The 144,179-nt window shown below is 40.8% G+C and overlaps 3 protein-coding genes and 1 long non-coding RNA gene across 4 annotated transcripts in view; 1 reads left to right on the top strand and 3 right to left on the bottom strand.

The window, feature by feature from the left end:
• Positions 1–3,953, bottom strand: part of NEUROD4 (neuronal differentiation 4) — a 10,517-nt gene extending 6,564 nt beyond the window's left edge. The window contains exon 1 of the mRNA XM_013997595.2: positions 3,541–3,953. The gene's annotated coding sequence lies outside the window, so the exon portion shown is untranslated. The remainder of the gene's footprint in view (positions 1–3,540) is intronic.
• Positions 33,341–84,194, top strand: TESPA1 (thymocyte expressed, positive selection associated 1). Its single transcript, XM_013997591.2, is given in 12 exon segments — positions 33,341–33,526; positions 43,713–43,920; positions 44,675–44,717; positions 51,194–51,243; positions 51,866–51,919; positions 52,663–52,699; positions 53,246–53,344; positions 57,938–58,146; positions 59,838–60,332; positions 60,335–60,645; positions 61,960–62,053; positions 75,513–84,194. Coding segments are annotated over 11 exon segments (1,764 nt in total). The 5' UTR covers positions 33,341–33,526; positions 43,713–43,757; the 3' UTR covers positions 75,722–84,194.
• On the bottom strand, positions 98,362–104,699 carry LOC110260671 (temperature shock-inducible protein 1-like). The gene is made up of 4 exons (XM_021091753.1): positions 103,379–104,699; positions 102,860–102,895; positions 99,646–99,813; positions 98,362–98,566 (listed from the first exon to the last, which is right to left on the bottom strand). Exons 1-4 carry the CDS (start codon positions 103,527–103,529, stop codon positions 98,532–98,534), a joined length of 390 nt encoding a protein of 129 aa, XP_020947412.1. The 5' UTR covers positions 103,530–104,699; the 3' UTR covers positions 98,362–98,531.
• Positions 119,069–128,987, bottom strand: LOC100523787. Its single transcript, XR_002343972.1, has 4 exons — positions 128,838–128,987; positions 122,076–122,111; positions 120,367–120,459; positions 119,069–119,278 (listed from the first exon to the last, which is right to left on the bottom strand). It is a non-coding gene; the product is annotated as an uncharacterized LOC100523787 (long non-coding RNA).

Here is a 144,179-nt window from a genome sequence, read left to right as displayed (position 1 = left end):
TTTTAGAAACTTTAAATGCTATAAAACATCATCCATATATTTATTTGTCTTGTGTTTATTCTTGGGTTCTTATCAATCCATTCACACATTTCCTTATTCAAAAATAAAAATTATTCCTCATGGGTGAATAATAAAAGGATGCTATATTCATTACCATGCCTCTTAGTATCTGGATGGAACCTCCTCTGATTGGCTAAGAAGCTCAGCTGACAATTGCCTAATAACCTTCCCTTTTCCCCAGTGTGGCTACATAGCACCTACCCTGGAGTCAGATTACCCAAATTCAAGTTTCAGCTCAGTTACTTACTAGATTTGTGACTTTAGGCAACTTTCATAATCTTTCTGTGCCTCAGTCTCCTCTTCTTTAAAATGGGAGTAATAATAGCCCTACCTCCTTGGATTACATATGTTTAAAGATTTTCAATAGTGCCAGACTTCCTAAATGCCATGTAAGTGTTAGGTATTTTGTTCCTAAAGTTCACCCTGGGTTTTTCTGGTCAAGTGGACAAAAATAGGTGTAATCGTAATCTATGCTTAGTGTTGACTTTATGCCAGCAAAAGCCAATGGCTCCATTTCAACACCTATTTCAAAAAATCCCCTGATAAACCCAACCCCAAACTTCATAGTGAAATTAAATATCAAAGCTCCTATTCTTTTACAAAAGGGTGAAGAAACAGAGCTCTGTCAGCTGTTTCTACTGGATTGACTAAAGTTCTTCCATCATATTCCATTAGTCTTTTTCACCCTGTTTTATAATTGTGAGAAAGTAGTTGGCTGGACCCTCTCACCAAATCATGAATTTTCAAGTTCATAAAGTTTCTGGTGGAATACAGACAGCTGTTGACACTGAACATTTTTCCCTTTTTTTTCTGATTAAACAATATTTGGGATAAAATTTTCCTATAGAATCAAGTGCCGGAGCTCTGAGGAAAAAAATGAAGTGTCTCTCGAATAGAAGTAACAGCCAGGGCTCCTCAAAGATAAAGAAAAAAATAAATAAATAAACAATCCTTTGACTTTTTCCACCTAAATATCTTCAATGTGTCAAAAGGTTAGCAGGAAAAAAATCCAACTTTCGATTTGAGAGTTGAAAATTTGTGTGGTGCACTTCTGAGTTTTGATCAAGGAACCAACTCTGTTCTCTCCAGAAGAAGTACCTAATTCTACTGTCGCTTTTAGCCTGTTAATGAACCAGCTCAGAGATGCATGTTGGAACTGAAACCCTGTTCCCTCACTCGCTACTTGTATTAGCACAGAAAATTTTTAATTCTTTCACTCTTGAGGCAAAATGGAAATAATATTTTTGTCTTTCACTTCATCTATAGAAGCTTTTATGAAAATCAAAGGGACAATGCCACACAAGTACATAATAATGTTATTATGCAAATGTAAGGGCACTTATTTAATAGAAGCTGTATGAGAAAGTCTGTAGCACTATTTCACAAAAGATTGTGATACACTATTTTTAGATTTCCCCAATTCCTAGAAAAGTAATTAGCTCTCAAAATATACATGAAACAGACTCCAGTATGACAAAAATCAATGAATACTGGCTCTGGAGGCACAATGCAGATACCCCTGCCCTCTCCCCAACACATTCTGATCCTATAAAGCTCATTTTATTCTTTGATCTTGAAATCTGTATTTCCTTATGCATCTACACAGTATAACAGAATTGCCCTCCCCTTTTTGAGATCCTTCTGTGAAATTTCAAGTTTAGCCAATTCCCTTGATTCAAAATTTTCTTCCACTTTGTTTTTTTTTTTTTCTGTTTTTTTTAAGGCTGAATCTGCATCATATGAAAGTTCCCAGACTTGGGGTCAAATCAGAGCTGTAGCTGCTGGCCTACACCACAGCCACAGCAATGCAGAATCTGAGCCATGTCTGCAACCTACACCAATGTTTATGGCAATATCAGATCCTTAACCCACTGAGCAAGGCCAGGGATTGAACTCCTGTCCTCATGGGTACTAGTCAGGCTCCTTACCGCTGAGCCACAGTGGATGCTCCGTGGTTTCATTTCTTAATCTGCTCTAGAAAAATGTTTGCTTAGGCAAATATTATGACTCCCCAATACTTTCATCAGTGGGCTGAGGTCACTGGGAGTTACTGTCATGTGGAGCTGTTCTGAAATTCATCCTACTCCTTTACTAATTTTTGAGTTGCTGTGGAGACATTTCAGTTGACAAATAAGTGACTAAAGAGCACGTGCATGTGTGTTTGTGGTGATTAGTGTCTTTCCTCTGGAAAGCTGATTGTACTAGCTTCCGCACCTGATCTTATGACTAAATCCTCGATACAGTAGGAAGGAGAGTGTTTGACTCAGTTTCTAAGGAATCTAAGGACCAGACAGACCAAACATTTTGCCCAGAGTTGCAGTCTTTACACTAAAGACAGATCAGTGTGTTGAAAAGTTGCACTGCCTGGAAATAGCCAGTAAGCTGTTCTGTGCCCTTCCTGGTCAGCCTTTTACACTCTACTACTTTCCCTCTTAATTAATACCTGTATACACACACACACACACACACCCTTATCCAGCATAGCCATGTCATACTTTAGTTTTCATAGCCTCAGATCCTAATGGTGAACTTTGCAAACAGAAGTTACTCAATCCTTCAGTTTTCCCTCCTTGTTCTTCAACATTTCATCTCTGGTCCCTCTGTCAAAAAATGAGGGAGGCATTCTAAATTTATTAGTACTTTTCTGAATATGTTTTGGGGGGTGGGCAAAAGACGCCAGGTGGAGGAGGCAAAAATATTCACGGACAGTCTCGCTGTTCTTATTTCCCATCTGAAGAAGCTGAGGAAAAGTAAATGCCCCTCCCCCACTCTGTGCCAGCCAACTATCCAAGGATTTTTAGCAGAACAAATGGGGTCAATGGTGAGAATATACCCCATGGCTTTCAAACATCTTCCCTCATTCCCAAGTCTATTTTCATTTCCTTCATCCCCCTCTACCTTGGCTTCATTCCTTGCATAGCTTAAAATACTGTGAGCAAAGTGGTGGATTGGGTCAACTCCTCCAAAGTACTTGCTGAGCCACCTCAGGAAAGCAATTAAACTGATCAGCCTTTTTCTTCTGCATTAATAAAATGGAAAAATGGGTTTGACACAATTGGGGGATAATATGTAATCTCTTTGTTTTTCATTTGGCTGCACCCAGGGCATGTGAAAATTCGCAGGTCAGGAATTGAACCCACAAGGTTGCTGAGACCTGCACCTGCACCACAGCTGTGGCAACACCTGATCCTTGAGCCCCTGTGCCACAAGGGAACCTCCTGTAATCTCTTTTTTATAAAAATCATTGAGAGTATCTATATCACATTGAGTGAGAGGTGTTATGGAATTAGTGAAATTATTAAGACTTTATTATCTGTCCCTAAGTGTTCTGACTCTGTTCTCTGTTCAAGATTCCTAAATCCTACTCCCTCCTCACTTAGCCCGGAAGAAACTTAACCTTGCCCCAACTGCTCCTCTAGGACTGCAGGAAACACCCACAGAAACTTTATAGTCCCCGTACCACCCCATCCGCTGGCTCACCTCTGTCAGTGGCAGTCCCTGGCGTGAAACTCTGTGAATCTGTGTCCTGGAGGAGACTCAGAGAAGCCAAGTCTCCCTGACCATCCAGATCATAGGAGGAGGTGCTTTTAGTGATCCATGTTAAACCCGGCCACTGCCTCTTAGCAATGCCCCTGGGTCTGGTTTCTCTGACTGCTATTTATTCTACTCCTTCCTTGGCGTTCCGTACACTCCTCCAGGACGCCTATGGGCTGATGGCCCGTTGCAGCTGGTTTAGTCGATCTTCAGTACCTCCTCTCCCTGGTTAGTTCCCTGGAGTGGAGTTTTCAGGACCACAGCCTCTGGGCAGCTCCTGCGCTCTGGCCGGAGCCACTGAGTGGCAGCCGTTTTGATTGCTTTCCCAGCTGTCCAGGGAGGGGTGATGCTGCCCGCAGTCTAACTCCTCCCTTTCCCCAGCTGAAGGACACGCCTTTTTCAAAGGGCTCCTCTGGCCAGGTCCAGCTGAGCCAATGGTTGGTTTGTTTGTCTGTTTAAATGGGGATAGAGGTTGGTAGAAGGGGAATATGGGAGGAGAGTTGCTGAAGTTGAGAGGTAAAGAAAAAGAGGACTGGAAATCTTTGTACTTAAAAAGATAAGAAATGGGAGTGGTCCAGTTTAGGCAGTAAGGGGAAAGAGAATTGGATGTATACTTGGAGAAAGAGCTAATAAGGGCAAATGAAATTGTTTCCCATGTCTGAAGAGTCAAAAAATGGGAAAGATACATGCTTAGGACACAGCATCACTGACTGTTATCTCACATATATGAATTTGGCTTTAAAACTTCCAAACTCTAGGGAGTCCCTTTGATGGCGCAGCAGGTTAAGGATCAGGCATTGTCACTGCTGTGGCTCAGGTTGCAGCTGTGGCATGGGTTCAGTCCCTGGCCCTGGAACTTCCACATGGCACCGGTGCAGCAAAAAAGAGAATAAAACAAAACTTCCAAACTCTAAAATAGAAGGAAGAAGAATCTTCCTCTCCCTTCTTTCCAACCTGTCAAACATATTCCCGTATTCCCTTTATTTTAATTAGTGAATGTAGACAAACCTGTATATATATAACTATAGTATAATATATATGTGTATATATATATATATATATATATATAGTACTGTTCTTTCAACTTTTATGTATCTTTAAAATTTAAAAACCAAAAAGCAAATGAATGAAATCTTTCATTTTGTGGACCCTTAATTCCTCAAATTACAAAGTGGGATCTGCTATTATTTTTCAAAATATCATATTAAGCCTTCAGCAGTAATGATCACTTGGAAGTAAAGAAGGGTCAAATAATTCCTAAAACTCCTGTGGCATCTGAAGTAAGATGAAATTGCTAAAAGAGAAAAAGAAAACTATACCCAAAAAGATTTAAAGGAAATATATGTGTATGCTTAATGACAGAGAGCTGTGGGCCAAGCTACCAAGTCAAAGTGTGGAATCTTCATTGCAGAGGTTGTCAGATTTGTAATACTACCTTGTGTAAAACTTGACCAATGTTAATTAAATAATTATGAGCCCATCTCAAGGAGTAAAGGATTTTGTGAACTTCCAGTGATTCTGAGGAGGAAAGGGAAGGGTGCTTGGATTAAGCAACCAGCTATATGATCTTTAATGGTCCAGCTCCACTTGCAGCATCAATTTTCACAAGTGTAAAATGACCTGATCACTTAGGTCTTTTCCATCAGTAGCAAGATAGAATTCCAAGTCCAAGCTCAACCGCTTTTTGAAATTGACTCAAAGGCAATTCTCCAGGCCTTTTGGAAATCACTTGCTCTACCAATATAATTAGCACATGTGTCTAATAGAGATAGAGAGGTATAAATATGCCTTGTTATAAGGAAAGGTGCCAAAGTTAAAACGAAAGATAGTTTTACTGCCAATAAAGTTGAAAAGAATGCCTTAGGTTGGAAACAGTTAATTTTTTTTTTTTTTTTTTTTTGGGAATTCTGATCTGGGTATCATGTGACTCTTTCTCCTTCACAGAAAACCAGAAAAGAGAAATTCACGCTTTTTCCCCACTTTCATAGGAAGTTGTCCATAGGAAAATCTCTAAACTCTTAACTAATCTTTGTTGCATCCTTATCCAGGAAATACTGACTCACCAAAATAAACTTCATTTTCAGAGTCATTAAATACCACATGCCAGCCGATGGTGGATTTCCAAAATCCAAACAAGAATCCACTCCTCAGCCAGAGAAGTTTATCTCCTGAGTAATTTGTGTTTATGGTAGAGCTGAAGTGAGCACGTATAGAATAGATTGATCCCCTGTTTGTGTCCTAGAAGCCATATCCAGGGACATTTGAGAGCTGAGGATACTGGTGGTGTTAGGATCCTGCCTGCCAAATGTTTAGCAGCCCCGGGAGGAGAAGTGGATTAGCAGAAAGGTGAACATATTGAGACAAAGATGAGGGTGGGGACAGAACATTCTGTGGGGCTCCTGGCTTTCTCTGACAGATGTAAGGGACTGGACACAATAGGATTAGCTCTCAGAACACGTTCAATTGTATGTACGGGTGTGGGCCTGCGCGTGCAGCCTTGGTAGGGAGTCGAGGAGGGCACTGAATTTTTCTTTAAGAACTGCCTTTTTCAGAGGGAGGGATGGAGTCTATATCATCAGGGTCACCCTCAGCACCCCTCCTGCATGGTTATACAGTTGGCTATTCAACTCAGAGAGAGCAGGGAGGGGAGGAGTGGGGGGGGGGGCAGGCAGAGGCAAGGGGGTGGTGACTGAATGCCGGACAGTTGTTCTCTTTCTCTCCCCCACCCCACACAGTTCCTGGGCTCGAGGGCCCATCCCCAGCCCTTCCTTCTTTCTCAGCCGCTTTTTGTCAAGCTCTGAGCTAACCTGTTAGAACCATCTGCTGGGCGGGGAAAATGCAACCAGCGCTCAGTGCTCAGTTGCCGGCCCACAGGCCTGACGCTGCCGGGAGCCATTGAAGCAGAGAGAAGGGAGGCAACAGGCAGATTTATGGGCAGCAATCTGTTACCCTGCCCCCCCAAGGCTCCTCTGCCAGGAGACAGCTTGATAATCCATCAACCTCACTAATGAATTAATTAGTATTCCCAGTAATCCCGACCCCCAAAGGAGACCGGCCTGCGGGCCCCTAAGGGGGCTGGAAACTGCCTTCTTCAACCAGACACTGAAGACTAGGGACCAATGCCTGACATTAGGCCCCAGGGTGCTGAGCTGCAAGGCACAGATCCTGTTGTTAACGATCCCCAGATGTCCCTCCTTCTCACCTTCCCTCGGGAGATGGCTAGCTTTTGCTGAATTAAAACCAATACCACCAACAAATGGAGTCTGGAGCCATAAATTAGGGACTGTGGAGAGTAGGACAGTGAACTTCCAGCAAGTGAGTATTCTGGCTGCCTATATTCAGGCTAAAACTTAAGCAGAGCTCAAAGCTCTTCTCCAGAGATGAGTACAGGGTTAGGGATGGGAGGCAGAAGGCCAAGCAAGCACAGTCCCTGAAGGCAAGAAGCTCAGTGCTCTGGCAGGGAAATAGCACAGTATCAAAAATCATTATGAAACAGATTGGAGCACAGTGATTTGTGACATGAATCTGTACTGAATAGAGACTGGAGTAAAACAGTTGTCAGCTGAGTTTCTGAACAGTCTGGAAAGTGGAAGATTCAATAACCCTCCCTTACAAACAGCAAAGTCCTTCATTCTTTCACTCCATGATGCTGTGGGGTGAAAAATGCTTAGAGCAAGGAAACCTGTGTTCTTACGCTTTGGTCTTCCTCTACCTGTGTGACCATGATGAGTGATCTAAGCTCTCTGGGCCTCACTTCGCCCGTCAGTAATCACATTGGATTATGATCTCTTGAGTTCCTTTGGCTCTGCCATTCATTGATGATGCCATGGTTAAATGCTATAATTCCCCTCGAGGGTGAATAACACTAGCCCATTCAAAAGTGCGCAGTCTGAGTCCTCAAGTTTGAATGGAGTAACCAATGAGGTGTGTGACGAAAGTGTGTCTGGAAACCAGGTAATAGTCTTAAGCATCCCCTCTTCTTTGGGAATCCCCAGATTCCTTGTCTCTTTGGGGAAGGACATGTGACTCATCCTTCTCCCACCTGTACATTTGGGCACTCGCAGGGCCTAGAGAGTGGCGCATTCCAGCTCTAAAAATACCTCCACTTGTTGAAATCTGTTGGGAAACCGCTGCACCTTTGAAAGCTCTGTACCATCTGCCTCTAGCATCCTTTTTTCCACATCCTCACCAATATTTGTAATTTTTAGACTTTGTGGTAATATCTTATTGTGGTTTTGATTTCCATTTCCCTAATAGTGATACTGAACTTCTTTTCATGTACCTGTTGGCCATCTGTATGTCTTCTTCAGAAAAATGTCTATTCAACTCTTCTGCCCCTTTTTTTAACTGGGTTTTTTATGTTGTTGAGCTGTATAAGTTCTTTATGTATTTTGGATATTAAACCTTTATCAGATATATCATTTGCAAGGTCTTCTCCCATTTGGTAGGTTGTCTTTTCTTTTTGTTGATGGTTTCCTTTGCTGTGCAGAAGAGCGTTTTTTGTTTGTTTGTTTGACGTAGTCCCATTTGTTTCTTTTTTGTTTTGTTTCCCTTTACTGAGGAAACATAAGGAGTAAGATATTGTTAAGACTGATGTCAAAGAGCAGACTGCCTATGTTTCTTTCTAGGAGTTTTATGGTGTCAGGTCTTACATTCAAGTCTTCAACCTATTTTGAGTTAATTTTTTGTGTATGTATGAGATAATGTTTTACTTTATTATTTTTTTTATGTGTCTGGCTAACCATTTTCCCCAACACCATTTATTGAAGAGACTGTTCTTTCTCCATTGTATGTTGGTTATATAATTATATAATACATATTTCAAAAACTCCACTTCTCTCTGTCTTTCTAACATAATTACTTATGTGCCCAAGGAACCATGTATGGACTAGAGATGTTCATTGCAGTACTGCCTTTAATATGTACTCTAGGAATACATTGACTAACCAATGGTTTAGCCAAATAATGGAATACTATTTAATTTGTATGAGTTGGTATTAAAAAATGTACTTTATGTATTAACATGCTGTGAAGGAATTAAAATGATTTTTAGAAGTATAAGTTCCATGTGATATGCTTAACTTATAAAATGTACACACATACATTAAATAATATATGTATTATACATACACACACAAACTGATTGACAGAGAGTCTTTATTTCATAATATCTCAGGACTAAGATAAAATAGATTGAGATTAGGTAGTTATCAAAAAATATTGATTTCTTTTTACATAAGTATAATGTATTCATATATAACTTGTGAAAGTAAGATTGATATTAAATATGCTATCTTGTGGCTCAGCGGGTTATGAACCCAACTTGTATCCATGGGGATGCAGGTTTGATCCCTGGCCTCACTTAGGGATCCAGCATTGCCATAAATTGTGGTGTAGGTTGCAAACACGTCTCGGATCGCAGGTTGCTATGGCTGTGGCATAGGCCGGCAACTACAGCTCTGATTCAGCCCCTAGCCTGGGAACTTCTATATGCCACAGATGCTGCACTAAAAAGCAAAAAATAAAAAATAAGTAAAATATGCTGTCTTTAGAAGCCTATTCCCCACTAATAGCCAAACCTGTTTTTTAGAAGAACCTGATAGCCCCCAACCCTAAACTCTGGAGGGTTTAAACGTGGTTGTATGACTCTACCAAGAAAAGATTGCTTTACCATCTCCCACCAACTCTGCTCTTATACTCTCATCCCCAGAAGCATTTGCCTGGTCTTAGTAGCAAACTTTAGGTTGAATTTAAGAGGGTTCAGTCAAGCCCTGAGAAATATCTGATGGGGGCAGTGGAGGTTTCCTAAGAATCCAGCCTTAATTTATACTACTGGAAGAAAATTAGGATAATGAGTGGAATAATACTAAGTCTTCTGAGAGGGCCAAGCACTGGCCTTGGCCTCTCAGATCACAACCAGAGCTCAGTGACTCTAAGTGGACACTGCACCGTTACAGACACAGTCCCCTTGCATCCACAGAAGTTTTCAGTGGCCTGTTCCTGTAGGTCAGTGCTTCAGTCATGTCACCTCTCCTAAGTATTCATCAATTAAGTGAGGTAGAAGTCACTGAGAGGAAACTATTTACTTACTAACTGTAATAGTTATATAGCTACTCCTACAGGACATTGAGTGTATGTGAGAGGATGTTTTAAGTGCTTTGCCTGTATTCATTTATTTTTATCATCACAACAGCCTTATGAGGTATTATTATTATCATCATCTCTGTTTTACACATTAAAAGATCAAATACGGAAAGGTTAAATCACTTGCCCAAGGTCACATAGTGAGTGAGGGTATACTAAATGATGGTGCTGGAGTTTGGATACAAATGTCTACCTCCACTCTTCGATATTGCCTTCCTATAGCAGATAACTATACATCCAGAGCCTATTCCCTGGATGCTCCAGGAGGCACACAAAGTAAAATGATTAACAGTGGCCTCTCTGGAGCACCTGGCAGGATGGCATTCTTATCTGCTTCCCCGTTGTCCAGGATATGTTCAGAAGAGTCATGTTTTGCCCGCAAGACACTTGCCTGAGACTTTTTACCACTACAGCTGCCAATGCAATTTGAGGAGATGGTCACATCTTGGTCCCTAGAAACTCCTGCAATAGAAGAGATACTCCCCACTCATCCGGCCCTCCCTGAGCCCCACTCTGTCCCAGATCTCCTGCTCTGAAACAGTAGTTTATGAATCCAGAGCAGAAAGGATAACCTCTCTTATGAAACTAAAACATAAAATACCTTTGAGCCAAGCAGAGTGTTGAAAGAAGACCACTGTGGAAGCTAACTGTGGGAGCAGGCTGTATACTCACCTGCCTGGAACTCATCTTCCAGATGGGGTTTTCTCTTTCTCCCATTCATTTTAAGGGAAAATACCAAAAGGATACAAGAAACCCATCCACAGAGCCCAGTTCCCAAACTCTTGCATTCTGCTTCTATAAGAAATGAAATTCAACCACAAAGGTCTGGTTGAACTTCTCAGACATTTCCCCCTTCTTCCTATTCTCCTATTCTCCCACCTAGAATGACCTTTATTTCTTGACCCTTCAATTCCTGGTATGAGCTAGGAAGGCAGGGAATTAGGCAATCCAGAGAATACAAAACTACACTGGCCGATGGGGTTCAAAGGTGAGTATTTTAAGACACTAACACTGCAGTGTAGGGAAAGGATAGGGATAAAGGAGGAAGTGGACATTTGCAAAGGGTCTGTACCATGCAGTTGTTGGATCAGTAGTCTGCATATATTGTTTCCTTTAGAAATACTTAACATCCGACATTTTCTGAATGTTTACACTGAATTGAGGGTTTTATCTCCATTACTTCATTTAATTGCCATAACTCTTTGGGATGAGAGCTCTTGTTATCACTTTTTTTAACAGATGAGGAAAATGAGGTCCCTTAATTCACTCATTCTATACATATTTAACTGCTTCTTACATGCTGTAGGTCCTGGGATGTATTAGCAAGCAAGCAAATCAGAAAGAACAAGTACTTGCCCAAGATCACACAGCCAGGAAACGAACACTGTACTTGGAAAACCTCCTTATTGTTATATCCCTTTTACTTATTTTTATTGTTATTTTATCCTTTTAATCCTTAAACACTAGGAGGATAGATTTAAAGGAAAATGGAGTAAGTTAATACTGCATCTCCAAGTCACATGGGTTAGGTAAAGGAAAGGGATAGTCCTAGATAGTTACCATAAAGAGGGATTCTCTGTGGAGCTAAAGTTTCTACATCCCCCCTTTCCCTCCCCGCAAATACACACATGCACGCGCGCACACACACACACACACTCACACACACTTACATAAAGGTAATACACAACTGTAGGTTACATGCCAATTTATTGATCTCCAGGATGACCATAAGTTCTAGTTTGCTTAGTACAGTCACATTTTGTACCTGATGGAGAACAATTAGTCTGTTATTTTTAAAGCCCTTTCTCCTTTTAAAACTGTCCCGGCTTTAATGTACCCTGATCATCCTACTTGCACTCTGCACCTCGCGAGGTTCTGAACGTGCTCATTCCTGGGCTTTAGGAGCTTAGTGCTCCCTGTTCATTTTAGTTGACTGCACCATTGAAGGGGTCAAGCCTCTCACACCTTCCCCAGACTCAAAAGGATCATGATGCCGGGAGGTGGAGGGGGGTGGAGATAGTGTGTGGGGGGGCACTTTATAAATAGGAGATTTGAGGGAAGCGAGAATTGGGAAAGGTAAGGTGAGAGAGGAGAGGTTAAAAAGCAAAGACAAAGACAAAGTCCCTCTCTTCCCCATCCAGTGACCCCGTGACAAAATATCCCCAGGCTCAGCCTCTTGATATCCAGCCCCCACTCCTCCCAGCTTCCCCCAACTGAATCCAGGAGTTAGAAACCCAAATCCAGCTTTAAGGGTGGGAGCAGTTTATTCCCTGAGGCTAGAAGGGATTTAACGTCTTTAAAGGCTAAATTAAGGCTCTGAATATTTTCTGTGGTTACCAGCTGAGGCCAGGCTAAAACCACTGTGCTCTCCTCTAGAAACCTCCCACAGTAATTGGTGGGGAGAGTGCCACCTATTTATTATTAAAGATAGTGGTGAAGTCTTGCTCTAGATATTGCTTCCCCTTCCCAGACAGTTATCTATTGGTGGAATTGAAATTTTAGTCTTACCTAGACATGAGAATTGAAATGCCCATCCAAGTTCCCTGCAGTCTTAGGGCTATTGTGACTCTCTGACCCTCCCTGTCCATTTCTCCTTACTTCCCAGCTGGTCCAGAAAAACAGTAGCCTCCCAAGACGGGACTTTCTTCTCCTTTTTCTCTCCCTAACTAATGCTGCCCTCTCTTCTTCAGGCTCTGAGGGGGTCTCCATCTCATTCTCTCAGCCCCTCCCTACTGTGTGCCTTCCCCCCCCCATCTTTCCCCTTCTTTAGTGCACATGTTCCTCAATTTGATTTACTTCTGTACATTGTGTAGCTTTGCAACGGTTGGTCCTTAGAGAGCCCTCAAAGGGAGCACTCCATCTGTCACCCTTTCAGCATCCCCTCCCTGGCCTCCAGCCATCGCCCCCTCCCTCCCCCTTTCCCTTCCCAGGGGCAGTTTCAAAGGGAGCTGTGGAAGATTTAAGCACACTTCCCTTACCCCACTTCTTCCCACCTCAGCCCTCACTCAAGGCTTTTCCTTCTTTGCTTTACCCCACCCTCACTCAACGTGATTCCTGCCATCCCCTCAAGGAAAGCCTTTGAAGTCACAGAAATTGGTTGAAAAAGTAGGATCCAAGGAAGTCACTTTGCACCCTCTCTCCTACGGGGATGCCTGATGCTATATAATTAAGACTTGCTGATCTAACAGTATATTGGGTTATCGGTAAATTCAGGATTAGGCACACCGACAGTAGGGAGCAATGGTGCAGAAAATCCCAAACTGCAGATAATCCAAAATTATATCTCATGCCACAAATATCTATTTGTTCAAATCTTGTAAGGTGCCAGAGACACAAATGTGACCAAAATCGGCACACTCCAGGGATTCCAGGGATTGACAATCTAAAGGAGGCTATTTACACATGTGAATAACTTTAATCAAGGAAAAGGATGATGAGCGCAAGATGTGCTCTCAGACTCTAGGAGACGGTGTCTTGTGGCACAGGGAATGGTTCTAGAAGGAGGTGGAATCTGAGCTGTCCCTTGGGACAGAGAGACAGACCGACATAGCTTTTGCATGTATCCCCATCAACTCAGCACCAAATGAGAACTGGGAATTTAGGTGCATTTGCTCTAAAATGCCACATCATCTATTTTATATACTGTATATAGATAAACTCATAGGACTTTATTTGCTTAAGGTAAAACCCTAAGATGTTTTGTTTTGCTTGTGATTGCTGAGGAAAATCAGCAGATTTACTCATTTTATCATTTTTTGACTGGGGTTGTTTCTGGGAGATGTGTTGCGTGATTGTAAGATTCTGACAGTTTGGAACCAGGGAGATAAATAGCAAACTCATATTTACAGAGAGCTCTAAATATCTGCCTTATTTTTTTCCTCCCTTGGGCAGAAAGTCTGAATTATTTTGTGCATGGGGGAAAAAAAAGAAAAGATAAAATACCCATAGGGAGAGTGAACTTGAGTGAGGTTATCCACTGAGAGGGCTTGACTCACGTGGCTGGAGCTTATCTGGCTGGAAACAACCACAACAAAACCAAAAACTGCTAATAGCCATGTTAGTGTTAAGATGTGACTGCAATTCTTTGATCCCATAATTTCACTTCAGATAACCTATCTAAAGGAAATAATCTCAAATTGAAACTATCCTTGTGTATAAGTAAATTCATTCCTGTGTTATTTTTATAAATTAATATAGGAAAGAATTCCGTTGGGCTCAGCAGAATAACACAGTTTAGGTTAAGTTTGTGAGATAAAGCTTTACAGCTTTTATCTGGTGCTTACAGCAGATTTTGAAGACATAGAAAAAAGGGAAAAAGTAAATAAAAAGAATGTAATATTCAAAATTTTGTACATAATGTGATCTCAATTATTTGCAACATATACTAAGAAACGAAGCCTTTCTACACCCCTACAGCTTACTGTATGCAGTAACCTGATTTCCCTATTCAGGAAGCTCTTGGCCAAAAGGAAAATTCTTTCAAATAACTGCACTGTTTATCTCAGGAATTTTGCTCAAAAAAAATTTTAAGGTAATTCCCAGTGTGGTAATTAAGAATCCAATTACAGCAGCTTGGGCTGCTGCAGAGGTGCAGGTTCAATCCCTGGCCTGGCGCAGTGGGTTAAAGAATCCAGCATTGCCACAACTGTGGCATAGGTCACAGCTGCAGCTCAGATTCAGTCCCTGCCCTGGGAACTGCCATATGCTATGAGTGCAGCCATTAAGAAAAAAAAAAAATAAGTTTAAATAAACATTGAGTGGTAGTATCCAATGGTACATCCAACACTCCTCAAAATCCTCACCTCATAATCCTTGCTTTGCTTTCTTTCTCAATCCTAAATTATTATATCATTATCTTCATCCAGTCACCTTCTCACCTCACAATGAAGCTACACATTCTTCTTAAACTACACCTCCACTTTATAACTATTCTGACCCCTTACCCCTCTAAAAACAAACAAAAAGAACACTCTTAAGTCTCTGACAAGATAGCTATCCCCCTTGCCATGGAGAGCAAAAAATTAAGCTTTGCCTTGTAAACAGGGTATTTTGATAGAATTGTGGAAGAATCCAGTACTTTCAAATATTCAAAGAAAAAAGTCAGGAAAGAAATATGACAGACTTTGGTTATCCCTTAGGCAATAAGCTATGTTTGAAAATTTCTTTTTTTTTCTTTTTAGGGCTGCATCCCCAGCATGTGGAGGTTCCCAGGCTAAGGGTAGAAACAGAGCTACAGCTGCTGGCCTCTTCCACAGCCACAGCAACGCAGGATCCAAGCTGCATCTGCGACCTACACCACAGCTCACAGCAACACTAGATCCTTAATCCACTGAGCAAGGCCAGGGATCAAATCCGCAACCTCATGGTTCCTAGTCTTATTTGTTTCCACTGCGCCATGGCAGGAACTCCAAAAATTCTTTACTTAAAACAAATATCTTTGTTCTAGGCTTCGAGGAGCTTACGCCTTTAAAATGCTTAAAACACTGCATAAGCAACTTCATGAAATGTGTTATAAAGTGTTTATGTGCATGGCAAGAGGAAAGAGTGGAGTGAGATGCTAAAGAATCCAGGGAGTTCATTTAGACTGAGCAAAAAGGAGAAAGAAGAATAGTTCAGAATAGGGACAGAGAGGAAGCAAAGTTGGTCCTTCTCTCTCTGCCTTTAACCAGAGCTACTCCATCTGGTCCCCCACTGCTTTTCCTCTCCTCCAAACCAAATGGGGCCAAGACCTAGGTATCACTCCGGTGTCTAAGGTGTGCTCCGTAACAGCCGTGTGTGTGTGTGTGTGTGTGTGTGTGTGTGTGTGAGAGAGAGAGAGAGAGAGAGAGACAGAGACACCAAGAACCAGGATCAGAGACCGAGACAGAGAGAAAGAGAAGGAGAGAATTGTGTGAGAAACAGAGAAGGACTTTGGCCTAAATGAGCTCCTATTCCTGTTCCCTGGGATTATGGTGACAGATCCATACCATGGTGAATAGAAGCTCCTCGAAGGGCAGGAACACCCTAGATAAATTTATAAAAGAAAAACAGAACTTCAATAAAATAGATTCATTCAATATGTATCATGCTTAATTATGAGCAATACGTCCTTCTCATTCTCAAAAATGTTTCAGTTTGGACAATACACAAAAGATTATTTTACTTTCGTGGAACATTAGAGAAATAATATATCTATATATCTGATATATATGTGTGTATGAGCTTATGAAACCAGGCTTCCTGGAAGAGGTGATGTGGCAGGTCTGATGGCCAGGATCAAGATTAACCTCCTTCTAGACCCTATAATCCTCTGCACATCTTGCTCTTGGATAATTCACCCTCTGGCCGGGGCAGGGTCAGAGGGGATAGTGGGGGGATGAAGCAGAAGAGAAGAACAGTGGAGGGATAAAAATGGCCCTGATAAAGCAGCAGGTCGAGTAAACTGCAGAGACCTGCACAGCATTTTATTTATTTATTTATTTCAGAGTTAGAAAGAAACAAACTACGTGTTCCTCTCCCATGTTCTGAAGGCAGTGCCAGTTAACCGAGCTTAATAATTCCTATTGTTCTGCAGTTGTTTCTCAGCGTTGTTGTAGGTGGCTACCATATTCACTAGCACTTTGTAAAATACTTTCTTGTGGACATGTATTTGAACCGCTTTTAGTCCATTTATAAGCAAATTGTTGGGTGTCTGCTCTGACCCAGGTCCTGGGAAAATGAATACCAATAACTCTTGTGAATCATCTGGGCTCTTAAGGACATGAGAAAGAAAAGGAGCCTGTCCCTAGCCAATTTCACACCATTTTCTAATTTAATATTTGTGATGGTTAATTTTATGAGACAGCTTGACTGGGCTGAGGGATGCCCAGATAACCTATAAAGCACTTCTAAGGGTGTCTGTGAGCGTGTTTCTGGAAGAGACTAGCGTTTGCATCAGTAGACTGAGTGAAACTCATCCTCACCCATGCAGGTGAGCATCACCCAGTGTGCTGAGGCCTGAACAGAATGAGAAGGTGGAGGAAGAGCCAGTTTGCTCTCTGGGCCTGAGCTGGGACATCCATCTTCTCCTGCCCTCAGATAGCAGCACTCCTGCTTCTTGGGCCTTTGGACAGGACTCAGACTTATCCCATCAGCTCCCCTGATCCTCAGGCCCTCAGACCTGGACCGAATTACACTACCTGCCTTTCTGGGTCTCCAGCTTGCACTCAGCAGGTGGTGGGACTTCTTGGCCTCCATAATCAAGTGAGCTAATTCCCATAATACATAACTAGATATCATTGGCTTTGTTTCTCTGGAGAACCTTGAATGGTGCAACACCCGCCCCCCCCAAAGCTGGGAAGAAACATGGTTTCTTCTGCAGATAGAGACTGGACTGTTCCGAAGAAAGTAAATCACCAAACGGTTAGGTGCCGCGGCAGGGCTGTCACCCACCCTGACCTGACCACAAAGTTCATGATCTTTTGATCACCTGGTGTGGTTGGGGGGATAAATATGGTCCAGGTGTGAGGAAAAATATGAAAGGCAGCCTATAAGATATGAATAAGCCCATACAAGGCACACGCTGAGGAAGTGGCAAGAATCCTCTAGGGCTATGGAATTTCAGACCCAGCTTAGCTCGTTCTGATACACTCAATTGCTTCTTCGAAGAAGGGTCTTAAAAACAAGTGTCTGGCAGTCTAGTCATCGCCTTAGCCCCACAAGGACTGAGAGGTGCAATTGGCTCCCGCTGGGATGAGTCCTTGGACCAGCACTAGGAGTACTGGCATATCATGTTACTCAGAGAACTTTCTAAACAAGTCCCCAAACCCATCGGATTTCTGGAGAAGGGCCTGGGAGACTCAGTATCCAAGAGTCCAGGCTGGGGTCATTACATGATTCATGAGCCAGAATCTCTTAGACCACCCGTTTCGAAAAGATCAACAGAAAGTGTATCTGGGGATCGGCAGTTAAATAGTTTTCAAATTTAATGAAACTGCATATATAAGGTAGTATTCAGTGAATACTTGCAAAATGTACAAATTATTCATCCATACCTATGCATGAGCTGTATTCTTCACAGCAGCAAAACTTAGTTAAGTGCAAGTGGGTTGCTGTAAGGTGTTATAGATAAATTTTCTTCTGGTCAATTTTTCTCTTAATGTAAGTTTGGCTTAATATAAAGCCTGTTTGGCTTTACCCGTTTACTTTTGTTATGTAAAGTTTGTACATTGCATTTATTCAATAATCAGAGCCTTTCCTGGGAAATGCAAACCTAGGTACACACGATGGTGGGTTAAGAGAGCTCAACTTGTTTCCTTCATTTTGTCTTTCTCCCTCTCTGGGCATCACTTTCCTGACATTTCTGGATGCAGAATAATTGAGTTGTTGCTTCCATGTGCTCTCCAGGTACTTTACTTCCCCACATAGCTTTATAGTAAACCTGGACACTAAAAGAGATCCTGGGGAGTGCAGCAGGTTAAGGATCCAGTGTGGTCACTGCTGTGGCTCTGGTTACTGCTGTGGCGCAGGTTCAATCCCTGGCGCAGGAACTTCTGTATGCTGCAGGCACAGCAAAAAGAAGAAAGAAAGAGAAAGAGAGAAAGAGAAAAAAAGAAAAAAGAAAGAAAGGAAGAAAGAGAAAGAAAAAGAAAGAGAGAGAAAGAAAAAGAAAGAAAGGGAGAAGGAAGGAAGAGAGAAAGAGAAGGTGGGGAAGGGAGGGAGGAGATTTCTGTGTGTCTTCCCTTACAACCTGCAACTTTAAAGACAGTTAAGTCAAGGGCAGTGGAGAGACATAGGGACAGTAAATGGCATGAGTCTAGATACCCTACTTGACCAACGGGACCTGCTGAAAGTCTTCATGCCCTAAACATCCTTTCTATCTACCCATTTATTCAACCCATGAACATGTGCTGCACCGGATGTTGTGCAAAAAGCTGGAAATATGGAGGCGGGTAAGAAGGAGTCTATTTCCTTTGGGATTTTTATCTTATTGGGAAGTCAGAGATGATGCCCATGCCAGCTCTCCTGCAAGAGGGCTGCAGGAGGCCATTGCAGCCATAGAGAAAGAGCCACCTACCACTTTCCTTTTCCCCGTCACACGTACTAACACCTCAGGCTCCCATTGGTCGGCGCTCAGAGCAGTAGGTCACAAGTCTGTAAGTAAGACACGGTGTCTTGCTGACACCAAGTCTACACATCTTAGTACCTGTCACTATCTGATCCAAAACTTCTCAGGCCTGTAATTCACTGCTGTATTTCTCAATATTCAATTCTTTAGCAACAAGAAACTCTTCACACTTCTCTGGTCTAGTCACACCTTTTCTATGCCTTTATGCCACTTCTGATGTTCTTTCCTCCACAAGAACATCTTTTCCCAAATCACCCTTTTGGTTAATTCTTACTCAGTTTAGTTTGGAGTTCCTGTTTTGGTGCAGCAGAAACGAATCCAATAGTATCCATCCAGTTGTGTGTCTGATCCCTGGCCTCAGTCAGTGGGTTAAGGATCCATCATTGCTGTGAGCTGTGGTGTAGGTCACAGACATGGCTCAGATCCCGAGTTGCTGTGGCTGTGGTGTAGGCCGTCAACTGTTGCTCTGATTCGACCCCTAGCCTAGGAACTTCCGTATGTCAAGGGTGCAGCCCTAAAAAGCAAAAAACAAACAAACAAAAAACTAGTTTAATCACACCTCCAGGAAAGTTCTTGACACACCTAGGTTAGGTACCTGAGGCAAGTGAATTGTGTTCCCTCCAAAAAAGATGTGTTGACATCTCAAATCCAGATGCCTTAGAAGGTGATTTTTTATTGGGCATTAAGGTCACTGAAGATGTAATTAGTTAAGTTAAAATGAGGTCATACTGGAGGAGGGGTGGGATACTATCCAATTTGACTGGTTCCCTAATAAGAAGACAAGACTGCCATGTGCAGACAGAGATGCTCAGGGAGACTCCATGTGAACAGAGAGGATTGGAGTGATGCATATCCAGGCCAAGGATGCCAAAGATTGCTGGCAAACCACCAGAAAGTAGGAAGAGAAAAAGAAGGATTCCCTACTGGCTTCAAAGGAGCATGGCTTGGCTGACACCTTGATTCTCAACTTCTAGCCTCCAGAACCGTGAGACAGTACATTCCTGCTATGTTGAAACTATAGCAAGTCTGCAGTGCTTGGTTACAGCTGCCCTAGGAAACTAATACAGGGTGCTTCCCCCATGAGCTCACCACACTCTGCTTTTAATTATCTATGGATTCACTCACCTTCTTCTAGATTAAATCCCTCAGGAAAAGGACTGTCTTATTCCCCAGTGCTGGAGCATTTCTAGAATAGTGGATGACACACAAAAGGGCCTGGAAAAGTATGTGCTAAATGAACAAATGAATGGATAAGAGGTTGAGGAGATTGGTGACTATGTGAGATGACATCTGTGATCCAGTGGAAGGTTTTTGTTTTGTTTTGTTCTTGTTTTATTTTATTTTTGGCAGTTCTACTGCCGGAATTTTTGCCTTCAGTTCTTTGGAAATCTTACCTTCTTCCTTAAACGTGCCTTCCAAGGAAATAATCATGCAAGAATAGAACATTTTTTTTTTGAGGGAGGGATATTGCAGGCAAACTTGAGAAGGAAAATAGATAGCAAAGGAAAGGGCCCTAACTGGGGGAGTTCAGGTCTTTGAGAGGCAGAGTTGTCCTCCTTAAGCTAAGAAGACATAATTCTGGGCCCCTAAAGATCCAGAAATAAAACATTCTTCTACTTCTCAAAACTCACCCTTCTGGCTAGTTTTCTTATCTTATTCCTTGTGCCTCATATACAGATCATGAATGTCTATACCTTTCTTGCCTCTATATTTCTGATTGCTCTTCCCATAATCTTGTCCTAATTTTAATGGTTTTCTGAACAATTTTGCAGAACTTCACTCAAGGGTCGCCACTTAAATAAGGCCTTTGCTCATTTCTACCCCAAGCCTCTGTGCCAACACTGCATCACACAAAGATTTCTTGAAGGACCTACTTGCACATCTGAACATATTTAGACCCATCACGAAGACTTGCTCTTCTTCAAAGGAGGAATTACACCTTTACTTGCTTTAATATCCACCTCACTATGGGGCGTATGGTACATCCACAGCAAATGTTGATGGAATGAAGAAATGAAGGACTGGCAGACTTTGTCTCTAGGCAATTTGAAATCTTTATCATGTTCCAGCCACGAAGAAGTGAAGACAAAAGTTGGCAGGGTGGGCGTGTAAACTGTGAAACAGTATTTGGTAAGGAAAGTAGCCTTCTTTTCCACTTGAGACAGACGTAAAAGAATTCAGCAACAACTAGACAAGTGGCCATGAGTATGTAGAGAAAGGACCTTGGAGTTGGGAGGAGGGGAACGACTCAGAAAGGTAGTAATAGAATCTCATTCTTTTTTGGCCGTGCCCACTGCATGCGAAAGTTCCCAGGCCAGGGATGGAACCTGCACCATAGCCGTGACAACACCAAGTCCTTCACTGTGAGGCCACCAGGGAGCTCCCTAGAATCTCATTCTTGAGACGGAGTTCCAGGCCATGCTCTTTCCCTGGCCTGATGATGGTGGCCAAGCACAGCCAAGCTAGCCAGCAGGAGGATGGATGGGATTTCGGAAGGACCTTTGAGTAAACCGCTCTTCTTTTCTTCCTGATCTAATCTAATTCCAGGGGCCCAGATTGGTTGGGAAGACAAAACCACCCAGGCAAGAGGAGTCAAATATCCTCAGCAAATATTGACAGTGCTCATTTACTCCTCATTGGGCGGGTACCCCAAAGGTGGGGAAGAGAATTCCAGGCTGAAAATATAATTAGTCAGCCTGCTGGTTGGGGCTCTAATTTAATCTGGGCAGCTGTGCCAGGAGCCCGTATTAGCATGACACTGGAGGCGGAGAATATAATTACTGAGCAATAGAGTAGGAGAGAAGTGAGATGGTGACCGGTTTGTGTCTGTGTTAGAGGGTGGGGGTGGGGGGCGATGTCAGTGGAAAGGGAGGATCCCCCTGGGAGGAGGGCATAGGAAAGAGGCTTCTGTCTGTGGATGGACGGGCGACTTTAATTTGGCTTTTGAGAAATTATGTATGTGGTGCACAGGATGTGGTGTTGGTGTGTTGGTGGGGGTGGGGGCCGGGTAGCTAGGGGCCAGTCCACTCTGCATGACAAAGGTGAGCTTGAGAGTTGATGGATGGGCCTTGTTGGCTGGAGTGGAGGGGAAGGGGCTGGGAGCTCTGAAGCAGATTATGGTTGAATTCTGGACAAATATTCTCAGCTACTTTCTCAGTGGGTCTGTCTACATGGGGAAAGAAGAAGACAGATTTTAAATCTGCACACTCATTATCTCCTTTTTGTCTTAGCAATAGAAATGTGATTGAAAAAAATACTTTGTAGGCAATTTCATCTAGACTGAAAAGCTACCAGCTACTATTTTTACTTTTTTTTTTTTTCTTTGAATTTTACTTTTTGGATGCCTACTTTGTGCAGAGCTCTGGTTAAGCAGCTTATCCTCTAGTGTCTGAAATTGTCTTTAGAAAGCTCGACCAGGCATTTGCTATTATAATCCCCACTTACCAATGGAAGAAACTGAGGCTCAGAGATGTTAATTACAATACCCACAGTCCTACAGCTAGTAAGTGTTGAAAGTACAATTTAAATCCAGGCCTATGTGACTCAACGCACGATGCTATTACCCAGCAACCCAAAATAGGTGTTATCCTCTCTGTATATCTTTGGGGAAATGGAGGCTCAGAGCAGTGACATAATTTGCCTTCGCTCAAAACATGAGTTAACATCACAACTGGCAATAGAACTTGGACCTCACATAATGCTGCCTTTTTGCAGCGAGGACACATAGGGGAAAGAAGAAGATATTACTTACCAGGGAAAGAACCAGGTATCTTAAAATACATAGAAATAAAAGGACAGTTTTCCTCATCTCAACCCACGCTCTTTTCACGATAAGTAAAAAGTGGTATTCAAACAGTGATTCTTTGCTCACTTACTGTGCACTAGCTGATTCACTAAACTTTATATACGGATTGCACTCTCACAGCACTAGAGATGAGCACTATCATTGCCCTGGGTTCCATAAGAAGACCAGGGCTTCCAGGCCGTGCATCTCGGCCCAAGCTCACAGAGCTGGTCAATGACAGAGCACCAGGGATTACATCCCGACAGCCCACCGCGTTCATCACCGTCTCCCTGTGAGACACACTGTTCCTTCAAGTATCACCCTTGAATCCACCCCCGCAGAGTGACATAAAACTTCAGAGAACCACAGAAACCTTCCTTTATTTCAATCCTAAGCCCACTCCACTCATATCTCAGCCTGTTATTTGGGGAGTGGGGAGACAGACAGATATTTATTGGGGATCTTTTCTCTACTCTCAGAGTTAACTTGCCCTGTGGCTTTTAACCTTTCCCCACACCTGGGAGGTCCTGCAGATTTGTCCTCTGGCCCATAGCCTAAGGGCCTCTTGTCTTTTAAGCAAATAGCAGAGGTGAAGCTTGCCTCCACCTTTGCTTTTGTATTTTGAGGTTCCATTACTCCTTCATCTCTCTTTTCCCCAGGCTTCCCCTGGGGGCTGTGAGAGCCACTGGGCGCAGGAAGGGAGAGAAGCCAGCTCTTGCCTCCAGAGGGAGAGAGGGAGGGAGGGAGGCTAAGCTCTAGGGCCTTTGACAACCACAGCTTAGCTGGAGGAGATGGCCCTGCCTGCCTGCCTAGTCCTGCTTGCTCAGCTGCTCAGCATCTGCCCTGCACCCGGGAGTGGGTCTTCTCCAGGGTCCCTGCCAATCTCCTGGGCTCTGGCAAAAGGAGTCAAGAAGGGCGCAGATGCGTCCTGCATGCCAAGCCCGCGGGCACCAGTGGGGGGTTCCACAGCCCACATCCAGGAAGCCAGAGAGGCATCTTGCTTTCACAGGTCTTCCTTCCCCTGATGTCCCCACGCCACCCACCCCCACAACATCTTCTGCTCCCCGCGTTTTCTCCCTCAGCGCCTCAAATCCTCTCCTCCCTCCTCAGGCAAAGGCACATACTATAAGTAGAAAAAGGTTTTGACTGAAAGCTAAAAAGGTTAGTTTTGTCACTAGCCATGCGGGCAATATCTTCATCCATAAAATGAAACCGTTGGCATCTGCTCTTAATTTCAGTCACCAATTGGGAAGAAAATGGATGAAGGATGCCCTCTTTGTATGGGCATCACAATGAGTGGAGTTATAAGCCAATGACACAGGTTTGAGAGTCAGACAGACCAGCCACGAAATCCTGGTCTCCTGCTGAGACTGCTGGACTTCGTTTTCTTCGTCTGTACATTGGGAAGAGTACCACCTGCCTTGAAGGGTTGCTGTGAGATTTAAGCAAGGGGATGTATAAAGAAACGTCTAGAAGATAGGTGGATCGTGAGCGCTTAGTACATGTTTGTCCCCTCTCAGATCCTAATGGTCCCTGAGTCCAGTCCAGAGTGCAGGCTCTGGTGCTCATTGTTGGGCTAGTTGTACCTTGTGCAGGGGCATCCACCCAAGGGAGAAAGTTCCAGCACTGGTCTGGAAGACGGGTACCCTTTTCCCCTCTGATCTACAAAGACTGTCAACTGCTAGACTCAAGGTTAAAAGATTTCCTGAGGCAGGTTAAGACTCCAGTATCAGAGTTCTGGATAGGAAGACAAGGTTAGGAGTTAGAGATTGTAATATCTCTCTCTCTCACATACACGCACGCACGCACATACACGCGCGTGCGCACATGCACACACACCACACACACACACACACACACACACGAAGACACAGCTTCCAAAATGACATTTCTAAACATGGTTCTGATTATATCCTGCCCTATTCTTACAGCCTTGTTATATTTTTGACTCTCTACCATTAAGAAAATATAATACTGAAACTGGTAGGTAAAAGTTGAAAGTGTGAAAAAGAATAGGATATTTAGAGTTTCAGAATATTTAAAAGTGCTCGTTAATTCAGTAGGAGAATTAGGACTTCACAATGGAAGACAAAACAAAAGGAAACTACCACCTGATGTTACCAGTAATGGTGAAACTGATACCATGCACTTCCCGACGTGACGCACTGAGAGGGATGCTCATCACACCCAGCAACCTGACCTGTACTAGTCGTCTGACCCACAGCTGATCACAAACACACCCACTTGAGGGACACTCTGCAGAAATGTCAAGGTCATAAAAGAGAAAGGGAAGCTGGGGAGCAGTTCCAGATGAAAGGAGTCGAAAGAGACATAAAATCTATGTGTCATGTATGACTCTGCCCATTATGGGGAAAATAACACAATTTGAATAAGCTCTAGATGAGATAATCATGGTGTATCCATGTCAAATTTCCTGATTTTGATCATTGTACTAGATTTGTGAAAATCATTATCTTTGATTTTAGGTGAAGGGTAAAAGGGCCTAATATCTGCGAATTATTCTCAAAAGGCTCAGAAAAAAAAAGTGACTGTGTGATAAAGCAAAATATGAATATTTGACAAAATATGTCAGTCAGAGTGACAGGCATCATGGAGTTCTCCTTACTCTTCTTACAATTCTTCCAGAAGTTTGAAATTTTTTCAAAAGAAACATTTACAAAATAAAGCAAAGCTCAAATGCTGAACCATGGCATCCAAGGATGTCTTAGATCTAGCCCAAACTATCCTAACAGTCTTATGTTCCTTCATTATTTATCATACAATTCACCTTGTGTACTTGAATCTTCCCCAAGATGCCCTGTATTTTCCGCCTTGGTACTTATGTCACTCAGATCTGCCAGCACAGCCTTTATTTTATTCCTTAACCTTTTGAAATTCTATTCAGCTTTGACCCAAATTAAAATTTACACAATCTGAGAAAGAACCTTTATTTACCCACCTAGCCCCCAAGTCCATCCAATTTCCTGGGTGAATTCATCAGTTTGAGTTAGGCCAACCTTCTGAGCTGTGGGCTATTTTCAGATTCCACCTAGATAAAGAACCACAAGCAGAACTCAGCGAATGGGTGTAGGCTGCCACCTAGTGGTCTTTAGGGGAAAATCATCTGAAGAATTCATCTGTGCACAGAGGTTTGCAGGATGGGAAGCATCAGAACACAAAGATTCTGGAGTTCCCATTCTGGCACAGCAGAAATGAATCTGACTAAGAATGATGAGGTTGTGAGTCCGATCCCTTGCCTTGCTCAGTGGGTTAAGGATCTGGTGTTGCCATGAGTTACAGTGTAGATTGCAGACACGGCTCGGATCCTGCGTTGCTGTGGCTGTGGTAGGCCCGCAGCTGTAGCTCCGATTCGACCCCTAGCCTGGGAACCTCCATATGCCGCACAGATTCTGCTTAGTCTCATTTATCTCAACTGTGAGTCATAAAATCCATTCTATAGAAGGAGACTTTGAAGACTAGAGTTAAGATACATTCATTGTTTTCCCCACAGTATTCATTCAATAAATGGTAGTGAATATTATTAGAAACATAAAATATTATACTCGAAAGAACTTTAAAGATCATTTATTTTCATCTAATTATTTCATACTTAAGAAACCTGGAATCCAGGAGAGATGCAGAGCAAAGCCTAAACGACAGGCTTTTTGACTCCTCACTCCTTCGCCAAACGTAGGTCAGGAGAAAAAAGTTCATCCTGAGTGTAGCAAAAATTATGGTATGTAATTGTAGAAGGCTTTGGTTTAAATCTCATTCATACCCACTCTCTCATTTCCTCCTTCTAAGGTAGGCCTGGTCAGCTGCTAGCTCTGAGTAGGTGAGCGCAGGAGAGGCTCCAGAAGAAGGAACTGTCCCCTTGGTGCAGGAGGAGGTTGGTTGTGGCAGGAGCAGGTGCCCGCGAAACATGAGGTGTTTCCTCCATGAGGTCGACCAGAGCAACTTGCCTTTCAAAGTCAGGGTGGTTACGCTCCAGTTTTACTTTCTCTTGTGTGTGAATCACTTCCTTTCAGATTCTCTCTCTGGGCTTCTCTCTGGTTTGGTTTCTCTTCTTTCTTCTCCTCCACTTGTTCCTCTTTCTTTTTCTCTCACCCTCACAAAGAGAACTCCCCCCTCCCCCGCCCCATTGGAGCTGAGAGTCCTGCCCAGACCGAGAGAGCTGGGGTTGACACCGCACCGTCTCCCCTCTGCGCTCTACCTCTGATGAGAAGCTGACAGTTATCCCACTTCCTCTGATTAACCGCCACCACACTGGTGCAGCATTGTAACATTTTAGCATTTTTCCAGAAATCCTGGTTCATTGTTCTCCAGTCCATCACTGGGCTCTGCCCCACACTCTCACCAGCCCCATGTCCACTCTGCCCACCAGGGTCTCTGGTCCACTCTGGGCAGGGAGAACAGTCTAACTTTGGTGAAGGCTTCCCTCTGTAGTGATGAGAGGAGGATGAAGACTTAGAAAAGAGCCCCCTCTCTTGCTCCAATCCGCTACCACCTGCCTTTCCTCATAGGAACCCAAGTTTTTGTGTACAGCCTCTAAGCCCTAACCCCACACTCAAACCCTACATTCCCCTCTTACACCAAACCTACAGCAGCCTCCAAATTCTATCAGCTGTTGTGGCTTTTAATGCCTATCCTATTTAAGATTTTAGAGTGCTGGACCTAAAGATCCCAGCTTTAAATGTTCCCCAAATCCATGAGGTCCCTAACCTGCTGGCACGTGCTCCATAGTTTCTCAAAGGTTCAACCTTAAATGCTTTCTCCCAAACCCTCTGATGGCTCTTCAGTCATTCCCCTCCTTCTTTTCCTACCACCAGTTATGGCATTGCTATGAGTGTTGATGTTACACCAGGTACCGGATAGAGAGGAGAACCCTAACAGAAAATAAATGATCTTTAAGGTTTTTTCCAGTATAATATTTTGTGTTTCTAATAATATTCGCTACCATTTATTGAATGAATACTGTGGGGAAAACAATGGATGTATCTTAACTCTAGTCTTCTTTTCTTCTGGATGGGGAGACCAAGCAGAAAATTATTCTACATTTCTTTTCCCTCAAGTCCTTGGGGTTGTCCCAGTCCCCAGAGTCCCATGACTCCCATCCTGTGAAGTCCCCAGATGCCTTCTCCCCTTCTGCCTTTACCCTCACATTCTACGGACACCAAGCTCTGTCCTGCTCAGAGTGCTTATAAAACACTGAGCTCTTGTAGTTTTCAGAGTATAGGGTCTTTTGTCTCCTTAGGTAGGTTCATTCCTAGGTGTTTTATTCTTTTTGATGTGATGGTAAATAGGATGATTTCCCTAATTTCTCTTTCTGATCTTTCATTGTTAGTATATAGAAATGCAATGTATACTCATTTTGTATTCTGCAACTTCACCGAATTCATTGATGAGCTCTAACAGTTTATAGCCAAGACATGGAAACAACCTAAGATTAAGAAGATGTGGTACATATGTACAATGGAATACTACTCGGCCATAAAAAAGAACAAAATAATGCCATTTGCAGCAACATGGATGCAACTAGAGAGTCTCATACTAAGTGAAGTAAGCCAGAAAGATAAATACCATATGATATCATTTATATATGCAATCTAAAATATGGCACAGGTGAACCTATCTACAAAACAGAAACAGACCCATGGACATAGAGAACAGGCTTGTGGTTGCCAAGGGGGAGGGGGGAGGAAGTGGGATGGACTGAGAGTTTGGCGGTAGATGCAAACCATTACATTTAGAATGGATAAGCAATGAGGTCCTAGTGTATAGCATAGAGAACTATATCCAATCTCTTGGGATGGAACATGATGGAAGATAATATGAGAAAAGGAATGTATATGTGTATGACTGGGTCACTATGCTATACAGCAGAAATTGGCACAACACTGTAAATCAACTATACTCTAATAAAAATAAAATTTAAAAACAAAACAAACAAAAAAACCCCACTGAGCTCACTACATGAATCACACATGAGACCCCAATGAGGACTCTAAGTTAAACAATGTGCTTCTAAATTAAACAGGCTTGATCAGAAAAAAGAACTTAGGTGAGTTCCTATTGTAGCTCAGCGGTAATGAACCTGACTAGTATCCATGAGGATGTGGGTACAATCTGAGGCCTCACTCAGTGGGTTAGACATTGGGCCTCGCCATGAGCTGTGGTGTAGGCCAGCAGCTGCAGCTTAGTTTCAACCCCTAGCCTGGGAACTTTCATATGCTGCACCTGTGGCCCTAAAAATCAAAGCAGAGGGAGGGGGAGGAGGAGTGGGAGGAGAAGAAGAGGAGGAGGAAGAAGAAGGAGAAGGAAAAAAGCATAGTTCACCAGACACTCAAACAATCTGTGTTTAAACCATCTGAGTATGATGAAAAATACAAACATCATTATTTAATCTAGAGAAAGCAGAATTGAAGTGGCTGTAGTGGAGACCAGCTTTCCCACAGGTAATTTCTTTGGGATGCTCCTCCAAAAATAACAAACCAAAAGAGAGTAAGACCTTTGGGAAATAGAAACTCCAAGAGAGTCACAACATATCAGCTTATTAAAAGCATCAAGAAGTTGTGCCTTAAAGAATCAGGTTTTTCTTCTGTTAACCATGTATTTCCCCAAATTATATGATCACACAAGAGAGTAAGCCCTCCGAGGGATTGCATTTTATATTGTCTCTTCTTATATCCCCTTGGATCTATCTTATCTCAGGAACCTAGAAGATCCCAAATTAAACACATTATTTTTTTCTTTTGTTGTCCACACCTGTGGCATATGTGAGTTCCCGGACTAGGGGTTGAATCAGAGCTGCAGCTGCCAGCCTACACCACAGCTTGCAGCAGCACCAGATCCTTAACCCACTGAGCAAGGCCAGGGATCGAACCTGCGTCCTCACAGAGAATATGTTGGGTTCTTAACCTACTGAGCCATAACAGAAACTCCTAAGTACAATCTAAATAGAAGTATAATTCCAGATCTCTAAAGGAATACCCTCTGCAGAGGCCTGTGGACATACAGCTCTTTAGTTCTGCTCAACTTACAAACAAGGAAGATACAGCAAAACAAAACAAAGAACTTTCCTGCTATTAAGTTGAGTGATTCAGGGGAACAGGTGTCATTTTTACAAAGTTAGCAAAGCCTATTTCTTGGAATCCTGTACACATAGTACACAGAAGCAGAGAAAAGGACGAGATGACCTTGGAGGACCCTTTTTCATGTGGGGAAAGTTCAGAAAACCCTCAATGAGTTGAACCCCTACCTCTTCCTTTAGGGCTCTACCCCGAGCTCTCTCCCCACTGTTGAGCGTTTGGTACAGGAAGAAGACAAACTCACTCAAACTCCCACATCAGTCATTTGAAGAAACAGACTCTGTGGAAAACGGCGGTCTGTAAACCCCAGGATCTGAACAAGGAGAAAGCTGAGAACTGAAATGGCAGCAGATCACTCGCATCTGGGCCTGGGCGGAGGGGCCCAGCTGCTCGGCCCAGAGCAGAGGCTGCCAGCAGCAGCTTCTCCATCATGGGACAGCCTCAGTGGGCAGCTGTGCTGGCTCGGCCCCAGGTCTGGCTGGGCAGCCTGCCAACTAGTGCTCACTTCTGTAGCTTCAGAACTCGGCCCAACCCCAGCTCATCTGTTTGATGGACACCTCGGTGCTCAGAAATTGTTCTTACTCATCAGTGTTATCAGGTTACATGTCTGGACGATAGTATCATTCAAAAGCAATTCTTACTTGGCTATGCAGCCGACAACAGTTCCCCCCAGCCCAACAAATTCTCTTACCTTTCTAATGACTTCTTACCAAAGATCTGTCACTTAATATTTTCATTTTCCATAAGAAACCACACAGTTACATGAGAGAAGAGAAAACAATGTGTGTACGTATTATAGATTTCTAGAATCAAGAGAGGCTTGGAAAATATTTCTCTAGTTGTCAGAAGAGGAACCTGATATCCAAGGAAATTAAATAACTGTTCTGTAGCTAGTATTAAAGTCCGATGGCTTTTTTACTCACTGTTTAGTGCTTTTACTAAAATTCAAAAAGCATAAGGGAGGGCCCCCTAGAATAACCAGCTGGCCATGTGATAAGGCGTTGAACTGCTGAATCGCATGGGCAGTAGAGAGCTAACTCAACATCTCGGTTAGTTTAAGGGCTTTTATTTTTAACCAGGAAAAAAAAAAAAACATCAAAATCTCATAAAAATCTTCTGGAATTCTGAACTGCATCTAAAAGTAAAAAGACAATCAGTTATGTTTTTTGCAAGGCTATGGAATTTGTGATCAGAGAACTTCACAATGTCCAAGATATAAAGGCTCTTAAAGTTATCAAAGGACAGAGGAAGGGTGGATGAGAGAGCGAGAAAAAGTACAATTATGGAAGAAGACCAGCATCATACAGGAAGTCTGGGTGTCCTTGCCCTCCTGGGAATCGGATAACCTTCATCCTATTTTTCAACAACTGCTTGTGAAGAAAGCATGTCTTAAAAACAAACAAACAAACAAAAAAACATACATAGAATTTTTTTAATTAACAAAAATAATTCTTAGAAATCTGTCTGGGAGTTCCTGTTGTGGCTCAGTGGTAATGAACCCAACAAGTATCCATGAGGATTCAGGTTTGATCCCTGGCCTTGATCAGTGGGTTAAGGATCTGGCGTTGCTGTGAGCTATAGTGTAGGTTGCAGACTCAGCCCAGATCCCACGTTGCTGTGGCTGTGGTGTAGGCTGGCAGCTGCAGCTCCGATTCAGACCCTAGCTTGGGAACTTCCATATGACATAGGTGCAGCCGTAAAAAGCAAACAACAACAACAACCAAAACAAACAAACAAAAAGAAACGTATTTGTGAAATGGCTTCTTTAATGAATAAGGTCCTTTGATGGATACAAGGATATAGAATGCTGGGTAAATTGAGAACTTGGTCTTAAAGAGCCTCTTAAAAATAGCCACAATTTGTTGAGCATTTGCCATGAGTTAAGCCCTGAACTAAATGCTCCAGCTTCCTGTTTTTCCTATAGCTTCACAACCACTCCTTTAGGAAGATTCTCCTTGTTTTGCAGTTAGGCATTGAGGTCTGGAGGGGTTAATTAATGTCTCCAGAACTGTAGAGCCACCTGGTGCCAGGATCTGACTCTGACCATGAAACCACACGTGTTTATCACAATGTTGGCCAGGGACAGTCATTCCCGATGCTGAATAGTCCTGTGCCTTCAAAGTCATTTGATATCCCAGGCACTAAATAGCAGGAGCAGCTTCCTATCACTCTAAAAATTAAAATGCCCTGTAGAGGTGGCACTCTCCCTGTCCCCAATATGTTGAAGATAACTGTGAAGGAAAATAATGAATTTCAGAAATTTAAAATTAATTTGAAGAGTTCCATTATTTAGTTTTTGTAGTTAATGTGTACAGAAAAAAATATATATAGCGTTAAAGAGACCAAGGGAGTGCTAGGCTTGGTTTTTTACTTGTTGATTTTGAGTTACTTCTCAAAAAAGTATATATTTAGCAACTACTATGTACTGGAAAATGTGATAGACATTCTTATCCCTACATGTAAATGAATGTTGTGTGTGTGTGTGTGTGTGTGTGTGTGTGTGTATTAGAGAGACAGACAGACAGAAAATTATTTTAATCCTATTTATCTTTGAAGAAAATGATGTTTAGAAAACTTAACTTGCTGAGCAGAAATTTTATTTAGGCTTCTTTCCATGGTACTATAACTCTACTTCGAATATCCAATGAAGTAGTCCTATTGGCAATTGGAAATGGAATTTGAGAACAAGGTAAAAAGAGATCCAGCTGTAGTTACAGCCATAAAATAGAAAGAAAAAAATAAACACGTGAAAATCAGTCACAGTTAGCACATTACAGGTGTGTCTTGTACAAAAATATTGTGATAAGTATGCGTGAGTAAATGATACAAGGAAGAAAAGAGAATTAGGACCAGGAAGGAGAGATAGGAGATAACTTGAATGGTGCACCACCAAACAAAGAAAGAGTGTTAGGAGATATTATCGAGGATGTTGAATGCTGGTCAGGAGTGAAGGTGATAGAGGAATGGGGAAAAAAAAAAATTCTAGCATCTAATAAGCCTTCTTGGACCTAAAAGCCAATACATTGAAGACATCTCAAGGGTGTGACAGATTTTTGAAAATCTTTGGGAAAGCAATCATTTATTTAAAAAGAGAAATATCTTGGCATTGGTTTGAGTATAAACACAAAACATTAAAGAAAGTCAACACAGAGAAGACAGTTGCTTACAATGGTGCCGTATTTGGAAACAAGCTTCTGGGGAATTTACCAGAGTGTGAAGGAGTTATAAAACAGATCCACTCTGGCTTTGAGCCCTCTCGAGTGTGTGATGGGGCTGTTAGCATCTTCTCTGAGATAAATGTGAGATATTTTTCAGGAGAGAGTATTACCATTTTTAGACACTTCTCTTTCTGGGACAGAGTCTTATGTACAGCAGTGGGATTATTTGAAGCAATTATATGGTTAGAAGACCTCCCTATATACACATCCTTAAATGAGCTGTACCTTCCCCTTAATAGGAAAAGATCTGAAAGGCCGAGGCAGCTCTCTGACGGGAAGGGCTTCCTGGTGGTGAGCTCCGGGCACTTCGGCTATTTTGTTCTGCAGTCAGGCTTCTGAGCGAAAGAGCAGAGGATGTGGCTGGGTGGGAGGCGGAGACTGTACATGTGTGTGTGTGTGTGTGTGTGTGTGTGTGTCTGTGTGTGTGTGTGTGTTCTTATTTCCGTTTCCCCTTTCAAGCTGGCAGCAGCAGTTTAATGAAGACAGAGAGAAAGGTACAATATGCAATATGATACTTTCTCACTGTCCTCCCCTCCAGCCCAATACTCAGGAAGGGCTTGGCCCAGCTTTGATAACTGCTTTGCCTCTAACTCAGCTCTCTACCAGCGGACCGGTGAGTAGAACTTCCACCTCAGTTTTAAGACTATATTGATTCAGGATGGTGCTGGAAGATAGGAGGAAACAAGGCAGAGAAAAATCAGGCTGCAAAGAAAAGGGAAAAATCAAGAAACAGGTTCCACATCCCTGGCTTCAACCTTAAAAAACTTCTCACTGTGCCTCTTGAGACAAGGAGGTCTCGTTACCTTTTATTTCCCTTCGTGTTATCAGAGAGGTACTCTTTCTAGGGTTGGAAAACATGGGTTCCTTTGCTAACCTGAGTTAATATTTAGGAATTTTTCACATCTCTCACCTGAGAAGTTACTCTCTCTGTCCTGCTGTCCTCGCTTTCACTGTAATTTCAATCTAATCTGATTCTCACTTTGAAAAGCTCTCTAGGAGAAAGGTTTTCTTAGCTTCATCCGGGTCCTATTCTAGCATCCATAGCTCTGACTCTCGGGAATACTCAGCCTAAGGCAATTTTGCTTCTTGTGGATCTCACCACTTTCTTCAGAAGTTGTAGAAGGAAGTTGTTGAGGGGATTAAACTATAGCTATAGAAACGAGGGTAGAGGGGAGCAAGAAATTATACAATTGGACAACGCCAGGTCACATTAACTGGAAGGCATGAGATGACTAACCACCTGCCATGTTGGTTTCAAGTTGTCCGTCTCAGAGATGGGGAGATGGATGCATTGACCACTTCATGACCTATGTAATCCTGAGGGGGGATGGGGTCTCTTCCTCCAGCACACCTTGTGTCAGCTGAATGTCACCACCTGCATGAGTTCGGGGGAAGGTAGAGGAGTGGAAAGATCCTCTACCCTGGGGTTTTCCCATGCCCTTGTTGGTACTGAACCCACTAGGGGGTGGAGGGGCTAAGGTGGGTGCCCGGTGCAGAACAATGACAAGATAAAAGAGCCCCACAAAAGGGCTTCAATAAGACCTTGACAGGTTTCAGAAGAGATACCCAGTGACTCCAGCTACCACAAATGGCCCTGAAGAGAAGGGTAAGGGAACCTTCTAGACAGTACATGGCAGCGCTGAGGATAGGAGGCTGGAGGTTGTGGGCTTTCAACTCGTGTGTCCAGGCTTCATTTATTAGGCTTGACTGATTAGAGCTCAAGATCTGGTGTAATTTCCCTGTAACTTGAAACATGATTAAGAAGAGGGTAAGTCAGGCTGATTCTCTATGCTACCGAGAATATTATCAGAGATGACGAGCCGAAGCTATCACAAGAGGGCTAGAAAGAGATCTAACAAATGATTTCTTGTTCACAGCTCAAGGAGTTTAGAAACTCTTTACCACCATACTAATAACACTTTCTCATAACTCCTTTGGCCCCCTGAAATGTAGGTGGAGACCTGTGATTGAGCTTGATGTAGTGGCTGGAGACTCAACACCATCATTTTTCGTTCAAGTTTTATGATTCATATTTTATTAGATAATAGAGAGGAGGTTTGGTCCCAGCCCAGATCATGATTCATACAGCAAGAGAAAAATATCAGATGTCTATCTGCACTTGATAACTGCCAACTGTTCTGTTTTCCACCTAAAGGACAAGATCAAAGCGGGCCTTCCCGTGCCCAGTCTAGTGTGCCCTACCCACCCCCACCCACCAGGTCTAATGCAAAAAGACTTTATACACAGATTTTAGGCAGGAGAAGAGAGGGTTCTTGTAAAAGAAAAAGTGGGAAGAATAAACATGAGTACATGAGGGACAGAGCTTCTTTACCAAAAAAAAAAAAAAAAAATAGGACTGAAGAATTCAAAATAGGAATTCATAGAACTAGCTCAATAATGGAGAAATCTGCTCATTCTCACTCTTGTTGCTAGACTGAACCACCTGTAAACCAGTCCTAATGAACTGATGTATCATATTTTTGATGCCTTGATAGCCCATCCAGATGAAAGACTCTAAGTCTCCCAACACCAAGAGCACAGAATTCCTTTTTTTCAAATGTGCAACTTTAACATTTCCTGTAGGAGTTTACAAACCTTCCATAAAACTCATCCTCATGGTGGAAGTGGAAGGAAGAAAGAGAAGGAGAGAAAAAAAGGCTGAAGATGGTCTTTCAGGATTTGCTCAGCTAAACTTATTTATGGGAAAAAAGGGGAAGAAAAAAGAGGGAAAAGAGTTGTAAAATTGAATGAGCGTTTTTTTTTTTCTTGGTATTATTTATCAAATAGCATCCCTCTTTCTCCTCAAATAGATTGAACTGCTCCCTTAGACCACAGAAGTCTCAGAATGCAAAAATACTCTGCTCAAGGTAATTTTGGTTCAGATGACCTTCCAAATGGCAACGTCATGGAAGAGGGTTAGTCCTATCTGTGAAGGAATGTGAGAGCCTGTTGCAGGGGTTGGGGATATGGAGAATGGGGGTCGGGGGACAGTCAGCCTGGCTTGAGGTGAACTTTGTCCTGTCCGCACACTGAGAAACTGGCTGCCCTGGGATTTCCCACAACCCTTTGCAATGGTAGTGATGTCTGCCTTGGCTGTGAATGCGGATAAGGTGCATAAGTTTCGGAAGGTCTTATGGGCCCCATCATGGAAACTCCGTTTCCTTTTTCTCTCCTCCCACACTTGTTTTCATTCAGTCCCAATTCATAGGCACTGCTTGGGGTGTAGGCACAATACGGACAGAAGAGAAGAGAGGTCTGCCTGATACAGGTCCAGAGAGGAGGCCCAGAATGTAAAAGAAAAACCAGGCACGAGGTCTTAGAAACCAAGAGTGGAGGAGGAAGGCTGTGTGGTGTAAAGAAAGAAAGCACACACCTCGGACTCAGAACCTGTGTGTGTCCCCTTGATAACAATATTCTATGTGACTTCAGATAAGCCCCACTGCTCTCTCCCTCTCTCTCCCTCTCCCTCACCCTCTCTCTCCCCTTCTCTCTCCTCTTTCTCTCAGTTTCCTTAACTGCAGAATAAGTGATCAGGGTTAGATGATCTCTCTGACCCCTTTGGGCATAAAATAAGAACAAAGGAGACCTAGTCACTGCTTACTTTTCATCTCTTCTTAACAACATCATCCTTCTTTCACCATCTGGATTTGACATACATTTCTGTACCCGGCTGCTCATTCCTTCTTCTTCCTTCTTTCCTCAGGCCTGAAATGTTCCGACTTTAGTGAACAGTTTCGATTGAGGGAAAATTAATAATGACAATAATTGTATGTATTAAGCACCTCCTTCATAAATCAGGGACTTAATATACATTCTCTAATTTTAAACCCCAATAACCCAACAAGTTTGGCACATTCTCTGTTTTACATATGAGGAAACTTGGGTTTGGAGGGGGTAAGGACACATATGCAGTCAGTAGACAGAACCGTGATTTCAAACAAGGCTTACTCTGCCTCCACAGCCCACACTTTTTCTAGTTTTCCTTCTCAAGGGTTGACCATCCTTTCTAGGCCCCTTAAAAATACCCCCATAAAATTGTGGCACAGCTGAAACGAATCCGACTAGGAACCTTGAGGTTGCGAGTTCGATCCCTGGTCTTGCTCAGTGGGTTAAGGATCTGGCATTGCTGTGAGCCGTGGTGTAGGTCGCAGACATGGCTAGGATCCTGCGTTGCTGTGACTGTGGTGTAGGCCAGCAGCTATAGCTCCGATTAGACCCTTAGCCTGGGAACCTCCACATGCCGTGGGTACAGCCCTAAAAAAGCAAAATAATTTAAACAACAAAACAAAACAAAATACCCCCATGGCTAGATATCTGTAGGTAGAGCTGATATTTGGCAGATTTAGATTGGTAGGTCCATAGTGGTTGTTAACATGTTAAAATAGGTCCATTTCAAATTATGATAAATTCGTTGCTCCAAGCCCTCTGAATGCCCATCACTAACTCAGCTATCCCAGCTCTTCCCATAAGATTCCCTGGGCTGGCACCCAAAACTCAGTGCCATACTAGCCATGAACTTGAAGGGCCCAGTCAACAGACTCTGACTGCTGTCTCCTCTGCTTTGCCTGTGCTGCTCCATACCCACTCCTGAATGGTCTAAGTGCCACAGCAATCTACAAGGAATGTGACATTCCAGGCAGACTCGCTCCTCTGAACTAGAACCTAGTTGGACCCTTGCTGCTAAACCAGTCCACCATCCTGTGAAGGCAAAATTGCTTCATAACCACCTGGTTCGGGTCAACAAGGAAAACTATGCCAATAATCAGACAAAGCAACGCTTCCTTTCCTAAGATTGTCACAAAGTCAAGTATATATTACTTCTGGGTTATCAGCCTCTCCTATGTTAGGCTACAAAATGGAGAGTTTATGTAGCAAGTGAAACAGAGAATTTACTAAAATAGTTTCTCCTTCCCTTTATATTAAATTACATTTACTGGAGTTCCCCTTGTGGCTCAGGAGATTAAGAACCCGCCTAGTATCCATGAGAATGTGGGTTTAACACCTGGCCTCGCTCAGTGGGTTAAGGATCTGGCGTTGCCATGAACTGTGGTGTATGTCACAGACACGCTCACATCCTACATTGCTGCTGGCAGCTGCAGCGCCAATTGAACAACTAGCCTGGCAGCTTCCATATGCCGCAGGTGCAGCCCTAAAAAAAAAAAAAAGAAAAAAGAAAAAAATTTTTAATAAATTGCATTTACTGCTGACACCTGCGTGGTGATCTTAGATTATTTTCTGATTCTATTGTTAGTGGAAATTAGAGTCAGACCAGTCTGAGTTTAAATCTCAGTACCAAAAATCCTAAATATATGATTAGCCGGGCGAGGACTAGTCACATATCTCTCAGTGAGCTTCAGATAACAATATTTAGCTCAGAGGAGATTGTTGGGATTAAGCAAAGTAGTTTGTTTGAAGGGTTTTATGGAGAAATACAAGGAACTCTATACATCTCCGTTATTCTGAATACCCACTGCTTTGACTTGCCCGTGGTAATAGGTAGTGAATCTCTAACGCCATCTCTCTTACAAAACAGAGATGGAAGTAGTGACGCTCTCAGTGGAGTAAGAAGAACACACCCACAAGGTTTTCTCTGCTTCTAAAGTTACTGCTTCTGATGAGGACTTTTGTTGGAAGGTACTCATTTCAAAGCTCTTAAACTACTCCCTAGTCTTAAACCACTAAGAGTGATCCCTCTTGTTAACTTCAGTCCTGTCTGCCCCAATTTCTTCTTTTTACTGAAACATCCTCAGAACAAGGAGAATGCTCTCCTGCTCTACTTGGTTGTAGTCAGATTCCAGAACACTCGACAGATTGTGAAGAAATATTTGGGGAGTAAACCTTTAGAGAAATGTAGGGCAGAAAGGACAGGAGTTCCCGTCGTGGCGCAGTGGTTAACGAATCCGACTAGGAACCATGAGGTTGCGGGTTCGGTCCCTGCCCTTGCTCAGTGGGTTAACGATCCGGTGTTGCCATGAGCTGTGGTGTAGGTTGCAGACGCGGCTCGGATCCCGTGTTGCTGTGGCTCTGGCGTAGGCCGGTGGCTACAGCTCTGATTCAACCCCTAGCCTGGGAACCTCCATATGCCGCGGAAGCGGCCCAAGAAATAGCAACAACAACAACAAAAAAGACAAAAAGACAAAAAAAAAAAGGACAAAGGACTGAAAATGATAGCAGAGGGGTAAGATAAGGCTTTGGGGTGATTCGGGCAAGTAGTAATAGAACCAGTGTGGTATTTGAGAGGGGTGTGTTTAGTGGGAGTGTCAGAGAGAATCAATCAGAAGGCATCAGGCTTCCATCCTCACAGAGTAGAGATTAAATATAATATTATAATATAAATCAATATCCAGAAAGATGGTACTCAGATTTCAGAAGGAACTTTTGACCAAAGAATAAAATTTGGGAGTTCCTGTTGTGGCTCAGTGGATTAAGAACCTGACTAGTATCCCTAAGGATGCAAGTTCAGTCCCTGACCTCACTCCATGGGTTGAGGATCTGGCGTTGCCACAAGGCTGTGGCTGTGGCATAGGCTGGCAGCTGCAGTTCCAATTTGACCCCTGGCCTAGGAATTTCTATATGCCATAAGTGCGGCTTTAAAAAGAAAAAGAAGAAAAAAAGAAACTTTGCAGTGGAAAGTTTTGGAAAATATGTTTTAAGAGAATTTGATAATTTCAGCTTATAAAATTCAGTGAGACTTGTGTGAACCTATTTTCTATCAGCAGAGTGTGGACATGACTAGGCCCTAAGCCTTTTTCCTCTTCACTGCAAGCAATTCAAAATATTATCATTAGGATTCGAGACCCTGTGGTAGGTCAGGAGCCCCTGTCCTGTGACACACGCTAGATGAAGATAATTTTTCAGCACTAGTGTGATACTTGGTCCTCTGCAGGCACAGTATCTACATGAGCCCTTTCTGTTGCAAGGTACTGTATGCCCAGAGGTAAGGTTTAGGGGAGAGGTTACCTGCAATGGTGGATGCAGGAAAGGTAGCCACTTACATCTTGTCAAATGTGGTATAAGGAGGGTGCTAGAGTTGGGTAAGCGAAAGGAGACGGCTGGAGGAGGCCTTCAAAGGGTAGATGGAATTTGTTTGAGTAGAGATGAAGGTGGATGAAACTCTGTAAGTTAAAGCAAAGAAGCAAAAAGTTCAAGAAATGCTGGGGGGGGGGATGGGAGGGCATCAGTGAGCTCTCCTGACTGACTCTCACTCCTAGGGCTCCTTCTCACCATGGGGTCATGGGAAGCTGGAGGTCCAGGAACCCCAAAAGTCAATGTTAATCTGAAAGGAAATTTGTTAAATGGGATGTAACTCCAGAGGCCACTGGCCATGTCCTAATTCTTATGGGAAAAACTACACAAATGCATTTTTTCCACAGGTATTATTCCTACAAATATGTCTAACTCAACTAGAATAAATGCATAAGCCTTGGTATCTGAGGCACACTTCTACCACATTGAGTCCCACCAGTTCATTTCCTAGAGGATGAAATCAATACCCAAACAGAAAATCGAATCAACTTGCCAAAAGTCAATTAATTGGAGGAAAGCCCCAGTCTCCTGATTCCCAGTCCGTGCTCTTTTCACCGCACCAAACTCCATTGCACGTATAGGCATATGTTTGTGGATGACTCGTTTGGAGGAAATATCTCCACGCCCTTCTCTCTATCACAAGGTCCCCCAAGGCCTTCAAAGATGCCATCCTGATAGCTGTGTACATCCATCCTTCAATTCTTTCTAACACTCTCGCTGCTGATGTGCTTGTCTGATAATCATTTGCCACTTCCTCTCGATTCCCAGAAAGAACACCCACTTTTATCTCCCAGCAACACAGCTTCCTTCTGTTACCAGTAACCAGACAATTCTATTTCTCCCTGCCTCAGAATATTGCTGTATTTATACTGTTCTCAGGTAACGCCTCATGAACCGATCTCTCTAATCCAAGAGTGGCAGAGATGGGGAAAATCAGATGATTCTGTTTTAGGCATCAGGAACACAGCAGTGAACTACCCGACCAAAAAATCTCTGTCCTGATTAATCAGAAGAGTAAACCATAAATTAGATTAACAAATAAAATAAAATATGTTAGTGATAAGAACATGAAGAAGCAAATCAAGCAGGGAAGGAACTTGGTGAAGGTGACTACTCTCTGGAGGCTCTGGAAGCCAGGCCTGGCCTCACAGATAAAATAGCTAAGAGTTGGGCTTTGAAGATTAAATGTGCCACAGGCTGAGGGAAAGGAAGAGGGAGAGGGGAGAACATGAGAAAAAGCTTAAGATAAGAGTGTAAGAGGGCAAATTAGCTTATGTGAGTATGATTTCTATTCACAGATGTAGGAGGATAGATACCCATCACAGAGGATGTTGAAGCCCAAGTAGAAACCTTCATCACTCATCTCAGTTAGGGGATTCTTGGCACTGTGCTAGGCTTTAATGTTTTCTTTCTTTCTTTTTTTTTTTTTTTTTTTTTTTTTTTGCTTTTTAGGGCCGCACCCAGGGCATATGGAGGTTCCCAGGCTAGGGGTCCAATTGGAGCTGTACCCACCGGCCTACTCCACAGCCACAGCAATGCAGGATCCAAGCCGAGTCTGCAACCTACACCACAGCTCACGGCAACACCGGATCCTTAACCCGCTGAGCAAGGCCAGGGATTGGACCCGCAACCTCATGGTTCCTAGTCAGATTCGTTTCCACTGCGCCACGATGGGAACTCCAGCTTTAACGTTTTTGTTGAGAAAATGAGTCCAGAGAAAGGGATTGAATTTTCCAAGGTTATACCTTTAGCAAGGAGCAGAATAAAGCGTGGGAATCGGATGTTCCATCCATCCTTCCTTCCTTCCTTTTTTCCTTCCTTCCTTTCTTTCTTTCCTTCCTCCCTCCCTCTCTTCCTTCTTCCGTTCCTTCCTTCTCTTTTTCCTTCCTCCCCGCCTACTTTCCTGACTTCCTTTCAAATTCCCCTAATCACCAAAGAAGTTCTTCTTGTGCGCTAAAGATTTCCTGTGATTTAGGTCCATTTTCTCCAGAAATTAAAGACAATTGGCAAGTCGGCCTTTGACATTTTCTTCCCCGGGCTGTTAAATATTAAATATTTTGGAGGTGCAGGGCTAAGTAAATGCAGTCTAACAAAGTTTTTTAGACTCTTTTTCAGAAGTCTTTAGGGGCAGTTTCATCTTCATGTCATCGCAACAGCTCTGACCAAAGGGCAACAAATTCTCTCTGTTACCCCTCTTTGTGGCTTCACTCTGTGTCACAGGCTTAATTCAATCAGTTAATTTCCCCTCATAGGCACAGGCAGTGGACAAAGGGCCAGGTGCCCAGGGTTAATAAATTTCATAGTGCCAACTACTATCTCTCCCTCAGAGAAAGAAAACATGACTTAGACTGGACCTGAAGTAAAAGAATTTAGGTCAGACAGCAGTAATTATGTACTATTTTCCTCTGGATGTGTTTTGTCTGTAACAAGCAAAGGCATCCAAAACAACTTTATGGCGCTAGGAATGCATTTTATGTTCAGGATGTTCTTTTCCAAAATAGCTATTTTAGTGCCTGCATTGTTGAATGCTTCCCTGATGATTTTGTTTTTAAGTGTTTGAAAAGCAGAAGTCTCTGGAAACTGGCATTCTTACTAATTTTTTTTCGTTTTATTTTTCCTTACTCCATCAGTTAAAGGTGTAGCTACGCGGATATAGCATTTACAGCAGCTCCAAGGAATCAAGGGATAAGAGAGGGATGAGGGCTGGCCCCACCTGCACCTGTTCACTGCAGCAGGTTGGGAGTATGGCCAGTGGGCAAGAGACAGGGGGATGGAATATAAGCCAATGATTGCCCATTAGCCTCAAGTCTTTGGAAGCTCCAGCTGGACAATTGAATGATTCATCCCCTCTGTCTTACATTTTGAATAAGTGGGTCATGCCATCAGAATGTATCTTTTGGAAGAATACAGAGGTGTTGATTAGACCGTGGGAAATGGAATATTAGCACATTGGGGAACTGAGGAATTAACTGAGAACAATGGAGAAACCCAACCTGACACATTAGAAAGTGATGATCCTGAGGGTGGTAACTGCTAATTGCTTCAGGCAGTGTCTTGTTGTTTTATTGTGGGATTCCCCCACCCACCCACCCCAGAGAAATCCTATGTGAACCCCTAATATATTAAACAGGAAACAAAACAAGCCCAGAATGACTGTAGTTAGGGTGACATCCTAGTTATGAGACCTTAGAAAACTGGTTTAACCTTTGAGATCTGAGATGTCTTCATATGCCTTTATAAGGATCAACTGTCTGAAATTTACAAATTGCAAAGTTAAAGATTTTTTAATTTTGTACCCGCTTGAGCAGCACACATACCAAAACTGGAAGATGCGGAGAATGTTAGCATGGTTCCCTGGGCAAGGATGACACACAAATTCATGAAGCATTCCATATTTTAAAATATATGTATTTTTTAAGTTCAAGGGAAAATCCTGGGAGACAAAATTCTTACAGATTAAGGAAAATGTTTACTAATATAGCATTTCATCGATCACGAGAAGTAGCAATTCTTTAAGTCGAAAGTACTTTCCCAATGTCCCTTAAATCACTTGACATGTTTGAAGTTTCTGGATTTGAAAGATTTGCCCTGGTATTTAGATTGTTCAGAGCATCTCTTCTTTTGGAAGACAAAGGAGAAGCCAGATGTTTCCTCCCTCTTCCTGGCCAGAGGGGTTATGCTCCTTTTGCACAGCTGGGAAGATGCAGGGCAGCCCTGGGAGTGGTGGCTTCTGAACAGAGGATGCAGAAGGATCACTGTGTTCCAACTCTCAGGACAGTGTCCCTGCAGCGGGCGGCCGTGAAGTCTGAGCCAAGGCCATGGAGGGCTCTGTGCTGAGCCCCACATCCTGGGAGAAACGTCGGGCCTGGCTGCGTCAGAGCAGGCACTGGCAGACCCAGGTCCTGGAAGAGGAGGCGGCCGCTGCTCTGCAGGATGTCCCGGATCCTGAGCCTTCCAGCCCTGATGATGTTTTCCAGGAAGGTAAGAGGCATCAAACAGACCTTGTCTGGTAGTAGGAAAATGTGTCAGATGCCCAGGTCTGCAGTGTGGGCAGCAGGGGCCAGGTTGAGGCTTGTTTTACCTGGTTTCAGTGAGTTTAAAGGAAGACAAGTAATGTAAGATATGAGTTATGTGAGAGACGGCATAAGATTAAGAAAAAGGAAGAGGCACACCTCTGCATCTATGAATGGTTGGTATGTTTCTGTTTTGTCTGTGTAACAAGATGACGCTCAGTCTGGGTGTCTGGACTCACTGCGGCTCAGCTGTGTGGTGTCATCTTGGGCCAGTCACTCACCCCTCTAGGACATTCTTGTTTAATTGAAGTATTAGTACCTGAAATAGTAACAGTACCTTTTCCATATGCCTCTCAGAGCTTCTTTCAACCTCTTTGGGACTATAGACATGAGATTGAAAAATTAAAAAATAAATTTAAAAATAAATCTTATGTAAATAAACCAATCCTTGCTTATTGTGTAGGAAACGAAAGAAGCACAAAAGCAAAATTGTGGTTTTTTTTCCTCTCTCTGTCTTTTTTTTTTTTTTTTTAAGAGAAGGAGCCACCCCTGTTTCTAAACCGTGGGGCATTTTCCAAGTTTTAGGGAGGAAGGGGGCAGGGAGACAAAGAAAGATGATATATCCGCTATTTTAAGGATAAGCTTGTTGAGTGGTGTGAGTTTCAGGGAGGAAGTCTGATTTCCTTCAGGTCCCGCAGTGATCTGCTGTCTGACTTTTCTAGGGAATCCAGTCAACAAGATTGAAGGCTGGCTGCAGGATTGTGGGTGAGTGCTGGTGAGGCCCCGGGTCTGAAGGTGGTTGATGGTTGGATGTGCCAACAGGCACTGACTCTTGGGAACTCAGAGACAGGGACATGAATTTGAATTGGGCTTAGTGATTAGAAGTGAGGTTGAAATGAGGGGAAGGGGATTGTAAGGATTCGGGTGAGTGGGAGGCTTGGAGCTGTGACTCAAGTGCATCATTGGGCTGAGGCTAAGGTAGGGTCAAGGTCTGGAAACATAGGCTAGATCTGGTCTAAAACCAAGAAGGATGGAAATAGGCAGCCACAGGGAATGGGTGGGCTAAATTCCAGATCCTTGCTCCCTTGCTCTGCCCTTCAGACTAGAGTCTTACACTATGTAACAAAAGAGGAGTAGAAGCCTAACTGTTCTTATGACCAAAGTCGTTCATCATTATGAATCATTATGTTGTTTATTTCTACTGCAGAACACAGGAAGGGGGGCTAAGGGTTTGCTTCCACTCATTCACAGACGAGGTGAACAAGGAACTTCAGGGCAAAATATAGTGGCTCTTCCCTGAGAAACACTTTAAAATCTGAGACTCCACAGCCCATCAGCCTATACCATTTTTGGCTCAATCTACCCAGACACAGAAGGAAAGCTTCTGTGACCTACTTAAGTATGATCATTTGTGTGATAATGAATTCTCAGAACTTATTAACTCCTGCCCGGCTCCTGGCTCCTTACTTCCCTTCCAGAAGTGTTTCAAGCTTTATATAGCCTTTAATCTGAACTCATTTATTAACAAAGAAATAAACCCACCCTGGCTTATTTGGTAGGAAATAAATAGCACTGCTTAATCCAAGGTTGTTTCTTTTAACACTGCCCTGGAAAGTAATGCAAGGAAGGATTTATTTTGTATTTTTGTTTTTTACAAACCATATTGTCCTATTGTCCTAATCTGGTTCAGAATTCATTGACTTCAAAGTCAAGGGTAATCAAAATATACAGAAGTGAAGGGATGGTGGTAATAGAAATGTTTGCAGCTTTAGGTGTGTGAGAATTGTCCTAGGATTTCAAATGCGTCCCCAGGAATGCATGTGGTGCAGTAGGTGAAGAATCCAACTGCAGCATCTCGGGTTGCTACAGAGGAGGTGTGGGTTCAATCCCTGGCCCAGCGCAGTGGGTTGAAGGATCCAGGCATTGCCTCAGCTGTAATCATAGGTCGCAGTTGCAGCTCAGATTCAATCACTGGCCCAGGAACTTCCATGTGATGCAGGTGCAGGAGAACCAGTGGGCTCAGTGACTGTCTTTATCCCCTTAATTACTCTTGAGGCTTATCAATTCAAGTCAACAATTACTATTGACTGTGTATTTGATAACTGTCTGATTGTGTACATGGCCTGGAGGGCTGCCAAGTAGTTTAAAATACACTCCTTGACCTCAAAAATACTACATTCTAGCTGAAAAGAAAAAATTCTCAGAAATACAAGACTGGGTGGGGGAAAAAACTGTAACTGCAATGTATACATCTAAGGATGACCTGACCCCCTTGCTGTACAGTGGGAAAATAAAAAAAAAAAAAAGAAATACAAGACTGTAAATTCTAGAGCTCCCTTCTCTACCTATATTCCAAAAGATCAACCCCAAACCCAAATATGTGATGGAAAAAATAGTCTGGTGAATGAAAAACTCCAAGATTTGAGCCTAACTCTTGTACTAGCTGTGTAACCAACTGCAAGCAAACAACTAAAAACTCTGTCTCAAGCTCCTCTGCTATAAAGTGAAGAACTAGAATAATAAAGTTTCAAAAGTTTCTTGTAAAATTTAGATGATATGTGTACAAGAGATTTATGCTCAGTGGTAATATGGGAGTGGTGAGTGTCAGGGAGGAAGAAATTTTTCTCTACCTTCTGAATTCTTCGGGCTGCTGTGAGAATTAAATTGACAGGAGACAAATTAACAGAAGAAAAATCAAATAAAAGTTTAATATTATGCATACATGGGAGCACCCAGGAGAAGTGAGTGCTCCCATGTACTCACCAAAATGGGGAAACCTTAGCTTTAAGTACCATCTTCAGCTAAAGACAAAAGATGCTCTTTAAGGTACTGCTTTGGGACTTTGAAGGGGAGGAAGGCAATTCAAAGGGAGATAGCAAATGTTTGGTAAACAAATAATTACTGGACCCTGTCAAGACAATGGGATACTGAGTGGACTTTGATCTCTAGAAGTTCCCCCACCGCACCTAGTTCGTGTTCTTTGCAAATATCTCTAGTGATAGCCCTCTATTCAAATTCTTTAGGCAGCTGAGAGGGAAGGTCAAAGTTTCTTCCTAAATCTTTTGAGCCTTGGTTATTTTCTGCTTGAAATAATCCACATGCTACAGACATTTTGGGGTGGCAAATGTTGCTCCCTACATGGGGTTTATAAAGGATGGGCTTCATGCTTCTTTAAAAGTTCACAAAATAAGTCTATCTGTATACCTTGCAGTGTCTATCTGCATCATTTTAGTTATCAGGAAAATCCAGATGTGATATCGCTCAACTTTAGGATGGTGGTTCCCTCTAGGAAGGAAGAAAGTTAGGAAGGAACAGAAGTAAGATTTCTCCTGAAAATATCTAACTGTTCGAAGGCCAGTTCTGTCAGTTTTCCCATTGCACCAGGTGCCTCATTCTGATCTTTGCCCTGATATCCTTTCAGGGTGTATGCAGGTCAATGACTGCAGTGGCTAATGACTGGATTCTTATAGAACTGGATGGCAGGCAACATTCTTTATTTTACAGTCCCTTCCCTTTCAGTCTTACTTTTCACCACAGTTTGGGACGCATTTCGTGACCAATTTGTCCCGTGGCACTAGAAATACTTATTCCCAGGTCAGGCAAGGATTTCATGCATTGATAGGCCACACAATATGCTATTACTGGACTAGGTCCAGTTAACAATACTCAAAAGCCTCTGGATCACCTGTCTTACCTGTTTGTTGTGGTCTAGGCAATGGTTTCCTTTTGTTGCTTCTTCCCACATCTAGAGTTACACCATTACAATCATTGATCTTATAGCACTATGTATCTGATCAATCATGACAAGTAGCCAGTGATCATTAATTTAATTCCCAAGTCACACCTGGGAATACCAAAAAAAAAAAACAGTAATCCTATAAAATAAGCAGAATCCGAGTAATATGGCTAGTACCATTAATACTTATAAGTAAGTATTTAAGCTAAGACCTTCCATTAGCTGCTACCTAGTATCACTCCAGGTCATCTGACCAGTCTGTTGTGCACCAACTGCTATCTTTAAGGGAAGTGATATATTGGCATTTCACCTAAAGGTCACCAAAGATGTGCACACATAAGGTTAGTGGTAGGTCATAGTGACCCCTGACAGGATTGAGATAGAAATATTATCATCTAAGGCATGACATGACTGGTGCCAGCAGGAGAAAAATTGATCTCTATGGTTGAACAGATATTTCTGCTATTGAGGAGACCTGGTTAATGCAAAATGCAGGTGCACAATGCACACTGGGGAGGAGGGAGGAGACCAAGTGGGCCAAGAAAAATTTTATGTTTCAATTTTTGTCTTGCCTTAAAATGAATTTTTATTTTATAAGTCTTTACAGACAGAATCTATGGAAATTGCTAGAAGCTAAACATAGCCATATCCTTCTTCTCACAGTCCAATTCTCTCTATTCTTTGCTTATGAGTTGGGTATACAAGAAGAGCACTTACCTGACTCTTCTATGGCAGACTTGAAATGATGCTAAGGGACCTTTCAGTGCAAGCATGGAGAGAGAGGAGCAGCTATGGATCTTATCCCTAGTCATTGATGTGATGTTCTAAGCAATATCCCATAGAAGGCCTGGGACTTGGGTAGGGCCATGAAGTTTCAAACCATTATGCTCAGTGAGAAGGCATCAGTAGATCCAGGCTATGTCCTTACATCCATGGTATGTCTCACTTACTCATAGAAAAGCACACATTCCAAGGGTCAGCCTGAGCTGGTCCTCATATAGTGAATATGGAAATGCCTGTCAGGGCACAACTAGAAAATGAAAATGTCACACCCAACAAAAACTTGTATCTAATGAATGATACCAATCTTTCTTTGGACAGACAATGAATTTTATTGTTGGTATTTTTTAATGTAAATTTTGTTGAAGTATATATATATATATATATATATATATATTAGTAGCATTTTTAATATAAATTGTAGTACAACTCGATTGGCACAAGTTTCAGTTATGCTAGAAGAATAAATTCTAATGATCTTCTGAACAGCATAGTGGCTGTAGTTAACAATATGGTATTCAGCACTTCAAAATTTGTTGATAGGGTAAATATCATATTATGTTCTTACTTCAAAAAAAAATTCAAAAGGAAACAAGAATCCTCTGGAAGTTGTTGGATGTATCTGCTCCCTTCATTGGTGATGGATGGTATCAAAGTATTTATATATGTCCAAACTCATCAAGTAACACACACTAAATATATGTAGTTTTGGGGTATCAATTATATCTCAATAAAGCTGTTAAAATATAGCGATATGAATGGTTATTGAAGTATAAAATATGTACTGGAAAATAAACGAGTATTAAATATATGGGTCAGTGAATTTTTTCAAAGGGAATGTATTGATGGAATCTGAAGTGCAATATCGCCAGCACCACAGAATCCCCATCTGTCCCTCCCATTCACTGCCCTGCTTCCGAGGGTAACCAGTACCCTGACTTGCAGCATCATTGATAAGTTCTGAATTTTTTAAACTTTATATAAGTAGAATCATACCATATGCACTGTTTTATGTGTGTTTCATTTGTTCAGCATTATGTTCATCCATATTTTGCATCCAGAAATAAGTCATTCTTTTTCATTGTTATGTAGCATGGATCATGCAATTTATTCATTTTATATTACTAGAGATTTGAGGGTGTCCCAATTCTAGGTTATTATAAATATTATTTCTTCTGATGAACATATACAGGCATTTCCATTTTTTTGCATACCTAGAAGTACAGCAGTAGTGTGTTTTATTGTAGTTATATTCATAGTAAGCTTTAGTAGTTGCATTACTGGGTAGCTACAGCATAAGCATTAAGTGCAGTAGTAAATCTCAGCATCGTAGTAGCTGACTATATTAGTAATCATAGTTCATTTTAGTAGTAATATGAAATATTAACTTAGACTAATATTTGTAATATTTTATATACTAACAAATGTTTGCAGTATTATGTATTTTTATGTAATTATATATTAGGATGAGAAGAATATACTTGTAGTCCTCGTTGTGTTATAAGAGTTACATTCTGAATCGGCTTGAGTATCAGTCCATACTTTATAACATTGATGTATAGTTTTTTCCATGAAGATGTATAAAAATCCAGATTTTAGAAAATACAGTTGATTTTTTCATGACTGAAAGGAAAATACCAACGAAGGATGTCTACATGTGTAGTGATTTGTCTTGCAAAATTTAAACATAGTTTGACCATAGACATTGAATCAGTAAGCCCATTTTCATTATCAAACCTTTCACAAAGTAATCCTCCAATAGCCTGTGAGCTGCCTGGATGGCTGGGTAGTGATAAAGGAGAAGGTTCTTCTAAGACCAGCTCCAACGGATGCGTGCCAGTCAGTTTCCCTGTTAAGTCATTTTAACAACTCTTGTCTGTTCCAGCCTCCCTTTGAGATCCCATCCAAAGCTTCATGTGCAACTTCCATTTTTAAAACTTTCAGGAAAGCCAACTATAAAATTCACTTCCTATCAGTGCTTGAAGGGAACTTAGCTAACAATACTATCTAAGCATCTAAATCTCCTTTCTTAATATTTGAGAACATAGCAGCCCCCAGGAGCCAGGATTGGAATTCAGTGCTCTGGACCCTGTTCAAAGCTCTTTCACGTGTTTTAGACAACAGGTTTCTTCCTTGTTGAAGTTGTTTCTCGTGACCATGTATGCTGATGTCCATCTGTTCTTCTGGTAGAGAGCAGTAAATGTTTGATAAGCCCATAACTCAAAATGTAGAAATGTAATCTCTAACCAAGATGCAGTTCTTGCTACTTCCTGAAAGATGTGATATTCGGCAAGAACATGGCTCAGAGAAAAGGAAGGAGGTGTGAGTAGATACAATGACCTCCTAAGGTTTTTTTTTTTTAATTTCAATATTTGTATCTGTGACATAAAGTTTATGGCATCCAAGCCCCTGCTTCTCAATATATTTCTCCGGTTTTGCCTCCTCATTCTCTTTCCTATTCTACTAACTACTGAACGGTCATCGCGCAGCTGACTGGAGACAGTGTGGTCAGTACTATGACGGCTCAATCTAAAATGCAGTGCGCGCAGTACCTCTGTGAACTTGTCAGTCAAATCATCATTCTTTGTTTTCTGCAACATAAAAGCAATTTAAGTAATACTGACCCTCACTGGAAAATTACGTGAACTTATGGGAGCTATTTGAAGCAAAAGCCCCTTGGAAAATGTAGTGATTTAAAACCTATGCAATTCTTTTTGGTTTTTAGATATTCTGAAGACGGGTTTTTTGAGGAAGCAGGACAGTCGATCTGCAATGGTAAGTAGAGGCTCTATTCTTTCCTCTCTTGTTCTTCTACCTTAGACAGTGACATGATTCTGTGTGACTGGTGTGTGCGTTTGTGTGTGTGAATGTATGCATGCACATGTGTATGTGTGCAGAAGATGCTGACTATCTTTTAACTGCCTGGAGAATCCCTGTTAGTGGTCAGAAGGCAGATCAGGAGGCCCAGAAGATAGAGTAAGCATTGGCTCAGAGCCCACAGGCCGACTAGTCCTCAGAGGTTCTCTTTGGTTGTGGTGCTGAGCTAACAACCACTGCTATGGGCATAGAGCTTAATAAAACATGTGTGTATGTTTATGTGGAGATTGCACACCCCCATGTGCTTAGTCTTTGGCAGAAAATTGTGTACATGACTTTGTGCTATAGGGGACAGGTTAATTATAGCTGAGTGTTTATGTGACTGTTTCTGAATCCAAATATGAATGTGATTTCTGAGGTAGTGTGTGGATAGCTGAGAGCGTAGTTTTGCAAACATATGGATGTATGATGTAATTGTGTGGTTGTAGATGTGCGTACAGGAGTGTGTGTGTGTGTGTGTGTGTGTGTGTGTGTGTGTCTAAACTTGATTTTCTGTGGCCTTTGCCTTATTATTTGACAGGGTGCTCCAGCCATGGAACCAGCTTTGAAGATGACTTGACCCTGGGAGCAGAGGGTAAGTGGCACAGTTCTCTGCAGCTGGGACTGAGGAAGAAGCTATTCATGGGATGAATTAAGGATAAATGGAAGGGGAGAATGGCAGAAAGAAGTGGCCCATCTCTGGGGTCTTATCTGTAGGAAAAGAGCAATCTCATGCTTTAATGTAAAACTTTAATGTAAAGTTTAATTACTACTTTAAATGTAAAACTCAGAAAGCATCACATCCCCAGAAATACTTACCCGCCAGGCTATTGGTCCATAATTGGAGCTTTCCTTTGGCCCCTGGGAAGATAACATAAAATCACCCTTACATTGGCTGCCCAGACATCTTTGGTATGATTTTCTGTACAGGGAGCCCAAAGCAGTCTGAGTGCTGGGTGTAAGCAAGACTGCACTGTAGGAAGATCAGGGCTGGAATAAGGGATGGAGGTACAGCCACCTACTAGGGTCTTCTGGGACCAGAGAAATGCATGTGGTGAGACAGGAGCTCTAGCCTCCTCAGAACAGAGAAAATCTTGCCTAGACACCAGGCATAGTTCAGAAGTTCAGTCTTGGGGCCAGTTTTGCTCTGCCATATGTGTCTGCCTTCCAGGTCTGTGTTTGATAATCTTTAGATACTTCCATAAAGAGCAGAGTTCATGGGGTTCAGGAAGCCTATAGTTGTGGCAGAGGGGGCTGAGTTTTACGTTCAGAAGGACCGTTTAGGTGATCTTCATTTTCCCTTCTAACTTTCTCTTTGCCTTTCTGTTCCTTGTCCAGCCACACTGTTGGCCGCCAACAGCAAACTCTTCTCCAGGTAAGTGTTAGGTTCAGCCAGGCTGAACAATGGCTCCTTCAGGAGCTACTGAACTGGGGTAGGTGTCAGAGTCAAAGAGATAAACACCAAAAGCTGGAGTTTCCACAGTGGCTCAGTGGAAATGAATCCAACTAGGAACAATGAGGTTGCGGGTTCAATCCCTGGCCTCGCTCAGTGGGTTCAGGGTCTGCCGTCGCCGTGAGCTGTGGTGTAGGTCACAGACATGGCTCGGATCTGGCGTTGCTGTGGCTGTGGCATAGGCCAGCGTCTACAGCTCCTATTAGACCCCTAGCCTGGGAACCTCCATATGTCACAGATGCAGCCCTAAAAAGACAAAAGACAAAAAAACAAAAACAAAAACAAAAGCTGAAGATTCACAATAGAGAGTGAGATTTTCCAATGAAGAATGAAACCGTAGATGGCACTTTTACAGTAGACAGTTCAAAGGTACCCAAGAGGGAGTGAATATGCCCCACAGAGTATGTCTTGCAACCAAGGTACAGACTGCTTACCAGATTAGTGTGATTTCAGCTTTGATCCCTGCAGGAGTTTCCTGGAGACAGCCCGGCTTGGACAGCTACGGGATCTTGGCTGCAGTTTGGCTTCTAGCAGCATGACTGGTGGGACCAACAAGACTAGTTCCAGGTAGGCACTGAGTTTGGCAGGGCTGTAGGGATGGGGAAAATGAGAAGCGGAAGAGAACAGAACTGAGAACCACTGCCAGTTTTTTTTCTGGGATGTTTTACTAGAGCTTTTATGGAGTCACATACTTGAGAAGTATGAGCATATTTGCTTCAAGAATGGTAGGGGCTTCAGAGGAATCTACGGCATGGAGCTGGATGCTGTGTGTGAAGTACAGGTATCTCTTCCCCCGAACATTATACTCCAGGAATTTGTACAAGGAAGTGGTACTGATACCATCATAGATCCTGCACTTATAATAAGTGTACAGTAAATAATGAATAAATGGATTGAGTGACTGAATGATCGATTGAGACAATAAATCTCGATTCATTCAGGCAATTTTGTATCCCCAAAATGTGGGCCAGGCAATGACTGTATGGAATTGGAAGATGAAGCAGAGAAAGAGCTTGCCCTCAGGATTTCAACAGTCCTATAGGGTGATTGAAACATGCACACAAATTACTTTAAAACAAGTTGGAAAACATGATGGAAAGTGATGAAAGCTATTGTTGTATAATAAAAACTTGTTTGGAATTTGGATTCAAGGTTTGAATTCAAACTTATTAACTTACTGTCTTTAGTGATTTGTCCGCACTGAGTTTTAGCTCTGGCCACACCCCATTTCAGCTAACACAGAACCTCCGGAGGTGAGACTCAAACATCTACATTTTTAAAAAATTTTTTATCAAAGTATTTACAGTGTCTCAGGTGTTCAGCAAAGTGTGGTTCAGATAGACGGTTAGGAGTTCCCGTCATGGCTCAGTGGTTAACAAATCTGACTAGGAACCATGAGATTGCGGGTTCAATCCCTGGCCTCACTCAGTGGGTTGAGGATCCGGCGTTGCTGTGAGCTGTAGTGTAGGTCGCAGATGTGGCGCAGATCCTGCGTTGCTGTGGCTGTGGTGTAGGCTGGCAGCTGTAGCTCCAATTAGACCCCTAGCCTGGGAACCTCCGTATGCCATGGGTGCAGCCCTAGAAAAGAAAAAAGAAAAAAAAAAAAAGATAGATGGATAAATAGATATTCTTTCTCAGATTCTTTTCTATTATAGATTATAACAAGATATCAAATATAGTTCCCTGTACTATATAATATGTCCCAGCTGTTTATTTTATATACAGAAGCTTGTTCCTATTAATCTCACACTCCAACTTTATCTCTCCCCATCCCTTTTGTTAACCATAAATTTGTTTTCTACATCTATGAGTCTGTTTCTGCTTGGTAAATAAATTCATTGTATCATTTTTTAATACTCCACATATAAGTGATATCATGTGATATTTTTCTGTATCTGTCTGTCTTACTTAAGTATGATAATCTCTAGGTCCATCCATGTTGCTGCAACGATGGCATTATTTCATTCTTTTCATGGCTGAGTAATATTCCATTTTATGTATACCACATCTTCTTTATCCATTCATCTGTCAGTGGACACTTAGTTTGCTTACATGTTTTGGCTATTGTAAATAGTGTTGCTGTGAACATTGTAGTGCATGTATCTTTTAGAATTAGAATTTTCCTCTTTTCCAGATGTATATACAGGAATGGGGTTGCAAGATTATATGGTAACTCTATTTTTAATTTTTTAAGGAACCTCCATACTGTTCTCCATAGTAGCTGCACCAATTTACATTCCTATCAGCAATGTAGGAGGGTTGCCTTTTCTCCACGCTCTCTCTAGCATTTATTATTTGTAGCCTTTTTGATGATGGCCATTCTGACTAATGTGAGGTGATACTTCACTGCAGTTTTTATTTGCATTTCTCTAATAATTAGTGATGTTGAGCATCTTTTCATGTGCCTTTTGGCCGTCTGAATGTCTTCTTTGGAAAAACATCTATTTAGGTCTTCTGCCCATTTTTTAATTAGGTTGCTTTTTTATATTAAACTGTATGAGCTGCTTCTATATTTTGGAAATTAATCTCTTGCTGGTGGCATCCTTTGCAAATATTTTCTCCCAGTCCATAGGTTGTCTTTTCATTTTGTTTATGGTTTCCTTTGCTGTGCAAATGCTTTTAAGTTTAATTAGGTCCCGTTTGTTCATTTTTGCTTTTGCTTCCTTTGCCTTATGAAACAGATCCAAAAAAATGTGTTGCTACAGTTTATGCCAAAGGGTGTTCTGCCTCTGTTTTCTTCTAGGAGTTTTATGGTTTCTGTTCTTATGTAACAGTCTTTACCCATTTGGGATTTATTTTCTTTATGTGATGTGAGAAAATGTTCTAATTTCATTCTTATACATGTAGCTGTTACAGTTTTCTCAGCACCACTTATTAAAGAGACTGTCTTTCCCCTCTGTATATTCTTGCCTCCTTTATTGTAGATTAATTGACCATAAGGGCACAGGTTTATTTCTGGGCTCTCTAGTCCTAGCTAAAATTTTCACTGTGTTCATCTCTCTTTTCCCTAGTTGTTTAGCATTCTTATTATTAATGTTTTGAACTATTTCTCTGGTAAATTATTCATGTTTCATTCCTTATTTTTTCTCTTGTTCTTTAGTTTGAAACAAATTCCTCTGTCTTCTCATTTTGCTTAACTTTCTCTGCCCATATAAAATCAGGTGAAGTTGGGATAGTTACCTATCCCGGTCTTGAAGAGGTGTGCATATGAAGGAGTATGCCTATACAGTCTGCATGTGCCCAGGGGCTTTGGTGGGAGAGCTGGATCTGAAGTCACATCTTCCCACAGGGTGTGCAGGACCTTAGGGGAAGGTGTGCTGCAGGTGGAGGGGCTAGAGCCAGGGCCCGGTGTGAGCCACGGCTCTTCCCATGCTCAGTGGCTTACACTACCCTGTCTGGGGCAAGATCGTGTCCTAAGTTGTTGAAGCAGAATCCCCGAGGGTCAGGTCCAAGCTGGTTCCATTCCTTCTAAGCGTGTGCTTTCCCCCATCCCTGCATTGGTACCTTTGCCCCAGCAGGGAGCAGGACTGGAGCAAGAAAAGCAGGAGCAGGTGCCCACTCTGGAGCAGTCCTGGCATAACAGTAAGAGTTTGAGATCACTTCAGTCTCCCTTCTCTGTGAGTGCCAGTAAAGGCTGCCATCACCCCATTCAGATGTAGTGCCAGGTCCAAGCCAGCCCCATCCCCCTCACCTACACGCTCTCCTCAGTCATGGCCGCCTTCACCCTACCCTAGTGGAGAGCTGCACCGTGGAGGAAGAAGAGCTGGAGTGGGTGCTCAGTGTAGGTCTCAGGAATCCCCTGGCACTCTCAGTCTCCTTCCTCCTCCTTGTTTCGGGGGTAAGCAGATATGTGCACACTCTTCATGGGCGAAGTCTAGGGTTCTTACAGCTCTCCTGTCAGTTCCAGGGATTTTCAAGCCAGCTAATGGGACTCCTCTGCCAAGTATCAGACCTCAGAGCTGGGGTGCCCAGCTTATGATTTGAACCACCCACCCCCAGGGAGGATCTCTGAGCCCATGTAATCCCCCTCCTACTCCCTGTCCCCTTCTAGGGGTGCAGGTCCTGACCTACCATTTTTATTTTCTCTTCCTACGCAATTTCATGTAGATGTTTCTTTACAGCCTTGGTTGCCTAAGAGTCTTTCTGCTAGTCTCCAGTTTGTTTTTAGCAAGAATTTCTCCTGATGTAGTTGCACTTATGATGTGCTCATGGGGGGAAGTGAGCTCAACATCTTCTTTCTTTGCCACTTTGATCTCCACCCTCCTCAGTGATCTGCTTTATGCCCACAGTTCAGATAAGGTGACTTAGGACTATGGAGACAAAATTAGCACCTAGGAGGAAAGCACAAGAATAGATCTAGGGATTCCAATTATTCTGCTATTAATTGAACAAGATAACCTTGGTTTGGATCAAAAAGCCTAGCGTCCTTTCTGAAGGGAGGAACAGTGATTAGACAAAGCTTCAAATAGCTCACAGTTCCCCTACCCCCATCTGTAACAGGCAATTATTGAACTCTAGTGTCGCCCAGCTTGGTGCTACAAAGATTTGGATGTAAACATATATGTTGGTGCTATACCAAGAGAGAGACAGATAGATAGAGACAGAGTTCTTGATCCAAAGGGTCCTACTTCTCAAAATTAGGTTTTGCACATAACCTGTGTTAAAAGGTTTTTATCCTCAGGGTGAAAATAAAATGAGTTTGATGTTACTTACAAACTCATCACCTGGCTAGTCCACACAGCCACTGGTGCAAGCTGGGTAGCAAGTTAGAAAGCACTTGGCCAAAGCCAGGTGTGTCATAGTATGTGCAAGTGGAAACTGACTGGTTAATAACACAACCACAGAATTCTTTGCATCTATACTGCTTTTGATTTTTCAAATCCATCTCATAGCAAATTTTCACTCATCTGCAATTACTATACTCAGTTGTTCCAAGTACTGTTACAGACTCTCATTCAATTGCTAAACCAGGGCTGGATTGTAATCGCCATGTTTCAGACAGAGAGTTTAGATTCAGAGAAGTGAAAGCTTTCTTCAGTCACAGTGGTCTATAGGGAAATGGCCAGAAAGGCATCTCAGTCTCCTGACAGTTTTTCTAGATACTCTGGATTACCCCGTGCCTCAAAGTTGCCCTTGTTTACCCAAACTCCCTCTTTTTAGCATCTCAGAGATTCTGGACAAGGTGCAAGAAGATGCAGAAGATGTCCTTTTCAGTCTGGGTTTTGGCCAAGAGGACCACAAAGACACTTCCCGGATTCCTGCCCGATTTTTCACCACCCCCTCTCAGGCCAAGGGCATTGATTTCCAGCTCTTCCTGAAGGCCCAGGTGCGGAGGATTGAGATGGAGGACCCTTGTCTCATGCTGGCCAGTGAGTGTTAACCACGGACCCATGCCCTGCTTTTCTTCCAGCCTCCAGACATTCATGGCAGGAATCAATGACTCTAAATCCTACTTTCTCTTAGTCAACTTCATTCAACCCTTTGTCTCTTAGGTCTGTTTCTTCCTATATTGTCTTCAGTGAAGATGGAGAATTTCAACTTCTGCTTCTCTCGCTGAAGGACGATTTCTTCAGGAGGTCTCATCACGATAACCTTCCTTAGATCTTCTTTCCTTTAGCTGAATCAAATGGAACAACGTCTTTAAATCTTATCCCCATTTTCTCTTTCTTTTTTTTGCCATTGAATTCAAAGAGGAATTTATTGTAAAAAAGGGACTGACATTTGAGGTATTGGGAAAAACTAAACTTGAGAAGTTGTGGACTTAAAAATACCATTTTCTTATTTCTTAATTGGAGTTATCTAATGTTCTCCATTTATAGCCACTACATTAAAAATAATTTCCATTTAGGGCAGTGGTTCTCCAAGTTAAGAATGTTAAACTATGCAGGAGTTTATAAAACATCCATATTCATATGCTTTTTCTCTCAGAGCAGGTGGTAGGGGGTGCTCAGGAATATTTATTTTAAACAAGCACCCCGATGATTTTTCTATGTAATCCTTCGATTACACATCTAGGGAAACAATGATTTAAGCTGTCCTGATTCCCTACTAAGGAAAGACATGAGGAGGCTTTTCTACCTCTAAGAGGAATATAAGACTAATTTATTCTGTATGTGAGAATATATTTCAAATTATATTCTTTTACAGCCCCCCCAATATATGGTGTTTCTGACAGTGTTGTTTCATAGTCTTTGAATCAGATGCAACTTAAAACTTTAGTAAAACTACACTTGAAAGCTCCACCTACTGAAACAAGGGTTTTGAGTTGGAGAATTTTCACAACCATTTTAGATGATTTTTATGCACACTAAAGACTGAGGATGATTTATGGAATTTCTTTTATGTGCTGGATACATAATCAGATGTTAAATTCTGGAAGAACAGTCTCTAGGCAAGAGGAACGGATCCTTTAGGACACTTAGAGTTTAATGGATATACTGTTTATAATGGCACTTTGTAACTATAGATGTGCACATGAAATACCAAAGGATACTGTTAAGATGCTTGAGATACAGCCTGAGATTCCCAAATTCCCAAATGGTGCTGATGCTACTGGACTACTGCCCGCACTTGGAGAAGCAATGTTTAGTAGAAGTAATACAGTCAATCTTAATTTATCTACCCTGTCCATTGCCTAGTAATTGCTATCCCTCAAATTTGCTGCTACCAGGAATCCTTCTATAACCCTAAAGTTTTCCTACCACCTAAGAAAATAATGTTAATTTTTCCCATTTTTAGTCATGTTTATCATCCAAAGCAAACACTATAATAGAGACCGTTGTATACCGACAGCAGAAAGGATGTGCTAAATTAATATATAGAAAAGTTTCTCATCCTGTATAGAAGTAATCTTTAGACTGCTTAGATTAGGGAGTCGAAAAGTCAAGAAGCTCTAGAAAGGAAATCCCAGGTGTCAGAAATCTAAATGGGAGAAAAACAGGCAGAGCAATTGACACCATCTTTCTGAATTTTGAGCTTTAGGGAGATTATTGAAGGGAAAGATTCAAGAAGTAATTTTCTAATGACCCCTGGACTCACTTTCTTCAACCCTTGTCTGCAGGCAGGTTTAAGCAAGTGCAAACACTGGCCGTCACTGCCGATGCCTTCTTCTGTCTCTACTCCTATGTGTCTAAGACACCTGTCCAAAAGTTCACACCATCCCACATGTTCTGGAATTGCAACAACGCAACTGATGTGCCATGCATCAAGATTCTGACCCCAGAACCTGAACCTCACTCACCCAGAGAGCGCCTCCGGAAAGCCATCTCCAAAATGTGCCTGTACACATGCCCACGAGATCGGCTCTCACCACCTGACAACACCCCTAAAAGGAACAGTTTAGACCAAGTGGTGTGGGAGGTGATGGACAGAGTGAGAGGAGAGAAGTTGGTCCTCCAGCAAGACCCTGGGTTTGGGCCAGGCCCATGGGGAGATCCTGTGCCCCCTGTCAGGGATACAAAGCTGCCCACTTCTTCCTGTCCATGTGTCCTCTGCCCTAAAGAGGAAACACAGCAGGGGATGTCTACAACGCAAGCATCAGCACAAACTTGGGATTCTAACCTCGGATACCCTGTTGCACACATTCTCTGCCCAGAGCAGATCTACAGTGGAATGCAGACCCTGCTCAGGTAAAGAGAGAGATGTGGGGTCTACAGGCCACCAGTAAGGAAATCCACTCAGCCAAAGATGAGACCTTCTGGAAGAGAAAGAGCAGAGCAAGAAAGAGCCTGTTTCAAAAGAATCCCATGGGCAGGAAGGTTAAATCGCTGGACCTGTCCATCATCCAACAGAAATGGAATCCTAGCCAAGAGAAAACAGAACTGCACCGATCTCTAACCCAGCAGCTGCAAGACACTTTTGACTTGGAGGTGAGTGGCTTGGAAGTGAGGGGGAGGCTGGCAGAGAAAGTCTCTGGATTCTAGCCCTTGGGTGAAGGAAATCCATGTTCCCATTCCTTGCCAGATATACCAATTCTTGAATTACATTCAGAAATCTTTGGTCTTGAGATAGAAATTGATGGAAGATAATATGAGAAAAAGATTGTGTGTGTGTGTGTGTGTGTGTGTGTGTGCGTGTGTGTGTGTGTGTGTGTGAATGACTGGGCCACTATGCTATCTATACAGCAGAAATTAACACAACACTGTAAATCAACTATATTCTAATAAAAAAATAAAGTTAAATAAATCTTTGGGAATGGGTTAATACAGGAGGAAGGAGAAAGAGAAATGGGCCTCCTTTCTCAAGAGCATCCAGGTTTCTAGCACTGTTTTTCTAATTCTTCATCCAATCTGATCGTTAATGAAGCTCCTCATCAAGTACACCTGCCCCTATCGATAGGTTTGTGGGATCTACACAAGAGTACAGATAGAGGCCAGTTATACACTAGGCTAAACACTGTTAAATGAAACATCTTCTCTTCTGCCTTGACAAGTATGTAATCATAAAGACCTGGAAGTTCAGGTTCCAATCTGGAATTTCCACTCTTGGGACTTCAGTGCTAGAACAAGGCAGTGGGGGCAGAGCTACTCCCCAGCCCCAGCCTGTCTCTTTCTCTTCCCATGCCCAGGTCGGTCCTGTACCCTAAGGGATTTCGCACACACATATGTGAACACCCCAGCCTGCATATCCAAACGCCACACACCCCTTCCCACAGACAAAAGCATCCACTGGTCGTCCACTCAGGCCTGGGAGTGCAAACTCTAGGAGAAAGGCTGGCCCTTGAGAAAACAGACACCCAGAAACCAATGCATTTCTCTAAAATAGGTTTGAGGATATATGAGTAGCATTTGGGGAGATTCTGGGTATCCAGAGCATGTTCTAGAAGGAGTAATGCAAGATCAAAATGCACACATCCTCCAGGTCCACCAGCTCTTCATCCCGTGAACTCTAACATTCAGGATTCCTCTTGCCAGGGTCTAGAGATAGTAATGCTATCAAGTGCTGGGGTCTCAAGAGAAAATTCTCAAATCTTTGCCACAAGAGAAGCTTTAATGATTTGCATGGGTGTCCCCTCTCTTTGGATGTGGAGCTGCTCCTGCCTTCCTCACTACCAGGTTTCTAGCACAAGAGAAGAGGCCAAGTCTCTCAAGTACACTCAGCCTCCTTCCCCTACAGCTACCTGCCAGCTTCCACCTTTCTCCACTACTGGCGCTGACTGAATTCTGCCGGGGTCTTGGTTACAGGTGCAAAGCGACAGTGAGGAGGAGGATAGCCATTGGCCCATCAGACCCAGGAACTCCCACTTCTACCAGACTTTTGCTGGCAAAGACTCAAGAAGTAAGTGGGCCCTCTCTTTCTCTCTGGTTCTCAAACCTGGCTGCCCATTGTAAGACCATGGGAGGATTTTTTTAAATATTCACAATGAAGGGTCCCACATCCTGCCTTCTGATTCAATTTATATGGCCTGGACACCAGGGGCTGGTTTCTAAGCTCCTGAGGTGATTCTATTACAGCTGGGTAAATACTTCTTAGATCAGTCATTCTCCGACTTGAGCCTCAAAATCAACTGGAGGGCTTGTTTAAACTACAGATGGCTAGGTCCTAACTCCCAGAGTTTCTGATTAAATAGGTCTGGACAGGGCCTGATAATCTGCATTTCTAACAAGTTTTCAGGTGATGTTGATGCTGCTGGCCTGGAGATCACCATCTGAGAACTGTTGTGCTGTGGGATAGTCTGTGTAATCTTAATATTCAAAATGTAGTCTGCAGACCAGACGTATTAACATCACTCATCATCATTTGTTAGAAATGTAGAATTCCTGCCCCTCCACACCCCAAGTCCTGATGAATCACTATTTTATTAAGAGCCTTCAGCAATTCACTTGCACATGGAAGTTTGAGAAGCATCATTGTGGTTGTACCACCAGGTAAGGAGCAACCATGGAGATTTACCCCAGCACCTGCTTTTCTAATTAGCCCATATCATTGGATTTAGGAAAGATTCCTCAATGTACCTCACAACTATGTTCATTTAGGCTCTGGAGTTCCTTTCTGCAGCTAGGGTTTGATTACATAGCTCTCCTTCCCTCTTACAAAAGAACAATGAATCTCACATAAGTCTTTCCTCCAGATGTGAAATTTGAGTATTAACTCTTTTAGAGCTGTCCTTCATATTTTTTGTTGTTGTTGTTGTTGTTTGTTTTTTACATTTTGGCTAAAGATTTATTATTAAACTAGGCAGAAATTAGTGTGTCCTGGTGTTCTGCCTTATCCCCTAGGACTACAGAGAAGATGGCCTCAGGGATAATGATTTTTCCAAGGTACTAGGAATTGAAATGTTTCTTGAATCAAGTAAATGAATCATCTTGCTTAGCATTCCCTCCATTTTTAATGTCTTAGTACTATTTACTGCACATACTACCCTGATAGCTTTTTGGATAACACCAGAATTTCACTATTACGGATCCAGAATCACAAGGTCTTTATGACCCTAATTCCTTTCACTCTAATTATGTATAGTTTTAAGGCCCTAATCACTCTTCTTTCTCTCTTACCCATTACCTTCATCTCCAGGTATATAGATTGTATATATCCATCACTTACAAAAGAGGTAAATAGCAGAAGACAGCAATATACTATATGTTGAGTTTAGGATATTGAATCAAATGACCTACCCCATACTAGCTCAATGATCTTGCAGAAATCATTTAACTTTTGTTTGTTCCTATGATACTTTGCAGGGACTATGTAGAAGTAATGTAACACATTGGAATAACTTATAATATTGCTACTACTGATAATGATGATAATTTTAGAAAAGGTAATCATTGGAATGAAATATTTAGATCAGTGGTTCTCAATCTTGAAACCTTTAAAAAAAAAAAAAAAAAAAACTCTTTCCTGGACCCCACCCAACAGAATTAAATACAAATCTCTTAGGTTAGCACTTTGGGCATGATTGTTTATTCTTCTTTAAAAGCTTTCCTAGTGTTATCAGTTACCCAAAATGTAGTAGATTAAAGGCAAATGTATTTATTATTTCTCACTATTTTGTGGGTTTACTGGGGGGCTTCTGCTTCTCTCACTTGGGTTCACTTCCCCAGATGCTTTTGGCTAGTTGACTGGGCTGAACGAGAAGGTCAAAAATAGGCCCACCCACAATGTTGCTGACCTTGGTGCTGAACCTCAGTCCTGAGTGTCCGCCCGTTGCTCTCTCCATGTGCTGAGTCATTCTTCAGTAGTCTAACTTGTCTTTCTTACGAGGATCTTCAACAAGAACTGAAGTTGCAATGCCTTTTTTTAAGGATATGTTGCAGGTTGCAACGTGTCTCCTCTACCACATGTTATTGGTCAAATCAAATTACAGATTCAAAAGAAAGGAAACAGACTTTACTTTTTTAATAAGAGTGGCAAAGTCACACTGTGAAGAGGCATGTGGGATGGGAGGGTTTTTGTGGTCATCTTTATAAACAGTCTATCACAGATAGAGATTCTAGTGCCTGGTGAGGGTTAAGAATGACTAGTTTAATTAAAGAGCTTTATCCTTGCCCATTAAAGATGCCCTGAGGGTAGGCTCTCATTTTCAAACTCATCAAAAATCAGCCACAGAGTACAAAATTTGAAAAGAAAGTTAACTGCTAGATTTGTCAAATTCAAATAGAAAATGTGGAATATATACTCCACAGCTAGGTTCCCCTGCCAAAAAAAAAATTAATTTAGTCTAAAATACTAAACTTTGTTCAAATGTTATTTGTCCAGCAGATGTCAGCCTCACACAAGAAAATGCTAAAATGTCCAGCAAAGCAAGCGATGCAGGAACTATGTGATTAATTATACCTTTCTAGATAATTCATGTGATACCCAAGACATCAGTTCCTCTCACAAACTTCTTCCATGTTTGACTAAAAAACAGTATACAAATAGATTGGAATTCAGTTGCCAGGGAGGAATTTTCTGGGAGTTATCCTTTTTTTTTTTTTTTGAAAGGGCCGCACTTGTGACATATGGAGATTCCAGGCTAGGGGTTGAATCGGAGTACAGCCACCAGCCTACGCTGTAGCCATAGCAATACCAGATCCAAGCCGTGTCTGTGACTTACATCACAGCTCATAGTAATGCCAGATCCCCGACCCACTGAGCAAGGCCAGGGATCAAACCCACATCCTCAAGGATATTAGTCAGATTCGTTTCCGCTGTGCCACAACAGGAACTCCTGAATCATACATTTTAAATAAGTAACTAGATTCCATTTTCTGCAAGGGTGAAGGGATTTCATTACAGCAAGAGTTATTGTGCTTGGAGATGTTGTATTTCACTTATTCTAAGATATAAGTTTTTCTACATTTTAATATCTCTGAAGTAGAATGGGTCTAACAACTGGCAGTGTCAGCAGATATAATTTTGTGTGTGTATGTATGTATAATTTTAATAAGGATGTAAACTTTGCATATAAGTGTTATTAAGGAGGCAAATATATGTAATTAAAAGTCTTAAAAATGGTAGCTTATAAGATTCAATGAAACACAGTAACTTTAGAAATTAAATGCACTTAGTCTCTCAGGTAAATTAGGAGATGATTTTTGTAGGTTTTCCTTTTATGATTCCCTAGAAGAATGATAGATCTCTTTCACTGAGGCAGGGGATTACAGTAGTTCCCAAATAATTCCAATGTTCTATGAGTTGTTTAATAATCTTCTCACAAAGCTATAAACTATTTCTCTCAATCATCCTTTAAAAGATCACAAGGAGTGAGGAATAGCTATGAAATAGCTCAGTACTGCCAAGAGCAAAGACTGCATGAGAAACATGGGTAGAGAAGTTCACTTATCACCATCAAAGGCAGAACTAGAGGGACATATATACTACCCCTTCCAGGGTCTGTCAGTATCTCCTAGGGTCCCTCCACCTAGCTCCAGGGATTAATCTACTACTTGTTATCAGGCACAGGAAAGGTGCAAGCATGGATGGAAAGTGGTAGCAGCATCTAGCCGGTCACTTGTCGAGTTGTACAGTCCTCATGTTGCACAAAGGCATTCACTTGAAAAGGAAAATAAGGGTTGGAACTCAACTCTACTGAGTTTATCTTCCAAAATCTCAAGGGTCTTCATCTTCTGAGACGGAATTTCTTATTCCCCTAATTTATCTACATAAAGTGAGTGTCTTTCTGTAATTACGCAAAGGCACTTTTTCTGTTAAAGATATGGTCCCCAGCTATCAGCTTTCTTCTCTCCCATGGTATCACTTAGTATCTGCCAGATAAGTCCTAATCTTCCTCCAAGTTCCTGGCAAAGAATGACCCTCATCATTCTTCATAATTTGCACCATGCTCAAGAATTTCAAATTCACAACCCTCTTACTGGTGCACTGTTGCTGTTAAAGTATTTGACCTTTACCACATTTATAAGAAGCAGGGTCAAGAAGGTTTCTATTTGTGTTTGTTTGTTTGTTTGTTTGTTTTATTAGGTCTGAGATAGCATAAGACAATGTATATTCTATTTGTGAAATGATCATATCTAGAGGTTTCGTTTTATGGTCAACTCTGCTGGTGGCAGTGGAAGAAGAGATGAGCGTGATGGGTGGGGAGGCTGGTGCAGAGCATAGATAAGGGAAAAAATTAGACTGAGACAATCCCAAACAGTGGGTAACTCAGTGCACTATCTGTTTGTGAGCCAAGTAGCTACAGACTTGCTCTTTGACATAAGATCTTCCTATATGATAATATTAACAACAAACACATATATAGTGCTTATTACATGTCATACACTACCCTTAGCACTTTATAGGAATTAAAAATCATTTAATCTTGTGATATAAGTTCCCCATCTTATAGATGATGACACTGGGCACAGTTATTTTTATACCAAAATAAATTCTGAAAAGTGACTATCAGATAGGAAGTATAAGGAGAAATGGGAAAAGGGAGAGGGGAGGGAGAGAGAACATCATGAGAATGTGATGATTATTTTTCTGCCTCATTTACAATTCTTACCAAGATCATTTGTGTCTGTTGGGGAGATATAATTAAAAACAAAGTCTTCCGCCACCCAGAAACCCTCTTCAGGAGGATATAAGAGAAAGAAAACAGCTTTGTTTTTGAATGAGCACTAAACCAGAATATGATGTGCATCACGGACAATTCATAAAGAGATTGCAAAGACAGAAGGAAAGCTTATCCTCCTATATAGCCAAGAAGATACAACGCATTATATATATGTTGTCAAAATAAACAGTAACTAGTCCTCAGGTAAGAGGATTGACAGCACCACTTTTCACATATAGTGTTTATCCTAGATTCGCCTGGTAACTGAAGTGGACAACTGTATTAACTAGTTGCTTTTATTCAGTGGAAAAATAAATACCTCTCATATTTTTATGGCATACGGTGGTTTTGCTGTTGGAGCCAAGCACTTAAAATTAGACTCCTACCCTCCCATGAAGGGAGGTGGGGATGCCATAACCCTTAATCATTACATTTCAAATCAATGGCTTCTATATTCTTGAGAAAGACATTTTTGATTTGTAATGGTGGCAAGAGGCTTGTTTTTTTTTTTTTTAATTTTATGTACATGTCAAAGAGACAAATAAACAACTTACATGTTTTCTAAAAAAAACATGCTTTAACCAGCCAGGTGAGTGTCCTGCCCCTGTGTGATACTCCTCTATGGCCCTGCCAAAGTGAGCAGGCAAGCATAGACCACACAGGATGCTCCTTCAGTGCATAGCTCTGAATTTCTGGGTCCCACAAGTCTGAAACCATCAGAGAGACAGTTCTTAGCAGGCTACCACCCCTAGGGAACTGCACAAACAACAAACTGAAACACTTCTTCAATCTTCCTGAGAAAAAAGGCATTTTTACTTATCCTGAACTCAGCCTGAGGAATAGGCTTCAAGTTTATCACATATCCCAGATGCTAGAGAAGTATCCTCAGGGAACACTGGCCCAGGGATACCATCTCTGTACTCTTACCTAGCCTTGTTACAGCTTGCCAATACCTCGATTATGGTGCTTATATACTCACCTGGACCTCAGATTTTTGCAACATTTACTAAGGCAATACCTCCAGTGCTCTTGGCCTGGAAGCCTGAAGAGTCTACAATTACAGTCCCACTAAACTGTATTTATCAGCATATCTTAAAAGCTGCTGCCTGAGGGTCTAACTTCCAATCTACCCAAAACTAGGTGCTGACGAAGATCCCTCCCCCGGAACCCTCACAGATTATGGCACACTTCCAACAACTGGGATTTATCAAGAATAAATCTGGCTGCTTAGACAAGCACAAAGGTTTGAGAGACAACCAAGAACTAGGGTAAAGTTAAATGATAAGATTCATCTCCTACACAAGGCCACTCTTTCAAGACTGAGAGACATAGCCATTTCACTTAACCAATAGAAACAAACACAGAGTCAAGCAAAAATGAGGAGACAGAGGAATATGTTTCAAATGAAATAAAAAGATTAAAAAAAAAACAGAAAAAACCTCAATAAAGTGAAGATGAGTAATTTACTGCAAAAATATTCAAAGTGATGGTCATTAAAATGCTCATCAGGAGTTCCTATTGTGGCTCAGTGGTAACAAATCTGACTAGTATCCACGAGGACACAGGTTGGATCTCTGACTTTGCTTCAGTGGATGAAGGATCTGGCATTGCCATGAGCTGTGGTGTAGGTCACAGACACCGTTTGGATTTGTGTTGCTATGGCTGTGGCATAGGCTGGCAGCTACAGCTCCAATTTGACCCCTAGCCTGGGAACTTCCATGTGCTATATGTGCAGCCCTAAAAAGACAAAAAATAAAATAAAATATAAAATGCTCACCACACACAGGAGTGGATAAACACAGTGAGAACTTTAACAAAGTAATAGATAATAAAGCACAAAACAGAAGTCACAGATTTGAAGTATACAATAACTGAACTAAAAAGTACACTAGTATTGTTCAATAGCAGACTGGATAAAGCAGAAGAAAGAATCAGTGGTCTGGAAGACATGGCAGTGGAACTGACCCAAACAGAGCAGCAAAAAGAAAAAAGAATTTTTTACAGCAGATATTGATGACATTGTAAATTAACTATAATAATTTTTTAATTAAAAAAAGAATATTAAAAATGAAGATGGTTTAAAGGACCTATGGGACAACATCAAGAGGAAAAACATTCAAATTATGAGGGTATCAGAAGGAGAAAAGAGAAAGAAGATAAGAGAGTATATTTGAAGAAATAATGGCTAAAGATGTCCCTAACTTGGGGAAGGAAACAGACATCTAAATTCAGGAAGCCCAGAGTGTTCTAAACAAGATGAACACAAAGAGACTCACATGAAGATTATAAATAAAATGTCAAAAATTAAAGAGAGAATCTTAAAAGTAGCAAGAGAAAAACAACTTTTTATGTTTAAGCAAACCCTCATAAGACTATCAGCCAGTTTCTCAGCAAAAACTTTTCAAGCTGGAAGTGGCATGATATAGTCAAAGTATTGAAAGAAATAAATTTCCAACCAGAAACACTTTCCAGACAAACAAAGGCTCAAGGAGTTTATTACCACTAACCTGACCTTGCAATAAGGGCTAAAGAAATGTCTTTAAGTTGGGAAAAGAAAAAAAAGGAGCTAATTAGTAACAGGAAAACACATGGAAGTAAACATCTCACTGGTAAAGGTAAGTTTTATCTTTACTAATATATATAAAGGTAAATATATATTAAACATAGTGGATTAATCACTTGTAAAGCCTGTATGAAGGTTAAAAGATAAAACTAGTGAAAATAACTAGAACTAAAATAATTGGTTAAGGGATACACAAAATTAAGAATTATAAAATGTGAGATTAAAAACTCAAAATGTGAATGGAAAGTTTAAATGTAGAGTTTTAGAATGCATTCAAACTTAGCTTGCTATGGAGTTCCCATCATCATGGCTCAGTGGTTAACGAACCTCCTGACCAGTATCCATGAGGATGCAGGTTTGATCACTGGCCTTGTTCAGTGGGTTAAGGATCTTGTGTCACCATGAGCTGTGGTGTAGCTCATAGACGTGGCTCAGATCCCAAATTGCTGTGGCTGTGGTATAGGCCTGCAGTTGTAGCTGCAATTTGACCCCAGCTGAGGAACCTCCATATGCCATGGGTGTGGCCCTAAAGAGACAAACAAAACAAAACAAAACAAAACAACCTTAACTTGCTATCAACTTAAATATATAAAAACTCTCAACAAAGTGGTCATAGAGGAAACACGTCTCAACATAATAAAGGCCATATATAACAAGCTTACAGCCAGCATCATACTTAGTGGTGAAAAGCTGAAAGGTTTTCCTTTAAAATGAGGAACAAGGTAACGATGTCCATGTGTACCATTTTTACTCAAAAAGGAACCAGAAATCCTAGCCAGAGCAGTTGGGCAAGAAAAATAAGAGGCACCCAGACTTGAAAGGAGGAAATAAAGTTGTCACTATTTGCAGATGACATGATTTTATATGTAAAAAATCCTAAAGCCTCCACAAAAAAACTGTGAGAACTAATAAACAAATTCAGTAAACTTTGAGGATACACAATAGATATACAAAAATCTGTTGCACTTTTATACACTAACAACAAGCTATCAGAAAGAGAAATTGAGAACAATTCCATTTACAATTACATCAAAAAATAAAAATACCTAGAATAAATTTAACTTAGGATGTTAAAGACCTCTACACTGAAAACTATAAGACATTAATGAAATAATTAAAAAAGACACAAGTAAATGGAAAGGTACTTTGTTGTCATGGAGTAGAATAATTAATATTGTTAAAATTTTCATAATACCCAAAGCAATGTACAGATTCAGTACAATCTCTATCAAAATACCAAGGGTATTTTTCACATAAATCAAATAGACAATTCTAATATTTGTATGGGACTACAAAAGATTCTGAATAGCCAAAGCAATCTTGAGAAAGAAAAACAAAGCTGGAGGCATCACAGTTCCTGTTTTAAAACTATACTGCAAAGCTATAGTAATTGAAAACGGTATGGCATTGTCATAAAAACAGACATATAGATTTTTTTTTTCTTTTTGTCTTTTTGTCTTTTGTTGTTGTTGTTGTTGCTGTTTCTTGGGCCGCTCCCGCGGCATATGGAGGTTCCCAGGTGGGGGTTGAATCGGAGCTGTAGCCACCGGCCTACGCCAGAGCCACAGCAACGCGGGATCCGAGCCGCGTCTGCAACCTACACCACAGCTCATGGCAACGCCGGATCGTTAACCCACTGAGCAAGGGCAGGGACCGAACCCACAACCTCATGGTTCCTAGTCGGATTCGTTAACCACTGCACCACGACGGGAACTCCCAGACATATAGATTGATGAAACAGATAAGAGTGCCCATAAATAAACCCGCAAGTATATGGTCAACTAATTTACAACAAAGGAAGCAAGAATATACAACGTGGAAAGGAGAATCTCTTCAATAAGTGGTATTTGGAAAATGGACAAGCATATGCAAAAGTATGAAACTGGACCACTGTCTTACACCATACACAAATATTAACTCAGAAGGGATTAAAGATTTGAATGTAAACCCAGAAACCACAAAAATCATACAAGAAAACATAAGCAGTAAGCTCCTCAACATTGATCTTAGCAATTTTTGGGGGGCTCTGAATCCAGAAACAATAGAAATAAAACAAAAGTAAACAGGAGTTCCCATTGTAGCTCAGCAGTAACAAACCCAAGAGGATGCAGGTTCTATCTCTGGCCCCATTCAGTGGTCAGTGATGGCTGTGAGCTGTGATATAGGTTGTAGATATGGCTCAGATGTGGCATTGCTGTGGCTGTGGCATAGGCCAGCAGCTGCATCTCTGATTCAACCCCTAACCTGGGAACTTCCATATGCCACACTTACAGCCGAAAAATAAGTAAATAAATAAATAAAAATAAAAAGGCACCAAAAAAAGTAAACAAATGGGACTACATCAAACTAAAAATCTTCTGCACAATGAAATCAACCATCAACAAAATGAAAAACTTACTGAAGAGGAGAGGATATTTTCAAATTGTATATCTGACTAAGGATTAATATCCCAAAATATGTAAAAAGCACATATAATTCAATTAACAAGAAAAACAAACAATCTGTTTAAAAAGTATGTGAGGTCTGAATAGACATTTCTCCAAAGAGACATACAGATCAGGTCAGCAGCCTCAACATCACTAATCATTAGGGTAATGCAAATCAAAATCACAATGTGATATCACCTCACATGTGTCAGGATAGTCAAAAAGACAACAAATATTAGGTGTTGGCAAGGATGTGGAGAAAAGAGAACCCTGTGAACTGTTAGTGTGAATGTAAATTGGTGCGGCCACTGTAGAAAATAGTATGGAAGTTCCTCAAAAAATTAAAAAGTAGAGGAATTCCCTTGTGGCTCAGTGGGTTAAGGATCTGTCATTGTCACTGCTGTAGCTTTGGTTACAGCTGTGGCACAGGTTCAATCCCTGGCCTGGGAACTTCTGCAAGCCACAGGTACAGCCAAAAAAATTAAATTAGAACTAACATCTGACCCAGCAAATGCTCTTCTGAGTGTTTATCCGAATAAAATGAAAATGCTAATTTAAAAAGATATATGCACCCCTATGTTCATTGAAGCATTATTTACAATACCAAGATATGGAAACAACGTTAAGTGTCCATTAATGAATAAATGAATAAAGAAAATATGGTGTATGTATACAATGGAAAACTCAGCCATTAAAAAAAGAAATCTTGCCATCTTCAACAACATGCATGGACCTTGAGAAGATTCCATGCTTCTATGTGGAATCTAAAAACAAAACAAACAACCATTCCCATTATGGCTCAGCAGTTAATGAACCCAACTAGAATCCATGAGGACTTGGGTTCAATCCCTGGCCTTGCTCAGTGGGTTAAGGATCCAGAGTTGCCATGAGCTGTGGCGTAGGTCACAGACACGGCTCGGATCCCATGTTGCTGTGGCTGTGGAGTAGACCGGCAGCTACGGCTCCGATTCGACCCCTAGCCTGGGAAGCTCCATATGCTGTGAGTGAGACCCTAAAAAAAAGACAAAAATATTAAATAAATAAATAATAAAAACAAAGCAAACAAAACTCATTATACAGGGAACAGACAGTGGTTGCCAGAGGGGAAGAGAGTTGGAGAGTAAATGAAATGGATGAAGGAAATCAAGTGGTACAAGCTTCCAGTTATAAAATAAGTAGTCTGTGGGGATATAATGTATAGCCTGGGTTCTATAGTCACTAACAGTGTATTGCAAGTGTTAAAGTTGCTAAGAAAGTAAATCTTAAAGAGTTCTCATCACCCACACAGACAAAAAGAAACATGCTTTAAGAAAGGGTGGATGGGGGCAAAGCCTATTTCTCAACAGGGGAATTTAAGTTTCTTATTTTGAATTTGTATTTGCCATTATACTTCCTTATATCTTCATTTTTCTTCCTTTGCTTTCCCTTTATCTGTACTGCCCCATTCTTCTTCATCATCTTTTTTTTTTTTTAATTTGCTTTTTAGGGCCACACCTGCAGCATATGGAAGTTCCCAAGCTAGGGACTGAATCAAAGCTGCAGCTGTTGGCCTACCCCACAGCCACAGCAATGCCAGATCTGAGCCATTTCTGCAACTCACAGCAACACTGGGTCCTTAACCCACTGTGCAAGTCCAAGGATCAAACCCATATCTTCATGGATGCTAGTCAGATTCTTAATCCACTGAGCCACAAGTAGAACTACCCCCATTCTTCTTTAGAGCTGTAGAAGGCAGAAGAACAATTTCTATATGCATTACATAAAGTTCATTTTCTGAGTTATACATTTCAGATGTTTCAGCAGATTACCAAGGCCGTATCCCAAGCAATCAAGCCACACAGCTTCATGTGCCAACATTCACGTAGACTATAGTATAAACATCGCTCCTGGAGATATGGAGAGCAGAGTCCCTGGTTCCAGTCACACTACCTTACCCAGCCCCTCAGGTAGAAAATATCTCTAGTGATTATATAGCATTTTTGGAGACATCAGCTCTCTAATCATATAGAGAACAAAAACCATTTTATGCTTGATAAGAGAAGGAAAATTATTTAGCGAGACTATGTGACTAGTTAGTATCAGAATCAGAGCTAGAAATTAGGTCTCCTGACTCCCAAACCAGTGCTCTTTTCATCAGAGCACACCACTCCAAGTCTGCAGGAGTTCAAACTGTAGCTGTGGCTCAGAACAAGCCTCACTACCAGTACTTGGGGCTCATAATTTGATGAAAGATATAACAGGAACATTGACAGTTACTCTGACTTAATTTCGTTAGATGCTCTGGGGACATAGAAAAATGAACTTCCCGAGGTTAACATACCCAGCTGAGTCTTGACAGATGAGTAAAGACTGAACAGGGGAAAGGTAGTGGGGGAGGTAGAAGAAGAAAGAGGACATTGGTATCCTGGGTAGAGAGAAAATATCTTCAAAGGCAGAGAGGAATGGAATATCAAAACACTGTATCTTCAGAAACTACCCCTTGTGCCTAGTGGGAGAAAGGGGATATGTGGGAGAAGATCAAAATTAATAATAGGAAAGATAAAGATAAATCAGATTATGAAGCAAAGTCTTCTGTGTTATTTTAACTGTTTTGATCTAGTCTAGGAAGACAGGAATCTACTTGAAATTTTATGAAGGAAGTAACATGATTAGAAAGATCATTCTAGGGGAGTTCCCGTCGTGGCGCAGTGGTTAACGAATCTGACTAGGAACCATGAGGTTGTGGGTTCGATCCCTGCCCTTGCTCAGTGGGTTAAGGATCGGCGTTGCCGTGAGCTGTGGTGTAGGTTGCAGACGCGGCTCGGATCCCGCGTTGCTGTGGCTCCGGCGTAGGCTGGCAGCTACAGCTCCGATTGGACCCCTAGCCTGGGAACCTCCATATGCCGCAGGAGCGGCCCAAAGAAATAGCAAAAAGACAAAAAAAAAAAAAAAAAAAAAGAAAGATCATTCTAGCAGAGGTATGGGAGATGGATTAAATAGGGAACCAGAGGAATGAGGAAAATCATTTAAGAGTCTACTACAAAAGACTGAGGAAAATGTAATGACCAGAAATAAGACAAGAGGACTGAGAATGGATGGGAGAAGAGTGGGATTTTGAAATTTAATACGCACTATGGCCAAGCCTAGGACCAATCAGATTTGTGCTCATGATAGAGGGAAGAGATGAGAAAAATAAATATAGGGAAATTTTCAGGTTCCTTCTTGAGTGACTAAGTGAATATTAATGTCCTTTTATTAAGAACAAAATGCAGGAGTTCCCATCGTGGCGCAGTGGTTAACGAATCCGACTAGGAACCATGAGGTTGCGGGTTCAATCCCTGGCCTTGCACAGTGGGTTAAGGATCCGGCATTGCCATGTGCTGTGGTGGAGGCCACAGACACGGCTCAGATCCTGAGTTGCTGTGGCTCTGGTGTAGGCCGGTGGCTGGCTACTGCATCAATTAGACCTCTAGCCTGGGAATCTCCATTATGCCATGGGAGCAGCCCTAGAAAAGGCAAAAAGAAAAAAAAATGCAGTAGAAGTAACAAGTTGGAAGGCAGATATTTTAAAGTATAACTTTCAAAAGGCTCTTCTCTCCATGAAATGAGATTCCTGAAAAAGGTCACCTCTTAATCTTTAGACTTATGAAAGTATACCCATACTTTTATTCTTATTCCTTTTTACAGACTGCTGAAGAAAATGACCAAACCATTGCCAATCCGTCTTGTGCACCTGGAGCTGAGCCCTGACATTCTGTACCTAGTGTTTCTTTTCACTTTCCATTGCAGGCTTTCAACACCACCACCACGGCACATGCTCTGACAGCAGTGGCTTCATAGAGGAACCTAATTCCCACCTCTTCTTGCAGAAAGTTGTTCAGCCTCCAATATCTGGCTCCTGCTCCCTGGCCCTACAAACTCCTGATCTCAGCAGGAGAAAAGCAACATGGTACCCCAGACAGAAGACCAGAGTGAGAGACTTGGAATCTCCGTCCTGATACTGTTATGAACAACATGCGCAGAGATAGACCGTAAGCCGTCACTTCATTTCTCTGTGCTTTGGTTTTTTCTAGTATGTGGGTATTAGTATTCATGAGCTACATGATATGGACAGTGGTAAAGTGGCCAAAGATTTAATTTTCTCCCAAGCTTTGACACTCCCTGGGACAGTTAGAGGATTTAGAGATGATCCGGTTTGAGGAATAAGGGTTGCTACTAGAATACCCTCAAAGGGCTCAAGCTAAAGGAAGAAGAAGAAATCCCACTTTCAGGCTCTGAAACCTGGTGCAACCTACAGTGGAATTCCCTCTGTGCCTCTACTCATCCCTGTGTGCCCCAGTTAAAGTCCAGGAGGTCTTCCACCACCGTACTCAAGCCCTGTTTTTCTTCTTGAGGGCTCACTTGAGAATTTCCATTTGAAACCTCCCACCCCTAAAACCAGCTTCTCCCTTTATCCCTAATTTTGTATCTTCATAGGAAAAGAAATGAGTGGGATTCAGAGTCCCTCCTCTTGGCCATTGCAAAAAAACCCACAGTATTTTCTGCTGGCAGAAAACGGTACAAATAAAACTATGTTTTTCAACCTTGGCACTTTTTTTTAAAGAGAATTAACAGTTGTGGTTTTTGTCAGACGGAAAATGCTTTGTCAGCGAATGAGGCTTAAACACCTCCAGTGCTCTACTAGGCGTTATGGGGTATGGAGCATCTTAGATACATTCTTTCCCCAAGAAAATTTTAGTAGAATGGGAGAGGTCTCTCTCTCTCTCTCTCTCTCTCTCTCTCTCTCTCTCTCTCTCTCTCACACACACACACACACACACACACACACACACATTCCTACGGTAATGTATTACTTGGTTGCCTAATACACTGCAAGATAGCAAAGACCAGGAAAGAAGGATTCTGTGGAAAGCATAATCATGATTGTTAAAGAAAAAAAATCGTGCCAGATATGATGAGCAAACAGTCTATTTTATTTCCGTACTGTTGCCAGTATTACACAGACCTGACTGTCTGGTTGTCTAACTGGGTGGAAATGAAGGGCTGGAGAGATTTTAAGAGAGTGTCAGGCATCTTGGACCATCCACGTTTGCTGATTGTCCGTACACAAATGAAAAGGAACCTACCTACCTGGTATCTTCTTGACAGGAGGTAGTTTTGCAGCTTGGAGCTAGCCCTTCCCTCTCTTCCCCCCCCTAAATTAAGCTCCTACCCTCCTGCAGAAACTGGGAGATGTGAGGGCTCTTCTTGATATTTGCCTTTCAGAGAAATGGTTCTTAGGTCGTAGAGAAAGACTTTCCTTGGTTGTAAAAGTGGAATGAAGCTGGGAGAAGATTTACATCTCAAAGGGACAGAGGTCAGGGCTTAGAGTCAGGAAGAAACCTGTCCAAAGTTTAGTCAAGCTGAGGGGAACTTTAAGGCCATCCTGATCCTGACAGAGAACAGAAGGAGCTGACATTATTTCATCTAAAGAGCTTAATAAGACTAATAGCCCATTTGACCTCATCACCTTGAAGAAATAACTTGGGGCTGCAGAAGGGGTAACCCTTTCTTTCTGCTTTCTGGCACAGCTTCTGCCAGATGCTCCTATTAGATGCGGGAATGAATGCCTGAAGATTTCAAGAGGGCTTATTTGGAGGGCGGTGGGGACAGGATTCCAGAGGCTGGGTATGCAGGATAGCCTCTGTTCCTCAGCGGCTTCCTGGGGCTCTGTTCCCTCAGGCCCACACGGCCTGAGAGCCTGGAGTAACTGACCCTGCCCCCACGGAGGAAAAGAAACACTGCGTTCTGCCTCCCCTTCCCTTCCCAGGCGGATCCTGAAAAACTCTGAAAAGTAAATCAGAATCATTTGTGGAAGATTCTATTATTAGCCTCGGGAACAAAAGCTTCTTCCCACCGCTTGTCTCTCTCCGCTGCTCCCGCCAGCATCTGCATGGCTCCACTTTTTGAGTGATGGATGAGAGGGGCGGGGTGTGGAGAGCAGAGCCTGCTCAGCTTTTAGGAAAAAGGGATCAGACACGTGGTAATTCAGTGGCTGATGAACTGAAGCGCAGCCACTGGAGTCTCCGCAAGCACCTTATACTCCTTTTCACAAGCGGGCCCTCTTATCAGGACTTCCCCTGTGAGCCCAGCAGGAAAGGGGTTAATATCTCCATTCCACTGAGAAAAACTGAGGTCTGAGAGTCATGGGATATCACAGCTTGAAAGGACTGGTCCAGTTGTCTGTAAAGAAAAAAAGGCCCAGAGAAAGGAAAGAAATGCGTGACCAAGCACACCCATGCAGGTGGGCTAGAACTCAGGTCCTCTGATCCGGCCTAGGGGACTTCTTTCTAGTAGATCCATTCTCGGTGCTGCCCAAGCATTTCTGCACAATCCTCTTTAACCAACACCCTTTCAGGGCTGATTTATCTCTGCCACAACCACTCCCACCCCACCCCCCAACATTTCACGGCCATCCTGGGTCACCTAGGAAGCCCTGCGAAAGGAAAAGGAGCCTATCTGGGATGTCGGACACCCACGGGAAACCGGCTGCTCATACTTGCAGCCCGCAAGGCATTATGGCAAGTGTCTTTATGCAAATTGCAGCTTCCAAGTGAATTCTAAGAATAGGCTAGAGAAAGACAGGGTTCTTACAGGGAGCTTGTTTAAAGGACAGTAATGTGCGTGGAGCTGGAGATGGCTTTCCGGAACTACATTAAGGCTTCTGAAGGCTGCTGGAGAGAAGGATGGAGGGCAGGGACCATGGGAATGGGGATGGAGGGACCAAAGGTACTTAGCTGGCTTGCAGAGACATCCATAGTTACTAAAATCTGAGGACCGAGTGGTTATTTCAAGTTAGCCCTTCCTTCCCAGGAGTCTGCCACTACTTAGAGTCACAGCTCAAGAGAGCAATGAGGATTTAAACCCTACTTGGGGCCCCAAACTCATGGAAACAAATATATTTATTTGGATCATTCACTAGCCTGCTGTGTGATTTAAGCAAGGTGCTTAAAACTCCCTAAGTTCTCCACTGTAAAGATACTGATAACTGTCCTGTCTAGTATATTGGATTGGAGCAAGTGAAGTAATGGTATAAAAGTGCTTTTAACACAGCAATATTTATTCTAGGAAGGAGTCTCAGGAGACAGAAATCCCGGACTCACAGCATCAGAATGTCAGTAAAGTGAGGAGGTAGGACCAGAATCTAGTCACTCACTGACTTTATTCATGGCTGTTGCAATAGCAGAGAGAGGCCAGAATTAAGCCTGAACACAACGCTGCTGAAACCAGAGTAATAGTTTTTGAGGGCTGAAGTGAATTAATGGAAAAGCACCAAAGGACCTGAGGAGGTGGTCACAGACCATCTGTACTTGCTAATTGGCTTTATCCAAAGGAACAATCTCTCTATCTTTGGGACAGAAGGTAGTTTCTCAACTTGCGCTAGGTGTCCTCTGATGTTAGACTCCTACCCTCCAGCAGAAACTGGGAGATAAGGGTACTAATCTTCTTTGATGATTATGTTCCAAAGAGATGGCTCCTAGGTCCTTGTGAAAGACAGCCCTGTGTTGTAAAACTGTCAAGATACTGGGAGGAGATTTACCCAAAGGAATTGAGGAAGAATTTACAATGGCAAATGTTGGGAGCTTGGGGGGGGGGGTATTTTTGATATGGTAGGGTTTTATTTTCTTTATTATGCTTTGTTTTTTACTTTTTAAATTGAAGTATAGTTGATTTACAATGCTGTGTTAGTTGCAGGTGTAGAGCAAAGTGATTCTGTTATATAGATATATACATATATTTATTCTTTTTCAGATTCTTTTCCATTATAGGTTACTACAAAATATTGAATATAGCTCCTTGTGCTATACAGTATGTCCTTGCTATTTACATATTTTATATATAGTAGTGTGTATATGTTAATCCCAAACTCCTAATTCATCGCTCTCACTCTTTCCACTTTGGTGACCATAAGTTTGCTTTCTACATCCATGAGTCTGTTCCTGTTTGGTAATAAATTCATTTGTATCATTTTTTATATTCCGCATGTAAGTGATATCATATATTTATCTTTCTCTGTCTGACTTCATTTAGTATGATAATTTCTAGGGCCATCCATGTTGCTGTAAGGATGGTTTTATTTCACATTTTTTATGGCTGAGTAACATTCCACTGTATATATTATATACAATGGATGTGGATGATATATTATCCATTCACCTGTTGATGAACATTTAGGCTCTTTTTGTGTCTTAGCTATTGTAATAATGCTGTGATAAACATTGCAGTGCATGTACATTTTCAAATTAGAATTTTCTGTGGATAAGTGCCTAGGAGTGGGATTGCAGGATGATATGGCAACTCTATTTTGAGTTTTTTAAGGAACCTCTTTACTGTTCTCCATAGTGGCTGCACCAATTTACATTCCCACCAACAGTGAAGGAGGGTTCCCTTTTCTTCACACCCTCTCCAGCATTTGTTATTTGTTGACTTGTTAATGATGGCCATTCTGACCAATGTGAGGTGGCACCTCATTATAGTTTTGATTTGCATTTCTCTAATAATTAGTGGTGTTGAGCATCTTTTCATGTGCCTGTTGGCCATCTTTATGTCTTCCTTGGAGAAATGTCTATTTAGACCTCTGCCCATGTTTTGATTGGGTTGTTTTTTCTTAAAATTTTAAGCTATATGTTGTGTTTGTGTAGTTTGGAAATTAATCCTTTGTCAATTACATCATTTGCAGATATTTTCTCCCAGTCCGTAGGTTTTCTTTTCATTTTTTTTATGGTTTCCTTTGCTGGGAAAAAAGCTATACGTTTGATTAGGTCTCCTTTGTTTATTTTTTTTCTTTTATTTCTTTTGCCTTGGGAAACTGACCTAAAAAAATTGCTATGATTTATGTCAGAGAATGTTTTGCCTGTGTTCTCTTCTAGGAGTTTTATGGTTTCATGTATTATATTTAAGTGTTTAAGCCTACAGTGGCAATTTCTCTAAAGGGAACACTCAAAGAAAATGGAGATCAGTTGCCTAGAGTCAAGAAGACATCTGCCTAAAGCTTAGTTATGTTGAAGGGACTATTAAGGCCATCCTATTCAATAATAATAATTGCATTTACTTCATAAGCTTCCTGTGAGCATCACATGATTTATTCTATGGAAGAGCAGAGCAGAGCAGAGAGCCTGGCACTTATTAATCATGAGAGAAGGGATTTAAGTTGTTATAATATTACAAATGAGGTCTGAGATTTTGTCCATTTTTTTTTTTTGAGGTTTGTTAATTCTCTAGGACATGATGACTTAAATACCAGAAAACAATATTTTTTTTCATGAAACCACTGTAAGTCTCAATTTCCTGGGCATCAGTTTCTATTCTTAGGTAGTTTTCCAAGGTGAATGTTTAACCTCCAGTCACTTTCCTGCCCTTGCTCAGCACTCATTCTGCTGAGCAAAGTTTTTTATGGCTGAGTAATATTTAGCCATAAATAGTAATTATTCACTTAAGCTCTCAGGAAATATAAACTGACTTCACAGTCTTTATAAACCAAAACAAATTAGTGATGTGAATCTTCTAGGGGTGGATAAGGCTTATGTTTGGTGCTTATTAAAATCTAACCCAACATGACTTTTATACTGTCTGCTAGTTGGCATAATCATTTCCCCCTATTACCAACCTCTTTGTTTAGTGTGAAGATGGGAATTAATAGTATGGGGGTATCCAAGGAGGACCTCTGCTTTATCCATCCTTCCTCAGTCCTGTCTCATGAGGACATGATTCCATATGAGGCTATGATGGGAGACCTGAGCCTGGAGGGCAGATGAGTCCAGACACTTCCATTGACCCTGTTGTGTAAAGATCTTCTATCCTAAGAAAATTTCTTTCTCAGATGTTTAGTGCATAATAAATTTACCATTCCTTAATACAACTGTCTTTCATATGCATTCCTGTGACTAGACTTGGTCCCCAGTAAACAATCATATGCAAGCAGGTGATGTCTCTACATGCCAACAAACAAGCAACAAGGTTGCATGTGTTCACACCCTTGGGCCCATTACTTGTATACACCATACTTCAGTCAGAACTGGTTAGGGAGAGTTACTTAGGCCCAGCCATGAAGGCTACTTACTATTGTGTGAACCTTATCAAGTGATCTTTACCACTTACTCTCCTTGGACCTCAGTTTCCACATTTGTTAAAAATGATAATCATAATATGAGGTCAGCTCTCCTCTCAGGGTTTGTTGTGAAGACCAGATGAAAAGTAAGAGTGCTTTGCAAAGTGTAAATCATATACGTAACATGGCATTATATTATTTATTTTTCATAAGTTCCATTGAAGGCACAGCTATTCTCTTTTTATATCCTACCACTTCCCAAATGTACCTTTAAATTCAACATTATTAGTATAATCAAAATCAAAGTTACTGTATTGAAAGCATTTGAAGAAAAAATGCATTGTTCAGCATTCTTCCTTTGGCTCTCATCACTGTGAGTCAAGATAAAGTCATTTTCAGTCAGGTACCTTCTGAGCTTGGCACGTACAGGAAAAATAGAGGAATGAATATGAGATTTCGAAACCTCAGAGTCGGAAACCTTGGCTTGTGCTTCATCTTAGCTCTAACCTACCGTCTGATCCTGGACAAGTCTCCTTCCCTCTCAGAGTCCTCATCCACTTCCTGTTACACCTGTAGCAGCCCCTTAATCCATAGCCCCCTTTCCTGCCACAATTTTTAGCTCCAGAGCCTATATTATTTAACATTCTGTGTTTACTTATTTAATTTGTTTATGGCCTCTTTTTCCTTAATAGAGTATAAACTCCTTGCAGGAAGGCACTTTATCTGTTTTGTTCACCACTGTGTCCTCGGGGCTAGAAAAGCCACCTGATGCGTAAGAATCACTTTCTTTGATAAATCAATGAACCAGTGAAGAATGAGGAGATCAGATTAAATGATCTCAACTATTAACCATTGAATCTTTGATTTAATCTTGAGGTATTTCATCATTTGTTTTCACTCCACTTTGTATCATCTTCCTCCAAATGAACTATAATAAATGCTCCTCACCATCTCATGAACTTAACAGTAACCACAAAGATTCAGGAGGGATGCAAAGCTTTTCTCATACATTCAAATAAAGTCCATGTTAGCTCTTACACCAGAAATGGCTCCAAATTTGTCCCACAAATAAAATGTGTCTCCCAAGATATATTAAAACTAATAGAAGACAGGCACTGGGACATTCTCTTTCTCTGCATACCCGAAGGAAGAAGGTGAGACATTTGAAAGTGGGGCGCTAGTAGTATCTGAAGAAATAGTAGAGGAAAATTTGGGATTCACTCCCTCTGCTTGAATATCCCAATACTTCAGAAGGAAGAAAGAATATTGCTCTACCAGGCAAGAAGTGATCCTTCCCAGATGGAGAGAGAAGAGTGATATGAATTTTCTAAGTTGCCTGTTGCCAAAAGTGCCTTGAAAAATAGATTGGACTGTTTCAGTCAGTCCAATGGGCATAAGGATGATTCAGGTGAAGAGAAGGCAGATTGAGTGAGAATTGAGTTGTTGCTTTACATGATTAAGCCATGTTGTTACCTGCAGAGAATGGGGAGCAATTGTTCTTCCCTGCTGCGGAATGGGAGGAGAGAAAAAAGTTAAGATTTCAGCAGAATGAAATTAAGACTAAACCCAAGGGGGGTACTGTTAGTAATAACCATAAGACAACATAGTAATGATGACTTAGCAAGATGCTACAATAAATTTCTGCTTTACAACTCTTTGAAAACAAAAATTCTCCAAAGAATTCAAAGGACAGTGAAATCAGAAAAACTTTAAGGATTCATGGCAATTGAGATATGTCCTTAGAGATCAATATGCTTCAAGTCAGAAAGAAGTGTTGGAAGTAGAAAGAGGTAATTAATCCCACTTGACCAATTTTCCAGGTTTTATCCAAGGAAGAAAATTGGTTGAAACCACTTGTTCCCTCCATATGGCTGTACCCCCTTTAGAATGTCTGTTAAGTTGAATAATGAGAGAATTTTGTGGTGCATAAGAGGAGCATAGGTTGTTTAAATGTCAAAAGGAACACATTCAAGAGCCAGAGATATTCTACTTGAGACATGAACTGTGTGTGTGCAAATATTAGCAATTAAGAGGAAGATGGTGGCAGGTAGGAAAGAGAAAGTTCAACTAGATCTCATTTGAACCCATAATGAAATCTTGTCTCATTAAGATAAATATTAGAAGGAGTTTCCACCATGGCTTAGTGGAAATGAATCTGACTAGCATCCATGAGGATGCAGGTTCGATCCCTGGCCTCGCTCAGTGGGTTAAGGATCCGCGTTGCGGGTGAGTTGTGGTGTAGGTTGCAGATGCGCCTCGGATCTGGAATTGCTGTGGCTGTGATGTAGGCGAGCAGCTACAGCTCTGATTTGACCCATAGCCTGGGAACCTCCATATGCTGCTGGTGTGGCCCTGAAAAGACCAAGAAAAGAAAAGATAAATAATAGAAATGTATTGTTTTATGTATCTGGGAAATATAGGGATTGAGCTTTCTTCAGGTGAGGCTCAAATAATGGGACCAAAGGAATTTATTCTTTACATTCCTTGCCTCTGCTTCTTTAATGATGGTTCTATTTTCAATGAGTTTTGCCTTTCATAATCCAGAAAAGAGTTGCCACTCAATCCAAGGCTAAATGTTTCCCCAAGTATGAATAATAAAAAGAGTAAATCTCTTCTCCCTCTTTCAAAACAAAAGTTTCAGGCTTCAGTCTGATTGGTTCAACCTAAGTCACTTGGCACTCAACAGCTAGGACAAATTCTTAGAAATGTACAATTTCCCAAGACTAAATCAGTAAGAAATAGAAAATTTGAACAGATGAATTACCTATAATGCAATTGAATCAGTAATTTAAAAGCTACCAACAAAGTTGAGAACCAGATGGCCTCACAGGTGAATTCCACCAAACATTTAACAAGAGTTAACACCTATCCTTCTCAAACTGTTCCAAAAATACAGAGGAAGGAATTCTTCAAACTCATTTTGTGAGGCAGACATCACCCTGACGACAAAAACCGAAGATATCACAAAAAAAGAAAATTGTGGGCCCATATCACCAATGAACATGCATGCAAAATCCTCAACAAATGATTAGCAAACTGAATTCAACAATACATGTAAAAAATCACAAACCATGGTCAAGCGTGATTTATTCCAAGGATGCAGGGATGGTTCAATATACACAAATCATCTAGTGTCATTAACAAAACAAAGAATGCAAATCACATGATCATCTCAATAGATACAGATAAAGCATTTGACATAATTCAACATCCATTCATGATAAAAATTCTCATCAAAGTTGGTATAGGGGCAGCATTTCTTAATACAGCTAACATCCTCATCAACATTTAAAAGCTCAATGTGTTTACTCTAAGATAGGAACCAGACAAAGATGTCCACTCTCACCACTTTCATTCAACAAGATTTGAAAGTCCAAGCCAAGCAATCATACAAGAAAAAAAAGTATCCAAATTGGAAGAGAAGAAGTAAAACTGTCCTACTTGAAGAGTACTGATGATACTATATATAGAAAACACTAAAATCTGTGACAAAAAACTGCTAAATTTAATATATAAATTCATTAAGGTTACAAGATACAAGAAAATATACAGAAATATGTTACTTTTCTATACACTAATAATGCACTGTCAGAAAGAGAAAGCAAGGAAACCACCCCATTTACCATCACATCAAAAACAATAAAATATCTCATAATAAACTTAACCAAGGAGTTGAAATATCTACACTCTGAAAACTATAAGACACTACAAAGGATATTGAAGATGATAGAAGTAATAAGGTATCCCATATTCATGAATTGGAAGAATTAATACTGATAAAGTGTCCCGTCTACCTATCCAAAGCAATCTACATACTTAATGCAATCACTACTAAAATACCCATGACACTTTTCACAGAACTAGAACAAATAATTCTAAAATGTGTATGGGATCACAAAAAACTCCAAATAGCCAAAGAAATCTTGAGATGGAAGAACAAAGCTGAAGGTATCTCACTCCCTGACTTAAGACCATACTCCAAATGTATAGTCATCAAAACAGTATGGTGCTGGCACTGAAACAGACGTGTAGATCAATGAAGCAAAATAAAGATCCCAAAACCCTCCTACACTGTTGATGGGAATGTAAATTGGTACAAATGCTATGGAAAACAGTGCGGAGGATCTTTTTAAAACTAAAATAGAGTAGCAGTATGATCCAGCAATTCCACTCTGGAGCATATATCCAAAGAAAACCATAATTCAAAAAGATCCACAAACCCCAATGTCACAGCGGCACTATTTACAATAGCCAAGATATGGAAGCAACCTAAATATCCATTGCAGGGGAATGGATAAAGAAGGTGTGGTACATATAAACAATGAGATAAAAAAAATCACTCATTAAAAAAGCATGAAAAAATGTCATCCTTACAGCACCATGGATAGACCTAGAGATTATCATACTAAGAGAAGTAAGTCAGACAGAGAAAGATAAATATCATATGATATCACCTATATGTGGGATCCAAAAAATTGATGCAAATGAACTTACTTACAAAACAGAAATAGACTCACAGGCTTCAAAAACAAACTTATGGTTACCAAAGGAAAAAGGGAATGGATAAATTAGGAGTTTGGGATTAATATATACACACTACTATATATTAAATAGATAATCAATAAGGACTTATTGTATAGCATGGAGAACTCTAATATTCTGCAAGACCTATATGGGGAAAGACTCTGAAAAATAATGGAAATAGTATATGTGTAAATGAATCACTGTGCTATACACCAAAAACTAAAACAGCATTGTAAATTTACTCCAATATAAAATAAAAATTAAATTACCTTTTAAAAAACAAAATAGGAGTTCCCATTGTGGCGCAGCAGAAACAAATCTGACTAGGAACCATGAGGTTGCGGGTTTGATCCCTGGCCTTGCTCAGTGGGTTAAGGATCCGGCGTTGCCGTGAGCTGTGGTGTAGGTCACAGAGGTGGCTCAGATCTGGTGTTGCTGTTGCTGTGGCTGTGGCATAGGCCGGCAGCAACAGCTCGGATTAGACCCCTAGCCTGGGAACCGCCATATGCCACAGGTGAGGCCCTAAAAAGACCAAAAATAAAATAAAATAAAATAAAAAACAAAATAGAGAGCCTAGAAATAAATCCACACACATATGGTCCAATAATCTACAACAAAGAAAATAAGAATATACAGATGGCCAGCAAATACATGAAAAAATGCTCAACATCACTGATTATAAGAGAAATCAAATCAAAACTACCATGCGATACCACCTCACACCTGTCAGAATGGCCATCATTAATAAGTCCACAGATAGCAAGTGCTGGAGGGGGTGTGGAGAAAAGGGAACACTCCTGCACTGTTGGTGGGAATGTAAGCTGGTAAAGCCACTATGGAGAACAGTTTGGAGATACCTTAGAAACCGATACATAGAACTTCTATATGACCCAGCAATCCCACTCTTGGGTATATATCCAGACAAAACTCTACTTAAAAGGACACATGCACCCGCATGTTCATTGCAGCCCTATACACAATAGCCAGGACATGGAAACAACCCAAATGTCCATCAACAGATGATTGGATTCGGAAGATGTGGTATATATACACAATGGAATACTACTCAGCCATAAAAAAGAATGACATAATGCCATTTGCAGCAACATGGATGGAACTAGAGACTCTCATCCCGAGTGAAGTAAGTCAGAAAGAGAAAGACAAATACCATATGATATCACTTATAACTGGAATCTAATATCCAGCACAAATGAACATCTCCTCAGAAAAGAAAATCATGGACTTGGAAAAATAGACTTGTGGCTGCCTAATGGGAGAGGGAGGGAGAGGGAGGGATTGGGAGCTTGGGGTTATCAGACACAACTTAGAATGGATTTATAAGGAGATCCTGCTGAGTAGCATTGAGAACTATATCTAGATACTCATACTGCAACAGAACAAAGGGTGGGGGGAAAATGTATACATGTAAGGATAACTTGATCCCCTTGCTGTACAGTGGGGGGAAAAAAAGGAATATACAATGGAGTGAAGATAGTCTCTTCAAAAAGTGGTACTGGGAAAATGGACAGCTACATGTAAAAAAATGAAATTAGAGTGTTTTCTTAAATTGAAAAAGTTTTCCAATCTAACATGTTTTGATTTTATTCACAGTACATATTAGATGTTTTAGATTGAAGTAGTGCTTCCTTTTATTATAATTTCCATATTAAACTATTTGAAAAACATGTAACAAGGACATCTTAAATTTGTAACACTTCAATATTCCTCCATGCAAACAAAGGTCACATCTTTTTCTAATGCCTGGCTTTACCCAACGATCACAAACCTGGCCTCAATCACCAGTGTACACACTAATTTGGAGCATTTAGATAGAGAGCCAAGCCCTGAGCGGAAACCAGAAAAGAAGCCTCAGCCTGAAAGCATGAGAGCAGCATCAAGACTTGGTCTGAAATCAAATCCTCACCACAGGTCATACCTCACAGAGGAATTGGAAGATTCTGCAGCAGTTTTGGACTGGGCTGGGCAAGGACACCTGGGTGAGTTTCCAATAAACAAGTATTAACTAGACACAGACCAACAGCAGGATCAGACACAGTTTTTAAAACAAAGAATAGGAGTGAAGAGAAGTCCTAGGGTGATGCAAGTCAGGTAGGATTTGGTGTTAGGATCAAAGGCCAGATCTCATCCTGTTCTTCTGTCAGAAAGAGGAGCTGAGGCGCACTTAGGGCTGCACAGTGACTGCCCGGCATTAGAAACCAGAATGTGTGCCCGTTTCTACTAGTCATCAATACCTGTGACTTCTGCATCCATGACTGCAGTTCAGGCTGCTCTTAAATATGACCACTTTACAAAAGACTTCATTGGCTCCCAAATTAAAGTAACCCTCAACTTGTAAGCAGGTAACTGTATTCTGTATTCATAGTAATATTTTTCACTCCCTTGTATTTCCTTTTCTCTGTTTCTTTGCTTTTGGCTTCTCTGGAGTTCTGATTCCCTTCTCAATAAATATGTGATTAGAGAACAAAACTGGGAGCTTGGGGTAAATAGATGCAGAATGTTGCCTTCGGGATGGATTAGCAATGGGATCCTCCTGTGTAGCACTGGGAACTCTGTCTGGTCACTTATGATGGAATATGTAATGTGAGAAAAAAAGAATGTATTCATGTATGTGTAATTGGGTCACCATGCTGTACAGTAGAAATATATATATATATATATAAATGATAAAATAAAATATTTATTTTGTTTAACTCTTATTTCACAAGACCTAAAAGAGTGACAAGCACAGGAGGCTTCTTCATGATTGTCAGTTAATTAGAAGGATGAATGAATGAAAGAATTAATGAAATACTAATTCATAAAATAAGCCTAAGACAAAGAGGGAGGAGTTAGAGTATCAGGAAGGGAGTGTGCTGTCAAAAGCAGGGATTTAGCAGCATGTGGATGAGAACTGGGAAGGTTGAACCTCAGGATATGATTGTGAGTTATGATGTAAAGTAGACACAGAAGGGTTAGGAAGGCAGGAACCCCACTAACAGAATTAACTATGGAAGAATTCTTCTATGGAAGAATTAACTATGGAAAAATTCAAGAAGAATTCTTTCTCATCTCAAAGTTCCGTAGTCACAGAAATCTGGATATACAGAGTTCCACAAAAAGCAGCATGCACTTAGAGATGAAGATTGATGTTTCACACGTGAGTGAGCCATAGTCATTATTCGGCTGTACCTAAGAAACCTCCCAAGTACTTGCTGCAGGGAAAATTCAGGGAAGTTCTGTCCAGACCTTCCCTGCATCTTGGTTGATTATTTGCTGTCAGGAAAGACCTCTCCTAAGTACAAATTCCCTCAGCCATTAGCTTTTCATAATTAAGGAAAAGAACACCTAAAGCTTTCCCTAATTCGCATTCTTTTCCCAATCCAGGTCCATCCCACTCACTGCTTTATACCAGTTTCCTCTAAGTGCCCCATCTTGTTCCCATGAATTTTGAATGGCTCCTCTGCAGTGGGAAACCCAGCACAGACCATAAAATGCTCTCCTGATGAAGCCAGACCATCAGAAGAGTGATGTTCCCAATGTTATCATTTTACATCGTTTCCTCTTTCTCTCTCTGGGACTATCCTAGTGTTTCTTCTTCCTTTTTTCTTTTTTCATTCTCTTGCTTTTTCTGAGTATCTTTTTTCAGAATCTCTTCCTCTTTCTTTCTCCAAGTCTCTGTCTCTCTGGAGGTCTCTGTCATATTGTTTATGTATAGCTCCCATCATCCTTCGCCCTCATCCACACACTGCTAACAAATGGCCCTTACTTTACTTGGATAAATTGTGGAGGCTGTGCAACATTCTCTGGCTTCCCAGACTCCCTTTCTAAAACTCTGAAAACAATTACACACTGAGACTGCCCTCCCAACACCTCGAGAAGACACCAGAGAAAACAGACTTCCGAAACACCCTTCCAGGATTTCCCTGCTGGCCTAGAGGATTAGGGATCTGAACTTGTCACTGGTGTGGCACAGGTCACTGCAGTGGCACAGGACCACCTGCTGCAGGTGCAACCAAACAAAAATCAAAAAACAAAAACAAAAAGAAAACTCCCTTCCTACAAATCTGAAAACAAATACACACCAAGATTGTCCTCCTGACACCTTGAGAAAACATACCTCTGGTCACTGTGTCAAGTTTCTCCTGGAATACTTACAGGAGCATTTTCTATCTCCTCCTCATCCCCCTCAACCCACACCCTTACTCTCTCAATCTTGGAGCATCCCCTTACCCTCCTGAACATCAGACAGCACTTCTATTACAGAGAGTCCTTCCTGACACCTGAGGACAGTATCATTCTGAATACAGTGCCAAGCAGACCTTGAAATACCTTCAGTCCTCCTTCCTGCCCCCCTCTCTCTACACTAGCTTTTACCTTGTCTTCCATCACTTGCTAGACATTTACTTTGCACACTCTCAAGTATTTCTTCAAAAACTTGACCAACTCACTTGAACATTCCGGTGATTTTTATCTGGAATTACTTTTGAATAATTTAGCACTGTTGTCCAAAAAAGGGTTATGGACTTTGATGTGAGAAGCAGATTCTGGGCTGAGAATAATTCATATTGAAATTTCAAGGATATATCTCTTTTTTGAAATTTTACTGAGATATATTTGACTTACAATATTATATTACTTTCAGGTGGACCACATAATGATTCAAAAATTTTATAGCTTATACTCCATTTCCAGTTATAAAATATTGACTATATCCACCATACTGTACAATATATGCTTGTAGCTTATTTATTTTATAGTTAGTAGTTCAAATATTTTAATTCCCCTACCCCTAAGCTCTCCCTCACTCCTTCCATCATTTAACTGGTAATGACTGGTAATTAATCATTTGTTCTTGATATCGGTGCTTTTTTTTTTTTTGCTTTTTAGGGCCGTATTGTGGCACATGGAGGTTCCCAGGCTAGGGATCAAATTGGAGCTGTAGCTGCTGGCCTATGCCACAGCCACAGCATCACAGGATCTGAGCCATGTCTACAACCTACACCACAGCTCATGGCAGTGCCAGATCCTTAACCCACTGAGCAAGGTCAAGAATCAAACCTGCGTCCTCAAGGATGTTAGTCAGATTCATTAACTACTGAGCCATGATGGGAACTCCTCTTTTTTATTTTTTGTATAACCACTAGTTTGTGTTATTCTTTTAGATTCCACATAAAGTGATGACATACAGTATATGTCTTTCTCTGACTTATTTCAGTAAGCGTAATATCTTCCAGAACCATTCATGTTGCTGCAAATGGCAACATTTCATTCTTTTTTATGCTGAGACTTATTCCATTGTGTATATGTACCCTATTTTTATTATCCAGCATCTTTTGATGGACACGTAGGCTCCTTCCATATCATAGCTTGTATAAATAATACCGCTATGAACATGGGGGTGCCCATGTCTGTTCAAACTAATGTTCTTATATTCTTTGTATATGTACCCAGGGGTGGAATTCTGAATCATTGGGTGGTTCAATTTTGCGTTTTTGGAGGACACTCCATACTGTTTTGTGCACTGGCCACACCAATTTGCATTCCCACCAGTAGTACTGGGGTTCTCTTTTCTCTGCGTCCCATTAGCATTGATTATTTGCTGTCTTTGGCCAATAGCCATTCTGACAAAAGACAGATGATCTCTCACGTGTTTTTGATTTGCATTTTTCTGATTGTTCCAGATTTGAGGATTTTTTTCCTGTGACTGTTGGCCATCTTTATGTCTTCATTGGGAAAATGTCTATTTAGGTCTTATATGCATTTTTCAGCTGGGTGTTTTGTTTGATGTTGACTCGAATGAGCTGTGTATATATTTTGGATATTAACTCCTTATCTGTCATTTCACTTGCAAATATTTTCTCTCACTCATTAGATTGTCTTTTCATTCTGTCAGTAGTTTCATTTGCTGTATAAAAGCATTTAAGTTTAATTAGAGCCAAATTTTGTTTTACTTTGTTTTTATTTCCATTGGTTTAGGAGACAGAACCAAAAAGTGTTGTTACAATTTAAGTCAAAGAGTGTTTTGCCTATGTTTTCTTCTGTGAGTTTTATGGTTTCAAGTCCTGCATTAACTATTTAAGCCATTTAGGGTTTATTTTTGTGTATGGTTTGGGAAAATGTTCTAATTTCAGTCTTTCATATGTACTGTCCAGTTTTCCTGGCACTACCTATTGAATAGACAGTCCTTTTTCCGTAGTATATTCTTGCTTCCTTTATCAAATGTCAATCGACCATAAGAGTGTGAATTGATTTCTAGGCTCTCTGTTCTGTTCCATTGATTTAAGTGTCTGTTTTTGTGTCAGTACACTACTGCTTTGATATCTGTGGCTATAGTATAATCTAAAGTCAAAGGTTGTGATCCCTCCAGTTGTATTCTTCCTTCTCAAGATCGTTTTGGCGATTTGGGCTCTTTTGGAATTTCATACAGATTTTTATTTTTAAGGCCTCAACCATGGCATATGGAAGTTCCCAGTATAGGGGTCAAATTGGAGCTTAGCCGCTGGCCTATACCAGAGCCACAGCAATGCAGAATCTGAGCCACATCTGTGACCTACAACACAGCTCACAGCAATGCTAGATCCTTAACCCAATGAGCCAGACCAGGGATCAAACCTGCGTCCTCATGGATGCTACTTGGGTTTGTTACTGCTGAGCCATGATGGGATATCTTCATACAAATTTCTAAGTTATTTGTTCTAGTTCTGTGAAAAGTCCCATTTCTATTTTGATAGGGATTGCATTGAATCCTTAAATTGTCTTGGGTAGTATGGTAATATTAACAATATTCATTCTTCCAATCAATGGCTATAGTATATCTTCCTATCCATTAACTATTTTTGTTCAATTATTTCATCATTGTCTTAGTACACTGATGTACCTATAGTTTTATGGATACAGGTCTTTTGCCTCCTTACGGAAGTTTATTGCTAAGGTGATTTTTTGTTTTGTTTTTGATGCGGTTTTAAATGGAATTATTTCCTAATTTCCCTCTTTTTTTATTTTTTTTGCCCACACCTGTGGCATAGGGAGGTTCCCAGGCTAGGGGTCAAATCAGAGCTGTAGTTGTCAGCCTATACCAGAGCCACAGCAATGCCAGATCCGAGCTGCATCTGTGACCTACACCACAGCTCACAGCAATGCCAGATCCTTAACCCACTGAGCGAGTCCAGGGATCGAACCCACAACCTCATGGTTCCTAGTCGGATTCATTTCCACTGCGCCATGATGGGAACTCCCCCTAATTTCCCTTTCAGATAGTTCATTGGTAATGTATGGAAATACTTCAGATTTCTGCATATTAATTTTCTATCCTGCAACATTATGGAATTCATCGATGAGCTCTAGTAGTTTTTTTCTTGGCCTCTGTAGGATTTTCTATGGATAGAATCATGTCATCTGCAAAGAGTGACCTTTTTACTTCTTCCTCTCCAATTTGGATTTTTTGTTTCTTTTTCTTATCCAATTGATGTGCTGGGGACTTCCAACACTACACTGAATAGCAGTGTGAGTGTGGGCATCCTTGTCTCATCTCTCTACCTTAGAGGAAAGGTTTTCAGGTTTTCACCATGGAAAGATTTTCAGCTTGTCATATATGGCCCTTATTATGTTGAGAAATGTTTCCTCTGTACCACTCTCTGGATAGTCTTTACCATAAATGTATGTTGAATATCAGCAAAACAATTTCTGCATCAATTGGCATGATCATATTTTTTATTCTTCAGATTGTTAATGTGTTTACATGATTGTTGTATGAATATTGAACTATCACTGCATCTGTGGGATAAATCCCACTTGATCACAGTGTACGTTCATTTTAATGTATTTTTGGACTCAGTTTGCTACTATTTTGTTGACGATTTTTGCATCTATGTTCATCAGTGATGTTGCCCTGGAATTTTCTTTTTTGTAGTGTCTGTCTGGTTTTGGAATCCATGTGATGCTGGCCTCACAAGCGTTCCTTCCTCTACAATTTTTTGGAACAGCTTGAAACTAGGTGTTAACTCTTCTCTATATGTTTGGTAGAATCCACCTGTGAAACAATCTGGCCCTAAACTCTTGTTTGTTGGGAATTTATTTATTACTCATTGAATTTCATTACTGGTAATTAGTCTGAACTTATATTCTATTTCTTACTGGTTCTGTCTTGGGAGATTGTACATCTCTTGGATTTGGTTCATTCTTCCAGGTTGTCCAATATATTGGTGTATAGTTGTTCACAGTAGTCTCCCAGTATTCTTTATATTTCTGTGGTGTCAGCTGTAACTTCTTTTTTATTTCTGATTTTTTTGATTAGGGCTCTCTGGTTTTTTTAATGAGTCTAGCTAAAGGTTTATTACATTGGTTCATCTTTTTGAAGAAAAAAACTCTGAGTTTCATTGATTTTCTCTATTGTTTCATTAGCTTCTGTATCATTTATTTCTGATTTGATATATATGATTTATCTCCTTCTATTAAATTTGGGTTTTGTTTGTTCTTCTTTCTCTAATTCCTTTAGGTGCAAGGTTAGGTTGGTTATTTGAGATTTCTCTTGCTCCTGAAGTAAGGTTGTATCAGTATGAACTTCCCCCTTAGATTGCTTTTGCAGTGTCCCAGATTTGGGATCACCGTGTTTTCATTTTCATTTGTTCTTCTTTGATTTATTCAGTGGTCTATTGGTCATTAGAAGCATAGGGTTTGGTTTCAACATGCTTGTGTTCTTTACAGTACTGTTTTTTTATGGGTGTGTGTGGTTGACTTCTAATCTCATAGCGTGGGGTTGCAAAAGATACTTGATACGATTTCAGTTTGCTAAAATACTGAGGCTTGTTTTGTGACTTAGCTTATGCTCTATCCTGGTGAGTATTCCATGTGCCCTTGAAAAGAATGTATATTCTGCTGCTTTTGGATGGAATGGCTACATTTATCTATGATGTCCACCTCATCTAAAGTGTCACTTAATGTTTCTTTATTGATTTTCTCTCTGGATGATCTGTCCATTGATATGAGTGGAGTGCTAAAGGCCAGTACTATTATTATGTTACTGTCAACTACTTCATTTGTGTCTGTTAATATTTGCTTTATCAAATTGTCCTATTTCAGCTGCCTATATATTTCCATACTTCTTGGGTTGATCCCTTGGTGATTATATAAGGTCCTTCCTTGTCTCTTATAACACTCTATATTTGACATTCTTTTTGTCTGATAGGGCTACCAAGGCTTTGTTTTTACTTCCATTGTGGAATACCTTTTACCATCCCATACTTTCAATATTTGTGTGTATTCTGAGCTGAAGTGAATATCTCCTAGGCATTATATATATCTAGTCTTGCTTTTAGAACCATTCAGCCATGGTTTGTCTTTCAATAGGAACATCTAGTCCATTAACTATTAAAGTAATGATTGTTAGGAATGTACACATTGTCATTTTTGCAGTTATTTTTCTTACATCTTTTTTTCTGTTTTATTGTGATTTGAGGACAATCTCTAGTGTTATGTTAGGATTCCTTTCTTTTTTCTCTGTGTGTTTATCTTTTATAGATTTTTGGTTTGTTGTTACCATGTGATTTATGCATAGTAGTCTATGTATCTGTGATTAATTTAAGGAAGTAATCTCTTGCTTTCCAATGCATTTTAACAACACTGTATTTTTACACTGTTATTGTCATGATAGAGGGTTTATTTTCTCTCTCCATCTCTTTTTTTAACAGCTGCTGCCATGGCACATGGAAGTTCCCAGGATGGGGGTCTAATTGGAGCAGCAGCTGCTGGCCTATGCCATAACCACAGCAATGCTGAATCCATGTAGCATCTGCAACCTGTGGTACAGCTTGCAGCAACACTAGATCCTTAGCCCACTGAGAGATGCCAGGGATCAAATCCACAGCCTCAGGGATACTAGTCAAATTCTTAACCCACTAAGCCACAATGGGAACTCCTGATTATGGTATTTGCCATCATATTTCATGTCCATTTTTCGTGTGTGCCCTAACTTCTTGTTGTGGATATAGATGATTTTACTACCTTTGTCTGTAACTTTCTATTGGTTCTCGATGTGGTTGATTTATAACCTGTATGATACATTTACCTTGGCCAAGGAGCTTTTCCTGTCTTAATTTTCATGTTTCTAGCTTTGGCTTTTTCTTTCTGATTTAAAAAAGTCCCTTTAACACTTCTGTACAGCTGGTTTGGGGGTTCTGAACTCTTTAAGCTTTTCACTTTGTAAAACTTGAACTTTCTATCAGATATGAGACACTTGCTGAACAGAATATTTCTGCTTTTAGGTTTTTCTGCTTCATCACTTTAAACTAGGAATAAATGAAGATTTCTACCATCTAATACATGGTATTTACAAAATACTGCAGCTAATCTACATTATTGGAGAAGAGCTAAAATCTTTCCCCCAAAATCAGGAATTGGAATCTAGTAAGGTTTTCTGTTCTTATAACTTCTATTTGATATCTTTCTGATGTCTAGGCTTGTAGTGGGCACAAGGGAGCAAAAATAAGTAACAGGTACCCTTTTTCATTCCTCCAGAGAAGTTGCTTGGGTCCTTAAAAGGAGTAACAACAAAGATGGATCCATGGGTTGGGCAAAAAATGTAGCTTGTGTGGTCTTCCCACCCCCTTAGTGATGTTGTATGCAGGGACTATGTGAAGTACACGGATTTTCCTCCAGGCATCTCAGAAGCCTTTTTGTGTCTTATTGTTCATATTTGCCCCAACTGCACATCCAAGGAGTTATCATTAGTCCCTTAGCAGTCTTTGTATTCCGATGCTCAAGGACATTTGTCCAGGTGCAAGCTCTCTGGCAAACAGTCCCACATCCCAGATCTGAGCCTATTTTAATGTCAAGTCCAGCTGTAACAATTAGACATTTAATAGTCTCCACTAACTCTTGTTAAGTGGGATAAGAGAATTACTTTAAAGAAAATCTAGTAGTCCTCAAATTCCAACCTCAGTCCTTTCATTAATCAAAGCATTAAGGCTGTTTTTCTTGAATTTTGCACTGCTTCATTTACTGATGGAAAGAGCTCAGGCAGTTTTAAAGGAACTCATTGGGCAAGCCTCTCAGAACCATGCAAAGCTGAACGAAGCAAATGTCAAAAGTGAGAAGAACAAAAGTACCACCCCTTGGCCTTATACCATGTGCATCCCAATTATATGTTGAGGTATTAAAGCCCTCCAGCCAAAAGCCCTCAGGAGCACAGCTATGGATGAGTTGGGTTGGATTTGGCACTCCTTGCAGTGGGGAGGACATAAACCCTGGGGAATTGTACACAGGTGCCTTACTGCAGGGGTTTTAGAACAGGCTGATTACAGGATTTGAGCCTGTGTCACGTGATTTGGGGAGCAGTTTGGGGAAGGAGCCCTCTGCTCTGGATTGGTGACTTGAAGGAATACAAGTCATGCTGTGACTGGGTCTTAACAAAACTTATCCAGAAGGAGAAGAGACTAGAGTGAGGCAAGAGCCGCAGTTGGTAATGAAGCTGTACTCACTCATTGCAGAGAGCCTGGATGTTTAGTGGGATTTCATGGTTTGCACACCGACCTGGTTTTGTCTTTATTGATACAAAATTATGAACTGGTCAGAAGTTGAAAGTCGCCGAGAGCCCTTGAGTGATGTTGGTGTTTGTAAAATTGTGTCCAACAAGAGAGCCCCATTTCCAAACTGAGAGCCAGGTCAAACCCCAACAATCCTGAAACCCACATTCCCAGACCTCAGGATCTCCCTCCCTCTTTTCTCACCTGCTATGTCACTATAGGTAAGTAAAGAATTATGTGTCAGTTAATAATAGAGTTTAATGGAATCAAAGCAAACATTTGTGCCGAGGAAATGTTGACTAGTGCATTCACGTAAGAGAAAACTCTAGTCACGGATGATATACCTAAGAATTGTGTCTTGTTTTTAAAACTTGGATGAATTTGTAGCAAGTCCATTGATTCAGAATAACACAAGAAAGAACTAGGTAAAAGGCAACCTATCTGTCACTTGAATTGACTAAACTCTTGGACAACCATCACCTCATCACTTAGACAAATACTCTTTGGATATTGCTCATTAATTACTTTTTATTTGAAAGCCAATGAAGTGATCAGAATTAAGATTTAGATGGTAAGGCCAGAAAGTAATTGCAGATCAGCAGATTAAGGGACATTCTGGCCCATTCCAACAGGGTTAATTGCAGAAGGCCTTGGCTGATTCCATCGCAGTGACAGCTCTCAGCAAAATAGTAAGTGAAGAATTGGGTATGAACCTAAAACAGAAAAAAAGGCATTATCGGGAGTATTCAAAAATTATGAAGGGTGTGACTTCATTCCTTGGAATATGCAAGCAGACTAACAAATATCAAATGTTTCTGAACTCGTAGAGTTAAAAATACCATGAGATTTGCATTTCTGGAAGATAGACACTGAATTCCTGTCACTAAGAACTGAACATGCTGTAGCCTGGGATGAAAAGCCTTGGTAGGCAGAGAAAATAAGGGGAAAAAAGAAAGAAAAAAAATAGTTAGCATGGATTAGTTTTCCCATATATTATGGCACAATGGAATCCAGCTTTCTTCTGATAAGAGATAAACATTCCTGTGCTCACCCAGAGGCCACCCCATGCAGCTCTTTGAGGCAGTGCCAAGCATTGGCTCAAACACTAAAAGAGTCTAAAACAGATTGTTAAAGATTCCTCAGAACTTTCATTGTTTCTGTACAAATTCATCCCCTTTCTTACTACACAAGGTTCAAGGGAAAGTTTCTACGGCAATTTTTCATTTCATCGCCTGTCAAATCTTTCCTCCATAGAGATACTGTGAGATTTAAATTGAACTGTATATGTAAATTTTAGACCACACTTCCTGTTGTATATTCAGAATCAACCACAATTGACATAGGTTTCACCTGGTTGTTGAAGGAAAGAGGATAGTGCACCAGAAATAAGAAGACTGTACTGTGATGCTCAATGGATTTCCAAAGTCCAAGAGGTATTCTGAGTAACACTCAAAGCTTTCTGCCTCAAGGAAGCCTCAATGTAAAGCTCTTTTCTACTTCTGGAAAATCCTTTACAGGAAACAAAGAACTTTCTGATTTAAAAAAAAAAATCATAAAGAAGTACCTGACCATATGGAAGCAACGTATTTATGTCTCTCCAGTGAGATTTCTATGAAAGATGAATTTTGCCTATTATGTGTCAATATTTCAAGAGCCACACAGGTAAACTTGGTAAGCAAGTGACTACAAACTCGTGGCCTCTCTGACGTCTGTCTGTTGACTGGATTTGTAAATCCACAAGGAAAAAGAGAATAATGAAAAAAAAGAGGAAGTACTTATTGGGTGGACTTACACAATGGAGCAATGGTATGGGCAGCTGTGGTCTTGTGGGCAGTGGTCGTGGTGGGATGAGCTGCAGTGGTGGTGGGAGCAGTTGTAGCGGCAACAGCTCTAGATGTGGTGGAAGCAGTTGAAGTGGCAGCAGCTCTAGATGTGGTGGCAGCAGTCCTGGTGGGAGCAGCTGTAGTGGCAGCATCATTGGTCATGGTGGCATCATCAGGAAATGCAATTGGAAGGAAACATTCCAGTCAAGACATTTGACTCTTCCTCAGGGGAAAAAAAAAAAAAAAAGATTGCCCCCCAAGCATGGACGTGCATTTCTCATTCTGAATTCACCTCTGCAAATGTCATCAGTCCTTCACACCTCTACTCTGACTACCCAGTCCTCTTGTCTCATTCTTGGTAGCCCCGTCCTTGGTGAGGAACAGAGCATTTAGGCTTTCCCTGCAAAGGGCATGAGGATGATAGAAGAGACAGGCCAATCCCTTCTCCAGGGCATGAGCACAAAAGACCTAATCCCACATGTGTCTCTATGCACAGGGACCTCTGCTCAGAAGCAGAAAGATCCCTTGTGGACTGACATTCTGGTGACTTCCCACAGAGTAACACAGAACTGCACAGTTTCCGTTGCAGCATGAGGAGAAGAAAGGATAAGGCAATGCATCGCAGATGAGAGTACTAGTATCTCCGTTCCTTGAATGCAGTGAAAGCTCCTTCCCCAGGTTCTGGCCGGGAAGCCTGCTGAACTTGTCTCATCTTTTGTGTGGCCTTGTACCCCCACCTATTGCAGCAGTAATTGTGAGAGCCACTTTAGACACAGCGGGAGGAATTGATAAAAATGAGCAAATGCTCCATCACACGATGTTCAAAGGGACTATGGAAAGCTTTATGAACATTATGAGTCTTACAGAGCTGCTAACAAACAGCAGGAGTCAGACCCCCAACTGTGAGCGAAAACCACCTCAACACCTGGGCCGCTCCATGTCCGTGTCCACCCTCTAGCTGTCTGTCTCGGGCCTCATTCAAGGGAGAGAATCTCTTTTTAAATGGAGCCCCGGAGTTCCCGTCGTGGCGCAGTGGTAACGAATCCGACTAGGAACCATGAGGTTTCGGGTTCGGTCCCTGCCCTTGCTCAGTGGGTTAACGATCCGGCGTTGCCGTGAGCTGTGGTGTAGGTTGCAGACGAGGCTCGGATCCCGCGTTGCTGTGGCTCTGGTGTAGGCCGGTGGCTACAGCTCCGATTCAACCCCAGCCTGGGAACCTCCATATGCCGCGGGAGCGGCCCAAGAAATAGCAACAACAACAACAACAACAAACGACAAAGACAAAAAAAAATAAAAATAAAAAAAAATAAATGAAGCCCCAAGGGCACATATGACACAGTGCATGAGGCCTGACCAGAATTAATGCCATTATGATCAGAGGACACAAGTCCCCAGGCTGGGAGGCTGAAAAGAGAGACCTTGAGAATGACTGCATGAGCACGACACACAGAGCATAGAATGCACAGGACGCCAGAGGAGGAGCCTAAAAATGACTAGGAGCTCTGGTCCACAACCTTGGCTTTGAGGTTAAAGGAGGAAACAGACCTCATCCTGGCAGTAAGGCGTGGGTGCCATTACAAAGAGCAAGGCTTAGAGCCCTTCTTCTACTTGACCCCTACATTCCACATACTGACCCCACCCCCTCACGTGGTTCTCATGCCCTCACTTTTCATCACTTTCAGGAATGACATTCTCTTCCTTCACTTTGGTGAAACTGCACTCCTTGGATGGCACCAGAACCCAGCCATACTTCACAGTGAGACTTGAACCCACAATCCCTGATTTAGGAGGGGATTCAAACCCCCGGTCTTTTCGTTGAAACCACACTCCTGTTCTCAGGACTTCCTGAAGCTCGGGTTCTTTGGGTCTCAGCGCAGAAAGAATTCAGGGAGAGGCAAAGTGGCAGGCAAAGCGGGAGCTTATTAGCCTAGGATGCTTGTGGGAAATGCAAGCAGGCAGGAGCGGGAGTGCAGCCCCAGACAAAGAGGGCTACGCTTTGATAATCAAAGAAGAGTGGGCAGGGGAGCAGATCAGCTTCTTCCTCACTTGGGGGTAGACATTAAGGCTTGCATTATTATTTGCTGCTTTCGTCCTACGTGGTCTAGCTGGGACAGTCCCAGGACCCCACTTAAATCATGTGGGTATGAGCTAAAGGGTGGTGACATATGCCAAACTATAGTATCCCCTCTCAGGTTTCAGTGGACTGTCCCCCTTCACCTAATTCCTTTCCACTTTCACTGATGTTCCTCTCTTAACTACATGCAGGAATGCAGCTTTTCAGGATCTGGCATTTTATAGACCTCCCAAGGCCAAATGCAGGTCTTGTATCCATTTTCCTGTGGTAAAAGATGCTGACCTAAGTCTGTTTGGTTTCTCAGTGTTCTCATTATTGCTGAGCTGCCAGGTGTTCTGGGCATTTCTTGGTTGGCGGCTAGCTTATGATGATCCCCTGAAGTCCCTCTCTATCTGTCTTCCCCTAACGGGATTGCTGCCTGTGTAAATAACTCTCTTATTCCATCCCTATCACTGGAACTAACCAGACCCTCATTTAGACACTGGTTTTCTTGTTTGGTTGGTTGGTTGGTTGGTCTTTGTAGGGCTGCACCCACGACGTATGGAGGTTACTGGGCTAGGTGTCAAATCGTAGCTGTAGGCGCTGGCCTACACCACAGCCACAGCTACGCCAGATCCGAACCAAATCTGCGACCTACACCAAAGCTCACGGCACTGCCAGATCATTAACCCACTGAGCGAGGCCAGGGATCGAACCTGCCTCCTCAGGGGATGCTAGTCAGATTCATTTCCTCTGAGCCACAATGAGAACTCCTACACAATGGTCTTATCCTCAGCCCTTTGATTGAGGGTAACCAGAAAAGCTTTACATGCACCACCCGGAAATTCTCAGGCCACAGCATCAGGCCGCGTCTTCCCATTCCTTCTGCTAGAGAAAAATAAAGGACCCCAAACTTAAATAAATCCATGCCAGAGATTCACGTTCTCTCATAAAGTGTAAGACATAAGCAGATAGGCCGTGTCCACCGTGAATGTTTGAATCTGGATTCTGACTTTCCCAGACTTGTGCTCAAGATTCCTCATAACCTAACCCCCATGGAAACTTGGAGATCAGGCTGGGATGGAAAACAATCCTTGCAGGAAGGAGATTAGGTGCAAGTGCGGACTCACCAGTGGAGGGGCCCAGTGGAGCAGCTGGTGTACGCTCTGAAAGAGAAAAGGGGCAAGTAAGATGTGAGTGAGCACCAGTTTGGGTGTGGAGGGAGGAAGAGTGTGGACAACAATGCAGGCTGCCACAGTTGAATGATTTTAGCCTTCGCTGTATTGGCTTCGGGGGGAGCGGAGATACACACAGATAATACAAATCCCACAGAAACACAGTAGGTGGTCACTTTTGCTTTCCTGAAATAAAGTTCTGATTTGCATTCTTAAACAGAATATGCTGACTCTACTCATGAAGTTGGATTCCCAAGTTCAACTGAACAAAGATCTGACTGAATTAGGAAGAGCCTAAGGGTAGAGCCCCATCTGTGGCGAATGGTCAGTGAGAATGGTGATGGCACAGGGGAGCAGAGGAGAGGACAGAAGGTGCCAGCATTCTAGGCTCCCCCAAACCCTCCTCCACATAAGGTTCAGAACCTGATGTGACGTTCCTTCAAACCTCATTTTCAGGTGTGAGTCTTTACTTACGGCCAGAGACCAGGAAGCTGGAAGCTGCCACCAGTGCCAGGACCACCACGAGCTTCATGATGCTAAATTGAAGAGCAGGCAGCACAGATGGGAAAGCCTCAGAGCCCAGAGGAGGGTCAGACTCTGAGTCCAGAATTCCACACCCTGACATTATATAGGCAGAGGGCACCAATCAGAAGCTGCCAGATCAGAATCCAGGTTAGTTAATGTCAGGAATGTTAGTTAATGTCAGGATACTCAGAGAAACCACTAGAGAAACAACAGCACAGCCAGAGGCTCTTGGAAAGATTATAACGTCAATCTCTTGATACTGATGTAAGCTTTCATTCAACAGTTTTACATATTAAATAGTTTCCGGGCATCAACTTCTCCTCCAGGCTTCCCCTGACCTCGTACAGAGAGTGGCACCATGATTAGCAGCCCTTCTGACACGCTGCAGAAGCCCCCACCAAGCCTTCCTGATTTCCTCTAGTCTGCAGGGCTCCTTTCAGAGACTGGGAAGCTTGCTCAGCCCTGTGTCTCCTCAGTGGGGAATAATCAGGTTGAGCGACCTGGCCAAAGAGCCATCCTCTGTGAGTCAGGCTGTGCATTCTTCAAGCTGGGGCCTCCCTCCTGCACGTGTACATCAGTCAGGAAACACGTAGAGAGAAAGAGAGCCCAACACTGATGTGATCTCTCTGCATTTAAGTGTGTCTTGTGAAATTTTTCAAAATCAAAGAGAAAGACAGTAGCAACTAAACTAATGTTTGTTCATTAATGCATCCTTTGACTCAACATATTCATTCTACAAATATCCATTGAGTGCTAGATATCAGCGAAACAGCAAAGAACAAAGTATACAAAAATTCCATGTCGTGCGTCCTGTCGTGGGAGTTCATTCACTGAAACCTAAATAGGAAGAAAGGAAGGAAAGAAGGGAGAGGGAAGAAGGAAGGAAAGAAAGAAGAATGGAAAAGAATCCTTTGTATCCTACGCAACCCTGTAATAAACTGTATGGGAAAAGAATCTGAAAAGGGAATGAGGGAGTTCCTGTCGTGGCACGGTGGAAACGAATCCGACTAGGAACCATGAGGTTGCAGGTTCAATCCCTAGCCTGGCCTTGCTCAGTGGGTTAAGGATCTGACATTGGCGTGAGCTGTGGTGTAGGTCGCAGATGCGGCTCAGATCTAGCATGGCTGTGGCTGTGGTGTAGTCCAGCAGCTACTGCATCGATTAGACCCCTAGCCTGGGAACCTCCGTATGCCATGGGTGTGGCCCTAAAAAGACAAACGACAAAAAAAATTTTTTTTAATTTAAAAAAATAAAATAAAAAGGAAATGGTAGGTGTATATGACTGATTTATTTTGCTTTATACCTGAAACACAACTTAGCAAGTCAAACATACTCCAGTGAAATTTATATAAAATAAATAAGTAAACAAAGTAAACACTTGTGACAAGGAAAAAAGAGTATGTTGTGTGTAAGGTGATTAGTGCTAATATAATAACACGGGAAATAAGGAAGAAAGAATTGGTGGAGATGGAGAGTGAGGCTATAGTTTAGATAAGTAGCCACAAAAGGCTAAATAATCCATAATGTCAAACTAAAATTAAATCCAATCACCAATTCCAATTAAAGTCATAATATATCTCCAAATAGTTTTACTTTTTTTTTTTTTTTTTTTTTTTTTTGTCTTTTCTAGGGCGCTCCTTGGCATATGGAGGTTCCCAGGCTAGGGGTCGAATAGGAGCTGTAGCCACCGGCCTACACCAGAGCCACAGCAACGCCAGATCTGAGCCACGTCTGCGACCTACCCCACAGCTCACAGCAACGCGGATCCTTAACCCACTGAGCAAGGGCAGGGATCAAACCCACAACCTCATGGTTCCTAGTCAGATTCGTTAACCACTGCACCACAATGGGAACTCCACCAAATAGTTTTACCACTGCACTCTCCCATCACTTAATTATTTTTATAATTTTCACTCTGAAATAGAAATTAGAGGTACATGTAAGAAAGTACAATTCCCCACATCATCTAACACAATGAGATAAATGAAATTACTACTTGGGTCACTGTGTATTTCCTGAACACTTCTATGCACATATGAACTCATGCTCCTCCTTGCCTGGCATTCCACACTATCACTATTACCACTACCTTAAAACAAATTTAAAAGAATTTCTCAGTTTTCCCAATATCATACGCAAATATATATATATATACACAAATGTATGTATGTATGTTTCTTACAATATGGTGTATAATCAGCATTATACTCTGGACCTTTCTTTTTACCTTGGGCACTTGACATTATGTCTTAGAAATCGAAGTCAGCCACTGGAGATATCATTCCTATAAGTGGCTTCTTATTTTTCATTTTTAAAATTTGTATTGACGTAAGGCTGATTTACAGTGTTGTGGTTTCTTCTGCTGTACAACAAAGTGATTCATTTATATATGTACACACATATCCATTTCTTTTCCCACATGGATTATCACAGAATATTGGGTCGAGTTCTCTGTGCAGGTCCCTGTTGGCCAATCCTTCCATATACCTCAGTGCACACACGGAAGTGGCTTCTTTATATTGTAATTGACTCTAGCATTCTCTGTTGATGGAAAGTGAGATCACTTCTGATTTGTAGCTGACACCAATCCTGAAGCCATTTATATGATTTTCAAATGTACCCTTATGTACAAAATTTTGTTATAACAATGCAGTAGGTTGCCAGAGGTTTCGAGTAAATCATATCTGTATATCTTTTTTTTTTTTCTTTATGGCTGCACCCACAGCATGTGAAAGTTCTCATTCTCAGGCCAGGGATCAAATTCATGCCACAGCAGTGACTTCAACCACAGCCGTGACTTCGGCCACAGAAGTGACAGTGAAGAATCCCTAGCTTGACAGGCCACCAGGGAACTTCCTGTGTAGTTTTATCAATACCAAATTGCTTTCCCAAAGAGCTCAAAAAATTAATATTAAAACAAGGAAAGTAAAGGAACACTTCTTTCCAACCATCTTGCCATCAGTAAATGTACCTCAGTTTAATTTGCCAACCTGATAAGTCAGAAGCAATACTTCTCATGCTTATTTGCATTTCCCAGATTACAGTAAATATGAGCATGTTGCATATATTTATTGCAGACATGAATTTCCTCTTTCATGATTTGATATTCAAAAATTTTAATCTATTTTTTCTGATCTTATCATTAGAAGACTTGTCCTACATGTAAAGTTTTAATATTTTAGCCTTTCATAAGTCACAGAATTTTCCAATCAAATACATTTGTTTTCATTTTATTCACAACGTATTTTTAAACTTAAGTAAACTACTACTTTGTTGTACTTTCTATGTGAAACAATTAAAAAAACATGTAACAAGGACATCTTAAATTTGTACCATTTTGATATTTTTCCATGCAAAGATCACATCTCTTCCTAATCTCTAACTTTCCCAGTGATCACAAACCCGGCCCCAGGTACCAGGACACTCTAATTTGGAACTTTAAGTAAGGGGGCCAGGTCCTGAGAGGAAGCCAAAAAAGAAGCCTCAGCCTGAAGAAAGGTCTCAGAAAAGAGTACTGAGGACTTGGTTCAAAATCAGTCCCCTTGCAGCTTGTCATACACCACACCAAGCTTGCAAGATTCAGCAACAGTCCTAGACTGGGACAGTGAGGGCACATGGCTGAGTTTCATAAAAACGAGAATTAACTACACACCAACGAACAGGAGATCAGATACAGAGTTTTTAACAGAGAATAGATGTGAAGAGGGTCCTAGGGTTATGCGAGGACAAGTAGGATTTATTTTTGTTGCAAAATTATTTGCTTTTATGCTGTGGATTCAGTCATTAGGCGTGTGCATGATTTATACCCGATGATGGGAATGAAGACTGAAGAAAGGCTTCTGGGGAAACTGCCACTGCTTATTTCTGAAAATTGTGGAGCAGGATTTTGATCTTGTTAGGATCAAAGTTCAGATCTCATCCTGTTCTTCCATCAGAAAGAGGAGCTGAGAAGCACACAGGGCAGCACAGTGACTGCTCAGCATTAGAAACCTGAATGTGTGAGCCATGTACCATGTAGAGACACAGCATGCTTCTACTAGTCATCAGGACCTGTGATTCTCTCATCCGTGATTGCTGTTCAGGCTCAAATTAAATACCACCTCTTCATGGACGACTTCGATGGCTTCCAAACTAGAATAACCCTCAACTCATGAACACGTGACTGGATTCTATTTTCATCTGCCTGATATGTTATGGTCTCATTGTCTCTTTGCTTCTCTGATTTTCTGCCTCCCTTCTCAATAAATTCGCTCAAGAGAAAAAAACATCTACTTTTTTTCCAACACTGTTTCACAAGACCTAGATGAGTGCCAAGCATTAGGTAGGCTTTTGAAAAGTATGAGATGGAGTTCCTGTCATGGCTCAGTAGTTAACGAATCCGACTAGGAACCATGAGGTTGTCAGTTCAATCCCTGGCCTCGCTCAGTGGGTTAAGGATCCGGCGTTGCCCTGAGCTGTGGTATAGGTCACAGACACAGATCCCACGTTGCTGTGGCTCTGGCGTAGGCAGGCAGCTGCAGCTCCAATTACACCCCTAGCCTGGGAACTTCCATATGCCACAGATGCAGCCCTAGAAAAGGCGAAAAGACAAAAAAAAAAAAAAAAAGAGTTAACTACAAGTTCGAATGAATGTGTGAATGAATATAAATCCAATAAAACAAATTCAAGACAAAAGAGAAGGACTTTGAGTATTAGGGAGGGAGGATGCTGGGGAAAGTAAGCAAGATATAGATGAGATGCTGGAAGGTAAATCCTCAGGATAGGATTGTGAGGCGTGATGTAAAATAGACTAGACACAGAAGAGTTCGGAAGGCAGGAATCCTATTCACAGAATTAACTATGGAATAATTCCAAGGGTGTTTAGGTACAAAGTTTCCTTTTCATCTCTTATTTCTTTGGTCACAGTAATCTAGATATATGGAATTGCAAAAAAAAAAAAAGAAAGAAAGAAAGAAAATAAGCAAACACAAAACCCCAGCATGCACTTACAGGTGAAGATTGATGTTCCCCACATGAGTGAACTATAGCCATCACACAACTGGACGTAATAAACCTCACAATACTTCCTGTACTGAAAATACAAGGAAATTCTTTCCAAACCTTCCTTGTGCCCTGGTTCATTATTTTACCGTCAGGAAAGATCTCGCCTAAGCACACATTCCCTCCACCACTGGCTTTTCCTAGTTAAGCTGCAAATCCTTTCCCTAATTCTCCTTCTTTTCCCGATCCAGGCTCATCCCACTCACTGCTTTATATCATTCCCTATACCTGCCACGCTTGTTGCCACCAATTTTGAAAGGCTTCTCCAAACTAAAAACCTACAACAAACTACAAAATACCCTTCCGTGAAGCTAAGCAATCAAAAGAGTGATATTCCCAGTATTTTATCACTTTACATTTTTTTGTCTGTCTCTCTGGGAATACTTTACTGTTTTTCCTTTATGTTTTTTTTTTTTTGTATTCTTTACTGAGTATGATTTTCTGAGTCTTCTGCTATTTCTTTCCTCAAGTTACTCTACCTCTCTGGATATATTGCATACTCGGTTTGCCTTTAGGTCCCATCATCCTTTGCCCCCATCCAAACTGTGCTAACAAATGGACTTTGCTTAGATAGATTTTACAGGCTGTGCCACATTCTCAGGCTTCCATAATGTCCTTCCACAAGTTCCCAGGTGGCCCAGTATGTTAAGGATCCAGTGTTGCCACTGGTTTTTCTAGGGTCATTGCTGTGGCAAGTGTCCATCCCTAGCCCAGGAACTGCCACAGGATGCAGGTGCAGCCCAAAAAAAGAAAGAAAGAGAGAGAAAGAGAAAGAAACAGAGAGAGAGGAGGGAGGAAGGAAGGAAGGAAGGAGGGAGGAGGGAGAGAGGGAGGAAGAAGAAAAGGAAGGAAGAAAAGAAAGAAAGAAAAGAAAAGTCTTTTCCTAAAAATCTGAAAACAAATACATACCAAGATTCTCCCCTTGACAACCTAAGAAATCATACCTCTAAATACTGTGTCAGTTTTACCCTGGAATACTTAGATGACTTTTCTTGTCCTCAGCCCCCTCAACCTGCACACTTTCTTTCTCAGTCTTGGATTGTCCCTTTGCCCTCCTGATCCTTTGACACCACGTCTACTACAGTGTCCTTCCTGACCCCTGAGGGCAGTGTCACTCTGAACATGGTGCCAAGTTGACCCTGAGATCCTTTCAGTCCTTCCTGCTCCCCTCCCTTGATCCTACCGCTTACCTTAGTCTTCCATCATCACACTTTCTGAATATTTACTTTGCACACGGTCAGGTGTTTGTTGAAAAACATGATCAAGACACTTGGACATGCTGGTGGTTTTTATCTGGAATTACTTTGAATTAGTCAGCAAGATTCCCAAGAAAGAGGGTTACAGATTTTGATAAGAGGAATAGAAGGGATTCTGGGTGGAGGGTAATTCACAGTGAAACTTCAAGGACCCTTCTTTATGTTCTTTTTTTAATTTTTTTACTGAGGCGTATTGGTTTTACAAGATTATTTTACTTTCAGGCAGGCAGCGTAGTGATTCAAATTTTTTAATAATTATGCTCCACTTACAGTTATAAAATATTGTCTATATTCCATGTGCTCTAAATATATCCTTGTAGCTTATTTATTTTATACTTAGTTCTTCTTACCTCTTAATCCCCTACTTCCGTGTTGCCCTCCTCACTTCCATCGCCCAAGGGTAACCAATAGTTTTTCCTTTATATCTAGAAGCCAGTTTATTTTTGTATAATCACTAGTTTATTTTTTAGATTCCACATGTAAGTAATGGCATACTGTATTTGTCTCCCTCTGTCTGACTCATTTCACTAAGTATAAAAACCTCCAGGACCATCAGCGTTGTTGCAAATGGCAAAATTCATTCTCCTCCTATGGCTGAGTGGTATTCTATTACACCACCAAGTGCTCATCAACAGAGGAATGGGTAAAGAAGATGTGATATGAGACTGTTTTTTCTCCTTGGTATTTTCTTCAATCTTTTGCCAAATACTAATTGGCCAGAAGTGTGTGATACCTGTTCTTAACCCATCGTCTGTTGATGAGCACTTAGACTCGTGTATCTTGGCAGTTGTAAATAATGCTGCTATAAAGATCGGGGTGCTTAGATTTTTTGGAATTCAGGTTTTCTTTCTCTTCACTTAAATATCCTCGAGTAGAGTGGCGGAAATGGATGTTGTACTTTTATTTTTTTGAGGAATCTTCAAACCACTTTCCATGTGGCTCTACCACCAATTTGCATTCCTGCCAAGAGTGCCCTAGGGTTCTCTTTCATACTTCTTCTCCAACGCTTGTCGTTTTGGTAATAGCCATTCTGGCAGAAATGGGGTGATGTCTTGTCATTTGCATTTGCATTTCTCTGATGGTTACAGATTTAAGCATGTGTCTTTTCATGTATCTATTGGCTATATGTATTTCTTCTTTGGAAAAATGTCTATTTGGATCTTCTGCCAATTTTTTAATTAGGTATTTGATGTGGAGTTGTATAAGCATTTCATATATTTGGGATATTTACCCCTTATTGGACGTTTGATTTGCAAATATTTTCTCTCATTCATTACTTTGTCTTTGCATTCTTTCCATGGCTTAATTTACTGTGCAAAAGCTTTAAAGTTTATGTAAGTCCAATTTGTTGATTTTGTTTGTGTTTCCTTTGCCTTAGGAGGCGGATCCAATAAAGTGTTCCTACAATTTATGTGAAAGAGATTTCTGCCTATGTTTTCTTCTAGGATTTTGATGGTTTCTGCTCTTATGTTTAGGTCTTTCATCCATTTTGAGTTTATTTTTGTATGGGGTATGAGAAAGTGTTCTAATTTCATTCTTTTACCTGTAGCTGTCCAGATATCCCAACACCACTTATCAAAGAGACTATCTTTTCTCATTGTATATTCTTGCATCTTTTGTCAAATATTGATTGATCATAAGTCTCTGAGTTGATTTCTGGACAATATGCTCTATCCCACTGAACTTTATGTCTGTTTTTGTGTCAGTACCATACTCTTTTGATAACTGTAGCTGTGTAGTATAGTTTCAATTAGGCAAGGATGATCTTACTGGCTCTATTCTTGCTCTCCAAGATTATTTGCCTATTTAGGCTCTTTTGGCTTTCTACGTACATTTTTAAATCACTTCTTCTCATTCTGCAGGAAATGCCATTTATATTCTGAGAGGGATTGCCCTGAATCAGTCAATTGCCTTAAATTGTATAGTCATTTTAACAGTATGAATTCCTCCAATCCATGATTATGCTACATTTCTTTCCACCCCTTTCTGTCTTCTTCAATTAGTTACTCAGTATCATAGATTTCCAAGTACAGGTCACTTCGCCTCTTAGGGAGGTTTATTCCTAGGAATCTTATTCTTTTTGATGCCATTTTAAATGGAATTATTTCCTCAGTTTCCCTGTCTGACAGTTCCTTATTGGTGTATGGAAACACAACAGATTTCTGCATGTCAATGTTCTATTGCGCAACTCTTCTGAAGTTACTGAAGGGCTCTAGTAGTTTTCTGGTGGTGTCTTCAGGATTTTCTCTGGGTAATGTCATGCCATTTGCAAACCATGATATTTTTAGCTCTTCTTTTCCAGTTTGGATTCCTTTTATTCTTTTTCTTTGACTGATTGATGTGGTGAGGACATTCAACCCTATGTTGATAACAGTGTTATGTGTCGGCCACCTTGTCTTGTTCCTTATCTTAGAGGAATGTTTTCAGCTTTTCACCATTGAGTATGCTATTGGCTGAAGGCTTAACACATGTGGCCTTCAGTATGTTGGGATATGTTCCCTCTATAAACATTTCCCAAACAACTTTTATCCTAATTGTATGTTGAATATTGTCCAAAGATTTTTCTGCATCTGTTCATCTGATGGTTTTTATTCTTCAGTTGGCTGACCAACTGGCTGACCAATGTGCTGTGTCACACTGATGACTTACGGCTATTCTACTATCCTTGCATCCCTGGAATAAATCCCACTTGATCATGGTGTAGGACCCTTTTAATGTCATTTTGGATTAGGTTTGCTCCAATTTTATTTGGAGGGGTTGCATCTATGCTTATCAGGGATATTGGCCTATAAACACCCCTCTTCAGACTGCTTTTGCTGCATCCCATAGATTTTGGATTATTGTGGTTTCCTTTTCTTTGTCTCCAGGTGTTTTTCAGATTTCTTCTTACGATTTCTTCAAGGGTCCACTGATGTTAGTACCATTTCATTCGAACTCCACACAGTTTTGTTGTTTGCAGTTTTTTGTATTTTTATACTTTATTTCTAGTCTCATCGCATGGGAGAGGAAAAGAAGCCCAGTATCATTTCCATTTTTTAAAATTAACTAAAGCTTGTTTTCTGACTTAGTACATGATCTATTCTGAAGAATGTCCATGTGCACTTGAAGAAAAGTGAGTATGCTGCTGCTCTTGGGTGGAAAGTCTCTACATTTACCTATGATGTCCATCTCATTTAATGTGTCATTTAATGTCTCTTTGTTGGTTTTTCTCTCTGGACAATCTCCGGTCATATGAGTGAAGTGTTAAAGTCCCTTCCTTTAACACTTGACATCTGGGTGCTTTGTGAATGCCTTAGATGCTTGGTGTGTATAGAGGTGATTTTACTACTTCTGTCTTGTAAACTTCCTACTGGCTTTCTATGTGATTGATTTACTGCCTGTATTATGTATTTACCATTATCAACAAGCTTTACCTCTCAGAATTTTCATGTTTCTAGTTATGACTTTTTTCTTTTTCACATACAGAAGCTCCTTTATCACTTGTTGTACAGCTGGTTTGGGGGTCATGAGCTCTTTTAGCTTTTGCTTCTCTGTAAAACTTTTGAGCCCTCCATCAAATCTGCATGAGAGCCTTGCCAGGTAGAGAATTCCTGGTTACAGGTTTTTCCCTTGCATCACTTTAAGCTAGGAATAAAAGAAAGTTTCTTTAATCTGACAAAAGGTATCTTAAAAAATACTGCATTGAATCATATATATAATGGACAATAGGTGAAATCCTTCCCCTAAAATCAGAAATTACAAGTCTTTTCCTTCTTATCACTGGCATTTTCTACCTTTCTGGTGTTTCTATCCAGTGTAGTAGGTAGGAAGTAAAGAAATGTAAAACGTTCAGAAATAATGAAGTAAACTGACTTTACATGCTGGTATATAGTTCTGTACATATAGAACCACACATATGCACAAATATATGCCAGAAACAATAAGTAAATTAAGGTCATAAGAAAGTCATCATATAAGATTCAACTGTATTTCCACTTGTGATCAAAGGATCATATGGATATTGAAAATTTTTAAAACATTATTGGCAACAACATCATTAATATAAAATTATTGATGGATGCATTTATTGTAATTAAGACTCTCTCAGGGAATATGAAAATTCTTTTAATTATGGCAAATAACACCTAACAAATATTGATAAATTATGTTCATTTTTTTAGGAAAAAGCTATGTTAAATATCCATTTATCTATATCTTTAATTCAATCCCAGTCAATCTTTTGAGGTTTTTTTGTTGTTGTTAAAATTGACAAATAGATTCCAAAATGGATATGAAAAAATTAAAAGTGTCATGGAGACCAAAAACCTTTAAAAAGAATAACATTATAAGACTTACACAACTAATTTCCAAACTTATACAGCTTCATTACTAAATCTTGAGATTTCTGACATAAAGATAGAAAAATAGACCAATGGAGCAGAAGGAGAATCTAAAACTAACCCCACACCTATACCGTTAATTGGTTTTGACAAAAATGCTAAGGATGGAGTTCCCATCATGGCTCAGTGGTTGACAAATCCAACTAGGAACCATGAGGTTGCGGGTTCAATCCCTGGCCTTGCTTGGTGGGTTAAGGATCCAGCATTGCCATGAGCTGTGGTGTAGGTCTCAGACACCACTTGGATCCCGCGTTGCTGTGGCTCTGGCATAGGCCGGCAGCTATAGCCTCCATTGGACCCCTAGCCTGGGAACCTCCATATGCCAAGGGAGCGGCCCTAGAAAAGGCAAAAAGAAAAAAAAAATGCTAAGGATATTCAAAGAAAATATACTGAAAAAAATAATAAAACAGAAATAACTATATGATAACAAAAACCTGACACATTTTTCATACCATACACAAAATTCAAAGGCTTGACCATAAAAACTAAAATTATAAAACATCTACAAGAAAACCAAAAAGAGCATCTATCTAAATATAGGGAATGATAACATTTCCTTGACAGAAAAATAAATAAATAAATCAGAGGAAAAGGAAAATTTAAAAACTGAATTTTATCCGCAAAATCATGTTTCCTTAATCACTCAGTACATTGAATAATAGTTCATAGCAACAATATAGTCCATAATGTGGGGAGAAAAATAATCAAGTTGACCAATATCATAATGAGTTGATTGTTCCACACTCTAATTGTATCTCTAAGCTTGCCTCTATAACAGGATACGCAAAGGCTAGGGTAGCATGAATGCCCAGTTAACACCCAGGACTTACACACATTTGCAGAATACTGGGGCTACCAAGAGATGTCCAATATGATCCCTTTTCCAGTGCCAGGTCATTTCACCCACAGTCATTATTAGGCCAATCCTTTCCTCTTAATATGGATGCATTTTCTCCATTATGTCCTTTCTTTTTGTTGTCTTCAGGGACAGTGTGTCCATTAATAGGGCCTGACCTGGACTTCCCCATGCATGCTCTTTTCATGAATCCAGGTGTGTCTAGGAAGCTGTGTCAGCATTCCAATCCCTTTCATAGCTAGCATTTTTTTATTCATATTTTAAGAATATTAACTCTACTCCTAAATCCCAAAGATTTTCTTAGCTGAATATAAGTAATATTTTTTGCCTAGTTACCTAGAGCCCATTTGCCTGACAATACAGGCAACTCTTGGCTGCAAGCCAACCATCTGTCATGTTGAAATGCCTCCCAGGAGGCAGAATCCTAAATCTTTGTCCACTGGTATATAAGGAACTTTCAAGTCTACTCGATGAAGAGATTGACTCTTGCTTTCTTTCCTTAGTATTTTACCATTTGCAGGAGTCTGCTTGACTCTGGCTTCCGAACAGCAACGCTGTCCTCAACTCAAGCACTTACATTGGCAATCCAATCGTTTTGTGCCCCAGACCCCCTGGGTGAGGTCACAAAATGTTTTTGAGAGGCCATTTCCCACCAACAAGTAGTAATACAATTTGTTTCTGTATGTGTGGGACTCTCCCTGAAATTTCATTCTAAGCACATTCTTAAAAACAAGTTTCCACTCAATTAGTCTTTGAAAACCACCCACTTCTCTGCTACAGACTAAGGCAGGGGCCAAAGCTTCCTGGGGGTTCTTGGGATTTGCAGAGGCTTCCAGGTGAGCTCCTGGGAAACACCTGCTTCCAAGATGCAGGCTGAGGTGATCAGGGTGGCTCTTCCAGCCCTTCCAACAATTCTAGAATCCTCTTATTCCCTGAATTAAAATTCTCATTACCTGGAAGACCAAATAAAGAAAGAAAGAAATTTCTACTCTATGAGGGAACATTTCTGTGTCACCCTCGCTGATTATCTCCCACCATTCAGAATATGACAAAAACCCATAGGTACTTAGGGCCTCGGAGGAGTCTGATGCTCTTCAATGGTGGGGCTATTTTAGCAAACATCACTGAGAAGCTAGCTATTTTTCAAATGGCCTGGGAGAAGAATATGCCCGTGGTCGATTTCATATCAAAATCCAGGAGAACTTTGCAAAGAAATCCTGTTTGATTTCTGCCCAAGGTTCATCTGCACATTTATGACAGCAGAAACTTCAGTCATATGAACAGTCAGAACCTATGGGCTCATAGGGACTGCCTGGGGCCTGCTCTCAGTAAATCTAATAAGGGTTTCTGCTTAGGATCCTACTGAAAGTCAGATTTCCACCTGGTGGCTTTGTGAGAAGAGGCTAATGGGATTCCCAGGTTAGGAGTTTGATTTCGCCAAAACCAAGAAGGGTCCTACTGGACTTTCTTACTTCTTAGCTTGATCTAAAAATTGACCACATATTGCTTAAGTTGAGAATTTCTCTGGTTGATCCAAACACATAATTCCCAGGAATTTCACAGGTGGAATTAGGCTTTGAATATGACCTGAAAACCACTGCTCTCTAGCTATCGTATGAATAGTAAGGAAAGTTAATTCTTTTTTAGTTTACTCCTATGAGAAAGCAGTTATGATTCTATGTGTTAATTTGCCCTTAGTGGTTATTAACTCAAAATCCTCCCTAACTAGATTATAGCAATATACTAATAAACTAAATATCTTTGTGTCATTATAGTCAAGCTACACAGATTTCTATCTATGTAAATTTAAATTGTACCTGGGGGAACTGAGAAACTCTTTTGGAAGGGAAAGTGTTATCAAAGGGCATAAAGGTTCACCAATCCCTCATGGTATGTTGCCCTTCCAAAACAGTCTTTTTCATGTTTTTGACCAACCCTGGCCCATAAATCTTTAATCAATAGAAATTGATAAGAGGCCAGACCAGAGTTCCAGGCAAGGTTTACTAGGGCTGTGCTGTAGCATGCAGGACTGAAAACAAAGAACAAGTACCCCTGCTTACTCCCCAAGAGGTGTTGCTTGGGTCTTTAAAGGGGGAACACTAGACTGGTCCATGGGTTTGGCAGGGGGCATCCTTGGTGGTGCTGGAGATGGGATCATGGTCACAGGTAGTGCCAAGGTTTTGCTCCCAGCACCTCAGGGGAGGCCATTGGTTTGTGGCCTTTTTGTATCTTATGGTTTTGTATCCCATTTGTATCTTATTGTTAGTCTTTTACAGTTTCTTTGCATTCTGCTGCTGGAGGAGATGTTGTCCAGGTGCAAGCATTCCATTAAAGGATTCCAAGTCCCAGGTCCCAGCTTATCTCAATATCACATGCAGTTCAAACCATCAGGAGACACCCCTAACTTGACCTTTAATAGTCTCCTCTGCCTATTCTTAAGTGGCATAAGATAATTTTTCTTCTTTGCTGAACAGCAGAAATTGACACATCACTACATCAACTGTACTTTAATAAAAAAAATTTTAAGGGGCTTTTTCTGCCACATACAACATGAGAATGTAGTCATATGTGTGGTTTTTGATTTAGTAAGCATCAAAATCCAAACTCAACTATTTTCTTAATTAAGGGAGAGGGAGGAGCAGACAGCAAGAGGGAGGAGAGAAAAGGGAGAATTTTTTGAGAATCATCCAAGTCCATTATAAAATGATATGGAGATATTTTGCAAGAATTACTGGCTGTACTAGGAAAACACTTTCTGAACAACCAGGTATATTCTTACAGATTTGTAAATGAAATTTAAAAAGAAAACAAGCTGCTCAAATTAGAACATACCTAAATCCTCTAAACTTTTCGGTGGTAATGTTTATAACATACTAATGTGCTGCTATGAAATTGTTGGTCTAAAAACATCTAGCTAAAACCTATTAATTTAATTGCCTTTTCTCAATAAATCATTATGAGCAATGGTTCTCATCAGGTGCAGGTTGAAATAAGGAAAAGATTTAGTAAGCATCAAATTCCAACCTCGGTTATTTCCTTAAAAATGGCATTAATGTTTTCCTGGAATGTTGCACTCCTTCATTTACTGCTGGTGAGAGCTTAGGCAATTTTAAAGGTTCCATTTAGCAAGCTTCTCACAACTGGGCAAAAAGGAGCCAAGTAAATGTCCCAAGGAGGAAGAAAAAGGTACCATGCTTTGTTTTTATATGATGTCCATTCCATTAATACATTTGGTGTCAGAGCCCTCCGGCCAAAACCCACCAGGAACACGGCTAAAGTGAAAAAAACAATTGGACTTTCTACTCATTGCACTGGGGAGAACGTAAACCATGGGGAATTGCAGAGAGATGCTGTAGTCCAAAGGTGTTCGAAAGGATTTATTGCAGGATTTAGAGCTGTAGGAGGTAATTCGGGAAATGGTTTAGGAAAGGAGGCTCCTGCTCTGGATTGGTGCCTGTAAGGGAGCTTGAGTAATGCTGTGACTGGATGACTTAACAAACCTTAGCAAGAAGAAGAGATTAGAGTGAGGCTAAAGCTGTAACAGGTAATGAAGCTATAGTCATTAGCTGGCAGTGGGGATCTTTGGTATTTTCTGACTGGTTTTTTGTCTTATTGAAACAAAATTATGGATTGGTCAAAATTATGAAAGTCACTGAGAGCCCTTGAGCGATGTTGGTGTTTGTGAAATTGTGTCCAACAAGAGGGCCCCATTTCCAAACTGAGAGCCCAGGTCAAACCCTAACAATTCTGAAGCCCATGTATGTCAGGCCTGTTCCCAGACCTCAGGCGCTCCCTCCCTCTTTCTTGCCAAGTTGCTGCAGGTAAGAGATAATTATGTCTCGGTTAATAATAGAGTTTGGTAGAGTCAGAGTGAACATTTGCAGCTAGGAAATGTTGATTAGTGCCTTCACATAAGAGAAAACTCTAGTCACTTGTAATATACCTAAGGATTGTGTCTTGTTTGGAAGAAAATTGGATAAACATGTAGGAAGACCATTTATTCAGAGTAACACAAGGAAGAACTAGGTGATTGCAAACGATCTGTCAATTGGAATGATTAAGCTAGTATACAACCACCACCTCAACACTTCAAAGAAATACTCTTTTGGATGTTGCTCACTGATCATTTTTATTTGAAAGCAGGTGAATTGATCCAAAGTAAGAGAGACATGGTAGGGTTGGGTTGGAAAGTAGTTCCATCAAGACAAATCAAGGGACAATTTGGCCCACTCCAATGGGTTAAATGCAGAAGGCCTTGGCTGATTCCTTCACAATGATATCGCCTAGCACACACCTATCTTAATCCACCCAAAGACACCTGAAAAAGAAAAAACACATTATCAGGAGCATTCCAAAAAAGCAGGCAGGATATGATTCATTCCTTCAAATGGTGCTAAGTTCATTGAAGTCAAAAAGAACATGAGATGTGTATCCCTAGAAGATGGTCAACTAATTCCTGTCCAGAAGAAACTGGACATGCAGCCTCGGATGCAAACCTAGGAAGAATGGAAGTTTAGAGAAAATGGAAAGAAGACCAATATGGAGTGGTTTTCCATATACTATGGCACAAAGCAATCCAGATTTCTTCTGATAAGAGAAAAATACTGATATTCTCACCTATAGCTTACCCAGTACAGATTCTTGAGCCAGTGCCAAGCCATGGCCCAAACACTGAAAGAGTATAAAGCAATATTATAAAAGATTCCTCAGGACTTTCATTGTTTATGTACAGATTCATGGCCTTTCTTGGTGCACAATGTTCATGGGAAAGTTTCTATTGCAATTTTTCATTTCATCATCTTTAAAATACTTGTTGCATAGAGTTACTCTGAGATTTAAATTGCACTGTATATGTAAATTTTATACCACTTTGTCATATATTCAGAATTAACCACATTTGTCACTGACTTCACCTGGTTATTGAAAGAGAGGTGATAATGAACCAGGAATAAGAAGACTATACTGTGATACTTAATGGATTTCCAAAGCCCAGAAACATTCTGAGTAACACTCAAAGCTTTCTGCCATGAGGAAGCCTGAATGTAAAGCTATTTCCTATTTTGGGAAAATCCTTAAAAAGGAAACAAACAATTTTCAGGCCACATGGAGCCACGTACTTATGACTCTCCCGTGACATTTCTATGAAGGATAAATTTTGCCTATTAAGTGCCAGTAGTTCAAGAGCCATGCAGGTAGAATTGGTAAACAAGAAGCTGCAAACTTCTGGCTTTCCTGGTGTCTGCCTGTTGACCTGATTTCAAAATCCATAAGGAATTAGAGAATAATTAAAAGAAAAGAGGGCTTTTCTCATGATCTTTCCTGCCCTCAAAATATAGTCTACTGTGAGATAGGAAACAAAGAGAACCCAGGAGACCCATGAAGAAAGTATTTATGGGTTGGCCTTACTGAATATAAACCAACAACCATCAGTAGTCCTGGTGGCAGAGGTCACGGTAGTAGCACTTGTGACAGGATCCTGAGAGATCGAGGTGACAGCATCTGAAATTAAGAGGAAATCTTCCAGTCAAGAAATTTGACTCTTCCTCGGGGAGCAATATTTTTGCAAACCAAGCTTTGACCTGACCTCATTATGAATTCACCTCTGCAAATGTCATCAGTTCTATCACAGCTTGACCCTGGCTACCCACTCCTCTTTTCTTTCTTTTCATAGCCCTGTTCTCAGTGGGGAAGAAAGAATTAGGGTTCCCTGCATAGGTAATGAAACTAATAGAAGAGACAGGCCAATACTTTCTCCAGGGCATGAGCCCATAAGACCAAATCCACTTGTGTCTCTATTCACAGGGACCACTTCTCAGAAGCAACAAGGAAATCCCTTGTAGACTGACATCCTGGTAGCTTCCCATGGAATAACTTAGAACTGCATCATTTCCATTGCAGCATGTGGGGAAGAGAAGGAAGAATAAGATGATGCTTCTCAGATTAGAGCAATAGTATCTCCTTTCTTTAAATGCAGTACAATCTCTTCCCCCAGGTTCTGGCCTGGAAGGGGGTATATTTGTCTCACCTTTTGTGGGACCTTGGACCCCACCTATTGCAGCAGTAATTGTGAGACCCCCTTTAGACATAATGGGAGAAATTGATGTTATTGTAAGAAAAATAAAAATGAACAAAAGCTCCATCATCCCCTGGAACTTGGTTCAAAAGGAAGTTGGTGAGACTTATGAGAATTATCACTCCCTACAGAGATACTAACAAATAGCAAGAGGCAAACTGCACAACAGTGAACTAAAACCACCTCCACAGCTGGGGATCTCCATTTCCACACCCACATGCTAGCCATGCTGCCTCAGGCCTCATTCAGGAGAGAGAATTTTTTTTTATATTGGACTCCATAGGGTACACATGACACAGTATATTTGCCCAGACTAGAGTCAATGCCTTTATGATCAGAGGGCACAAGTCCCCAAGCCAGGGAGGCTGAAAAGAGAGAATGCCTGCATGAGCACAAGACAGAGAGCGTAGAATGGGCAGGACACCACAGGAAGAGTCCAAGAATGACTAGGAACTTTGGTCCACAACCTTGGGTTTCAGGTTAAAGAAGGAAAACATCCTTAACCTGGGAATAAGGCATAGATGCCATTACAAAGAGCAACACTTAGAGCTCTTCTTCTACTTAACCCCAACATTCCACATGCTGTATCCCACACTCCAAAGTGCTTCTGATGCCCTCATTTCTGCATCACTTTCAGGAAGTACATTCTCTTCCTTCATTCTGGGACACAATGGCCTCTCATTTACACATTGGCATATATTCAGCACTTTTATGTAGGATAACCAGAGAGATCTTTCCACACATCTCCCCAAAATTCTTGGGCCACAATCAGGTCTCATTCTCCTGTTCTCTCTGCTGGAAAAAAATAAATGATTGACCCACAGTTTCAATAAACCCACAGCTGAGATTTCATATAATCTAATAACTTATAAAAAATAAGCAGATTTTCCATGTTCATCAAGGATATTTGAATCTGGAGTATGGCTTTCTCAGACTTGTCCTCAGGATTCCTTATAACCTATCTCCAATGAAAGCTTTGACATCAGGCTGGGATGGAAAATGGTCCTTGCAGGAAGGCGATTAAGTGAAAATGCTGACTCACCAGTGGAGGGGTCCAGTGGAGTAGCTGTTATATTCTCTGAAAGAGAAAAGGGAAAAGTAGGATGTGAGTTGAACACCAGTTTGGGGTGTGGTGGGAAGAAGAGTGTGGACAATAATGCAGGCTGCCATAGTTGAATAATTTTAGCCTTTGCTGCATAGGCTGAGGGGGAAAAGATGCACAGATAATATAAATCCCACAGAAACATAGTATGTGTAAATGTGATTTACATTCTTAAACAGATTTTCCTGACTCTAACCATAAAATAGGAATCTAGGGTTGGAACTCAGCAAAGATATGATTAAATTAGGAAAAGCCTGAGGTAGAGTCAAATCTATTGTAAATGGTCAGTGAAAATAATGATGGAAGAGTCATGATGGGATTAAGATGGCAGAATAGAAGGACTGGAGCTCAACTTCTCTCCTAAAAACAACAAAATTTACAACTAAAGACTGAGCAATCTCCACCCAAATGTACCAGAAACCTTCAAAAAGATATCCTACTCCAGAAGAAAAAGAGGCCACATCAAGAGGTAGGAGGGGTGATTTCATGATATAACCAACCCCATACCTCCTGGGTGGGAAGCCCAACAGACTGGAAAGTAACTGGCTCACAGAGACTCACCAGTGAGTCTGAGCCCCACATCAAACTCCCACGTGTGGGGACCTGGCACAGGGAGAAAGAGCCCCTGGAGCATCTGACATTGAAGGCCAGTGGAGCTTGTGAGCAGGAGCTCCATGGGACTGGGGAAAATGGAGACCTCATTTTTAAAAGGTGCACACAGACTTTCAGATGCACTGGGTCCCAGGGCAAAGCAAAGTCTCCATAGGAATCTGGGTCAAACCTGACTGCAATTCTTGGAGGACATCCTGGGAAAACAGGGGTGAATGTGACTTGTTGTGGGGAGGGACACTGGAAGCAAAGCTCTCAGGAATATTCAGCAGCATGCCTTTCTCTGGAGGTGGCCATTTTGGGAAAATCTGGCCCGCCAATCAATGCTGACAAGCCCCAGGGCAAACAACAATCCAGGTGGGATCATAGCCCCACCCATCAGTAAACAGGCTGCCTAAAGACCCCCCAGGCACACAGCCACTTCTAATCCCATCCAAAGACAAAGCCCCACACACCAAGGAGGGATAGGAATAAGCTCCACCTACCAGTGGGCAGGCATCAGTTCCTCCCATCAAGAAGCCTACAGTAAGCTCCCATACCGACTTCAGCCACAAGGGGGCAGACAGCAGAAGTAAGAGAGGCTACAACTCTATTATCTGTAAAAGGTCAACACACCAAAAACCTAAAAAAATGAAAAGACAGAGAACTATAACTCAGATGAGGGAGAAAGGAAAAAAAACATAAAATCAGCTAAGTGATCAGGAGATTCTCAGCCTCCAGGAAAAAGGCTTTAGACTGTTGATGCTGAAGATGACACAAGACATTGGAAATAAACTAGAGGCAAAGATGGATAACTTACAGGAAACACAGAGCAAAGAGATACAAGATATAAAACTTAAACAAGAAGAGATGCAAAATACAACAACTGAAATAAAAAATTCACTAGAAGCAGCTAACAGTAGAATACAGGAGGCAGAAGAATGAATAAGCAAGGTGGAGGACAGATTAGTGGAAATTACGAATGCAGAAGAGAAAAGAGAAAAAAGATTGAAAACAAATGAAGAGAGTCTCAGAGAACTCTGGGACAACATTAAACACACCAACGTCCGTATTATAGGGGTGCCAGAAGGAGAAGAGAGAGAGAGAAGGGGACAGAAAAAATACTCGAAGAGATAATAGCTGAAAACTTTCCTAACATGGGAAAGGAACCACTCACTCAAAGACAGGAAGTGCAACAAGTACCATATAAAATAAACCCAAGGAGGAATACATCAAGACACATATTGATCAAACTGACCAAAATTAAATACAAAGAGAAAATTTGAAAGCAGCTAGGGAAAAGAAACAAATAACATACAAGGGAACCCCAATAAGGTTATGGGCAGATTTTTCAGCAGAAACTCTTCAGGCCAGGAGGGAGTGTCATGATATACTAAACGTGATGGAAGGAAAAAAAACCTCCAACCAAGATTACTTTACCCAGCAAGGCTCTCATTCATATTTGAAGGAGAAATCAAAAGCTTCACAGATAAGCAAAAGCTAAGAGAATTCAGCAACAGCAACACTAAACTAGCTTTAAAACAAATACTAAAGGAACTTCTCTAGGCAGAAAAGAGAAGGCCACAACAGGAAACAAAAATACCACAAATGACAAGGCTCACCAGTAAAGGTATACATACAGTAAAGGTCAGAAATCATCCACACACAATTATGCCAACAAAATCAGAAATCACAAGAAGTGGGTACAAATGCAGGACACTGGAGATGCACTTGCAATTAAGAGACCAACAACTGAAAACAATCTCATATAAGTATAGATTCTTATATCAAAACTTTAGAAAAACTGCAAACCAAAAATCTACAATTGATACACAAACAAATAAGAAAAATCAACTCAAATACAACACTAAAGATAGTCATCAAACCAGAAGAGGAGAGAACAAGAGAAGAAGGGAAGAAAAAAGAGCAACACAAACAAATCCAAAGCAATTAATAAAATGGCAATAAGAACATACATATCAATAATTACCTTAAATGTTAATGGACTAAACACCCCAACCAAAAGACAGAGACTGGCTGAATGGATACAAAAACAAGATCCATATATATGCTGTCTTCAAGAGATCCACTTCACCTCTAGGGACACATACAAATTGAAAGTGACAGGATGGAAGAAAATATTCCATGCAAATGGGAATCAAAAGAAAGCTGGAGTAGCAATACTCATATCAGACAAAATAGACTTTAAAATGAAGAATATTTTAAGGGACAAGGGAGGTCACTATATAATGATCAAATGATCAATCCAAGAAGAAGATATAACAATTTTAAATATCTACACACCCAACATAGGTTCACCACAATATATAAGGCAACTGCTAACAACTTTAAAAGGACAAATAAACAATAACACAAAAATAATGGGGGACTTTTAACACCCCACTTACAGTAATGGACAGATCATCCAGACAGAAAATCAATAAGGAAACACAGGCCCTGAATGAAGCATTAGACCAGATGGACTTCATAGATATTTATAGGACATTACATCCAAAAGCAACAGAATACACATTCTTCTCAAGTGCACATAGAAAATTCTCTAAGATTGATCACATCCTGGGCTACAAATCCAACCTCGGTAACTTTAAGAAAATTGAAATCATATCAAGCATCTTTTCTGACCACAATGCTATACAACTGGAAATCAACAACAAGAAAAAAAACTGCAAAAAACATAAACACGTGGGGACTCATCAACATGCTACTAAACAACCAATGGATCACTGAAGAAATCAAAGAGGAAATTAAACAAATACCTAGCAGCAAATGACAATGACGATATGATACTCCAAAACCCCTGGGATGCAGCAAAAGCTGTTCTAAGAGGAAAGTTGATAGCAATACAAGCCCACCTCAGCAAACAAGAAAAAGCTCAAATAAACAAGCTAATTTTACATCTAAAGCAGCTAGAGAGAGAACAATAGACAATACCTAAAGTTGGTAGAAGGAAAGAAATCATAAAGATTAGAGCAGAAATCAATGAAATAGAAACAAAGAAAACCATAGAAAAGATCACTGAAACAAAAAGCTGGTTCTTTGAAAAGATCAACAAAATTGATAAACCCTTAGACAGACTTACAAGAAAAAAAGAGAGAGGACTCAAATCAATAAAATTAGAAATGAAAAAGGAGAAGTAATAACAGACACCACAGAAATATAAAGGATCATAAGAGACTACTATATGCAACTATACACCAATAAAAGAGAAAACCTAGAAGAAATGGACAAATTCTTAGAAAGGTACAATCTTCCAAGACTAAACCAAGATGAAATAGAAAAGATGAACGGCCCAATCACAAGGACTGAAATTGAAACTGTGATTAAAAAACTTCCAACAAACAAACAAAACTCCAGGACCAGATGGCTTCATGGGCAAATTCTATCAAACATTTAGAGAAGAGCTAATACCTATCCTTATGAAACTATTCCAAAAAATTGCAGAGGAAGGGACACTCCCAAACTCATTCTATGAGGCCACCATCACCCTGATACCAAAACCAGACAAAGATACCACAAAAACAGAAAACTACAGACCAATTTCACTGATGAATGTCGATGCAAAAATTCTCAACAAAATACTAGCAAACTGAATCCAACAATACAGTAAAAGGATTGTACATCGTGATTGAGTGGGATTTATCCCAGGGATGCAAGGGTTCTTCAATATCTGCAAATCAGTCAGTGTGATACACCACATTAACAAACTGAAGAATAAAAACCATATGATCCTCTCAATAGATGCAGAAAAAGCCTTTGACAAAATCCAACACCCATTTCTGATAAAAACCCTTCAGAAAATGGGCATAGAGGGAACCTACCTCAACATAATAAAGGCCATATATAACAAACCCACAGCTAATAACATCATTCTCAATGGTGAAAAGCTGAATGAATTCCCGCTGAGATCAGGAACAAGACAAGGGTGTCCACTCTCGCCACTCTCACCACTACTAGTCAGCATAGTTTTGGAAGTCCTAGCCATAGCAATCAGAGAAGTAAAATAGCTAGAAGGAATCCAAATTGGAAAGGAAGAAGTAAAACTATATCACTATTTGCAGATGACATGATACTATACCTAGAGAATCCTAGAAACTCTACCAAAAAACTGTTAGAGTTCATCAATGAATTTGTCAAAGTCACAGGATACAAAACTAATACACAGAAATCAATGGCATTTCTATAAACTAACAATGAAAGATCAGAAAGAGAAATTAGGGAAGCAATCCCATTTACCATCACATCCAAAGGAATAAAATACCTAGGAGTAAACCTACCTAAAGAGACAAAAGACCTGTACTCTGAAAACTATAAGACACTGATGAAAGAAATCAAAGATGACACAAATAGTAGGAAAGACACACCATGCTCTTGGACTGGAAGAGTCAATATTATCAAAATGACTATACTCCCCAAGGCAATCTACAGATACAATGCAATCCCTAGGACAATACCAAGGACATTTTTCACAGAACTTGAACAAAATATTTTAAAGTTTGTTTGGAAGCATGAAAGTCCCAGAATAGCCAAAGACATCCTGAGAAATAAAAATGGAGCTGGAGGAATCAGGCTCCCTGACTTCAGACTACACTACAAAGCAACATTCATCAAAACTATATGGTATTGGCACAGACACAGAAATATAGATCAGTAGAACAGAATAGAAAGCCCAGAATTAAACCCACGCACCTACAGCCAACTCATCTATGACAAAGGAGGCAAGAATATACAATGGAGAAGATACAGCCTGTTCAATAAGTGGTGCTGGGAAAACTGGACAGCCACATGGAAAAGAATGAAATTAGAACACTCCCTAACACCATACACAAAAATAAACTCCAAATGAATTAAAGACCTAGATATAAGACCAGATACTATAAAAGCCTTAGAGGAAAACATAGGCCAAACACTCTCTGACATAAACAACAGCAACATCTTCTCAGATCCAGCTCTTAGAGTAATGACAGTAAAAAGAAAAGTAATTAAACTTAAAAGTTTCTGCACAGCAAAGGAAACCCTAAACAAAATGAAAAGACAACCCACAGAGTGGGAGAAAATCTTTGCAAATGAATCGACTGACAAGGAATTAATCTTCAAAATTTATAAACACCTTCTGCAGCTCCATACCAAAAAAACAAACAACCCCATCAAAAGATGGGCAGAAGATATAAATAGACAGTTCTCCAAAGACATACAGATGACCCAAAAAAGCACACGAAATGATGTTCAACATCACTCATTATTAGAGAAATGCAAATCAAAACCACTACAAGGTACCACCTTACACCAGCCAGAATGGCCATCATCAAAAAGTCTACAAACAATAAGTGCTAAAGAGGGTGTGGAGAAAAAGGAACCCTATTACACTATTGGTGGGATTGTAAATTGGTGACCCCACTGTAGAAAAAAGTATGGAGATTCCTCAGAAAACTAAGCCTAGAACTACCATTTGATCCAGCAATCCCACTCCTGGGCATCTATCCAGAGAAAACCATGACTCACAAAGACACATGTACTCCAATGTTCATTGCAGCACTATTTGCAATAGCCAAGACATGGAAACAACCTAAATGTCCATCGGCAGAGGAGTGGATCCAAAAGTGGTGGTTCATATACACAATGGAATATTACTCAGCCATTAAAAAGAACGAAATGCTGGCATTTTTAGCAACGTGGGTGGACCTAGAAATTATCATGCTAAGTGAAGTCAGCCATACAATGAGACACCAACATCAAATGCTTTCACTGACATGTGGAATCTGAAAAAAGGACAGACTGAACTTCTTTGCAGAACAGATGCTGACTCACAGACATTGAAAAACTTATGGTCTCCGGAGGAGACAGTTTGGGGGGTGGGGGATGCACTGGGGTTGTGGAATGGAAATCCTATAAAGTTGGATTGTGATGATCATTGTACAACCATAAATGTAATAAATTCATTGAGTAATTTTAAAAAATAGTGATGAAAGAGTGGAGTAGAGTAGAGAACAGAAGGTTCCAGTGTTCTAGGCTCCCCCAAACCCTCCTCTACATAGAGTTTATATCCTGGCATACTGTTCCTCCAAACCTTATTTTCAGGTAAGAATCTTTACTTACGGCCAGAAACCAGGAAGCTGGAAAATCCCACCAGTGTCAGAACCACCAAGAGCTTCATGATGATAAACTGGAAAGCAGGAAACACAGATAGGAAAGCCTCACAGCCCAGAGGAGGGTCAGATTCTGAGTCCAGGTCCACATGCTGACATTATATCAGCAGACAGCACTAACTAGAGGTTGCCAGATCATAATCTGGGTAAGTTGACACCAGAGTGTTGGTACTCAGAGAAACCACTATTGAATCAATACCACAGCCAGAGGCTCTTGGAAAGATCATGATGTCAATCCCTTGATACTAACACAGGGTTTCTTTCAAGAGTTTTGCATATTAAATATTTTTGAGGTATCAACTTCTCCTCCAGGCTTCCCCTGACCTCGTACAGAGAGTGGCACCTGGCACCATGATTAGCAGCCCTTCTGACACGCTGCAGAAGCCCCCACCAAGCCTTCCTGATTTCCTCTAGTCTGCAGGGCTCCTTTCAGAGACTTGGGAAGCTTGCTCAGCCCTGTGTATCCTCAGTGGAGAATAATCAGGGTTGAGCAGCCTAATCAAAGAGCCATCCCCTGTGATTCAGGCTGAGCATTCTTCAAGCTGGAACCTCCCTCCTGCACATGTACATCAGTCAGATAACACGTAGAGAGAGAGAGCCCAACACTGGATATGATCTCTCTGCATTTAAGTGTGTCTTGTGAAAATTTTCAAAATCAAAGAGAAAGACAATAGCAAACTGAACTAATGTTTGTTAATTATCACATCCTTTACTCCATTCATTCTACAGATATTCATTGAGTACTGGACATTGGAGAAACAGCAATGAACAAAGCACACAAAAATTCCATGCCATACATCCTATTGTGGATACTCACACATAAAAAGTAAAAGGAAGGGAGGAAGGAAGGAGGTGGGAGGGAAGGAGAAAAACAATATGTTTTATGCAGGATGATAAGGCCTAATAAATAATAATACATGAAAAAAGAATGGGAGAGAATGGTTGGAAATGGAAAATGAGGTTAAAATATAGATAAGTAGCCAAAGAAATTAATTAAATCCATCAAGTCAAACTAAAAGTCAGTCCAATTAAAAACTCAAATTAAGGCTTTTTACTACTTCTCTCCCATAACTAATTGTTTCTATAATTTTCATTATGGAACTGAAAATGGAAGTATGTGTAAGAACATGAAATTGACCTGGCCATCTTACACAATGCAATAACTGAAATTATGTATTTCCTAAATACTTTTATGTTCCTCCATGCCTGGCATTCCACACTATCACCATTACCACTACCAAAAAGCAAATGTCAAGTGAATTTCTCTGTGCTGCCTTTATCATCGGCAAATGTGTATATATACAAATGTATGTATGTAAGTTTCTTACAAAATGGTCTAGAAACTGGCATTACAGTCTGGACCACTCTTCCTCATCATGCACAAAACATTACATCTTAGAATCACAGTTGACAGATATATATCATTCCTTCCAGTGGCCTCATTATGTCATAATGGACCCTAGCATTCTCTGTTGATGGATAGTGAGGTCATTTCTAGTTTTTTGCTGCTCCCAATCATGAAGTCATTGATGTGTTTTTTAAATATACCCTTACCTACCAAACTTTTTATGTCAATGCTCTGGGTTGCCAGAAGTTTTTGAATAAATAAGGTGTATGTTTTTATTTTTTTAAGGCAAGAAATAAGTTTATTAAGATAGAACACTTGTGAGAGAAGCAAGCTGGCAGGCAAGGAGGCTCTAGGTATATGTTTTTAATAGACAGTACCAAATTGCTTTCCCAAAGGTCTCAAAAAATTAACATTAACAAAAACAAAGTATAGGAGCACCTTTTCCCATACATCTTGCCAGCAGTAAATTTACCTCAGTTAATTTTTGCCAACCTGATAAACAGTATTTATTATGCTTATTTGCACTTCCTGTATTTCAGTAAAATTGAGCCTGTTGTGTATATTTGTTGATAACTTGAATTTCCTCTTCTGTGATTTACCTATTGAAATCTTTAATCTATTCAGTCTTAGGTTCTTATTTTAAGGATTAATCATATGTAAGAAATTTAAACATTTCTTCCTATTATAAAAATCACAGTTTTCCAAGCTAACACATATGTTTTCATTCTATTCACAGTATATATTAGATGCTTTCAATTAAAGTACTCCTATCATTACAACAATAATTTCTTTTTTTTCTTCTTGTTTTAGGGCCACACCTGTAGCATATAGAAGTTCCAGGCCAGGGGTAGAATCTGAACTGCAGCAACAGCAGCACCATACTAGTCAGGTTCAAACCACTGAGCCACAACAGGAACTCTGATAATTTCTACATTAAACCATAGATAACTGGATCTTGAATTTCTGACACTTTCATATTCCTCCAGGCATATCTCATTCTAATTTCTGAATTACCCAATGCTCACAAACCTGGCCCCAGGCACCAGTGCACACTTTTCATTTGGAGCATTTAGGGCTAAATGGGCCCTGAGAGGAAACCAGAAAAGAAGCCTAAGCCTGAAGGTAGGGCTTGGCAAGGAGCAGCAAGGACTTGAACCCGTTTCAGCCCCTCACCTTGGTTCATACACCAAAGAAAAGTGGAAAGATTCTGCAGCAGTCCTGGTCAGAGCTGGGCAAGGACACATGGCTGAGTTCCCAACAAACCAGCATTAACTCAGCACAAACAAGAGGGTCAGATAAGAATTTATAACAGAGAAAGGGGGTAAATGGAAGTCCTAGGGTGATATGAGGCCCAGCAGAATTTGGTGTTAGGATCAAAGTTGAGATCTCATCCTGTTCTTCCATCAGAAAGAGGACCCGAGGAGCACGCAGGGCAGCACAGTGACTGCCCAGCATTAGAAATCTGGATGTGTGCACCACACGCCATGTAGAGACACGGGGTGTTTCTCCTAGTCATCAGGACCTGTGACTTCTGGCATCCATGACTGTTGTTCATGCTGCACTTAAATATGACCACTTCATGGAAGACTTTGATGGCTTCCAAACTAATGTAACCCTCAACTCATGAGCAGATGACAGGATTCCATTTTCATTATAATGTTTATCAATGCCTGCTGTGTTCCTGTCTCTTTGTTTCTTTGCTCTTTACTTCTCTGGTTTTCTGCTCCCCTTCTCAATAAATAAGGTCTGAGAAAACAGAAAAGTTACTTTGTTCAGCTCTATTTCATAAGACCAGGAGAGTGCCAAGCACTAGTTAGATTCTTGATAAATGTGAATTAGCTAGAAGAATGAATAAATGCAATACAAATTCGTACAATAAGAAAAGACAAGCAAGGAGGTGTTAGTCTCAGGGAGAGAGTGTGCTGTAAAAAGTAAGGATTGAGCAGCATGTGGGTGAGATCGTAGAAGGTAGAACCTCAGGATACGATTGGGTTGAGAGTACTTCATAATGAAACCTCAATTATATACCTTTTTTAATTAATGAATTTTTTTTACATTTATAGGTATACAACAATTGTCACAACCAAATTTTACAGCATTTCCATCCCAAACCCTCAGTGCATTCCCCTACCCCACAACCTGTCTCATTTGGAAACCATAAGTTTTTCAAAGTCTGGGAGTCAGTATCTGTTCTGCAAAGAAGTTCATTGTGTCCTTTTTTTTAGATCCCACATATAAGTGATAGCATTTGATGTTGGTATCTCATTGTCTGACTGACTTCACTTAGCATGATAATTTCTAGGTCCATCCATGTTGCTGCAAATCGCAAAAATTCTGTTCTTTTTTACGGCTGAGTCATATTCCATCGTGTATACATACCACAACTTCTTTATCCATTCATCTCTTTATGGACACAGGTTATTTCCATATCTCGACTGCTGCCAAGATAAAATGTTCTATATATAAATATTAAGTTCATTGCACTTAATGTGTCATTTAATATTTCCTTATTGGTTTTCTATCTGGATGATGTCTATTCATGTTAGATATTTGATAAGTCCTCATGTTACTGTCAATTTCTCCTTTTATGTCTGTTAATACATTATGTATGTACTTATGTATTTTACTGGTCATACTTTGGGTGCAGAAGTGCTTACAATGGTTATATATTCCCCTTGGGATGATCCCTCCATCATTATGTAATGATATATTTGTCTCTTGTAACAGTCTTTGTTTAAGAGGCCATTTGATACAAGTATTACTATCCCAGCTTTGTTTTGATTTCCATTTGCATGAAATACTTTTTTCCATTCCCTCACTTTTCAGTCTTTAGATCTGAAATGAGTCTCTTGTAGGTAGCATAAATATGGCTCTTGTTTTTGTATTCATTCAGTCATACTATGTCTTTTAATTGGAGCATTTGTACTTAAGTAATTATTGATATGTATATTCTTATTGCAATTTTGTTAGTTGTTTGGTGGTTATTTTTCTAGTTCCCTTTTGCTCCTTTCCTTATCTTTTGTTCTCTTCTCTTGTGATTTGATGCCTATATTTAGTGTTACATTTGAATTCATTTCTCTTTTGGGGAGTGTGTATTTATTATCGATTTTGGTTTGTGACTACCGTGAGTTTTATATAATAATCTGTATATGTGTAAATAATTTAACTTGCTGACCTCTTAATTTCAAACACATCTACAGCCATGCATTTTCACTCCCCTCCTGCCATAATTACAGTTTTTACATTGTATTTTACATCTGTTTGTTTTCTATAAACCTAAATTGCTTATTGTAGATATAGATGATTTTACTACTTTTTTCTATTAACCATCCTACTAGCTTTGTATGTGGTTGACTTACTACCTATATTATATATTTACCCTTTCTAATGAACTTTATTCTGTCATAATTTTCATGTTTCTAATTGTGGCCTTTTCTTTTTTTGTCTTGAGAAGAACTACTTTTAATATATCTTTTAAAGCTGGTTTGATAGTGTTAAACTCTTTTAGCTTTTATTTGTTTCTAAAGCTTTTGATCTCTCCATCAAATCTGAATGAGAGCCTTGCTGGATATTCTTAGATGTAGTTTTGTTCCTTTCATTACTTTCAACTAGGAATTTAAAAATTTTGATAAATAGTATCCATAAACTACTGCAACTAATTATATATGTATACATATATATATATATATAATTTTATAAAATATTTCCTAATAGTGATAAAATAATAGATATAGTGGAGAGGAAGTAAAATCTTCCCCCTAAAATCAAGAATTAGGATTTAGTAAGGATTTTTGTTCTTATCACTCTGCTTAATATCTTTAGGTCCTGACTAGTGCAATAAGCAGTGGGCAAAAATTTTATTTTATTTTTTTTATTTATTTATTTTTTTTGTCTTTTTGCTATTTCTTGGGCCGCTCCCACGGCATATGGAGGTTCCCAGGCTAGGGGTCCAATTGGAGCTGTAGTCTCCGGCCTACGCCAGAGCCACAGCAACGTGAGATCCGAGCCGCGTCTGCAACCTACACCTACAGCTCACGGCAACGCCGGATCGTTAACCCACTGAGAAAGCACAGGGACCGAACCCGCAACCTCATGGTTCCTAGTCGGATTCCTTAACCACTGCGCCACGACGGGAACTCCCATGGGCAAAATTTTAAAACCTCATGAATAATGAATTAAACTGACTACATGCAGAGAACATGGTTCTGTACATGTATAACTACACACAGAGACACACACACACGCACATGCACTCACATATGTGCTAGAAACTGTAAGTAAAGTCATTAGAAAGTCAGTATATAAAGTTCAAGTGTGTTTCCACATATTTATCAATGATCACTTAGATAATGTAAATTTTAAAAACATTATTTAAAACAACATGAAAAATATATAATTTTTGATGTATAAATTTTTCAAAAAATAAGCCAGGCTTCTACAGTGAAAGCTACAAAGCTCTGATGATAGAAATCAAGTAACCCTAAATAAATGCAGATATATTGTTCATGTCTCTGAAAAAAGACTGATGTTAAATATCCACTTATCTATCTGTTAAATTTAGTCCAAATCAACATTTTAGTGAGCTTTTTATTATAATCCACAAATAGATTCCAAAATGTCTATGACAAAATAAAAAGTGTCAGGGAGGTAAAAAAAAAATCTAAAAATGAATGAAGCTAGAGAAATCACACCCCTGATTTCCAAACTTATACAGCTACATTCATTAAATCATTAAGATATCAGCATAAAGATAGAAAAATTGGTCAAAAAAGCATAATAGAGAATATAAAAATCAACCACCACATACACAGTTAGTTGGTTTTTGACAAAATTCTAAGGCTATTGCTTAGAGATAGGAAAGTCTTTCAAGAAATTGTGCTGGCAAAAACATAGAACTACCTGTATGATCATAAAAACTTGATTTATACCAAATACTATACACAAAAATCAAAATTTTAATCATAAAGTATAAAATAATATTCTTAGGGTAAAGCATGATGAAAAATGGTATGAGAAAAGGAATATGTGTGTGTGTGTCTTTGGGTGGGTGGGTGGGTGTGTGTATATGGATGGTTCGCTTGAGAAAAAACATGATCAAATGAGCCAAACTATGATGAATTGATTGTTCCACACTTTAATTGTATCTCCAAGATTGCCCCTTTAGAGGATAAGCAAATCCTGGAGTAACATGAGTACTCAGGACTTACACACACAGTTACAAGACACTGGGGCTACCAGCAGAGGTCCAATACAATCCACTTGCTCATATCAGGTCACTTCACCCACAGCCATTATTAAGCCAATCCTTTCCTCTTAATATGGATCCCTTTTTTCATTACATCATTACTTTTTGTTGACTTCAGGGACAATGTGTCCACTCTAGCCAAAGGGGCCTGACTTGGCTTCCCTGAGCATGCTCTTTTCATGAGTCCAGGTGTGCCTAGGAAGCTAGGTCAGCATTCCAATCCCTTTCTCAGCCAGCAGTTTTTTTACTCATATCCTAATGCTATCAATTCCTCTCCTGCATTCTCGAGGTTTACCTTATCTGAGTGTAGGTAATTTTTCGAATAGTTACTTAGAGCCCATTTGCCTGACAATACAGGCAACTGTCAGCTGCAGCCCAAGAGTCTGTCATATCTAAATACTTCCCAAAGGACAGGAGCCTAAATAAACCAAGAACTTTTCAACTCTACTTACTGAGTGGATTTCCTTTCAATAGTAAATTAGTATCTGACTTCCAAATAGCAACACTGTACTTAATTTAGGAACTGTCATTGGTAATTTGGTCATTTTAGGCCCCAGACCTCTTGGTAATGACAGTCAGGGGGTGGTCTTTGAGAATCTTTTTTCCCACCCAACTAGTAGCAATACAGCTTGTTTGTGTATGTGTGGAACTCTCCCTGAGTGTTTTTTTCTCAGTAGGCTCATTAAAATAAATTTCTACTCTATGAAGGAGCTTTTCTGAATCACACTCATGTGTTTGACTATCTCTCTCCCATCATCTAGGACAGGACAGAAAACTATAGGTGTTATGGCCTCAGAATAGTCTGATGCTCTTCGGGGTGGGGCTACTTATATCCACACCACTAAGAAGCTAACAACTACTTGTCAAACGGTCTTGAGAAGAGTCTGAGTTGGATAGTTTTCAAATTAAAAAACCCAAAAGAACTTTTCAAAGAAATCCTATTTTATTTCTGCCAAAGAGTCCAGTCTGCCCATAGATGATGGCAGAAATTAATATCACATGAACAGTCAGAGCCTATGGGCTCACAGAAACACCTAGGGCCTGCTCTCAGTAAATCTATTAAGGTTTCTGTTTATGGTCCTGCTAAAATTCAGATTTCTACCTGGTGCCTTTGTGAGAAGAGGCGGACAGGATTCCTAGATTAGAGGTATGATTTTTGCCAAAACCAGAAGAGTCCTATTGGACTCTGACTTTCTTGCTTATTAGCATGATCTAAAAAACACGACCACACACATAATTAGAGCGATGTCTCTGGTTGCTCCAACACACATAATTCCCAGGAATTTCACAGATAGAACTAGGCCTTGAATATTAACTGAAAACTACTACCCTCTTCATCACATGAATACTAAGAGTCAGTAATTTTTTTGAGTTTATTCCATTGATGAACCAAGTATCATGATATGTATTTGCCTTTAATGGTTATTAACTCCAAATCTTGTCTAACTAGATATGGCAGTGTGCTAATAAATTCACATGTCACTAAGAGTTTGGGGTTAGTAGAAGCAAACTATTGGATTTGGAGTGGATAAGCAATGACATCCTGCTGTATAGCACAGGGAACCATATCTAATCACTTGTGATGGAACATGATGGAGGATAATGTGAGAAAAAAGAACGTATACATATATATATATAACCTGATCACTTTGTGTACAGAAAAAATTGATAGAACATTGTAAATCAACTATAATAAAAAAATTTAAATAAAAATTAAAAAAACAAACTCACATATCCTTGTGGTAACAGTATCAATGTACAATGAGTTCCATTCCATAAAAATTAAAAATTGTGCCTGGGGGAAAGAAGGTGTTACCTAAGTCTTTAAGGGTTCACCAATCCCTCTTGGCCTGTTGCACTTTCTAAATAGTGTTTATCATATTGAGCAATATTAAAACAATCAGAGGACACACCTTGATTGGCCTTTGATTATCTCCTCTACTTGTTATTACGTAGCATAAGAGAATTGTTTTTTTAAAAAAGAAAAATATTTAATAAGCTTCAAATTCCAACTCAATCATTTCCTTAAACAGAGCATTATGTTGCTTCTCTTGGATTTTGTACTGCTTAGTTTCCTGCTGGTGAGAGTTAAGGCAATTTTAAAGGTTCTCCTTTAGCAAGACTCTCAAAACTGGGCAAAACTGACCTAGCAAATGTCCAAAATGAGAAGGACAAAAGTACCACAAGTTGTTCTTATATAAGGTCCATCCCAATTATGCATTCAGGTGTCAAATCCTTCCAGCCAACATCCCACCAGGAACACAACTATCCTGGGTTTGTTGTGAGGAAAACAGAAACCATGGAGAATCCCAGGGAGGCGCATTAGCACAAGTGTTTAGAAAGAACTAATTACAGGATGTGGGCCTGTGTGAGGTGATTCGGGGGAGGGTTTAGGGAAGAAGTCCCCTGCTGCTCTGGATTGGTGACTGTAGGGGAACATGAGTGATGATGTGACTGGGTGACTTAACAGACCTTATGCAGAAGGAGAAGAGACTAGAGTAAGGCTAAAGCTGTCACAGATGATGAAGCTGGAGTCCCTCATTAGCTGGGAGAAGGGGTGTTTAGTATTTTACGGTTTGCAGGCTGACCTGTTTTTTGTATTTATTGAAACAAAATTATAAAATTGGCCACAATTATGCAAGTCACTCCGAGCCCTTGAGTGATGTTGGTATTTTGTGAGACTGTTAGTGTCCAACAAGAGGGCACCACTTCCAAGATGTGAGCCCAGGTCAAACGCTAACAATTCTAAAGCCCACATGTGTCAAGCCAGTTCCCAGACTTCTGGAGCTGCTTCCCTCTTTCTCATCTGCTAAGTTACTGCAGATAAAAGAATAATCATGTGCCCGTTAATAATAGAGTTTAATGGAATCAAAGTGAACATTTGTATCTAGGAAATGTTGATTAGTGCATTTATATAAGAAAAAACTCTAGTCACTAGTGATATACCTAAGGATTGTGTCTCATTTCTTAAAATTGGATAAATATGTAGTAAGATCACTTATTAACATCAAACAAGGAAAAACTAAGTAAAATTCAAAATATCTGTCACTTGGATTAGCTTAGTTATTGGACAACCGCTACACCAGACCCTTTAAAAAATACACTATTTTTGATGCTACTCACTACTATTTTTATTTGAAAGCTGATCAGAGATAAAAGAATAAGTAATTGCATTAAATCAAATCAAGGGACATTTTGACCTAGCCCTGCAAGATCAATTAAAGAAGGCTGAGAATTTTTCCTTAAGAAATTTAATCAGACTGCATCAAAAAAAAAAAAAAAAAAAAAAAAAAAAAAAAAAAGAGGGTTCTAATAAGGGATGAAGAGTGTGGCTTCATTCCTTGGAATCTACAAGGAAACTAACAAATGTCAAATGGCACTGAATTCAACGAAGTCTAAAAGACCATGAGAGGAGTTCCCATCGTGGCGCAGGAGAAACAAATCAGACTAGGAACCATGAGGTTGCGGGTTCGATCCCTGGCCTGGCTGAGTGGGTTAAGGATCCGGCGCTGCTGTGAGCTGTGGAGTAGGTCACAGACGAGGCTCGGATCCTGCGTTGCTATGGCTGTGGCATAGACTGGTGCATACAGCTCCAATTGGACCCCTAGCCTAGGAACCTCCACATGCCATGGGTGCAGCCCTAAAAAGAAAAAAGAAAAAGAAAAAGAAATAAAAAAATAAAAGACCATGAGATATACATCCCTGGAAAATTACAGCTAATTCTTGTCCAGAAAATTGAACACACAGCCTTGGATGGAAGCCTAGATAGGCTGGAAGTTTAGAGAAAACAGTAAAACCACTATGGACTAGGTTTCCATACACTAAGGCACAGAGCAATCCAGCCTTCTTTAGATAAGAGACACATATTCATATTCGCACCCACAGGCTACCCAGGAACCAAGCATTGGCTCAGAAACTGTAGAGTATAAAGCGATACTTTAAAATAATTCCCAAGACTTTCATTGTTTAGGTACAAATACAGTCCCTTTCATTATTGCCCATATGTTCAGGGGAAAGCTTCTCATTGTAATTTTTCCATTTCTTCATCTTTAAAATGTTTATTGCATTGATTCTTTTTTTTTTTTTTTTTTTTTGTCTTTTGCTGCTGTTGTTGTTGTTGCTATTTCTTCGGCCGCTCCCGCGGCATATGGAGGTTCCCACGCTAGGGGTTGAATCGGAGCTGTAGCCACCGGCCTACGCCAGAGCCACAGCAACTTGGGATCCGAGCCGCGTCTGCAACCTACACCACAGCTCACGGCAACGCCGGATCGTTAACCCACTGAGCAAGGGCAGGGACCGAACCCGCAACCTCATGGTTCCTAGTCGGATTCATTAACCACTGCGCCACGACGGGAACTCCTATTGCATTGATTCTTATGAGATTTTAATTACATCATATTTGTGAATTTTATACCACAATGCCTGTCTTATATTCAGAAGCAACGACATTTGTTATTGATTTTATCTGAAAGTTGAATGAGGGGGGAAATGAACCAGAAATTAGGAAGGCTGTACTGTGACCCTGAATGGATTTCCAAAGTCCCAAAAATACCCTGAATGACACTCAAAACATTCCACCTCAAAAAAGCTTCATTGTAAAGGTATTTTTCTACTTGGGGAAAATTCTTAAAAGGAAACAAAGAATTTCCTGGTTAAAACAAACTAACAAACAAAAACCATAAAGAGGTGCCTGGGCCATGGAGGCACAAATCTTTGTTTCTCAAGTGACATTTTTACCAAAGATGAATCCTGCCTTTTAAGTGCCAGTACTTCAAGAGCCATGCAAGTAGAATTGGTAAACAAGAAGCTGCAACTTTTGGCTCCCCTGATGTCTGTCTGTTGACCTGACTTGAAAATCCATAAGGAATTAGAGAATAATGAAAAGAAAAGATGCTTTTCTTGTGACATCTCATGCCTCCAAAATATAGTCTACTGTGAGAATGGGGAACAGAGGGAACCCAGAAGGCTCATGCAGAAAGCACGTGGAGGGGTTGGTCTTACCAGAATTAGCAGTGGTGTCATCAGCTATGGTGGTATCCTCAGGAGCAGCAATTAAGAGGAAACATGCCAGTCAAGACATTTAACTCTTCCTCAGGGAAACAAAATTTGTCCCACCCAAGCTTGAGTGTACATTCCCAATTCCCCTCTGCAAATATCATTGATTCTGTCCAACCTTTAACCTGGCTACCCACTCTCCTCCTGTCTCATTCTCCTAGCCCTGTCCTTGGTGGACCAGAAAGAATTTAGGGTTTTCCTGCAAGGGCCATGATACCACTGGAAAAGACAGGCAAATATTTATACCCACCATGAGCACAAAAGACCAAATCCACATATGTCTCTATTCACAGGGACCACTCCTCAGAAGCAAGAAGTAAATCCCATGTGGACTGACATTCTGCTACCTTTCCAAGCAATAACTTAGAAATGCCCATTTCCCATTGCAGCATGAGGAGAAGAGAAAAAAGAATACAATGATGCATCCCAAATTAGAGTAATAGCATCTCCTTTTTTGAATGCAGTAAAATCTCCTTTCTTGGGTTCTGGACTGAAAGGTAGGTGTGTTTTTCTCACTTTTTGTGTGGAATTGGACCCCACCTATTAGAGCAGTAATGGTGAGAGCCATTTTAGATAATGGGAAATATTGCTACTATTCTGATAATGACAAAAATCGGCAAACGTCCATCAAACACCCCGTGTTCAAAGGGAACTTTCCGAGGTTATAAGAATGTTGATTCCTTACAGAGCTACTAACAAATAAGAGTCATACCTTGCATTTGTGAGCTAAAACCATCTCAGCACCTGGGCAGAGCCATCTCAATGTCCACACTCTCCATGTCCATTCTCTCCTCTGAATGAGGCTGCCTCAGTTCTCACTCGGAGGAGAGAATACTTTTTAAAATTGGACCCAACATGGCATGTAGGAAACCCAGCACTGTGTGTGAGCTCAGACTAGAGTAAGTGACCTCGTGACCAGAGAATACAAGTCCCCAAGCTGGGGAGGCTGAAAAGAGAGATCGTGAGAATGCCTGCATGAGCTCAACACAGAGAGCATAGAATGGGCAGGACACCACGGGAGGAGTCCAAGAATGACTAGGAACTTTGGTCCACAACCTTGGGTTTCAGGTTAAAAAGGAAAACATCCTTAACCTGAGAATAAGGCATAGATGCCATTACAAAGAGCAATGCTTAGAGCCCTTCTTCTACTTGACCCCTACTTTCCACATCCTGTATCCTACCCTCCCATGTGGTCCTGATGCCCTTATTTCCAGAACACTTTCAGGGAGTATATTCCCTTCCTTCTTTCTGGACCAACTGGCCTCTCATTTACACATTGGTATATATTCAGCCTTTCCATTTAGGGGAACCAGAGAGACTTTACATGTACCTCCCAAGAATTCTTAGGCCACAACATTAGAGCACATTTCCTGTTCTCTCTGCTGGAAAAATAAATGATTAACCCCCAATATATATAAATTTATCAAAAGACTTTGTGTTTTCTAATAACATTTATGAAGCAGATTTTCTATGTTCAGCATGAACTTTAGAATCTGGAATATGGCTTTCCCAGATTATGCTTAGGATTTCTCATAACCTATCCCCCGTGGAATCTTTGACATCAGCTGAGATGACCAGAAAAGATAAAACCCACAAAACTCTACCAAAAACATAATATGTTGTCACTTTAGCTTTCCTGAAATAACCCTTTATTAACTTTTTTTTCTGTCTTTTTTTTTTTAAGGGCCGTACCCATGGCATATGGTTCCCAGGCTAGGGGTCCAAACAGAGCTGTAGCCGCTGGCCTATGCCTCAGCCACAGCAATGCAGGATCCATCTGTGACCTACCCACAGCTCACAGCAATGCCAGATCCTTAACCCTCTGAGCAAGGCTAGGGATCAAACCTGTGTCCTCATGGATGCTAGTCAGGTTCGCTAACCCCTGAGCCATGACGGGAACTCCTATTCTTAAACAGATCTTACTGACTCTACCATGAAGTTGGATTCCAAGGTTATTACTGAACAAAGATCTGACTGAATAACAAAAAGCCTAAAGGTAGATTCACCTCTATTATGAGCGGTCAGTGAAAATGGTGATGGAATAGAGGAGCGGATTAGGGGACAGGAGGTGCCAGCATTCTAGCCTCCCCCAAACCCTCCTCCACACGAGGTTCATAGCCTGGTGTAATGTTCCTCCAGACTTTAAGTTAAGAATCTTTACTTATGGCCAGAAACCAGGAAACTGGAAACTGCCACCAGAGCCAGGGCCACCAAGAGCTTCATGATGGTAAACTGAAGAGCAGGGAGCACAGATAGCAAAGCCCAAAAGCCCAGAGGGAGGAAAGACTCTGGGTTCAGGATTCCATGTCCTGACATTATATAGGCAGAAGCTGCCAGATCAGAATCCAGGTTAGTTAATGGCAGGAATGTTGGTACTGTTGAATCAATACCACAACCAGGGGCTCTTGGAAAGATCATGACATCAATCCCTTGATACTGACATAGGATTTCATTCAAGAGTTTTGCATATTAAATATTTTCCAGGCATCAACTTTTCCTCCAGGCTTCCCTTTACCTTGTAGAAAGAGTGGCACCATGATTTTACCAGCCCTTCTGACACACTGCAGAAGCCCCCCACCAAGCCTTCCTGATTTCCTCTAGTCTGCAGGGCTGCTTTCAGAGACCTGGGAAGCTTGCTCAGCCCTGTGTCTCCTCAGTGGAGAATAATCAGGGTTGAGCAGCCTAATCAAAGAGCCATCCTCTGTGATTCAGGCTGAGCATTCTTCAAGCTGGAGCCTCCCTCCTGCACATGTACATCAGTCAGATAACACGTAGAGAGAGAGAGCCCAACACTGGATATGATTTCTCTGCATTTAAATATGTCTTGTGAAACTTTTCAAAATCAAAGAGAAAGACAATAGAAAACTAAAGTAATATTTGTTGATTAATGCATCCTTTGACTCGACTCATTCATTCTACAAATATCCATTGTGTGCTAGACATTAGAGAAACGGCAATAAGCAAAGCACACAAAACGCCATGCCATACCCTAACCCTAACCCTAACCCTAACCCTAACCCCTAACCCTAACCCTAACCCTAACCCTAACCCTAACCCTAACCCTAACCCTAACCCTAACCCTAATATAAATTCCTAATATATGGCATGCCTAATATAAATTCCTACTGGGAATTTATACATAAAAAGTAAACAGAAAAGAAGGAAAGAAGGATGAAAAAGAGGAAAGAAGGAAGAAAATGGTATATTATATGTCAGGTGATAAGCCCTAATAAATAATACAAGAAAGAAGAAGGAAAGTGTTATTAGAGTGGAAAGTGAGGTTATAATTTAAGATAAGTAGCCTTAAAAAGCTAATCAATATCATGTCAAATTAAGTCCAATGGACAACTCGAATTCATAATGCAGCTCCAAAACTTTTTACTAACACCCTTTACCATCATTTATGTATTTTTTTATTTTTCATTATAAAAATTAAAATAGAAGTATATGTAAAAGAGTAGAAGCCACAAGACCATCCATTACAGTGAGATAAGTGCATTACTTTGGTACTTACATATTTTCTAAAAACTTTTATGCCCATATGAACATGTGCTCCTCCATGCCTGACATTCCACACTATCACTGTTATCACTACCAAAAAGCAAATATGAAATGAATTTCTCCATGTTCCCATTACCATATGC

Source organism: Sus scrofa, chromosome 5, assembly GCF_000003025.6.
Source record: "Sus scrofa isolate TJ Tabasco breed Duroc chromosome 5, Sscrofa11.1, whole genome shotgun sequence".
In the NCBI taxonomy this organism is placed as follows: Eukaryota; Metazoa; Chordata; class Mammalia; order Artiodactyla; family Suidae; genus Sus; species Sus scrofa.
Note: the sequence above shows the minus strand (reverse complement) of the source record. Positions and strands in the feature narration are given on the sequence as shown.

Excerpts from the sequence above, each read along its gene's own strand:
- LOC110260671 (XM_021091753.1), bottom strand. The coding sequence starts at position 103,529 with ATGTCAGGGTGTGGAATTCTGGACTCAGAGTCTGACCCTCCTCTGGGC. Across the intron at positions 102,896-103,378 it reads CAGCTTCCTGGTCTCTGGCC|AGCGTACACCAGCTGCTCCA; the intron begins GTAAGTAAAGAC and ends TTTCTCTTTCAG. Across the intron at positions 98,567-99,645 it reads CCATACCATTGCTCCATTGT|GTTCATACCCAATTCTTCAC; the intron begins GTAAGTCCACCC and ends TTTCTGTTTTAG.